Below are 144,179 nucleotides of genomic sequence, written 5' to 3'. Positions count from 1 at the left end.
TTACTCATATACAAAATGTTTTAAAGTTGTGATTCACATTCTTTGAGTATGACAGATATTTTGAAAGATGTTGTATCTGTAACATGCTGCCAGATTTACTTGATAACTACAGATTTCCCTATTTCTATACATATATTTCACCCCAAATATGGCAGATATAGCCCATTGACTTGTAATAATGCCAACAATGTTAGTGAGTATCATCTGACACATTTGGGAAATTGCCACATAGAAAGGTTAAATGTCAGTCAGAAAACTTGTTGTATAATGATTTGCACATTGATTGGAGGGCACAGACAAAAATATGACAAAAATATGACAAAAAAGGGGTAAAAGATATTTATATTCATTTAGGTGCTACAAAGCAATTAGCAATCATTATGAACAAACTGAAACCAGGACTTCAACTCATTGGATGTTATTTACAAATAATTTAACTGCAGCCTTGGAAAGAGCTTCTGTATCCTTTTAAAGAAAGTTTTCATGGTGAGGATTCATTAACTCAATTTTTCAAAATTATTATGGTTTTTTTTCTTCTTTTAAGAAATATTCCACTAATTTTTTTGTTAATTTGGAAAAGCAGTTTCAAAAAGCAAATCAGAATGACTAGGTACAGATGTCCTTTGTAAAACTCTAGAAACAACGATGAAGTCTTCTGGAGATGTCATTGCTGTACCTACGCAATTGGTTCCACTTAAAATAATTATGCTGTAGTGGTTGTTTCTATTCTGCAAAAGCATAAAGAGTTCTCAGTGGCAGTTAGTCTCTTCTTTTCATAGAGAATGTGCAAACATATCAACATTGGACATTATTCATACTCCATGGACATGAAGCCAGTCTCATAGGGAGAAAAAATAAATTCAGGGATTAACAAAAGGACTTTCTTAAGTTTGTAGAAAATCCATCTTTAAGTGATAGCAGTCTTCCAAACTCTATCTTGTAGTTTTCATGCCATACTGAGGGGAGGCTTTGGGCAATAACAATTAACCATCCTGGATTCTGGAGAAAACAAAAGGGTCCTGTTGCCTGCTGGATAATATGATCTAGATTTCAGACTATTGTTAGGATCTATGTTGTATGCTAGAAAAACAGTAAATCAATGGTTCATACAGGAAAAGAAGACAGATTCATAGACTATTGTCTTTATCTTCTAAACTATAGTGTGACACCCATGCAAGAGAGTGAAAAATAGTATTTTCATTAGCCTATATTATATAGCCTGTAGGCTCAGAAGTTTGTTTCTGTAACCTACTGAGGTATCTGATAATATCATTTCCCCTGTATTAGCTCTGATTTCTGTGACAATTGAAGGTACTCAATATTTTGCAAGAGTGAAACAAGAAAGATAAATCTATAGGTTACATGTGATATAAATCAACACTGTTACAATAGAAATATCTTGATTACTAGTAACCAAAATACATTCTTATAAAAGCTCCTTAGAAGTTAGTAAGTACTTCTTAAAATTAATGAAAGCCTATCTAGTTTAAATATTTATAATTATTTCTGGTAGAAGTACATTCTGGGGAAGAGAGTTTAGTATGATCACTTAAAATCTGTGTTTATATCACCAAAATAAAGATCTGAAGTTTAAATTTCCTATTTATTAAAATAATATATTTTAAATCCATTATAAAATCCCATGATAAATTGAATCACTTAACCATAAAACACTTGGAAAAAAATTAAAAGGATTGATTTATAAATTAGAGGACGTATATCACTTCAACATATATTCTTCCATTAGCACTGAATTTCAAGTAAAAAAAAAAAAAAAAACAATTCAATTCCTGTAATTTTGTTTCTGATTTGTTATTTATTTTCCTTTCTTCATCTACAATAAGACCTTCAACAATTGGACTTACAGGTATCATAACAACTAGATTCAATTTTCTTTATAAAAGGTATTTCCCAAGATGTTCCCTCATAGAAATCAAACACAGTTGAACCTTTTCAGACAAGGTAATTTTCTTTAAATGCCAAATGAAGAAACAAGATATTCTATTTTGCAACATTTGTTGGCTTATCTACTTTCAGTGGTCCTGTAATACATATATATGTCTAGAAGTTAGTGAATGCCTTAAAGGTAGGTCTCAGTCAGTGCAACATATACTTCTACAAAGGGCCTGAAGGTAACAGGCTGCAAAAACCACTTATTTCCAAAAAAATGTTTAGTTAATTTTACAGATTTTTATCTGCTTTTTTAGTGTTTGTATTGGCTTGGGTTTTTTTCTGGTTGTTGGAGTTTTTTTTACACAAAAAAAAGTCTCTAACACCTACCATGAAAAAATGAATAATATGCTGCAGAAATGACACAAATGGATTCCCTGGAGAAGCACTAGTTAACTAGGAAACATAGGAAATCAGAGGCAAAAAACCTTAGCCAAAGAGCTGCTCTTTATGGCAAAGATTAACCCTTGTACCCTTGGCTTTATTTCAGAGTCATGGCACTGAGGATCTGTGTAAATGGGCAGAGTCCCCATCTGCAAACAGCTTGTCTGCAAACTGTGGTGAAGAGGAAATACAGCCAGTGAAGTCTGGAGAGTTCAGAATGATGAGAGCTTTTCTGCAGCTGAGGCAAAGCTGGAAGAGCCACCAGTGCCCCGAGAGTGGCATTCCCAGCCCTATTGATCATTAAGAGAGCACTCAGAGGGCTGCTCTGACACAGTTGTTTCACTGAACAAGCCAGTGAAAGGAGAAGAGTATGGAAAAGTGCAGCTAAGTCCTTTTTCACCTGTTCTGACTCTTCTTGAGTATTAAAAGTTTTTTTTCCTTGCTGATTTTTTTCCTTGCCTGTTGAGTTAATTTTTTTAAAAAACTGCAATAGAAAATGCTTTTGAAAGAAATATGAAAAGCAAAGGCATATATATATTTATACCTTTATTTATTTTAAAATGTGTTTTATTATTTTCGTTAATAAAACACATTTTGCTTATTTATTATTTATGTTTTTTGTTTTTTTCTTTTATGACCAGATGAATCCAGCTCTAGATAACACACACTTCCACTTTTCCCATTTTCTCACAGCTCCCTGACAAGTGTCAAAACACTTCTGCCCATCATTTCTTGATGACACAAAACAGCAGTTATAAGTTTCAAGTTATAATAACATAAGATATGCCAACATAAAGATTATCAGAAAACATCATGCCGAAAAATATGAAATTCAAGCAAGTTTGTTTTCATAAGCAGGTTTCTTTCATAAGCAAGATTCTCTAGCCTCAGAAGAGTTAAAACACCGGCATGGGTTCATAAACTAAATGTAGGAAATTGTTTCCAAGGAAGGGGGAGTGAACAAAACTTTTATAATACCCAGGTTATTAACAAATAAGTCACCTTCTCCTTATTATCATCTCTCTGATACACAATATTTTCCAGCCTGAGACACACAGAAAAAAAAATCTCTATCTCTCCATTTTGCATTTTGGTACTTTTTTTTTTTTTTTTTTTTAATCAGGACAGAGATGTTCAAAAGCCCAAGAACAAACCCTCAGAGTGTGAGATGGGGTCCAGAAAGGGCTATGAGGAGTCAGGATGGGTCAGTCATGACAGCAAATTAAAGGCATTGTGAAGATTCTTAATCTTACTGCACACTACGCTTCATGAACAATTCCAACTGCTGAAGCAATCCAGAACTAGGGAGGGGTAAATGTAGGTTGTAATGCTCCGGAATCCCTCTTTCTGAAGTGCTGCACTTTGTTCTGTTAATCTGAACTAGAGCAGACTTACTGAACCATCCCACCACGTGTAAATTAAATATATACTTCTGAGGGAACGCTCATATCGTAATTACAGAGTCTGCAGCAAAAAGCATGGGAAGTAGCAATGTTATTTTAATAATGATACATTTAGCCATTGTAGATTGAAGAAAAGAACTATAATGACAAAAAAAAATTCAAAAATAGTGCTATATATTTATCTAAAGAGAGATAATTATCTGTGCTTCTATACAGTTTTACAATGACTATATCGTTAAATAATTCAATCAATTTTTATTTTACAATGAGGAAGAAAATTAATTGCACTACAATTTAAACAAATATGTCTCTAGGTACTGTTTCTGTGCTCATTCTTTTGAGAAAACATCTTTACTGTTCCAAGAAATATTAATTTGCTACAACTGTCCATAATTAAAAGATAAGAATAACTAAAAATGCTCAATTAACATAAAAACAAGGAAACATTGAATTTCAGACATGGAACAGTATGCATGAGGATGAGAAAATGTCATATATGTTTTTATTTTATCCTCAATAAATCTCATGTGCTTTGTTTAAAATGTTAAAATAGATTATAGTGCATTAAATTATTATTTGAAAATATTCAATAACAAATATTCAAATTCTTTCTGCTGTAGTAAAAATGAACCTACAAAATGTCACAATACTTGTTCCTGATGCCAACAATTTTACTAAAAATACATCCAGAAAGAAACCCGGAAAGATAATATAGCTGCAGTTTCTCTATTTAGTCTAAATGTTGTCCTCACACTCCTAATAATCTTTAAGGATGCTTATAAAAAAATGAAAAACATAGACAATTTTGTGATAAAGGATTTAATAATGAGAAAATACTTTATGTATGTGTACATGATCCATCCCTAACAATATAAGGCTATTATTTTTTCTGGCCTTGGCTGGACATAACTGCTCATTAATTCAGATTAACAAATGGGAGTTCATGGCATTATGTTTGAGGATGACATATCTAGGACATATTTGAAAACCATAGTATTACCAACAATGTAGGCATATGTTAAGTGCTAAGAAGGTTGAACTTCCCCATTTCAGGGTTAACATAGGTTATAAATCTGCCTGGACCAATATTGAAAAATAAGATTTTTCTCTGGATAGGTGCACTCATTTTCATTGTCTTTCTTGCATCAAAAAATATGGAAATATGAATGAAAAAATAGGAAAGATGCGACTCCAGTTTCATGTAAGCTGGTAACAAAACTTTTGATTTCATTTCAGCTGCTTTCTGTGACAAATATAATAAATAAAATTTAATGTATAATATATTTTATTAGAAAGATTATACTGCAGCTGGATCAAGAACATTAAAATATAGCCAAAACACACTTCCTGCTTCCTTGTCTTGGCTTAGGCTTTAGACATATTCTGAAATCTTAAAATGCAGTTGCAACTTTCCTCACCATAGCAGCAGATGTCTTTCACATGTCTTGCAGCCTGCCCAATCCATAGTCCTGAGTAAACAGCCTTTGTTTCTGATGCAATTTCTGGGGGAGAGCAATTGCCTCGAAACTAAAGGGAAAAAGGCCAGTCTCTTTACTGAAAGGGTAATCTGCCATGGACAAATATCCGTAAACAAAAGTAAACTCTAAACAAAATTAAAAACCAAGGTAGCTCAGGTTATCAAGTAGATACCTAAGCAAACCTGACATCTGTATGTCCATGGGCCTGGCAGGATGCTCCCACAAAGAATGAAAGACCTAACTCATGTAACTTCATGGCCACTTTCAATAAGATTTGAATGATCCTAGTGAATGGGAGAGGTTCCTAATAAATCAAGGCTCAAGGAGATTGAGTTTTGAGATATCTTAAAACTTCCCTGTGAAACTGGATCATCCAGTGTGCTTAATTTATACACTTAACAACATATGAAACCTTGTTTATGTTTTTAGTGTCAGTTTTATAGTCAAATAAGCTGGAATGGGATAATTTAATTTTAACTTGTTGCTGAAGATCATCAGATCCTGAAAGGTCAGTGTGGATTTCATAAAGCATGCAAATTTATACCAACTAAGACAATAGCCCATTGGCACTAAAACCCCTGCTTTCCTTGTGTTTCCATATCCTGCTGAGTAAAGAAGGTTAACTTGTCATTTCCTGGATCATTAACTTTTTGGAGAGAGATTTTTGAATGCTCTCATACATAAATTTACATGGCAAGATGAACTTCTCAACTCCATAAAGTAGACATTTCAGAATCTCCCAAGGATAGCATTTGGAAATCAGCATTTTGATAAAGCAGGGGGTTTTTTTCAGAATGTAATTTTGAAATGGCAATGAAATAGTATTATTGAGGTAAAGGGATGATGGATGCATGAGGCAAAGAGAGAAAAAAAAGTCCTCTTTGTTTTCTTCATGAAAAGGATCACACTCCCCAAAGACAAATTTGTTTAACAAACAAGCTACAAATAATTGCTACTTTTTTTTTTTAAGTCTGTTTTCAAAGACAAGTATAATGCAAAAAATAATTAAGTCCTACTGTGTCTATTTTGTTTGTATTCAAATAATTACATAGAAACTCAATACAACTGTATACTGCCATAATTTTTCCACATTTCACCTATTCTGTCCTACTGTTGTCTGTTGTCCAGTAAACTTCACAGCACTATGCATCTGCAGCTACATGCACCAGCTTTGTGACAGCAATTAAAATTGGCATGTAGAGGCGTTCTGAGATGAAATCTTATAATTGACAAGCTGAGACACTAGCCAAAGGGGTATTCATTTGGGTAATCCCTGGGCTGAAACACTGCTGGTCTGTCAGCCTCTGAAATTATTGGCAATCTCATAGACTGCATCTAGCAGCTGAGAGGAAGCTGTGCCAACTGGTGGCAGGCTTCAATAGGTTTAGAAATGCCATCAGTGTAATTGTCATCTTTAACACTGAAAAGTGCTTATCTGCCATTGTGATAAGTGTGATAGAAACTGTGTAAATAGAAAAGAGCCAGCAGAGTCTTGGAAAAGATATTCTGCATTTACTATCTCCCACTGCTTTGAGCTGCCTGCAAACAGAAACTTTAAAACAACAGACAAATATTGCATCCCATCAAGTACAAAGCATTAGGAGAATGACCTCGGTGAATTTCTCTGATGGCTTGTGCTAAATGGCAACAGGGGGAGGAGGATAAGCGTTGGCAGTTCTCTGGATCAGGCAGCTGCAGGATGGGACTGTGCCTCTGTTCCTGACCCTGAGAGAGCCAAAAAGCATAAAGGACAGATAAGCACTTACTGGAGTATTTTGAGATATTGGTAGTTTGCTTTATTCAGGGGAGGATGAAAACCCCAGCATATTCTCAAAGCTTTAAGTACTTCAGTAAAACGGTCTTCAAAGTAGCACAGAAATATTAAAGCTATTTAAGTCATTCTACAAAGTGTGCAGCTGAAAAGATTTATAGGTGCGTTTTGCTGGCTCTATTTTTAACAACCAACCAGTTACCTCTGTGGTTTTCATTGTATAGGATGTTTGCATGTTGGTGAATGGAAAACAATTACTTAATCATCATATAAAGCCTGTAAGTGCTAAGGCGTGATGTTAGAAAAAGTATGGATAGTTATGTACTAATTTCATTCTCAAGTGCCATACCACCTACTAGAACAAAGACAAGAGAGAAACATGGGAAAGTTTTTCTGAAGTAAATAGTTGGGAAGAAGTTGTCCTTGTGTGTTAACTATTTATTTTAAAAAATGCCAAATTGAAACAGAGGAAACAAGACTAATTCTGACTTATTGAAAAAGTAATTGCTTTCCTGCTTTTTCTGAATGATGTAACATATGCACACACTTGTACACACATAGAGGAACACTAACATCTGTTAAACAGAATTATGCATAATGCTTGTCAGCTTCTCTTGCCCCAGTGCTTTACCTGTTGAGAGACCAACTCAGTTGGGTTGCATGAAATGACATTTTAGGAAAAAATATATTTGTTTTTTGCTGAATTTATAATATGAGCATTTTTTCAAGCTAAAAGAGAAAATTTCATTTGTTGTGTAAAATATATTGGTCAGCACAAACATGCTAAGTACAATCAAATCACTTTTTTTTTTTTTTTTTTTTTTTTTTTTTTTTTTTTTTTTTTTGCTAAAAATAAAATTCATGGGGAATTTTAAATGCATTCTCTTTAGTGGAATCCTTCACCAAGCATTACGGGCCCATTAGGCACCCACTGTGTCACTGTTGGTCTGTTTGTACACAGTCCCCATTCAAGTGTTGCATGTCTGTCACAAACTTAATTTTGAAAAGCATTTGAGTCTTCTGCATGGCATTTCCTGAGGTGCCTGTGTCTCTACTTCCAGGCAAGCTTGACTTTTGTATCTCAGGCTCAAGAAGGGGTTTGTTCTTAAAAGTGGGTCTCCTCATGCCTGCTGAGTCTGGCTCTACCCAAATTGCAGCAGAAGCTATTACTTCCTTTCAGAGAGAGCTGTTCAAAGAGCCACGGATTAATGGAAGAGACCTTCAGCCCAGCTGGAGGGAGAGCTGTGCTGAATTTGCTATTCTGGCACTTCAAATAACCTCTAGAAAAGTGTGATAAAAATCAAGGCAAAGGGACTGAATCAGTCAGAAAAAGAGTCCTCAGACTGAAATTAGGTAATTCCATTAAGTGATGCTAGAGATTCCTTGGAGAAGAATTAGAATGAGATAAAGGTGATGATGCAACTTTGAGAGGAGACTCCTCTATCTGAGGAGCTACAGGGCTGTGTTTGTGTGGTTCTGTTCTTCAGGCCAGCGTGGTTCAGTTGGTAGCACAGCTTGACAATCTGGCTGAGACTGGGCTGGCAAACCATCTTCACATGAAGCCAGGAAAATCCAGCCAGCATTTGCATCTAGAGGAGGATCCTCCACAAGTTAAACCTGCACACAGCCTTCAAACCTCCATATCTAAGGAGCTGAATAAGCTGAAAACATCTTCAGATCTGCAGGTGGAAGTTCCTTTCCTGATGTGCAAAATAAGAGGGTAAACTGGGACAGTATGTGTGTGTTATTAATTAAGAAAAATAAAAAAGAAAAGAACATTTTCTTATTCCCTTCTTGCATAGGAGAATGTCTTTACAAAAATACTTAATAAATTACTTATAAATTTACATTGTTAAAATAAAACATATTTTGTAAAATGTATTTCTTTCCAAGTCTTATCTGCTCTGCTAAGAGGAGGATGAATAATGAGCATTTGAAGCACAAGTATGATGATTTCAACATAGGGCACACACTGAACTGTTAGTAAAACTGCAGATAGCAGCAGAGTCTTTTTAGATCTCTTTGATTAGTAAAGTGAAGCTTTTCCTTTGTACACATAATGTTCCACCCTGTATTTACACAATAAATGGAGATGAATCAACATCTTATCTCTAATGGAGATTAAAACATCTCATTCATAAAATAACAACTCAGAAGCATCTGCTTACACATCCTTATTTAGACAATATGATGCACAGTTTGGTTGCTTGTGGAAATACAGCACATGCAAAAAAGCATCAGTGACATTCCCATATTTTACAGACTTACATAAAAGTATAATATGTTACTACACAACGCAAATTATTCTAATGAAACTGCAAGTAAATATGTTTTTTTCAATGTTTCTCTAAGATTATAGGGGGTTTTTTTACACTTCATAAAAAAAGGATAATGAGGTTCACTAGTTTAGCAACATCTTTTTCTAATTTCAGAAGTAATTGCCATCAGTCACTTAGGGTAGATTGGTTAATTGGTGAATATGCAAATAGTGCTTGTCATTTGTATTCACTTTCAGGAGGGATCTGAAATATTTACTATTTATTTGTAGTGAACAAATAAAATAACTGGAATTTCAATTTTCCTCAGGAAAAGGCTTTTATAAAAATAAACCCACAAATTGCACTGCATTATTTTTGGCCACTCTTGGATGCTTTTGGTTTACTGGTAGTGGTGAAGTTAAACACCACTGTTTTGGCATGAAATATATTCAATGGAAAGCCAGAAAGCAAGTGTGACATTTGAAATGTTTATTTAACGCTAACAGTACAAGCATAATGGCCTATAGGCTCAGAGAAAGGTTGTGCTATAGGTAGTCTAACCTGCACACAGAGGGCCTGAATGTTTCTGTGGCAAGTAAAGATTCATTAACAAAAAATATACACATTCTTTTCCATTAAAGATATTCTGACTTCATTATCCTGCTTTTTTTTTTCCTCTTCACAGGCAGCTGTTCTTAACTTAGATATTTCTGAACTGTGCAGACAACTCTGATTTTCTAATGAAAATTCTGTAGAATTATTTGGATAATATTTTCTTCTAACGATCTGAAAAGCCCAGAAAGTGCCATAGAAAGAATATAATTTTTGAGTGCATTTTATTTTAATTGTCAACCACATTTTCTACTCTTTGTTAACTTTTAATAGACTATTTTTTAATCCATGTAGAATTCACTTAAAGAAAAAAAAATAGCATAATGAAGCATGTGTCCTTGTGTGTTTTGAATAATGAAATCATAGAATCATCATAGAATGGTTTGGGTTGGAAGGGACCTTAAAGATAATTTAGTTCCAACCACCCAGCCATGGCCAGGAACGCCTTCCACTAGACCAGGTTGCTTGAAGCCTGGTCTAACCAGGCCTTGAACACTTCTAAGGAGAGAGCATCCACAATTTTTCTGGGCAATCTCTTCCAGTGTCTCATCACCCTCACAATAGAGAATTTCTTCCTAATATCTAATCTAAACCCATCCTCTTTCATTCTGAGGCTATTACCCCTTGTCGTATCCCCGCATGGGATAGACCTTGTAGAACAGGCCTTCCTGTCACTCTTTTAGGCCCATTTAGGTATTGGAAGGTGCTGTAAAATCTCCCTGGGGCTTTTCCTTCTTCAGGATGGACAACCCTAACTCTCTCAGTCTGTCTTCAGCCCTCTGACCATCTTCGTGGCTCTTCTCTGGACCCACTCCAACTGGTAGAGTTCCACATCATTCTTATGTTGCAGAGCTGGATGCAGTACTCTGGGTGAGGTTTCACCAGAGCAGAGTATAGGGGCAGAATCACCTCCCTCTTCCTGCTGCCCACTGCTTTTGATGCAGACAGGTTGCTGTTATACTTTGCTGGTGTGCAAGCACACGTTGTTGGCTGATGTTGGACTACTTGTAAACCAAGCCCTCAAATCCTTCCCCTCAGGGCTCTTCTTGATCTATTCTATCTACAGCCTGCATTTGTACTTAGGAGTGCTCCAAACCAGGTGCAGGACCTTAAACTTGGCTTTGCTGAGCCTTATGAAGTTTGCACACGCCCATCAAGGTTGTCAGGGTCCCTCATGTGCTTGGCATCCTTTCCCACACAGCTCATGCTGTCAGCAAATGTACCAAGGATGCACCCAATTGCACTGTCCATGTTACTTAACCAAAGATGTTAAACAGAACCAGTACCAATACTGACCCCTGGGGAATCATTCATCACCGGTCCTCACTTGCACATTGAACTGTTTACTGCAAATTTTGAGTGTGACCATCTAGCCAATTCCTTATCCACTGAGTATTTCACCCATCAAAACCATGTCTCTCCAGTTTAGAAACAAAGAAGATGTACAGGATAGTGTCATATTCTCTGCACAAGTCAAAGTAGATGACATTAGTCACTCCTTCCTCATCCACCAACATCACAATCCCATAGCAGAAGATGTCCAAAATTGATAGACATGATTTTGCCTTGGTGAAGCCATGTCGGCTATCATCAACCACATTCTCATTTTTCATAGTTTCCAGAATGATCTGCCCCATGATCTTTCCAGGCACTGAGGTGAGAATGACCAGTATGTGGTATTCCCAAGTCCTCCTTATTTCCCTTTTTGAAGATGAGGGTTATGTTTCTCCTCTTCTTTCAGTTTCTTTCCTCTTCACTGCATTATCTTGACTTCTCAAATATGAATGATAGCTACTTAGCCACTTTATCCACTGATGCCTTCTGGATCTGTGGATACATTTCATCATGTACCATGGATACCTCTCATCAACTCCCAAGGACCTGTGTACTTTCAGGTTTTTTAAATTATCTCAGACCTGGTCTTCATCTACAGTGAACAATGGTTATTAATTTTCCTAGTCCCTGCCTTGCCTTCTGTAACTTGGGCTGTGTGGCTGGAGCAATTGCTGGTGAAGGCTGTAGCAAATAAGTCATTGGCTACCTCAGCTTTCATCACACACCAGGGTAGCCAGATCTCCCATTGCCTTTCAGAGACAGCCCACACTATCCTTAGTCTTTCTTTCATCACCAGTATACCTATAGAAGGTTTTCCTGTTGCCCATGATGTCCCTGTCCAAATTTTATTCTGTCCAGGCTTTAACTTTCCTAATCTGATCCCTGGCTGTTCAGACGATTTTCCTGTATTCCTTCCAGGTTACTGTCCTTGCTTCCACCCTCTGTAGGCTTCCTTTTTATGTGCTTGAATTTGTCCAGGAGCTCTTTGTTCATCCACACAGGTCTGCCAGCCTTTTTTTGCCTGACTTCCTCTTTTTTGGAATGCATTGCTCTTGAACTAGGACAAAGTTGAATATTAACTGGCTTTCTGGGGCCTTTCTTCCCCTAATAAACTTATTTTCTTTACAAACAAATGAAAGAGATATAATAAACGGATGAAATACCATGGATTACAAAGGTCAGTCATCTGCTCTGAATTCCTAATACCCAAATCCTATTTGTTATCCATTTTCTCACATGCTGCAACACAGGTAGTATAAAGACAGTCTTTAAAAAGTATATAAACTGTATCCAAAGAAGGTAGAGGAGCACTGTTCAGCTGGTTTTGTAATTTTTTTTCCGTTATATGCTTTTCAATAGTGACTATTAAGGATTTATCTTTCTAAGATCTGCTTTTAAAGAAGTAAATGGCTGAATTAAATATGCGTTGAAGACCAAAACTTTTCTCAGGTGTAGTCTCAGAGTGATCCTAATTTTTCTCCTTGCAAACCAAAAGAAAATCCTAAGGAAGAAAATTTGGTAATAATTACCTATTCAGAAAATGTGTAAAACAACATAACCAAGAAAAAATATTGAGGCCTCTTCTGGAATTTAGTTTACTTTGTAAACCCTGCTGTGTTTCATCTTGGATAGAAAGAGATGGGTAAATAACCTAAAAGAATCAGATGTCTCGACATGGCTAAGTATTTATTGGAGACAAAAAAAATAATAAATAAACATAAAAAGGAAATTAAAAGATCAGTTTTATGTGAGCAGTAACCAGCAATGCTTTTTTGAAATGTCAGCTCAGAAAAGAAAGAATAATAAATAACAAGAGCATCTACTTAATAAAAATAGTGATAAGCCATGATGATTATAGTATTTAGCAGACTGTTTTGCAGCACTTTCTTCCCTTTATATGTTAGAATAAAAACCTATAATCTTTTTCCAGCAGATGAGAAAACAACAATTTTAAGCTATTTGACATGAAACTGCTTGATATAAAAACCAAAACTGCTGAGAATGAGGATGAGAAGTTGGATGACTGCATTTTATAATGTTGAGGTCATTCAGTGAACATAAGTACATAGCATATATAATTGTGTGAAAAAAAAAAATTCAGTGCAGGCACAAAATACAGTCAAAATCTTCTTGTTATTACTCTTACTATTTTCCAAATAAATTCTCTGTTGAATGATGACTATGCTGGATCTGGGTGTTTTTAAAATTTTTTTTCCAATACAGTGCAAACAGACACTCCTGATACCAATGCAGCTTGTTAATGAGTATCTGTTTTCTGAACTTTGTGATGATTAGGGGCTGTGGTAGTCATTTCAGAAAAAACTAGAAAGAAATAATTGAAAGTAATTGACTTTGTTTAAATGGAAACTCAGGATGAAGTAAAGTGAATGAATATGAGATTTTTAAATAATAAGAGATTGCTGAATCTCTTTTTGCTAGGCTTCATCTGCAATCTAAAGTTTTGAAGTTATTAAACCAGATTTCATCCATATCTCATGACTCCCTATCAGCTGAAGGGATGATTATCTACCATGCCTACATTTCTTTTTTTTCTGCTAATTCCATTCTCACATAAATAAAACATAGTTTGGACAACTTCTTTGCTATCTGGTGTTTCAGGAAGTCAATATTATGGACTATAATTCATCTTGCAATTTTCTTATTATATTCTTATTGTCTCTATTCACATTGCTTTGCTGTGTGTGCTTGTTTTCTTTTCCTGACATTACATATTGCCTATTTTAATCACATACCTTAGAATATGTCTTTCTTAAAAGCAGTTGCCCCAGATTTCATAGTGATGAAGCCAAAAGTGAATTACTGAATCGAATAAATACATTGTCTTGTGTCTCAATCATTAAGGATGAAATAGACGTCTATAAAAATGTTGAAAGATAGACAAATTTAATTCCTAGGGTACTTTAAAAAAACCCAAACAGTCAAAACACTTAGTTTAGAGCTTTTCTATTCTTGGAAGTTTTCCATTTGGGAGAAATAAATAATTTATTCATTTGATTGACATACTTATGTTGAACACTACTGGTCCTGTGAAATTCACAGAGAATTTTTTGAGACTTTGGTAACAACACTGGTTTTGGGAAGGCTGGTGGAGAAGGCAGGTGAGAGGGGTGACATACTGAGGTGGCTCTTACATTTCACTTATACAGTCCCAGTGTCTCAGACATCTACTGGAGAGTTCAGAAGGTTCTCAAACAACTTGCACCGTAGGAGAAAGTTACCTGCAGCTACTGTATGAAAAGACATTTTATAACTTTAGAGAAAGTCTTATTAATTCATAAATGTTCATAGGATGGATATTGATTTACAGCCAGGATTGGGGTTCTCTCACACATTAGGGTTTCCTTTTGTCAGAGCTATGAAGCTCTGATGTATTTCTCATGTGACATACCAAGTGATTGGCATATTGCAAGACTGAATATTTATGGAGAGAGTTGAGCTTGTTTCAGGTTCAGTTAAAAAGTCATTACATTCAAATTATCAAATATATTCTAAGATTTTTACCTGTTAATATCTTTTAACTACAAGAAATTGCCTCAGAACATCTGAATTGAACAGAAGACATACAGACAAGAGCCTTTGATTCATTAGAAAATTACATATTGTTGTCTTGAAATGTTGCTATCTCAATATAGATTTTAATCAAGGCATGCAATGCACCTAAGAGCTTACTTTGCATATTTCAGTATAGCATAAAACTGCAGGAACTTCAGCACAAGCACTTTAAAATTTTTTTGAAGTTCACTTTACAAACCAGGAAGATCCAGAAACAAAACCCAAATCTGCTCACAAACCTGTTTCATTTTGTAGGGGAAAAGATTTTTTTTCTGATGTTATGTCTCAGTGAAGTAATATACTCCTCATTAATTTTAAATAAAAGATAAAATCTTTATGTCTCTTCATACTGTGGTACAAAAGAAAGCATTAATAAAATGCAGTCTAGAAGGGACACATAACATTAGAAGCAATACTTCAGCTACAGGGCCTTCCTTGAGCTTTTACCAAATATTGAACAATGTTAGATTAGTTTTCCTTCTAATATTTTACTTTCTTTTTTTGCCCCCCAACTACTTAAAATTCCAGATTCCAAGAGTCTGGGGATTTGGTCTCTTCAGTTGAACAAAGAGGTACAATGTCATTGATAATACTAAACTTCTACTCAAAAACAATTTCAGTCTAGATTTAAGTGTTCCTACCTGTTGCATATAGGTAAAACTTTATAAAAGAAAGGCTTTAAAAAATCAGGCCTTGCTCAGCTGAATTAACAGCTAACCTGCTAGTTCCTATGAGAAAGAATCTAAGAATGAAAATCAGTTTGCATTACAATTTATTTCTCAGAGAAAAACAGGTTGTATCTGTGAAAAATAAAAGCCTATCCTGTGAGAATCCACATTTGTAAACAATCTAGAAATAGAGAAATTTGATGAACATGCAAAATGCCATATCCTGACCAATGAACAGTGTCAGTCTGTTTTCAGCCAATTAAATCTAACAGACTGCCTTCTGATAATTCTATAAATATATGAGCTATGCAATAAAGATTCAGATTTCTGCATGAAGAATCAAGAGTCCTGTCTACTTATTATTGTGACGCCTACCAGTAAGGAAACATTCATCCCCTAGAAAAAGAATATAAGTATTATGAAATTTGAAATAATTTCAGCATTTACTTCATTGTTTGTTTGCTTTCTGAGTCCTTGTATGCTTTCTTTTTTTTCCAGTGGAACTGGCTGCTTTTTGGAAAACAATCTTAGTTGAATTGCTGTAAAGGAAACAAGATAGCAACTCCTATTGAAAAAAAGAAATGTTTAAATAATTGACTTATGCCTAACTTCATTTTGAAAATAGAACATTAACAAAAATTAAATATAATGGAAAAGCAGAAAATATTGTATAACTATGAAATATTATTTCACCTATGATCTCCTACAGATGTTTGAAATATTCCCATATAGATAAATATTTTTTTTCTGAAGGCTGGATCTGTCTCACCTTCAAAACTATGTTTGAAGCTGAGTTTATTCATTCTGGCTGGACAGAAATAATCCTTAAGAGGCAGACTTAGGGAAAATTTCCATGCACATTTTGTAGAATATAGAATGATAATTTTGTATAAAACCAAACCCATAATATAAAACCCATATAATTAAAAAAAAAAAAAAAACAGCATAAAGAATGAGAGGCAAGGTGGCATCTTTACAAAGAAAAGTAGTTTCTAAAGTACTGGAAAAAAATCTCAGTACTGTTGATGAGTAATCCAACTCACAAAGCAAACATTATCAGAGAGACAAGATTGCTTTGCTTGGCTCACACTGCAATATTTTTAAATTGTGGATTGAAATGTGAACTAAGAAAAAAAATAGGTATTAATTTACATCATGTATTTTTCTATCAATTTGGAAAGTCCAAGTTCACATATGTGGCAGTCATGTTGAATTTTAAATTTTCCAGGGTTTTTGCAACACGTCCTACTTTCATGGAAAAAGAGGCATATTCTTCTCCTAGTCTCCAATTTTGCACTACTATATAAAAAACCAAGGAAGCAAGCCTTTTTTCCAAATTCACTAGCTCTTTCCTTGTCAGTGCTTTGCACCATTTCTTTTCTCCTAAAAGTAAAATCTAGACCTGAAAAAAAGGAGAAGACCCCTCCTAAAGGAAATGTCACTAAAAGACTCATAAGATATAACCAAGAGTGTGTCTCACCTCCCTGAAGTCCTTGCAATGTAGATAACCAATGCTTTTTGATTTTTTTAAACTTTTTTTAGCATTGTTAAGCTTTGAAGTCCTTGAAGCAGATATGATCGTTTGGATCACAATTTCTTCACTCCTAAGTGCAAAAGGGACACAGCCATGACTAGCGCTTTAAGAGCTATGAGAAAGCATTTAAAAGTACATTTATAAAATTAAAATATATCTCTGCACATGTATCATAAAACTGGTTCTGCAGATAACACACTTTGCTGCACATGAATTGTGAGCAGAATGTTGAAAATAATGCTAAAAGCAGATTAAAACCCACAACTTTGTAAATGCAATGCATTTTTTTCTTGGGAAAAAAAAAAAAAAAAAAAAAGTTGTGTACTCAAGTTTAACCTGGTAGATACCAATGAATTAATTCTGAAAATAAGAAGATAAAGTTTTCCTAGTTATTTTTGACAGTTTATTCCTCAAATAGTTAATGTATTAGCTGTTACAGGATAATTTTAGTGATGCCAATCAAGATATCTTTAGAGTAATAGCTACTACTGCTTACAAGTGTCAGATGTTTTATTGTAAACCAGGAGAAAAAAACCCTAACAAACAACAAGCCAATAAGTGACACCCACCACCCACTCACTCCCAGAAAAAAACCCAAAACAAACAAACCTCTCTGCCCTCATTATTTTTTATTGTGGATAGACAAAAAATGGAGCACTTCAAAATAGACAATTTTAATAGAAGTCACTATTTTATATGAAAAATGAACACTGACAAGCTTTCAATCAAATTAATTATCTGAAATTTGTAAATAAATTTCTGGAAACTTCCCAAGTTCTCTGTAGTTTAGTGGTGTTCCTTAGTTCTCATGTTTACAATTTGATGCTAAAAAATTATTGCCAACCTAAATTTGGAAGCTAGCCTATAAAATCATTGTCTTTATAAATGACTGGAAAGACATTTCAAGGAATGACAAGTTCAAGCAAATAATTTTCTGTCTTTGAAATCGCAGATAATTTTCTATGATTCTGCTAAACTTGGAATATGACACTTCACCAGTTTAGAAGCTACAGAAAATTGCATTCTAAATGTACCATTTTTAATGTATTTTGCATTATTTTAACCCTGTTCTTGAGTCAAATTGTACAATAAATTAATTGATGAAAGATTGAGAAAAAAAAAAATCCACTTGCCTAGATATAACAGAAAAATAAGTAAAAACACCTGGATTTTACAGAACACTTTGAATTCAGGAGGCACTTTAAAAGAAATCTATTCTGTTTCGTGCAAAGCAGTAAAATATTACCTAAGTCTATTTTACAGGTAGAAAAATCAATCAAGATTGTGTCAAAGTCACTAATATTCCAGAGGTTTGAACACTGATTTCATTGAGATTCTACTGTGAGATTGGCACTCAAATACAGTAGAAAATAGGTGATAAACAAAAGGTAAAATCTTACAATAACTAAATCTGGAAACCATTTCCAGGCACATAGGGGACAAGAAGCTGGTAAAAGTGGCCAGCAAGGATTCACAAAGAGGAAACCATGCTTCTCTACTCTGAGAGTCTTCTACAATTAAATGATTCAGCAGGTAGATGAGGGGAGAGCAGTGGACAGTGGATACCTCATCCTGTGAAAGGCTTTTGGCTCTGTCTCCTGTAAGATCTTCAAAGACAAGCTGCTGAAGTATGGGCTGGATAAGCATGGAGGTGGCTTGAAAACTGTCGAGGACCTGAGCCCAAAGCATTGTGATCAGTGGCATAAATAAAGTCTAGTTAGGGGCCAGTATCAGGCAGTGTATCCCAGTGATCTGTATTGGGTCCAGTTCTTTTCAACATCTTATTAATGATCTGGGGGAAATGCTGAAAACGTTCACATTCGGTTTCACAAAGCAGATATTGGGCTTGTAGAGAGGTAAGAGGGCGAACCTAGAACCCCCTGCCAACACTAGATATGGCAATGCAGGTCAACAGTAACTTGTGTGACTCTCTTAAGGAATCATCTAGGTAATAAGAATATTTCTGAAAAAAAAAAAAAAAAAAAAAAAAAAAAAAAAAGAAAAAAAAAGAAAAAAAAAAAAAAAAGAAAAGCCAATCAAAGAAATAGTAGAGTGAAAAGTTGTAGGACAAGTTCACAGCTATATTTAATAAGGATGAGTGTGATAAAAGGGTGGGTTGTCTGGTCAGGGGAGGATCCTGAGGAAGGAGGAACTGAAGGAACGATTCAGAAGGACTGAGGGGCTGATCAAACAGGAGAGAGAATTGCTGCTGTGAAGAATCTGCTGAGAGGTCAGTCTGGGTCTGCAGTTGCAGCCTGTAGCCAGAGTCTGCACAGAAATACCTGAAGTCAGAATCTGCGAAGGAAGCCTACAGTGGGAGCTTTCTGTAGTCAGAATCAGTGAGTAGTTGAAGTCAGGTGAGGAAGACTAAATTGGAAGCTTTTTCACATTGATGAACTAGAGTAGTTAATTTCTATCTCTAACATGAGGTCTGCTGCAACAAAAAAAAAGTTATGAGTTAGATGTAAAACCAAATGCTACAAATTCTTAAAGTCAGAAAAGCTATTACTGAAAGAAAAATCAAGTTTCACTTCTTTGACAGTTGATTCCTAGAGATGGATGTTAATATACAACAGAACAAAAATATGTTTTAAAGCAATACCAATTGCAATGATAAGACAACAACTGAGGAGGAAGTCAATACTAAAAAGAATGCTTGAAAGATTAGAATGTATGGAAAGAAGCACAGCAAAACAACCATTATTATAGACTAAGACAGCCTTGTTTTTCTCTGGGCTCATGCTGGACTCCCGGCATACCTGACAAACTTAAATCAATGTCATGACATTGCCTTAAATGTTCATCAGGAAGACACATATATATACATACACATATAAGGAGCTGATACAGCAGCTGTAAAATAACTCAGTCCAGAATCCGTTACCAGGAAGAGTAATGAAAAAGAACTAAAGCAAATACCTTCAGCAGTAATAGCTGGTGTCACATATTGAACAACCAGAATTTGTAATTCTTACATGGTGCCAACTATCTGCCCTGGCCAACCAGCCAAGAACCTGATGGTCAATAGAACCTTCATTCAAATTTTGTAAAACAACCTAAGTGGGAGATACCAACTGCGTGGGGGTTTCTATCTGAATTGCCTTTTGTGGCAATTTGGAACATATGGGAACTTTTTCATGCCCCTTGCACAGACAAAGCTCATCATGCTTTAGGGCAGTTCATTCTGGAACCATATACTCTCTGGCTTTCATTTTAACTTCTTGAGCATGGGGTTTGGGTGTTTAGATTAATCACACAGCCTAATTTACCATCAGTTGACCATGCTGCTTAGAGTGAGGCACTTTGTGTAAGCTCTGGCCTTATTACCAGTGAGGAGGATGAGACAGATGCTCCTTGCTTTTCCTAAGCTCTGGCTTCTTTAAGGAGCTCCCTTTCTTGGCCTTCATGAGACCTAGTGTGGTGGAGAAACATAAGAAACTAAGATCATAACACCTTTTACTATTTCCTTTTCCTATTCTTTTATAAGAAATCTTGCTTTATTCTTTTAGAGACCTTTTTATATAATTCTCTCTCTTGGTCTGATTCCTCAATTTGTGCAGTATTTCAAAGCTCTTTATTTATAGCAATAACATTTCTCCATTGGCTGGTATCGCTTATTTTTCATTTTTTATAACAATAATAATGTCAAAACAAAACAAACATCTGCTCAACTGCAGTAAATTATCTGGCTTTCCATTCTCTGTGCAGAGTAAAAATAATTGAAGCTTATTTCATAAAGTGAGTGTTTTCAGGCTGTAGTATGCCTGACATGAGTACTGCTCAAAGGCAGAATTTAAACTTTCATGTCTGGTTTAAAATGCTCTAAAGTACTCTCCCATAATTTCCAGCAATTTTTGGCCTTGAGTTTCTATAAGTCTTATATGATCAATTAATTAGAAAACAGAGCACCACTTGAAGAAACAAGTGATTTATAATGGAAGGCCCACTTCTGCAATTTGCAATGTTATTGGATAATGTTAAAATAGTTAACCCACAAAATACTGATGCATGTTACCCTGAGAAGCTGCTCTTTTCAATTTATAACAATAAAATAATCCTCACAGAATTAGTCAGGGTAAGACTAATATTAGAACACCTCTCTGCAGAAGTGCAGGCAGGCAGGTGTAGATATGTCAAGGCTGCCCCATGCAAGCCTGATATGATTCCAGAGCTGCATAGTGGAGCTGCTTTTAGAACAAGTTAACAAAATTTCTTTCTAATAAGTGTTTATTTATGTGCTTGAATGGTAATATGGTTTCTTTATCTACAGCTGGCTGGCATCTGGACAGCTCAGGGGATGGTGGGAATATTCACGTGATACTCTCTTTTTTCACACATACAGACACATGAAGCAGACTTACAAAGCGGAAAACCACCAGTTCAGATCCTATTTGTGCCACACTTGTTTTGCTACTTTCCCAGTATCATCTTGTAAAGCAGAGCATAGTCCATATGCTGCATTTGCTACCACTTTTCACAGCATTTTTGGTGAACTCATCAAGCGTTCCTAGTCCCTTGTACAGAAATTTATTGTCTATGTATGCAGCAAAGTAAATAATTTTGAGCTGTTGAAGGATGGGGATCAATATCCAGACTGACAATTTATTGTTATAGTTAGATTTACTATGACTATACTCTTAGAAATTGGAAGTAAAAAAGTTCATGAGGCAGAAAGATGTTGTACATACAATGGCCCAGATAAGAAAAGCAAACAAACAACCAAAGGATGTTAGTTTGTATACCTATAAGCAAATTGAATTTATGTTTTTTTCTAAGATGAAATTTCACTGCATGGAATATCAGCTGCATGGAATGACCTTGAATTATATATGTCTTAAGAGCTCTACAATAAATTCATATTTATCTAAAGAAGAATATCAAATACTTTAGTATTTCTTATACAGAAGAGCAATAAAAATATTTATCATTTTTCTCCTCTCCTCTTGCAGCGGAACCCATATAGGTAAGCCACAAATAAGCCTAATTTGTTTACCAGTGGATGTTGCATTCAGCTATGTGTTATTTGATAGAAAATCACTTGGAATGAAAAAGAACTGAAATATTAACATTTGAAAGCCTTGTGTGAATCTATTCTGAAATGAATCCTTTAAGAAAGAATTAGAATTATTTGCAGAATTGGTTTACGAGAAGCTGAAAAAGAGCATGTAGCATAAAAACATTTATGTGAGAATAGTGTATTCCTAACCAAAGTGTTCAACTGATAAGTGACATAAACTTATTAAAACCTAGAATTAAAAGTCCCATTCTGTTGCTACTGAAAAGTTAATCACAGTGTGAAGCTAATCCTGGATATCAGGATTTTCCCACCAATAAGCTCCACAGTATATAAAGTAGGCCCTACAGTAGCACATCTTTGCTTTACATGCTAAGACTTGAGCCATATGAAGCATCTTAAGTTAAAAAAAAAAAAAATAAAAAAAAAAATGAAAAAGAATCACAATAATCAGCATTTAAGTTAATATAGGAGCATGAAAGGATGTATATAATCATCTACTTAGTGGAAGCTGCTTGTGCAGTAATTCTCAATAAGCACTGGATCTTAAGGTCTTCTGTAAAGCAATAAAAATCCATTGCTTAAATAGATGAAAAAACTATTTTCTGCAACCATCAGAAAAATAAATAAATAAATAAAGCGATCAGACCTAGCTATATTTCATTAGGATTGTTTCAATAACTTTGCAAGATAAGTTCAGTTTATGGAAGCTTTTAACACCACAAATACTGTAATGCAACAACAAAGACATGTTAGAGTAGTAGCTCAAAAGTCATGAGCTTAGTCCTAGTGCTTTACTCCAGTGTTTTGCAGTAAGGTGCAGGAATCCAACGGACAGATAATAAAGTTCTCAGTAAAATATTTAGGCTAGTCCAGAAATTCAGAATAATGTTTATATAAAACTGTTGGGGAAACATTTTTAGAATTCTTTCAATGGTATAATATCGTAAAAAATTGTCCATTGTTAAAGCATATGAGTATAGCCTTAATGAGCCAATGTGCTTCTACAGAATTTCCAGCAGTGCAACTTTTTAGTGATCTTTTTCCCATCCATTAATCTAAGCAAATCTGCATGAAACATAACCCTCAGTTAATGGCTCCACACTTAAAAAAACCCCCATTGTAAATATCCCCAAAATGACACTATTTTAAGGGCCTTTTGAATACAATTTCTCGGTGTATGGATGATTGTTTGCTCAAGCCAAGAATCCTCCCCAGTACAAAAAAAATAACTTCCAAGAAAATCAGTAGACACTTGTTTATTTTCTACTTGTTTTACATAAGACGGGGTTAAATATGCACTAGAGATTCAGAATATCAGTTTCAGGTGGTAGGAATTTAAAACATGTGTTGTAAATGGATAATTGGGTTTTCTTAATTAGCTGTTTTGATGAGGAGGAATGGATAATCAAAAAAGGCAACTGAGATGAGAAGAAGGAAATTTTTGAAAGCTATAATGTCAGATTGAGCTGGACTGCTGCCTGGAATGTGCTCAAAGATTAGCCTAAAAAAATTCAAAGTGTAAATAGCATTGAAGAAAATAGTTGTTCTGTCAGAAATGTTTTCCACTCTTTACACTGTTGTCACATATGTGCTTTTGAAAACTCAAAGGATGGTTCAAGGTATAGTGGCATTTTATAACAGTCACAGAGGAAATAAAATTGATATTTCTGACTCAGATTCATCTCTAAAGCTTACCTTTTAATGACTTTTTGAGTTCTGAGTTTTTTCTGCTTTCTTTGTCTTTATGTTTTGATATTGAATATGAGTTATGACTAAAGTTCCTTATTTTGGATTTGAGATGCATGACCTTTGTTTTCTTTCTTGTCCTCCCACATTCTTCTCTATGGTACAGGTTGCAGGGCTTCCCTTCAACTGCTATGAGAGGTAGTAAATGGGTAGGAATACAAGAAGGGCTTTGGGTATGCCTAGAATGAATCTAACTTTTTTGGGAGTATGCCAACTTCTGAAAAATGGCAGGGAATATTAAATTCCCAGGAAGTCAGAAGAAAAAAAAAAATAAAATCCCTGACTGTCATCAAAGAAGGAAATAAGTATAAACTGTTGGGATTAGGATGATATTATTTATCTGAGAAAACAGTTTGTATGCTTTCTCTACCTACATATGCATAATACTATTTGCACCTCCTTAATAATTAAAAAAACCAACAGACTTTGGGGTGGTTGAGGTCCACTACAAGAACCAATGAAACTTCTGTTTGTTTGTTGTTTTTGGGTAGGGTTTTTGTTTGGTTTTTTTTTGGTTCAAATTGACATAAAGACTTCATAATCTTTTCCTGAAACATTACCTGTAGACAAGAAGCACCCTTTCATAGACTGTTAAACTGCCAGATTTCAGAGGTCAAATTATTATGTAATACACTAATAGGTAATAATAATCAAAGGAATGTGAGATCAGATAATTTTTGTTTAACAATCCTGATTACATCTTTGAAAAATTTTCCCATTTTCAGTTCCCTAGTAAGGATTACAAAAATACTTCCAACCACACTATCATGAACTTAGAATCTACAGTGAAATATCCGTAACTTGTCACTCTAAGAGAACAACATAATGGAAGGCATTTCTAATGTCCCAGGTCTCTGCAATAGCAGGAATGTTGTTAGGTGTCTTTAAGGGTATTTTGCATCCTACAAAGATAAAAAAAGTTCAAATTCTTCTTTTATTACAGCTTAAGTTGTAGAACTCCCAGTAGGTTCCACTTCTGGTTGTCTTTCAAACTACATTCCACAAAGACACTTCTACCTACTTTCTGAGGATTTGGTTTCCTCCTGCCTTTTTTTTTTTTTTTTTTTTTTTTTTTTTTTTCCTTTTAAAGGTGTGCATTAAAAAAACATCAAGAAAATGCTCAGAGCAGAGCAAAAAGTGTACACTTGTCAGAATCCTACAAGCCAGTAAATCAATAAGGAGGAGAAACTTGGAAAGCTAAAATTGTTCTGCATGATTTTTAGAGAAAACCAATATACAAATACAAGTGTGTATTTTGCAAGGAATGCTAGGAACAGTTAATTTATGTCCTGGATAATACACAGGAAAATTAGAAAGATGGTACAAACTAGATTTAGTTTTCAGTGCCCAGAAATTATTTGTTTCCATTTATACTTAAATTAATATATTTATATTTAATATTATATATTTAGTATCAACACAATTTTTCCTTGTACAGTGGAAAAAAAACAAGCAGGAAAGTATCAGCCAAGTGTATTCTTCTTTGAATTTTTGCTGTTCCAAAATTTTGCAGGTTTTTACAGAAGCAATCAGTTTGTGGATCTTTTTTTAGAAGACTACTTCTCTAATCATCATGTTCTTATTGTCTCTACCACTTTCTAATAATAATGGAAAATAAATATTTCAATCCTGTTGCAATAAATCTTGAACACTACTTGTAGTTTGTTGGTTGGGTGGGTTTTTTAATGATTCCAAGCCATCTATCACATAGGAGCCCTTAGACAGCAGAAGATCAACAAATTTTCTGCTGGAAAGGGATGCATGAATCAAAACATGTGGTGAACAAATAGGAATTTCATATTACAAATATACTCTGAAAAAACAGCAAGGATGAAAATACATTTCTGACAAATACATACAAATTATATTATTCTAATATTGTTTACTTTTTCTCTGGTAATGAAGACCAACGGAAAGGTAAGGGATATCTTCACCTCCTTTCAGGGCAATTCCTTTTCCAGAACTACTTGAAATTTTAGGAGATTAATTCTTAGTTTCTCAATGTATTTTCCCTTTGAAAACATTCCAGCAATTGTAGACCTGTAGGTAGCAACTATGGAGATGTTACTGTTTGTGAGTGGCTTGGTATTAAGATAACACAGGCTAGCTATTGTCTGAATTTATCTTGGCCTGAGAGAAGATATGTTATGGCTTATTTAAGCATAAAGAATTATGTAGCTGTCAGGTAACTATTATCTGATTTGTTCCAGCTTTATTTAGCTTTATGTAATCATATGGTGCAACTCTATATGTCTGTATTTGTATTTTTGTATTTGTTTGAAAGAGTTATTTGATGTGGAATGAACCCATTATCTTAAAATCCAGAATATAATAAAACCATAAAATGAGAAGAGGCCTTGAAATTTTCTCCCAGGATGCTGCCATTGGAACAGGATCCTACTAGGCGCAAACAGCTTACTAGTGCTTATCTTCTGATCACTGAATGGATGCAATACTGCAGTCTGTGTTAAAATGAGCTTTAGAATAAAGAAGTATTCAATCCATGTAGAATAAACCACATAAAATACAATCAGACATATAGACAACAAAGAAAGATTAACACGTAAAGAATGCTAGCAAATGTATAAAACATCCTCAAGCAAATATTTTGTTCTCATGTCAAGATTTTTTTTCCCAGTGGTCTACAAAACCAGAACTGACCAATTCACGTGGATATAGAGTTTTTTTATATGTAACGTAGTGGTTTAAAACTAGCTGGGAATTAAACTCCAAATAAGCTGCCTTCCTTCCCTGTGCCCCCTTCTGGTGAGAGAGGGACAAAGGCAGAGACTATGGGTTGAGAGAAAAATGTACTGAAGACAAACATTAATGGAATGAGAAATGATCAGTAACAACCGTATTATTAACAGAAGTATATAAAAGAGAGGGTTATTTACACACAAACAAGGTTCTCACCACCTTGGCTCTGCATGGCCACTGAGACAAGGAAAAATGATGGATGATATTTCAGGATCTACAAGTTGTTTTCAGTTCAAAAGCTAACTACAGGAATCATTTGACCTCTTTTGGCCTTGATTTCATGCACCTTTCTCTGAATTTCCTGAAGTTAGTCGTATCAAAATAACTATCTCCACAAGGAGCTGACTTGGAAACCTTTAGCTGTAAGTAGGAAAATATAAAGCAATAATAACCATTCAAGACTGACAGGAGCTATCGTCAAAGAAAAAATACCGAGTTTTTAAAAACAAAACCAAATGTACAGGAAGGTAAAAAGACTAAGATGAGTCCTTGTACCCCTATCAGACTGGGGAAAGGAGATGAAGCTTTGGGAGTGATTATCAGTGAGTTAGTGTCCACAGTGAGATGAAGGAGAGGAATTAGGAGGAGAACTTTGCTGTAGAAGGTCTACCATGTCTAAGCCTTTCCCATAAACAAAGATGCCTCTCTCATTTTTAAGACCTGGGGAGTCCAGCCTGCCTTGAATTTCTATGATGTCTGAGTTAGTGGCCATGCAGGATGGGAAGGAAGTTGAATAGCCTACTCCAGTTTTTAGGTGGCTGAGGTCGAGTGAGATGTACCACAGGGCATGCAAGAGTTTATAGAAGCTGTCTAGGATGTTTTTACATTCAGTGATGGAAAAGCAAATGAAGACTTTTGTGATAATAAGCTACAGAAAGAACCTGGAAGATGTATTACTTTAGATACTAATCTTTGAAAATTCTTTGAAAACAATTGTAAAGTAATTGTAATAATACTTTTAATTCATAAGCGATATAAGTAAATTGTCATTTACAACCACTAAAATGAGGTTCATCAGATACCAATGAAACATGAGCATATCAAATTAGACTGTTGAAAGTCTAGAAGGAGATGTTTAAGGATAACTTTTTTTTATCACTTCATTTAAATCTCTTGGACAACTTATCTTGGTTTGCCAAAGTGTTTGTATATATGTAATAAATAATAAATTAGAAAATAGATTTTTGTCCTGTGAAAATACTTTAATAATAATATTGGAGCTACTTTTGGCATACTGTTTAAATAAATTTGGGAATTTCAGAAGCAATACTTGTGTGGCTGGTCAGAGTCTGACAAACAGTAATTAACAGATGTCAAGTAATTAAACAGTTTGGTAGTCTAATATCAATTTAGGTTCATAGTCAACATTTTATATTATCTATTGTATTGTACAGGTTTTTTTAATTTTTGATTTTTTTTTTTTCGTTTTCTGGAATGAATACTGTTGTCATTTCATAGTTATTTTAGCAGCTACACTATCCTTGTCCCGTTTAATTGCCTACTGGATAAGTGCCCAGTAAAATAGCAGATTTTTATGTTTTGAGCACTATTTCTAGAGTAGATGATCTTTTAACTATTTTCTGTTTTTCTTTCTTCGGGGTCGTCCAATTTTTGCTTATCTCTCAGATGTTTTCACTATAATAAAGGATATTTTGTCCTAATAACAAAGGATATTTTTGACATTTTAAATGCAATTTACTTAATCAGTATATCAAAACTCCTTTTCCCTCTCCCAAGCTACTAAAAAATTTGTCAAAGACATCCTTTTCAAAGAATTTTCAGATGAATTTCTAATGACAGAAACTGAATATATATAGATTATTTTTTTGGGGGTAAGTTTTTATTCTTTTATGCTTTTTTCTAATGAATTCAGTAGTATCCATTTGGTCAGATATATGTGGACTTTATTGTCTCTCTATTTGAACCTTCATATGTGGAGTATTACTTAAACTGTAAACTTTAATATTATGAAATCATTATCTCAAAAATAATTAAAATGTATAGAGAATTAAGAGCCTTGGATATCCTGTTCCAGTTTCTGCTGTTTGAAAGTTTTTTGAAGCACCGGTATTTTCTAATTACATCTATTAATTTCTGCTCTTAGTGCCATATATCTAACTACATTTGCTGGCACACATCTTCTTGAGTCCTATACATATTTCTGACTAATGTTATTATCTGTTTGCTGACGGTAAGGTGTCTACTGCTGTAAGCAATCTCTCTGTATGCATGTCTTATCTTTCTGTGCATATTAGAGTTAAATGTTACTGTTCCTTGAACTCCATGTATGAGACATAAGGCTGATATAGGATCAGAAGATGTATGAAGAGTTTTTCTTTTCCTAAACAAGTATGAAAGCAACCAAATTATTATTTTCAAATGTGTCAAGATTTTTTTTTTTAATAAATATTAATTCTCTCTATTTTTCCTTATAAGACATAGGTTTACCAGTTTTCTGGTAGAAAAGTATTACAGACTTTACTAATAGCTATTGGGTTTTTTTCATATAAATTCTATTATATTTGCTTGTGATCTGGATCAAAGGTGAAATGCTTTATTTTCCAGAATGTAAAATCACATGAGCTCCATACACTTCTGCTTCTTGGAGAACATATATTAGATCTGACTTTCAAGCATAAAATGCACACTGTCTTTTCAAGCAAATTTTACACTCATCTGACTGGGTGACCCCTTATAATTAAGAATGAGTGTTAAAACAACCAGATTTCCAATGCAGATTTTGAAAGCAAAGCTAGGAGTGTAATGATAATATCTGTGAGAAAAAATGCAGTAGGAAGATTACGTGAATTGAAAACTAAGACCATCCTCAGTAATATGCAAAATTTCTTCTCAGTGTTATGATAATAAAAAAACCTTCATTGGGATGCATAAATTCAAAACCAAACTGAAACTTTTTATTTTGGCCTATTTGATAAACAAAATATATTTTTCCAGTCACAACAATGAGTCTGAAGCTGCAATATGCTATCAAGTTATTTGTATATCTTTTTTTAACTTTAGACATCTGAATGCTAAGCATTTATTGTATATGTGTAGTCTTAATTTCCTTGGCTTTTATGTAATAAAAAACTCCCCCACAAGACTCCGAATCCATATGTGTGAGACAGAAAGCCAATCTTTTTGTCTAGTATTTCACCAGTTCCAAAACTCTCTCTTTACCCGGTTACAGAAAAAGACATCTGTAGGAATATCTCTTCAAAGCATTCTTATAGAAAAACAGTGTGTATGGTCATACTTCCTTTCACCAGTGAATAAATCTTCCTTTCATTCCCTTGGGCAGGTCATGAACAGCTGAATATTTTTTTATCATCTGTTACCATACTTACACTCTTCAGTTCAGCCAATAACATAGTGAATTCTACCTAGTAATCAAATTTTGAAAGATAAAGATAATGGAGGATTCTATTGGGAAAATCATGCCCCAATTTAATAGATTTCATCATCAGAAACTCCACCTTATAACTTATCCTTTATTAATTTCATGTTATTCATGATTGTGATCTCTTATATGATATATTTTTTCTTAGAATGTTTGCTTCCTTCAAATAAGAAGACAATTGTAACAAACCTTTTTCTACGTAATTTTCAGCAAACTTAAAGGAAGTTTGAAGTTACTAGGTAAGTTCAGTGGTTCTTTTCTTACATGTGGAAGTAAATTGACAAGGCTAGCTCTGATTGAATACCTGGAATCTAATAAGGTGTGGTCCAGAAACAGCCAGGAATAGCGTCGTTTCAGAGCAAAACACGCCCTTTCTCTGTTATGTAAACATGATCTAAGGCCACTTTTTTCAGCTAAAGATAATTTAAGATCCATTGCAGGCCATTATTCTTTTTCACATAGAAATTACTGACAGTGGCCTACATGGTTTGCAAAAACTGTGTTAGTGATATGCACTATTTATAAAAAATATTTTTTGTCAAAATACCTCACAGTAAAGAGAGAATATTATAAACACAATGGTTTGGTGCTCAAGGCTATTTTCCCACATAAATGAACAAAAGCTCTGGATTGAGAAAGGATCAGACACTGTTATCCTTTTTGTACTAAATACAACCTGAAAGCACAAAGAATTCTCTTAAAGCCACTGGGACCATCTGTGGAATTAGGATTTGTTTAGGGTATAACCCACATAAATCTATAGACCTAATCCTAAACATGCAGTTTTCACTATTGTCAACAACCAGTGCTGTGTAGTTGTGCTCTCTTTCTCTAGTCCTCTCCATGGAGCGAATTATTAATACGCAAAATATTTTCTCAGATAAAAGTAATTTTGCCACATCTATTTGAAAGCCATTGGAGTAAAAGGTTGGAGTCATTAACGCAATCTTTATGCTTGTGCATCTTTTAGAGCTCCTCTGTAGCTGCTCATTCACACTGGCATCCTACCATGAGACTGGCAAGAATCTTTTTTTGTTTTTCATATGAAGCAGGTGCTGCCTCATCTGCCCCTGGTCAGATGGCGACTCTGCTCCCTTACCCCCCTACCCATAATTTTCCAGCTATGAATATAATGAATAATGTTTCTGTCCTTACCAGACCTCACAATGGAAATCTCTCCTGATTTTCAAACACCTCCATGTTTTATTTTTAGGTACCAGGAATTTAAACCCTTCACTGGCACTTTTCCACTTAGCCTACATACCTTGGTTTTCTTCAGCGATGAGCAACCGCAATAAACATTGCAGAATTTGTTGGGGCTAGTTTGTTTGTGTCTTCCTTGTGTAAGCTTTCCTGACTCTGTAATTTAGTTGCACTTACCTAAAATCTTACTTAGAAAAAGAAGAAGAAAAGGGAAAACAGAAAAAAGTATTTGGTTTATCATGATGCCAGCTTTTAGGTGATTGAATCAGTTGATTGCAGTATATAATTTCTGTAAAATGAGTACTCAATGAAAGAGGTGAATAAAATACAGGCAGGTCGTTTTTTCCAGACAGACCATTTTGAAAACATTTGATGACCTTGGTTCCAAAATTCAGCAATTGAATCCAATTGCTGATGGGTAGTGGTATAAGTAAAAAAATATTCTGAGAGTGCTTCATATTTGTTATGGAATGAATGGAAAAAAATACAGTGTGAAATTAATTTTGAAATCTTACTTGAGTCTTGCAGAATGATGCAGAATCATTTTCAAAGTGGATTAACATTTAAAGCATTTTATTATCTTATTATCTAATGTCATACATAAAGTTTTATTACCATCAGTTTAGCATTTTAAAGATTCTTAATATTGTTATAATAAAACTGACTAGTGCCGCTAATTTTATATTCCATAATAAAAAAATAAATCTGTGCTGGTAAATCAGTCATCCTTTAAACTCTTAATAAAAGGAAAAATGCCTGTATTTGGACAGCATTTTGTTCTAAGTGCAGTAATATATAATGTGGTCGATTGCAGTATTTAAGTAAAATATTGATTCTTTTTCCTATCTTATTTGCCAAATTAAGTATTGGTTTACACATTTTCCAATAGCTTCATTAAAATCTAAAATGGTAGCAAATACTTACTGATGTCATAATGGGTTTTTATTTTTATATTGATAGGAAAAGACATTTGTTTTAGTTTTATTCTAAGAACAATAAATAGACGATTTTGTGAGCACTTCTGACAATGGCATTAGAGTATCTAGGGTCTACTTTTTCACACAGTAATATTTATATAATGAAGCATTATACAAATATGCGTGTTTAACTTTGGTTAATGTATGTATTCAACTGCAACAGCAAAAATCTGTCAGCTTTGGAAACTGTTTAAAGCTTATGGATGACAGAATGTTTACAACATCCATCTATGGCTTCTACTCCTCCTTTTGCACAAGCAAGATCCAGATTTTCAGCATCCAGAAGAGGATCTAGATATCCAAAGCAGCAAAGTTTGCATTTAAGCACTTAAATTACCGCAAGGTTTTCAAACTATAACCTCCATCCCTTCACATGGTAACACCTCTGGTGTGTTTTATCCTTTCAAGAGCTTTCCACATCCAAAACTTACCATATTAAAACCCTCGGGCTCTTATTTCTCATGTTTTAATGTGGGTTGATCTTTTTAAAAATCCACAGCTGCATTTGGTTGCTGAGACTTAGGAAAACAAAAGAACAATTCAAAGAGTGCCTAATCCCCCACAGTTCTATGGGAAGAGTACATGCCTGCGAGCTGTTTAAAGTGAGGTCCCCAGTCTGCAAGGTAGTCATAGCTCTGATCCATGTCGGAAGTGTTTGAACCCAAAGAGCTGAGGGATCCCGCCAAGGAGCCAGTCCCCTCAAATGCATAGGTCTGAAGTGAGTCATAGGGAGGAACAGTAGGATCTGCATTTGCTTCTTGGAGCTTTTCTGAAATGAATTGCCTGAAGATTGCACTGTCTGGGCCGACCTGCAGAGACTGTCTATAGAGGCTCTGGATTTCAGAGACTGCCTTCTTCCGAGGTCTGTGTGTCCGCATGACAGCGCGTGTCCTCAGCGCTGAAATATCAAAGGCTTCTGTGTCCTGCTCACCCCCTCCTTCATCGTCATAACTGACAATGTTCTCTCTGAATTCTTCCATCTTCTCTGAAAAGGGAGGCTTCTTCTTCCGCTGCTGCCTTATGGTTATGATTGCCAAAAAGAACACTGACAAAACAAAAAGAAAAGAGAAGGGACATGAGAAAGATTAAACAGAACGAGAGACTTTGAATGTGCTTGGAAAGATTATAAAAAATGCTTCTTATCTTAGTATCAATGCTGTTGCAAAGTGAAGCTATCTTAACAAATTTATAGAGCTGTAATTTTTATGGATTTTATGGTTTTGAGATGAGCAATGGGTGTGTTGGGAAAATGGCTACAAAGGGACTTGTAAAAAAGACAAATTAAATGGACCAGTTCTTTTGATAGATGCAAATTTGAAACTGATGGAAACACAGGTTATGCTTTTTGAAAGTGCTTTTTTTATCACATAATATATCCATTTCACATTCAGAATTTAAATTCTTAATCTCTATCAGTCTCTATGATAAAAGCCCCATCAAGATCAAATGAAAAATGAGACAATGAGCAAGATATCCTCCTCACCTGGTTGAATCATTCAGTTCCACAGACTATGCAGAATGGTTCAACTATTTCTCTTGTGCTGGTGTGCAAATCTGGAGACTCACTAAATTCTGTGTCATTTTACTCTCAAGGCCTATGAATCAGACAATCTTATTTCTTTTGTACGTGAAAAGTTTCTTAATTTTTCTTTTTAAAGCATGATTTTTTAATCCCATATAGTTTCATTTTAACTGAATTGAATTACTCTGACTTTCAGAGAGATTAATTCTTTCAGTTTAAACTGTATCTTGCTGCAGTTCTACTTATGTAGTTTTTTACTCAGGATAAGACACAACTACCACGAATTACAGCATTTTACTTGACTTAAGAATATGAGGAGCATGAAGTAGGTTTTTTTTTCCTATTTATGTACAATAAACTGTTCTATTTGCTTGGGAGATTCCAACACAACACTTTAAAGCACTGAAAACTAGAATTTCTACTCTGTATTCACAAAACAGGTGGTTTTACCTTTCCAAATGCTTTGCCTGGTGAGCTCTTCTGATGGTATACTTCCTACTTGAAAATTAGTTTTCCGAGATAAATGACAAACTTATTATATGTAAAACATTTTATTATTTAATTTAAAATAATTATAAAAATATGTTAAAAGAATTAAGGAATTTAAAGTATTTGTGTTTGTAAACAGTGCACTAGACTAGGTTTTTCTTCTTTTGGACTAATATATTTATCTAAACTACTGCTTTGACTTTTGTGATATGAATAGGCCCACTAGATGCCATGGGTTTATTCAGCCTGGAGAGAGAACCTTTCTGCAAGAACCCAAGACATCATTGATGAATAATTCCTCTGATGTCCTGGATAATATAGTGATACAGTTTGCCTGATCCTTAGTCCCTGAAGTCAATAACACCAAGTGAACCTATTCAGATACCCTGCAATCATCAAACAAAACTTGAAATGCACACTGACCTGTAAACTTAAACTGACTAAAAGACTTAAGGCAGATATTTAAGCTCAGATTTAAACAAGACAACTCTGGAAGTATAGGCGAGCCTAGAAAAACTAAAATCATTGTATGTTCCCATGTCCTTGATTGGAAAACAGGACATGGATGTAGGGGAACTAGTGCATCCTTGGGCTTTGCTATGGAGTCAAGAAATGACTGGTGTCTAGAACAGCCAGCCTTGAGCTGGTTTGATTTTGAGTGCTGTTTGCCAGCTGTGCATGACCCTTTACAGAGGTACTACAAAAACTCCTGTGCATTTGAGGTACTCTGAATCCCAGTTTTCACATCCACAAATTCCCAAATGTATTGGAGGTTAAGTTGGCGTTTCCTGTGAGGAAAAAGCATGTGTCTAACATTTGGACAAAATGCTGTCTAGAGATGTAACCTTAGTTGGCAGAGAAACTTCCTGTGTCTGGAGCTTTCTGACTGATGTCAGATTCCCTTTTCCTTTTATTATTCATAATTGATTTCAGTTTTACATTTGCCATTCCTAAGGCAGAATGAGCAAGGTTCTACTTCTTTTAATATATTCCTACACTAGCAAATTTTCTTGTGTAATGCTGTCTTCAGCTTTACCTGCAATCAATACAGACTTTGGGTCCTGAAATCTTTCTTATTGCAATGTCAGGAGAGTAAAGAGGACCATGACTCAACTACACCCAACTTTTAGGAAATTGTGTTAGAATTCAAATTTTACTGAAAACTTGGGAGAGGAAGGGAGGAATTATAGCTAAGAAAACAGGAAAGAAATGAAAAACAATGCCTTATTTCAATTTTTCCCAGTGGCCCAGTACTTCCAGTCTTTTAGTGAGGAATCCATCTTTGTTACTCAACCAATCCCTCTGTAAAAGGAAGCAAAGCCATTTTTTTCACTTGTACTTACCTAGGAATATTAATATGCAAGCCAAAACAGCAACTAAAGCCTCTGTGCTGAGACCCAAGGAATACATGAAGGCTCCGTATCGACAATAGAAGGTGTTAACTTCAGTGTCACAGTCGCAGACAGTGACAGTCAGAGTATTTGTGCTCGTCAGTGGTGGGGTTCCATTATCCTGAATTAAGATTGGCAAGTAGAAAAAAACCTGCTCTTCCCTCCTGAAGCCACTTTTTCCTGTGAAAATTCCTGCTGTGTTATCTAGAAGATAAATTATTATGATGATATGCAAAATATAATATACAAAATATGATATATATGATATAAATACAAAATATTATATCTTTTGTAACCACAACAATAATATTGAGTGGAATCTGACCTATTCAAAAGCCATGGTATTCTGCAAAGCTACATATTAAGAAAGTTTAAAAAAGTAAAACAGGCACTGACATTTGGTGCATATTTTGTCAATCGTGAATAAATTGCATTTATTAATATATGTGCTCCGAGGAGCAATAATAAAATTTGACCAAAGAGCTCTGGTTTTAATGTTCAGAGCTAAAGAAATTGACATCTTTTTCAGTACCTGACACTTGCTCAGACTAATTAATTGGTTCTTAAAATGTTTCCATGCATCCAGCTGCTACCAAGCCAGAAGTTCACAAATAAAATATAGACAGTTTGCCAATCAAAAAGGTTAAATAGTGTGTCTAGCAGCACATAGTGAAAACAGGTGGCAAAGGAAAGAAGAGAAAGCAGGGAAAAATCTACTAAAATAGTCTTTTATTTCTTTTCTGGCACAAAAACTGGAGCTAGCTGGGCTTCTACTACCTAAGATAGCAAAAAGATTTAGACGCTTTCATTTTGCTTTGTATTTAACTATTAGTGCTTAGAAATCTGTTCTGTAAAAAAAACACAGTAAAAAGCTTACATTCAGGTCTCGTTGCCTATCAATCAACTCAAATAAGTAATTTAGTTTGCTGCAAAACAAAATAGTCCTGTCTACATGCATGTGTAATGTAAAGAAGAAAAAAAGACTCTAGAAATATATCCATGTCAGATTTTTTTCTCATGGCAGAGCAAAAGACTGCATGTGTGCATATGTAGAAGTAGAGGTGGGGGGGGGGGGGGGGGGAAGGGTTTCTATCATTATCTGTACATTACATCTATACAGTCTACTGAAGTTAACTCCCTCACATATAAATTGTTCTAGGTTTCTGTCACAGTTCAGAGAGTAACTCTGAGATAAAATCCTACAGATCTACAGCCTCTTTTTATCTTCCTTAGGGCTATCACAATTCAACCAGCTATTTCTGTTGATTATGGCAGAAAGGGACAGATTTAAATCTGATTGCATCATATTTCAAAAAGTTTTGTTTTCTTCATTAGTAGCCATGAAAAGGAACTGAATGGGTTGCTTTGTCTGCTTGGGTTTTGGGCAGAAAGATGGAAGGTAGGAAAGGCACTTGGCTTGTGCACAATTTGACCTTAATATAATGATTATCTCTTCCTGGAAGGGAGTGAGAAGGTAATGAAGATGGGAATTGAAATTCTTATTGATACATTGACTAACTTTGAAGATAATTGAGAAGCAGTTTGCCATTTAACGTATTTGGAACTTTCCAAAACTTATTTCCATTGATTTGTTCCTTTAGCCAGAACATTCAAATAATTAGCATGGTCAATAAGAACGATGTGTACTTTAGCTTAGTCTGAAGAAGCTTTTCTTTATAGTCTCAGCAGACTAACTCTAAATGGTCACCTCCTTGAAATTTCATGAGATATTGCACCTATATTTTCATCTCATTATGGTTTTGCTTGATATTATATATTATGAAATAATACTGCATTCCTAGTTATCTGTTTTTATAATGTTGGTATTGTTGAATTAATGAAATAGCAGTCCTATATTTTTATTAATCTTCTCTTTCTAATAATCTTATTTCTCAGGCAAATAATTTTAACAAGAAAGTTAGAATTGACCGTTATATTCAACATTAAGAAAATAATTTTTAAGGAATACCAGTTTATTTTTCATCTCAGCTGGTTTTATTTCCTTGAAATAAAACTGCTTTTTGCTGTTTATATTATTCACTTGAAAAGAAAAATAAATACTTGATATTATTGAATTACTGTTTTGAAATGCACCTCAGGACATGTCGAATTCTTTTAATGAAAATTTCTATTTAAATGGAAAGTTTTAAGAAATTAAGAACGCTCTGGAAGCATGCATCTTCCATTAGGAAGGTCTTAAAGAGCTGCATCACTGACACTACCTTGATTGTCTTTGACAGTAAAATGTGAGCTGTTTGTGTCCTCCTGAGCCAATGAGAAATAAAAATGGTGACTTTCTGCTGAGTCATCTTGATCCACAGCACTGATGCTTTGAATTTGCTGGAAAAATAAGAGAACAATAAGAGTTGTTTAAGAGTAAAAGTATTTCCTTGTCCTTTAAAACAATAAAAAGGATATAACGCTGATGCTAAACTATTGATGTTGAAGATGTGATCCCTGAATCTGTATTGAGTGCATAGTATGCAAATATTCACTAAATACCCAAATTAGTTTATTGAGACATATTCTGCAAGTACTCTGCTTTAAGTTTTAATCCATTTTAGATAAGCAGGCATTAAAATCTTGAGAAAATATGAAAGGTTTTCCAGATCAAAGGACCAAGAGCAAATGAAGTCTCCATAAATGAAAAAAATAAACATACATTGAGGGTTTCATTCTTCCTTTTTTTTTTTTTCTTTTTCTTTTTTTTTTTAACCCGAGGTGAACAGTACATTATTCTACATTTGAAGAAATCTTTCTATGCAAAACTCATTCTCTTTGAGTCCACAAACACATTGATATCATTCAACTAGTACATTGTAGCTCCAAAAGTGACGTAAGTTGACAAGTTCACGTGTTGAATTGTTGATTCTGGATGTTATAACAGATTGATTGTGGAAATTTTTGGCTGCTTTTTCTTAAGAAAACAAGATAGCCTTCATTTAGAAATATGTCAACCCAGAGAGTCATTGCAAGATAAAAAATACCAGCATTCAAAAAAATATTTTTCATCTCTGTAAATAAACAACCACACAGTTAACATAATTAGCAATATTTCCGCTTTAAAAAGTTTATATTTCTTATGTTTATCAGTAAATATTTATTCATCAGTAAATATCAGTGAACATCCTTGCTGATCAGGAACAAACTGCTGGGAGCCCACCAATTTTCATAATTTTCAGAAAAGAGAGGGTTGAATTTGAACTTGGCCTCTATTTTATTAGGTTTCTTACACCTTGTAGATATTTGTACACAAGAACTTCAACTCTCAATTTTCCTCAAACCACAGATCACCTGAATGATACAAGCAGTGCTCTAAAAGGGAAGCAGTAAGTCAATGGAAGTGACTACCTCTGCTTTCCATCTGTGCCTGTGAAAACTCTTTTCTGGTTAAATCTTTTTTCAGTCAAAGATCTAGAACTTCATCACACATTCTTTTTCTTTTCAAGCAAGACAAGTTTGATTAAATCATCATAACAGAATGCAAAATGTGGCTTATACACCAAAAGATTTGTATCCTTAACGCTGTTCCCTCTTCACATCTGAATTTACTTTAAATCCGTATTTTCACTCTGCGGAAATATGAGGAGACCCTTGAATTTTTTTATTTGTTTTTTGAGGAATAACTTTTCAGTGATGCCACGATGTACAAAGGAGAGAGAGTCTCGAGGGATTTTTTGTTTTGTTTTGCTTTCCTCAGAACTAACAAAATAGCTGAGGTGATGCAAATACAGGTATAAAAATGCAGGTCAAGAAATCAGTGAGGAGAAACTGACTGCTAACATTTCTTTGATTACAACAGGTTTTGTTTTTATAAGGAAATGTGGTTCCCAGAATATGCTCAATATGAACAGCAATAGGGTACAAAATTATGTATACAGTCTAAACTGCAAAGAAGGACACATTGTATACTATTTTGCCACCAACCTCCAAAAAATCCAAAAAAGACCATGCTGGCTTTTCTTGAAAATTTGCTGGTTTCATGTTCATGGCCACAAATTAGGATAAGAAAAGAAAATATAGTGAATGATTTGTTGTTTTTGCAAGGTTATGTCAGATGTTGTGTTGATGTGGCTGAAATTTAATTGCTTTAAAAATTCTTTTTTCAAATCTCATTAGTACAGAAGCTTTAAAGATACAGCAGTTCATTTAAAATTGGTATTTCTTTAAAAAAGAGATTAATTCACTTGATTCTTTTTGAAAAAACGATAAAAGTTTATGATGGCTCGGGAGGACTTAAAGAATGTGGTGAAATATCTCATTGTGCTATTGAAGAGGAAGTTTCCATAAAATAAGCCACCACAAGCATAGATTGGAAACAGAAAGGTGTTAATTTCAGGCCGAAATGGAGGTGAAGGTTTGGAATCTGCACACCAGACAAAAGTCCACTGTGAGGACTCGTGATAAGTGTAGATGGCAACAACAGGAAGATATTGGGCCTGGTAAGTCAGATGTGAGTAATCTATCTGAACAAAAATTCCCATTCTGGCAAACTGAAAAAGGAAGAAATTCCTTATACATGTGCCAGCCCACATTGTGGCAATGGTATCTATGCTCTGTTTATCTTGTAAATAAAAACTGTGGATTATGGAATAGTTGACTGCAAGGTAATCTTGATAAAACTTCATTGGAAATTTATTTCCTCAACTCCAAATGGTCTTACTGAATTGGAATTATGGAGAGATCCAGAAGGGAGATCAAAATTTCTTTGTACAGCCCTTTCTGCTTCTATGGGTTTTCAGCCAAGTTAAACTTAAGGCATAAATTGTCCATCTGAATAGCAACCAGTACTCTTAATTTTGACGCTAGAGAGCTCTTGAGTGTAGAATTTTTAGTCCTTTGAATATTAGTCTTATTAATCCCATTAGAGAGATGGAGGGAAGTAGAAACATATTTGCCACCTCGCTCCACTTCAGTTTCCACTTCAATTTCTTTGTTTGTTTTCCACAAAACATCCTTCAATAGGAGTTCTGCCGTGAGTTAAAGGATGTAAGAGACCTAACCACCCATTTCTTTTCGGAGTACAGAACTGGTTTTGTTCAAATCGGCAGAAGTTTTATTAGCAGTAAGATTTTTCTCAGTCTCATAATATTTACTGATTATCAGAATTTAGAGCAGGTAAAAGATTAAAGTCTTAATTACTATAGTCATCACTGCATCTTCCAGGTAGACCTTTTTCCTCAAGACCCAGGTTATCCTGTTGACTGCTTCTGTTTTGAAAAACAAATTTACACAGTATTGAACTAATTTATCTGGGTCTACTGTAAATGTTTCTGCTCAGCTATAAATAAAATTGTGTACTTATCTGGAAAGGATTAACACTTATCTGGAAAGGATTAAAGCTCATGGCATGACACTGAGGTGCTTTTTCATGTTTGCTCACCTATGCTAATAAAATTCTCCCACCTGTGCCATTCTGCTAAAAGATAATGTTGTGGAATCATGGTCCACATGAAACAGAAAAAGGAATTTTCCATGGCCCACTCTGCCCACTGTTTCAAATCATCACACGTTACACTCAGTGCATATACAGGTATGGATTAGTGTAAGAGTCTGTTCCATTATACGTTGCTTTCACAGCTTCATCATGTTGTTACACTCTAAAGGATGCATTCATTGTTGGTTTTTTTTTGAACTTTTTATTTTCTTATCATTACTGCTCAGATGCTTTTAGTAAATGTTGAAGAAGACACGCAACATGAAATAATAAACATTGTCTTAGCTCTTACTTTCATTTCTCTGCTAGGAAAAATCATTTTGTGTCATGATTTGTTAGAAAGGATCTGTTTTAGCAAACTACTCATTTTTAACATTAATCATATGCTCGTAGAATTTGTTTAAAGATTTCCTCTCTTTTCTTCTGTCAACATTTCATTATGTAGAGAAGTAATAGTAAATGAGTACTTTTCACTTTCACTGCAACTGCTTATTATTTTATTATGTGCCAAGTACTGAGTAAATAAATTTCCTTTTTTTCTTATCTCTGACTCAAAGTTCCTGCATACTCAAGTGCTTCTTTGAATTTAATAAAAATTGCTAAGCAAGCTGCAGTATTAAAGTCAGTTTATATGTGATCCCCAGATTAGAGGAACTCAGAATTATCAGAATAAATATGCATTAGAGATGACAGCATTAGTTCAGAATATAGGTATGTTCAGTATAGCTTATCTTCAGCTGAAATCAGCTTCCTCTCTGATAGGAAGAAGGATCAATATTCACAAAAGGGCTGAAATTGCCACCTATAGGTACATTCTGGATGGTCAGCTTGGTCACAGATATAATGTAAGGATTTTGATACAGTTTACATCAAACTTTCCAGCTGTATCTTCCAGATGAGTTAATTTATTAATATCTTAGGAATGAAGGTTTTTTGAGATCCACTCTTGATGAGATGTCTTTACTATTTGTAAAGAATATTTACTTTGAAGTTCAAAGGTTTATACTTACTGTACACACCCATAAATGGTAAATATAAAAAATTAATAGAACATTGTGGTCATCATTTACTGTGTTTACACACAGTTATAAAGTCAAAAGGTCCAATCAAAAGGAAATCACAGGTTTGAATTCTTATTAATATTGCTCTATTTTATCTGACGATAACTATAGCTGTAGCAGGATAGAAGGCTGTTTAACAACTTTCATGTTCAATTCATTTGGAAAGCAATTTATTTAATGGTGGCAGTGCAGTGAAAGTGTTTTTTTCGATGTTTTAAAGAAAACTTGAGTTGTGGTGTAGTATACAGCTGACTTCTGTATTATAGGACAGTACTAAACTATAACATTAAATGGATAGTGAAAATTCCATTTAAAATGTCTAATAAACATGATGAATGCATTCAGTATGATGCCAAAACCACCTATCTATCTTCTTTACATCCATTTTTATTGTGAAATTTGGATTATAGTCCCACAGACTGAAACCTAATCCTTTTGTTTGAATGACTTTTGGAGGCTAAGCTAAACATAGCTGTAACTCTCACAGAAACACCATGCAGCAGCTTGAAGGTCAGAACTCAGTCAATAAAAGTAGACCAGGAATTTTCATAAACTTTCAGAAAATGTAAAACTTCTAAGTAAGCCCTCCCTCTTGTCTAGACTGAAGCTATTATTAACTGTGTCTGAGTCTGGATAATTAGGACAACATTTAGTTTTACTCACAATGTGTTTTATATTCTATATCACAAATCGGCGTACTCTTAGGCTATGTAAAAAAAAAAAAAAAAATAATTGTGACCTGATTCTAAATTACTTTTATAGTAAACTGGAGTGACGCAAAGATAAAGTCGAGATTGAATAAGACAATTCATTTTTTAGTGGTATTTTTTCCTCTGCAGTGCATTTCCTTCCATTTCCCCTAAGCACTGTAAACTCATACAGATATATTTTGGAATATCCCGTGAAACACATCTCAGCTCAGATGAGGGAAAGAAATGAATTGCAGAAGTGTAGAATATCTCTAAAAACATCTCTCAGCACAGTGATTCCAGCTAAAAGGTAGACATACCTGCTTTAGAAACTGATAGTGTAGCTTTACAATCTTTAATCTCAACTTAATATGTAAGCACATTCCATACCTGTTTGAAATTGACTGCAGAAATATAGTTAAGATAAAAAGGTATGCAATGTCCTGAATAAGTACTTTAATTGCTTAAACTGATTCTCCTGAAATGTAAATTTTCTTATTCAGTGGAAAACCAGGCCACCTATAAAATCACATTTAAATCTTTTGGTTTCTTGCTGAGAAAAAAAAAAAAATTCTGTAAATAAAAATTTTAAAAAAAAATTAATAACACCAAAGAAGATACATCATCTAACAATTCTGTTTAAATCATAAACACTGAATAAAATATCATAAATTCTGACTGTGATAATTATGCACTTCAGTAGCAGTTTCTGTTGTTCTTCCTAAGATGATTTGCTAATGAGAAAATTATTTGCCATTATTGTCACAGTCTCAACGGGCTAAACTAAAGATGCCTGTGACTCTCAAAAACCTAAAACAATGAAGAAAAGAAAAAAAAAAAACCCTAAAATAACATTATGCCCTTCTGTAAGTTGAGAAAAATATCACATTCATTCTTCATTCATATATTGCAATGTCAAAGAGTTATTCAGTGTACCATACATAAAGAATTTATTATTATTGTTAACACTGCTATTCTTTACAGAACCATTTTATCCACTGATTCTCAAAATACTTAATATATATATATATGTAATTGATATTGAAAAGTAACTATTGATAGGTTAGTATACAGATATGACTTATCAGTAAGCAACTATGGAATAATAAAAACCTTTAGAAATAAATCACCTGGGTTTTTATCTTGTAAGCAAGCCTAAAACATGGATAACAAATATTCATGTTATGGGTGTCCATATTTAATTCATGGTATCTTGAAGCCAAGGAACATAAATTGCAGTTGATTTAATGCTTGCACTTTTATCTGCCTGTCCTGGGTTGCAGTGTAGGATGTACACAAAGTATTTATTCTATCACCATCTTCATGAACTGTTGAAACCAGGTGGGCTAGTGTTTTTCCCAAGCCCCCTGCCTTTTCTGCTAATGGCCCATTAACGCCTTTGGGGTGTTTTCTGCTAATGACTTTTGAGATGTCTTCTGCTAATGGCCCATGAGTCACAGGTAACTCCCTCCAGGGGTTATCTCTGTCAATGGGCCATCAAGGACCCATTTCACACTTCTCATGCTATTGTGAGATGCTCTGCCCAGGGGGAGGAGCCAAGCATTCTCACCTGGATATAAGCTGGGATTTGGGACAGTGCAAGTAGCACTTATCCACTGGATTCCCAGAGGAGCAGAGCTCCCAGACCTTTCTACAGGATCACTGCTTCAGGAAGAGCACCTCACCTGGACTGCTTCCACCATCCTGCTCAGGTTGTATTCTGACTCTGTCAGTGATCCTTTGTGTTATTGTATTTATTTTATTTTACTTTTACCTTTTTACCTTTCTTCTTATTAAATTATATCTCTGACTTGGAGCCCCTCATTCATTTTGCTTTCAAACCACAACACTGCCAATGAGATACCCAAAGACCAATAGAAACGGCTTGCTCCAAATACCTCCTAAACAGAGGAAGCCTCTGCAGACAGGAAGATTTCCAAATGCAAAACAAGCAAGCAGTTGCTGATAGAGAAACATATAAATAGATGCAAAAGTCTATAAAGAGATACTTGAGCAACTGGAAAAGCTTTATTTAACTGCAGACTAATCAAGGTCAAAGTAAACCAAAATGGGATAAAAAAGAGAGGTGCTTTGATTCAGAAATCAACATAACAGAATACTTGAACAGAACCGTCACAGATATTTGAAAGGTCTTTTTTTAAATGTCTAAATAATGCTTTAGAGTGGCAGGAAAACATATAGAGTTTTCTCTATATAGCTTTTTTTGTTCGATTGGATTTTTTGGATGTTGTTTTTTTATTTTTTATCTTCTTCTTTAAAAAAGACCTAAACCAAAACAACAAAAAAATCCCAAACTTATTTGAACATCCCAGAGTTTATTTTTACAGAATGAAAATGGAAAGAGAGCAGTGTACCTGGGAACTGGGGCAGCTGACTGATGATACCCCATTCATGTGGATATCAAGTAGGAAATGGAAAGCAACCTCCTGGGAAGGATGTTTAATATAACAATAGCTTAAGCTTCCAGCTAGGAAAGTTGGTGTAAGGGCTGTGTCTCTCAAACATTTTCAGACTTGCACTGAACTAGTCAGGGTTTGAATTTAGTTCACAATAAATGTTTTCTAACTGAAGGACACAATGAATCTGATTTGAAATTGGTCTAAGCCTGGTTGTTATTCTATTGCTGAAGTTACTGGACCTAAGTTTTTCATCTGTGACCTTAAGATAAAACAAGTTTGTGCCCTATATTTTTTCAGATGTTTCTGCCTGCACTTTATTACTTGTTTTTAAAAACAGACAAGACACATGGGTTTTGTTTTAGAAGGGGGGAAAAATACACACCAGTGTAATGAAATTTAAATTTCATACTATGCATATACCAACAGAACTAATTTTGGAAATAGAAAAAATGCAGTCTGTACTCACAGAACTGAAAGAATCAATGCTACACATCTCAGACTGAAACTTCATTGTAGTGAGAAAAATGGTGGCTAACTTTTTCATGCTCACCTGTCCAGAGACTGCATTTTCACAAACAAATGTTTCATAATTTTTAGGGAATTCTGGTGCATTATCATTAACGTCGAGAACTTGGACATACACATTTGCTTCTGAAATTTTTTCAGGATTTCCTAATGATTAAAAAAAGACAGAATTAAAAAAGTTAAAAATAATCTACTACATATTTTAAAGTAATGTAAACATTAGAAAATTTTACCTATATCCTGCAGGGAAGAAAATAATCACAAAGATATATAGATGTATTTTTATACTTTATAATAATATAGTACCATTATAATAATATGCCTTGAAAGAAGGTATTTTGTGTAAATTTTGGATTTTTTCATGCTTTCTTTTACCCAGTCAGAAACTGATTTAAATGTAAAAAATAAAACCTTATCAAGAAAATTTAAATAATGTTTCGTTGATAAAGAAAAATGTACTGTGCTAGCCATAGCTAAGGTTGTGGTAGGAGAGTGTCAACTCTTCTTTGGGTATCTGTTAAAGGACCTTTTCCAGTCCAACAGGAGTTAGTAAGACAAAGAGGAAGCCATAAACATGAACATATTGGAACAAAAACCTGAGGGACAAGTGATAAAGAGAAGGGATGATCAGCGCCTAACCTGGCGTTCATCATCCTAACCTAGTCAGTTATACTAATTGGTGTGGGCACCCGGAAGTGTGAGAATGTTTTTTTCCATCAGATCAGTGGCCTTGATAATTGATAAACTAATGGAGGAAAAGGGGAAAATATACAAAATGTACCAAGACACAGACCTGACAAAACAAACACAGAAACTATGACAAGAAATAAACCTAATGATAATTGGTGGGCTATCCAGAAACCACAGGACAACAATTACAGCTAGATCAACTTGGCCTTTGTAACTGGAAAGACTTTAAATTAGAGGGACCCCAGATCTGGGGGAATGGGGACTCAGTGGGGATGTATGGACCCATGGGATACATGCAGAAAGGAACAAAGAGAGCTCAGCTAGAAAAGGGTATAGGGAGGGCTGGTTGTGTGCAGAACAGAACAGGGCCAGTCAGTGCATTTGTCTGGCTGAGCCTTGCACCTGATCACCAGTCTGTCCTACCAGCTTACATCTTCTTAATAATGTTTTCTTAGTCATATCTCTGCATAATATCATTCTCTCTCACTGCATATTGTATGTGTGCTGCAAGGACTTAGTGGCAGCTACTGGTGTGACCTGCATATGTGTGAATGAAAATTGGTTCCAGATACTGGAGTGGGATGGGGCTCTGTAATGCCAGCTGCTGACTCAGGAGCACAGGGAAGACAACTGTCTGTGTCCTCATCAGACTTGGCATGCATGGGGTTTGTGTATGTTTTTCCTGACAAACTTTAAATTGGACTCCACAGTGATTAGGGGTCCTTGTGCCCAGGAGAGGTGCTCACAAGGTCCACGCTTAGGGGGGACTTAGAAATGTGAGGTGCATGAGGGATTAGTATGTGGGTTTGCCAGCAGGCATCAAGTGTGCACTAGCTGGTGACTTGAGGACCCATGAAATAGATAAGAGGACTTGGGATACAGGAAGGGCTGTTGGGCAAATAGAAGTAGGTAGTGAAGGGATCCATGAGTGTGTGCGCTTGTGAACCTGGAGGGTGTTGTGCATGTGTGTGTATATGTCTTCATCAGAGACCTCCTGCCTTCCCAGGAGAAGAGGGGAGTGGGCTGCCTGTGCTTGTAGCCAATGGAGTCCTGTATGTAGGTGCTGCTGAAGGCAAAGCCTTGTCTGTGTCAATCCCAGTGACTGACCTCATCAGTGCCCTCATTGTGGGACTCTGGGACATGTGCTCAGCTGTGCACCTGCAAACAGGTCAGCAGCATACCTGGGAATGGGTCTTAGATCCCCAGGCCCTAGGTGGGGCTCCAGTGGCTGAGCAGGAGAGTCACAATGCTGGGAATGGAAGAGGTGGCTGCACTGTCTTAATTCACTTACATCACGGTTACTGTAATGATTGGTTGTTGTGGTGTGCATTTTGGGCTCCAAAGTTCTGTAGGTTTTGTTATTGGTTTTATTATGGTTCATCCCTACACTCCCCATCCCTAAATCCCCTGTAGTCTTTCCCTGGTGATAGAGCTTGTCAATGACACTACCACCATGCCCTAAGCCTGAAAAGTTCTAGTAAGGCTTCAGGGGGGTTCAGCAGGTATCAAGTTCCCCATTCCCCTTTCTGTTCATAGATGGCCCTGCCAATTGTCCCTTGTTCTTGGTCACTTCCCCCTTTCTTGGGGTTGGTTTTAGGTGTCTCCTTGTTTGGGAGATGCCCCTGTCACTTAATGGGCAACCTGAGGCCCAGAGTTTGACTCTTCAGGTGGAATACAGCCTGGTAAAACCCACGTGAGAGTTCTCCTTATTCCACATCATTACCATGTTTCAGCCTGAGGTTCAGACCCACCAAACATCAAAGGTACAAGGCTGTACCCTTCATATGTGGACCGGTGAGAGGGCTAGCTGGTAAAGCTGCACCAGACACCAGCTATTGGTCACAGTCATGCCTTTAACAAATTCTGTTACTCCTCCTCTTCTTAAATATTTTCAAATTTTGAAGATTTGGGACAAAAATTCAAAATATTTACATTTTAAAAATATTTCTGCCACTTCTAGATGTGCAGAAATCACAGTGGATACTGAAAATCCACCCTAGCCAAGGCAGAAAGCTCAGGCTCAATTTGGAAAAGCAGAGTTCTTCTATCCACTGGACTGCAAATGCAGGAGAAGTGTGATTTTGCTCAGACATATCTAAGGCATTACTGCTGACAGGGTTCATAGACTGAGTGTTTAGTTTTGGTATAAGTATTTTTGTTCCAAGAATTATCTACACTACAGGTTTAATCCTTAGGCTTAGTACTCAGAGAAGATGTATTGTTTCTGTTACCCAAGTATACTTTACTGCTGTGGCTTTAGATATAAAAGATATATAGATATGTCAGTACGGCTTATTCCTGTATGTAAAGGAAAATTAATAATATAAGGCATTTCTCCTGCATTTACTGCCTTTACACAAGGTTCTACTGCTAAAACTACCTCTGACAAGGAAAAACAATGATATACTAGTATTATAGTACAAAAGCTGCACGTAAACTAGACTGAAAAAACTTATTCTTTATGAAATGAAAATGTTTATAAACATGTTATCTGAAAAAAATTATCAAATTTCTCCAGCATTCTCCTGGATAAATTGGCAGCTCATGGCTTGGACAGGTGCACTCATCTCTGCCGTAAAACTGGCTGGATATCCAAGGTCAGAGAGCAGTGGCGACTGGAGTTAAGTTCAGCTGGGAACCTGCAACAAGTGGTGTTCCCAAGGGCCAATATTTAGGCCAGTTCTGATTAATATCTCTATCAATGAATTGCATGAGGGTGCTGAGTATGTCGTCAATCGGTTTGCATGACACCAAGCTGGGCAGGAGTGTTGATCTGTTGGAGGGAAGGAAGGCTATGCAGAGGGGTCTGCACAGGCTAGATTTATGGGTTAAGGTCAATTGTATGAGTTTCAAAAAGGCCAAGTGCCAGGTTCTGCACTCAGGTCATAAAAACCCAAAGCAGAATTACTGGCTTCAGGAAGAGTGGCTGGAAAGCTGCCCAGAGGAAAACAACCTGATTCTGCTGGTCAATAGCAGTTGAATATGAGCCAACTTGTGCCCAGGTGGACTAGGATCATCTGAAGGAACTGGGATTGTTTATCCTGGGGAAGAGGAGGCTTGAGTGAGACCTTATCACTCTCTACAACTGCCTGAAAGGAGGTTTCAGGGAGCTGGGGGTTGGTCTGTTTTCCTGAGTGAGAAGTGATGAGTGGCCTCAAGATGAGCCAGTGGAAGTTTAGACTGGATATTAGGAAAATGTTCTTGGAAAAGGTTGTCTAGCATTGGAATATCATGCCCAGAGAAGTGGTTGAGTCACCATCCTTGAAGGTATCTATCATGCCAGATACAGAACTGGCAATAGGCGCATGGTTTAATGGTGGACTTAGCAGTGCTAGGTTCATAGCTGGATTCAATTACTTTATCAGTTCCTTCTCTTGTTGAATCAAACATCCATAATAAAACAACAGGGAACGAAATAGTTCTCAGCTTCTGTTAGATAAACATAAAAAGTAGCATACATCCCCTTTAGAAATAATACCAAGAGTGTAGGAGTTACTTTAATTCTTTTACTGAAGTCAGAACTTGATATGTAGGGCAGAGATTTGACTACACTGTCTTTCAAAGGAAATCTTTGTAATCTTTTATAGAAAGCAGGGAATACCTTTGGTGGCTTCGGTTATATATGGCACAGGAAGGACCCAACTAGTTTTGCCTATTTTTACCTTGCTTGTTTGTAAGATTCATGGATACTGTATTGGCTTTAAAGCCTACCCTAAGCTTGCACAAAAGATTTAGATAGCACATTGTTGGAATCACATCTGTATTCTTTCATTAAAAGGTTGGGTGTTTGTTTTTATTTCTTTTTTTGGGGGGGACTTTTGTAACAGTATTGTTTCTAATGCTTTAATATATTTGAGTTTTAGTGTCATAGCTGCCTTGGTGGGGTTATTTTTTTTTCCTTAGTATACGGTTAAATGACAAGAAAGAGCATTTCTCTCATTTCTGTATGTATGGAAATGAACATTTTTAATTTTTCTGAAATCACAGCTGCTTTGTTATAGGAGGGAGCTGCATATTACAAAGCCACTCTTGAAATCAGTGTCTGGTGAATATTTAATGATGGTTTTGGTGAAGCAGGGGTTGCATTGGTTGCATTTTGAAGAGAAGGTAGGCAATATTTGTGGATGGTAGGTACTTTGGTAGTAGTAAAGGTAGCTACTTTGTCTTTTATCCCTTACACAGGAAATTTATGTCGGAATGTGAATTCAGATAATGTATTATCTGAATACATTATCTAAATATCTTCCAATTAGCATCAAATTTGTCACAAGCTCTACAAGAAAGTTCAGGACTTGAAAAACAAGGACTAAGAGAACAGGATGTCAAGAGCAACAGGCTGGATCAGTGTGAAAAATAAGATGACATTTTAATTGCTAGGGACCCATATTAGTAACTTGAAAAGTAAAGCAATGACCATCTCTAGACACAAAACAGAACTCAGTATTTGCAGGGGATTAAAGAAAGCTTGCACAGACATCAGCCAGTAAACATAAACTTGGAACAATAATACTAGCACTACTACTAACAATAAATGTTATCTTTATATTTTATATTTTTATAGCATGACTATCATTTATGCTAAGGCAAATATCTTTACTTCCTAAAAGAAATGAACATAAATAATTTTTTTAAAGAAAAGACTAATCAAAAAATTTAAAATTTTATCAACAAAAATATATATGTGACCAAGGCAGGGTGACAATTAATTCCATTAATATTATCCATACCAAAATAATTACCCATACTGAAATAATCCAAGAAGTTCAGGTTCAGAGACCCCCATGAAAGAACACCTGAAAGACTCAGTGGTAAAATTACTCTTGGCTGCTGTGGGTTAATTTGGTGTGCCTGATAGTATCAAGTGAAACTGATCACAGAATCATAGATAATTGAGTTTGGAAAAGACTTCTCAGCTAATCAAGTCCAAGTGTTTACCTAACTCTGCCATGTTCACTACTAAACCATGATCCCAGGTAGCACATCCCCAGGTTTTTTGAACACTTCCAGGAAAGGTGACTCTTACTTCTCTGGGAAACTTGTTCTTATGTTAGACAATCCCATTCTAGGAAAAAAAATTCCCAGTATCTAATTAAACTTCCCCTGGTGCAACTTGAGGCCCTTTCCTCTCATCCTCTTACTTGTTAAATGGCAGAAAAGATGGACACCCACTTCCCTGCAACTTTCTTTCAGGTTGTTGTAGAGAAGGTTCCCTCTCAGCCTCCCTTACTTCCAGTCTCAACAACCACAACTCCTTGAGCTGCTCTGCATAGGACTTGTGTTCTGAAGCCTTCACCCTCTCTGATGTCCTTCCCTGGATATGCTCCAGCACCTTCTGGAACGGAGTGGCACAAAACACAGGACTCAAGGTGCTGAACACAGGGGAAAAAAAATCTCTGCCCTGCTGGCCACGCTATTTCTAATCCATTGACCTTCTTGGCACCTGGGCATAGCTGGCTCACGTTCAGTCTCTGTTGACCAGCAACCCCAGGTCCTTTTCTTCCAGGCAGCTTTCCAGTCACTGCCCCTGGCCTGTAGTGCTACACATGGTTGTGGTGATTGAAGTGCAGGACCTGGAACTTGGCCTTGTTGAATCTCATACAATTGGCCTTGGCCCATCAATCCAGTCAGCCCACATCTCTCTGCAGAGCTTTTATATCTTTCAACAGAATAACATCCCAGAGCTCAGCTTGGTGCCATAGGTAAACTGACTGAGAGTGCACTCGATCCAATCATCCAGATCATTGATAAAACATATTGAACAGAACTGACCCCAGTACTGAGATTAGGCAAAAAACAGTACTGACTGTCCACCAATTGGATAATAATGATTTAAGGATTTCTTCCTCTCAGTTAGGATTAGAATGTTGTTGTTTGTGCTTCAGCCTTGTATTTGATGAAAGTTTCTTACAACCAAGTAAAAACCGATGAAAGGAAACGTGATTTTTCTTGAGCTTTAACCATAAAGTGGAATGAGAGTTAACAGGTTGCAAGTTCTCCTTGCTCACATTTAAATTCCAACAAATTAGACCTACTTCTGGATACTTTTAAAATATGCTCCCTTGATGGCATGAGGATAGGATGATCCACACCACAGGTCTGAAAAAAGAGTCAAGCCTCTCTTACTAATCTCTGATCTCTGCCATCATTGTAATGAATTCAAAAGTCTTGTGTAGTGTATGAATGTCAGGGCATCAACAGGCACCTAGGGAGGTTGCTGTTGCAATGCAGTTTCAATATATGACTAAGGTACAATGAACATCTTATTTGGATGAACTCTAAGGGCATTTTGATTTGGCTTCAGTGGAGCCACAATGTCATCCACCAAATGTCATGCACACAGTACATGTGTATAGTTCTGACTATATTTCAAGGAATAATATACTGCCAGTCCCTGATAGAAATCCTTTCAGGTATGCCCAGACCAAGGTGACCTATCTTCAGTTCTTTTGACTGTATCATTATAGACAGTGACCTTATAATCATTAAAGAAATAAAGAATAAGAATTTGAACACAATGAGGTCTCCGTTTCTCTACAATAACTTTCATTACTGTGAAAGTCTGGCTTTCTTTTGCTGCAGGAGACAGTTATTCATTTGTAACCTTTGGTTCTCTCCTGTTTTATTGTTTAACTAAACAAAAAAGTCTAGGCCAAAGTTATCCTGCTGTGTTTCCAAAGCACTGTTCAAGACATGCCAGAGATCAAATTTGCCAACACCTGTCATCTGCCCAACAACATGAGAATTAAATTCATGCTTAAAAACTCACAGAGAAGCTGAAAAGAAAGATAGTACCATCAATTCCTAAATACAAGTTAAAGACTTCAATGAAAATTGATACTGACTATGCTATAGTGGACTTCCAGCAGCAATGTTCTACAGGGAGGGCTCCCTTTTGGGAATAGTGCAGTTTGAGAATATTTGTTTAAGGTGGTCATAGCAATAAATGGAATTTAACTGAGATTCAGGAGTAAAGAACAAGTGCTAAGAGTATTTGGGAAAATCTGTCTGATTTATTGATTTTACTCCAGTTTCATATGGTTTTCTTCCTTCTTAAGGATGAATGGGATTAGCTTTTATAATATCCTGGTAATCTTGTTAAACTGCCTTATAAATCAAGACCTGTTACATTTCTAGTGTTGACCCAGATTTAGGGCAACCAGGTCATCAAAAACACAGAGATGATTTTCATTTGACTTTCAAACAAAATTGACAGGTGAAATCTATATAAAGGGTGTTTCAAGGCTTTAATAGTCACTGAATAGACATCTAGATGATTTAGGCCTTAACATCCACAATTAATTTGAGCCACAGGTTTCTGACTGGTGTTAAATTAGACCCTGGCTAATTTCACACTAGTCAAAAATCTGGTGTGAAATTACCCAGGGTCTAATTTAACATAAGATCTTGCACTGCAGGAGTAATTCTTATGCTTCAGTGTAACTTGAAAGTGTTACACTCTCAATCCTATTACAATTTCTTTTTTCTTAAGGTCATCTTTTATGAAAAAGCACAGGACCTTGGCGTTCAAATACATCCCACTTCTATTTTACTAATCATTTTAATAATGCTCCTTAGCGTAGCAAGCAACAGTAATATAATCAGAAAGAAGAATGTATTCTCCACTTAAAAGAAGGCACATACAGAGGATAATTACAGTTCACAGTGTAAAAACCCCAGCATTCCTTAAATTTCTTACTCACTTGTTTCTGTAGCTGTAACAGTGAAGTTGTGCCAAGAAGCTATCTCTCGGTCCAGAGGTTCAGTGGTAATGATTGCTCCATTGTGTTCATTGATGCTGAACAATCTCTTTAAAGGCATGCTGTGGACAATGGAGTACCTGCACCAAAAAAAGGAAAGACATTCCCTAGTACTGAAATGTTCCATCAGAGGCAAGGACAGAGAAAGCTATTGTCAGCTGAGAAAACAGAGCTGTGCATATAAGCATATAAATGTGTGCTGCAACACAACTCGGAAGTCATGAAAAATGTACACTTATAAACATTTAAAATTCACTGCCTCCAAGATCAAAGCTCTTCTTTTTATAAAACTAAATACATCTCAGATCTATATTAATGTGAACCGAATCTGAAATGCATTATTCATTCTTACTTCTAAGTCAGTCTCACAGCAGGTGAATGACTTCATTGAAAAGAAACAGCAAAATTGCTACTTGTGAAATGAATAACACCAACATCTAAGTGGAGGTATAATGGCAAATCTATTTTGTCATTGCTGACATGCTCTGATGCCAAGGGAATGGGCATTACAAAGAGACAACTATCTGTAATGAGGTGACACTACTACAGAGTAAAAAATCCTAATGCAGGAGATGATTGCAGGGAAGACTCAGTGCTCCTGAGTCTTTGCTGAAAAGGCTCCGGGTACTGTGGACATGTACATATGTGCCATCCAAGTTGTTATTGTTGCACCACAAAGATGAACTGAAATGGTAACCAAATATATTGGTTCAAATGGAAAATATATTTACTGATTTTTTAATGGCCTATGAAGTAGAAAACCATATGATGCTGTTGTTAATAAAGTCTATTTAATGGAAATAAAACCTCTTTGAATAGTTGAAAGATTTTTTCCATTCCAATTTGGAATGCCCAAATAAAATTCCTTTTTATTGTACCTTTAATTCTGCTTGACAAAGTTTGGGACTCCAGCTCAGACAACATATCATCAGTTAAATGACTCTCTAACTTGTTATCCATAACTACATTTTGTCTCTTTTAAAAATCAGTAAAAAGATAAATCAAAGAACAGGCACAATACTGTAAGTGAAATTTCTTATAATGTGAACCAAATTTGGATACTTATAAACTTCTATTTAAGGTATTTATAATTTTTCTGACATAGTTATTGTGTTTTGTTTTGGCATTTTTTGGTGGTCTGATTCTTGATAAACATTTTTCAGAAAAACCATATTAGATGTCTGGTGTTCTTTATTTTTTATTACTAGTATATTGAGGATTTGTTGCACATCTATTTTAATTTGTTTATTTGAAACCTGGCATTCACAAAGCAATGCAAGTTGTTTTCTATATTATAAGTAACTGCTGTCATTTATGGTAGGAATGGTTTCAAAATTAAATTCATTTTCATGGCATTTAGCCCAAAACCCACATTTTTATATTAGAACTGATATACTTCATTCTAAAGGAACTCTTCAACGCAATACCTGTATCACTGTTTTGGGACTATGCAGACATGTTCATTTTGAAGTCAGTTCCTCCAAAACATTTCTAACTAAAAAGATATAGATGTGCGTTAATATTTAATTTTTCCACAGGAGGTGTTGAATTAATCTAAAACAACTACTAAACGAACCCTTTTAGAGGGGGGAACAAAAAAAAATACATCTAATTTTTTTTCTTATTTAATTTAACCTATTACTAGCCTAATAAATAACAGTAAATGAATGGGAAATCGTAACTAGTCACTGTCTAAAGCTCTGAAGCCATAATATAATATATATGTATATCTTCAATAAGAAATCTACACACCATAAATTATTTTGTGTCTCAATCATTTGTCACTGTATCCTGGTTTGTCTAAATTGCATAGTACACAGTGATGTCAGGCAATTCAAGAAGCTATTTTAGTTATAAATACCATGTTAAAGATTAATTACCTGTTTTCTCCCTTAAGAGACAGCAAAATTATTTATCACTGATATTATAAAAAAGCAGAATCTGCTGTTACTAGGTTGAGTGGCTAGGTGTCAGCTGGCTTGTGGTAAGCAATTGTTTTGGGTCTTTTTGCATCACTTGTTTTTCTTTGGGATTTGTTGTACATTTGGGTTTTTCCCATATCTTTATTTATTTATTTATTTATGATGATGATGTTTATTTTTGATATATCAATAATAATAATAATAATAATAGTAGTAGTAGTAAACAACTTTATCTGAAACCATGTCTTTATCTGAACCCATGAGTTCTCACAACTTTACCCTCTTTTGCATCCCAGTGCCTGAGGGACTAAGTGCCTATATGGTCCTTACCTGCTGATGTGAGTGAAACAGTGACATCTGCAATAACCTTGGCTATCACAGAAAAAGCACGATTAACTATAATTATGAGCTGTGGTCAGGAACAGAAATACTCTTTGGAAATACCAACTACATTTGCTTTTGAGGCTTGTTCACATTTTAAGACAGGTACCTGACTGGACTGTCAGCATCGTCCGGATCTCTAGCAGTTACGACCCCCACCAGTGTGCCACCCATAGCTCCTTCAAAAATCTCCATCACGTAGTTTTCTAAAGTGAAAACTGGAGGTTCATCAGCATCTTCCACATTGATTTTGACAATGGTTGTGTCTTCAAATGGTCCTTTTTTCAAAAAACGTTCATCAATGTATCTGTTTACAGCTTTTACTTGAATACTATATCTCCTTCTGCTTTCATAATCCACTCTCTGTTAAGAAAGAAAGTGAGATTTGGATTATTTCTTTCTTTATTTTTAAATTAAGTAAGTCCAATAAATGGTGTGAGATTAAAGACAAAATAATGTTATACTTCTTTTAAGAATGTTTAAAAAATGGTTACTGCTAAAAGTGAATTCTAAGGTTTCCTTTTCATGTTAAAACACTTTCAAATTAAAGTGTGCTTGTTTGTTTTCACATTTCATGTTGGCTTTAATGCTGCAAGCAACACTAAAAAAGAATTTCCATAGAATTTCACCCCTAATAACGCATAGTTTCATTACAATTTTCGATAGTCTTTATCTTCTGAAACATATATGTATATATATATATATATATAAACAGAGTACCTACTAAATAAATAGCTTTCCAAACTAAAAAAAAAAAACAAAAAAAAACAAAGCCAAAAAAAACCCCAAAAAAACCCAAAAATCACAAAACAAACAAAAAAAGACCAAAACAAAGCCAAGAAACTTCTCACACTTATGGTATTAAATTCTTCCGGGTCCTAGATTTCATTAGTCAATTGGACTCTATCTTCATTTCAGATGATCCCTGAGATGATCGAGAAATCTTCCTTAGTGATTCCAAGATAAATTACAAAGTATCAAAAAACATTAATTTTCTTAATTCATAGGCTGGTCTTTTTTGATTGTACTTAGCATCTCTTCAAAGTTACAACAAAAAATCCACTATCTAATACAGCAATAAATTCTGGTTTCAGTTAAAAGAAGGTGTTGGAAGTGAGTTGATATTTCTTGAAATTTATTGATAAAGATTTTACAGATGATGCACAGAACAGATAGAACATTTTCCCATAATGGGATACACTGTGTTGCACATTTAGGCATAACATTAAGATACTCTGACTGTCACTATTACATTCAGCAGTAATAGGAATGAGTAAAAAATGTAAACAGAAAGAACAGCATTTTTCTTTTTATCCCTCATAATATTCCAAGCAAATCACAAGGCCTAAAAAAAAAAAAAAAAAAAAAAAAAAAAAAAAAAAAAAAAAAAAAAAAAAAAAAAAATCCAGAGCAATAGACATTTTTTACACATCCAGCTTGCTTGAGGATTTTCTTTCAAATATTTAGAGATATTTTTGAAGTTTCTGAGATCTCACCTTTTTTAGTAAGACAATTCCTTCTTGAGTTTCATTGTTTGTAATGATGTGAAAAACATCTGAGCTATCTTCTTCAATCAAATAGTCCATGGCTGCGTTGTCCCCAATGTCACTGTCTTCTGCAAAGACTTTGCCTACGGTGGTGCCCACGGGAGCCTCTTCAGAGACCCTCATGTAGTAGAGCCCTAAAAAAACCCAAATACTGGCAAAGTTTAGTGATCTGCCATGGTTAATAAGTGTTCTAGCTTGAGGCTGTCAGAGAGCTGGGAAAAGCCCCAGCTTCTACCAGAGCAATGGACGTAATCTGGTAGTGTATAGCTCTTGTGCAGGGCAGGACAATCTTTTGCCTTGAGAGTCCTTCCCTCTCAGTCCTACTTCAGCAGTGTATAGAGCAATCGACTAAAAAAAAATAAGAAGTTAATGGTTTTAAACAGAAGGAGGGAAGGTTTAGATTAAACAGAAGAAAAATGTTTTTTACTATGAGGGTGATGAAACACTGGTTGCCCGGAGAGATGATTAATGTTCCACCCCTGAAAAAATTCTAGATCAGTTTGAATGCGGCTCTGATAATCTCTGACCGTTGAAGGAAGGCTGGACTAGATGACATTTAAAGGTCTATTCCAACACAAACTATTCTATCGTTCTATGACTGAGCAGGGTGAAAAACCAGTGGAGGGCAGCACTTCCCAACAGCACAGTTCTTTTCCAGCTAGCCCCATGAGAAGCTCCCACTTCTGCTAGAAACTATCTGGACAGAGAGATTCACATCATTAGCTGAAAACTTTATAGTGTATGTCAGAAGAAATGAAGAGAGGAAAAGAAGAAAGAAGGCGAGTGAAAATGATGCTAAATACCCCATTTTCCAGATTTTAGGCTGAGGTAGTGCAAATTACAGGGAAAGCAATTTAATGATTTGTCTCCAAAGTTTAGTGGCAAGTAAAACCAGCAGGCTTGAGATTTTGGCAATGATAGACTTTCTTTTCCTCTTAGTTTTTGAGCTTTTGTGAGGACTTTTCTTTTTATTCACTATTTTACTTTTTTACAGCTGTATGCTGAAGTCAAAGCACAGCCGTGTTCTCAAAAGATCTACTATCAAACCTAACAGAGCTACAGTGGATTTAAATTTCCTCAAGGCTTCCTTTACTGTAATTAATCTCTACTCACGCTGTTGAAATTTAGGTGGATTGTCATTGACATCAGAGAGGTTGATGGTAACAGTGGCTGTAGCAGAAAATGCTCCTGGTTGCCCAACCATATCTTTGGCTTGAATGATGACCAAATATTGATCTTTTGTTTCTCTATCCATTTCTGAAGCCATCCTAATGACCCCTAAAAATAAAAAGTATAATATAATAGCATGTAAATCTCATTTTTTTCTCAACATCTGACATATGTATGTAGTATAATATGGATATAACATGTATCACTGGACCCAGTTATGAATTTTCATTCTAGACTGTGCATAGCACAACTGTCCTATTGCTGGGTATTAGTTCTCATGGTAGCAAGCATGACGTATGTCGAATTCATTCTGTATATTTAGAGCTCTGGAGAGCAGAATGCTCCATATATTTCCTCTACCATATATATATATATATATTTCCTCTCTTACTCAGAAATTAGGTTTTTGGAGGGTTGTTACATATCTGTGGTTTCTCCAACAAACAGATCGAAATATCACATAATGTGCCATAGAGCTGTTAATTGAAAAGTATTCCTAGATTAATTTATTAATTAGGATATTCAGAGTCTAACTCTTTAACAAGATAATTTTCTAAGTAAAGTTTGGATTCGCTAGAGTGAAAGATTTTCATCTTCCTGTGAGAAAGGAAAGTTAATTTTCTTCAGATCTAGGAATTATGCAGAGATGTAAGAGTGGTGGTATCAGCTAATCTTTATGTTGAAATTAAGAAAGACAAAATTATTTACATTCATTTTATGAGTTTAGGAATGTTTTCAAGTTATAAATTCACTTGTAGTACCTGTCTTTGGCTCCACAGAGAAATAAGGCTGTCCCTGAATGAGACTGTAAAGCAAACGAGCACTATTCCCGTATGAAGGATCATCGGCATCTGTAGCTGTTACCTGTGTAACCGAAGTACCTCAAGGAAAAATAAAAAAGATTATGTTTGTTTTCTTCTTGTATAAATTGTCGCATAATTACAAAACATAAGATCTTTAAAAACCTTTTAGCATACTAGTTATACTAATAAATAGTCCTAAAAATTTACAGGAGCAAATGGCACCTACTAAAATTTATTATTAAAAAGGGAAAATATTTCTCCAGCAGCTGCTCTTATTGCATTCAGAATTTCAATTAAAGTAAAAAAAAATCACTACATTTTTATTGCTTAAAACACTACATGCCTATTTTCTAATATGTCTGTGGAGTAAAGCAAACTGTTTCTCCTTCTCTTGTATATTCTTCAAAGTATTTTATGGCATTTTCCCATAAGAATACGAAAACGCAGTCACTTTATCACCAGTACACCCACTGGTGATAAAGAAATTAATTGTTAACAAGCAAAGCAGCCAAGAAGTATAACAAGCCTCTGATAAAAATTTTATTCTTGAGTCTTTAATGAGTTTGTCCCAATGTAAAACTTGTGTGAGAAATCCCAGTGGAAAAACACAGTGAAATCAAACTGCAGAGCGTGATTTCTTGTTTGATGGAAGCTGTTCATATACTAGATAGAAGATTGACAGTAACTTCCTGGCACCATCTCTAATGACCGTCCTTAAAAAAAAAAAATATCCACAGTAACATCATTTTTAAGGCAATATTTATTTTTTGTCTTTTTTCCTCATCTAGATTACACAACAGAATGCAAATATCAGTTCTTGTGAGGAACAGCAGGAAATCAAGCTACTTTCTAAAAATTTCTGGCATATGTTCACATGGTTGCACCTGCTTATCAATATAGTGATATAGTTAGGCTGGAGGAGAAAAGAAGAAGCAGAAAGGGTGGACTTCAAGGAGTTAGACTAGAAAAACCTTTTTTGTAATGACAAAAGCAAGTGTGATATTTGTCCCAAATAAAACAAATATATTAATTGCTGGGTTTTCTAGCAGCTAAATAGTTTTATTTTTAAATAGAAATGGAAAAAAAAAAAAAAGCTTTCTCATATAAAGATAAGCTAAATTAATTAATTTGCTTCTTTTAAAAACTTTTTTTTTTTTTGTATTTTCTCTCTATTTATTGAGCAGCATCTGATGTGATTCCACAATGCATATTATCTTCTCATAGACAGAGAGGAAACTAAACTGTTATTAATTCCCACCAAATTTTGGACCTATATGTCCTTCAAAACTTACCTACAATGTCAAATGTCTGATATGTGTGTTTAGATGCATAAATATAGATGTCTTAGATGTGTGTATAGATGTATAAATATATATACAGGTCCTATCGCTCTGGAGAAATTTTAAAGATAAAATTACAGATTCATATTTAATGAGGGCACATATATGCCTCAGAAACAACTGAATTCTTTAATAAGACTGAAGACTAAATAGAATCTTCAGCTACAGAGCTCTTAACTTCATATCACCTGTGATATATGAAAATTGCTCTCACAATCACAGAAAATTCGTCCAGTAAGAAAATTTAGCATGATTGGAACACAGAACACTAGAACAACTAGAACAGTTACTTAAAAAAAAAAAAAAAAAAAATCCCAGTTAGGAAGGGATCAAGAGCTACAGATGATCCATAAGGTTTTGTCTGTCATGAATGCCATTTTTTACTAAAGAAACTCAAGTGTCCACAACTATGTTTAGGAATGAACTTATTTATAGCAACATATTTAACAAATAAGGAATAAAATGCAACATACATAAGACTTCAAAGTTATCATCACTGCTTTTGTGCATCTCACATTCAAAAGTAGATCTATTTTCTGTCGTTTCTAAGCAGTATAAAGAAATACTGAAGCTAAACCATCATTTCCTTCTTCTCTGGGACCTAAACACACTTTTCTTCTAGTCTGTTAACTCTTCTAGAGTATTTCAGAATCCAGAAGTAAGGACTTTGTCCAGTAGGAGTCAGTGGGATGCAGCTGGTGGATGTAATTAATGGAAAAGCGAATAGTCAACAGGAATCTAGTAAAGAGGGAGCTGACCTGGAAGGAAGAAATAACAGATATCCTGCATTCCAAGGAGGAAGACAATTTATTTCTTAATTGGGGTGACAGGAGACCATGTAAAGAGCAGGCTATCATTTCTCAAATTTTTTTAGAGCAAAGATTGTATGATTGCTACATGAACCTCTATATTAAGTGTGGAGTATGTAGCAAGACGAAAAATGTTACATGGGCTTTAGAGTACCTACTCAGGTTTAATTTTTCGCTTTCAGGAAACCTGTATTTCTTTATTCTAATTTAACCATTAGAAAAAACAATCCACCAAAATGAACTTCACAAAAACTGAAAAAATACCCCGAAAAAACAAAAAACAAAAAACAAAAAAAAAACAAAAAAAAAAAACAAAAAAAAAAAAAAAAAAAAAAAAAAAACCTGCAAAGGAATCCCAAACCCCAACTCAAACCATTTCAGAATGAAATCATATTTACCTAGCATTTGTATCTGGATGACAGAAATTGCAATGTTAATATTCTGTAGTCAATAACTCCCAAAAGCAATTATTTGTAACTACATGATTGTGAGAAGAATAATTGAACAGATACAAATTATATCTTTTAAAATAATCAATTAACATATAACTGCATCCACCCCCCAATATTAAGAAACCTCAAAGCCCTAGTCCTGACATTGCGAACGTCACATGATATAACTGAACTTTTTGATTGGCTTTATTTAAGGCAAACTGATACTTTGTATCTCTGAAGCCTTGGCTTTACCTTTTTCGGGCAAAATAGCGTAGAGTGCCATTTATACGCTTCAGCCCATTAGGTATACTATGGGGCCCTCATATGGCAAATAGCTAGTCATTTTTCTAACTAGAGCTTGAGATCTATAAAGACATTAAGTACTCATAGATTATTGCATCTGACTCTTAACCACTCCATCAGATCAGCATTTGTACAAGTTTAACAGCTATAAGGAAGACAGTGTAAAATTGTACCAAATGCCTGAGGGTAGAGCCCTGTGTTCTCAGAAGAGAGTTCATTTGCTGACACGCTTTTCATTTACTGTGACACTTGCATATAAAACCCAATAAAATTTAGTACTGAAGATAAAAGAGAGCTAATAAAGAATTAAAATGTAGTCTAATTTGTTGGCACATTTGTATATATATTGGTACTTGTAACTAACTTCAGGCACAGTTATTTGTGTCTATTTTTTGGTTTTGCTGTGGTTGTCTGAGGCAAGTGACCAGCTCTGAATTATTCTCTATTCATTTTATTGGTTCCAGACAAAATGTGCACTAGTGATGACCTGCTTTCCCTAGTCTTGACCATGTTTCCTAAGAGTGTTTTCTGTGAGGAAGGTATTAGGATACCCAGTACCAGCAAGCTGAACCAAAGCTAGAGAACACTGAAACAGAGCAAAGAGCAAACCTCTCTATTGCATTGAGTTATTTAAATTAACTCTGTTCTTCATCTCATTTAATGCAAGAGTATGTTTTAGTTTATTGGAAGACAACCAATACACGTTTGATACTGCAAATTTTAGTGGGTTACCCTTTCTCTCTAATATGAGCTTATAAATTTCCTTGTAAGATTGTTTTAGAATGCACACTGAAACAGGTTTCACATCAGTAGTGCAATCCCTATCTTTTGAGAAGCAGGGTAAGTGGGCCCCAAGTAGTACTCATGGTGGGTGGCTCAACTGTTTGATGTTTTGGAGCTGACCACTATCAAGGTATACACTCCACTTGCTTTGTGCTAATACACATTAGTATTCCAGTAGTGTCTCCATGGAGGAAGCAGATGGAAGAATGATCTCTGAAATAGCTATGGTATTAGTGCTAGAGAGGTCAAGTGTAGAAGCAGTAATGTAGAAAATATTTCAAGATCTTGGATGACCTGGATTCATGTATCACACACTGGACGATCATAAATCAGTGAGCTTACTATTTCAGGAAGTCTGTGTCTGAGAGAGAAGGCAAATAGGGATCTTGCTTCATTTTTCACTCATTCTGACAAACAGGACATGGATTTACTTCTGGTTTTTTAATCTACTTTTTTTAAAATTTCATGTATGTCTATATTTCATTGTGGGTTTTTTTAATTTATAATATTACAGGAATATCACAAAGTAAATTACATTTTCTGCAGCTTAATTATTCTTATGCTGAAGCGATACCATGTTTTAGGAATCTAAATATATAATAGATGACACAGGAGTGTGGACAAAGATAGCTGAGCCTTTCATTTTTAGTGTGTCTCTTTATAGCCAACTCAAAACGGTATAGGGTGAAACTTCTCAATTGTCAACTGCTTGTTGACAGTTTCGGGTGAGAAACAGAGGTCTATGGGAAAAGATTCCTAGTGTTGTTTTTGGTCTTAAGTACCACACTACCTAACTATTTTTCTTTTTTTCTTTTTTCTCCATATAGCCATCATAAAGACAGAAAGATAAAACAGAAGAAATTTTTTTTTTCATACACTTATGTGAATGGCTACAAGGCTCTGTGAGTATAAATGAAGACGTACTAAATAATCAGACATTTAAAAAACTTTTTAATAAGAGACTAAGTGGCCTATAAACAATGTTTTACCACAGAGCGGAAAAATAAATTATCAAAGTCTTGAATTTTTGAAATCCGAGATAGTTCTAGGCATTGAACTGTACTCATTTTTACTATGAGCATATATAAAAAAAAAAAATAAATGCCAAGGTCTTTGACAAGACACGTATTTTGTCTCCAAAGCTGAGTGAGTGAGCCAGATGCAAAAGCTAGAAGAACTCTCTGAACAGGCAACTGATTATATTAGAAGTTATTTGACCAAGGGGTCAGGTGCAGAATTAAGTCTGTCTGCACAGAAGAAAGTGGCAGTGAAGAAGCAATAGAAGTGATTTCCCTGGTGGAAGGTGGTAAAAGAAGGTAGCAAGTATCACTAGCAAGTAAATTGATAGAATGCATGTCTTTTGTAGCTACTGCTGGTAGTGATGGTGAGCTGCTGTGTCCTGGCAGAAATTAAGATACTAACCCCACTTTCAATTAAATATAGGGCATGAATATCCTTTTCTTTCGACTGCTATCCTGGCTGGTAGAAGAAGTTAAAGTTTATGGCTTGCTGTAAAATATTCACTAATTCGGCTTTAAAAGTTGCACAGAAAATGCTTAATAGCATCACTGATGCTATTACATTAATGGCCTCATTGATTCATACCACATAAAGAAGCAAAATATTTGAATTTCTTTTCAATATCAGTTGCAATAGAAATAAGCAAAAGGAGTAGGCATATAAATTTAAATGATTACTGAGATATTTTCTTTAAGGTCTGAAGAATCTAGTTTCCCTTTGATTTTGAAGATAGTTATTTGGACATATTATCCGTTACATGTCTGTTTACATCAGCTGTATTCACACTTTGGGTTTTTTGAAGGATTTAAACATACATGTATACATACTATGAATACATATGTGTGTGTAAACATATATATATGTATATATATTTATATTTATATATATATAAATATATACACCTATATTTGCCAGATGTTGACTTTTCTTTGTATTTGTTGTATATTCAGATACATGACAAATCCTAGTTCAGGTCTGTCTGAACATATGAAAGTGGAAAAGAAGAGGTACAGGGATTAAGTTGTTCCTCTTGACAGGAAAATTATAATTCATGTGTTTAGGAAAAGGAAGGCAGCCCTTCACTGTGCACTATCTAGTCCAAATGAGGAGAAGCTGACAGACAAGAAAGAGACAGTGTAGATAGGTAGGCAACATGCAGAGACTGAGTGGTGGCCTTCACATCTTCCTCACAATTCTCTGCAGTACTCTACCTATTTCCGCTGGGAATGTTATATTTTTAAAGAAGTGCAAATTTCAAGGCTGAATCACTGACAGGAAAGACAAATGTCTATAGTCAATCCAAGCATGTATCCAGAACCCGTAAAAGGACTTGGATAGATGTAGGTACCTAAATATTTAAATATATATAAATATCTAAAATTTAAATAAATATATAAATGTATAAGTATTTAAAAACAAGAATGTTAAGTAGAGGTATTTACAACCTTCAAGTTAAGAATATACTTTTGTAAATTTCCAAACCTTTTGAAAAGGTAAAACAGTTTGCCTCCTTCTTATGGAGATGCAGTCTGTAAAATATGCTATAAAATTTTATTTCAACACAGCTGTGTAGATAAAAATCAGGAAATAAGTGGTTAGAATCAGAGAATATGATACCTTCAGGTGACATCTCTGGAACAGTGGCCACATAAGGTCCATCCAAGAACTGAGGCTCATTGTCGTTGACATCTCGAACCTTGATGATAAATTCTGATTCAGGTTCAACAGGAAGCTGAGTGCTCCTGTTGATTGCTTCTGCTCTTAGAGTGTAGAAAGGTTTCTTTTCTCGATCCAGCTTTTGTATTACATAAATTTTGCCGTTATATTCATCGATGACAAAAAAGCTTCCAGCTCCCTCCCCAGTCAAAATGTATTTTAAGTTGCCATCCTGCTTGTCTAAATCTGATTTCAGCTGAAAGTACAAAGGAGAAAAATCAGTCACAGTTTGGGAAGAATAAAGTTTTGAAATATTCATTTTATGCTTTGTTTTGATGCTACAGTGGACCCTGTCACTAATGAGCCTTCTTGGACACTAGTATTTGAAAGGAGATACTGTCATGTTTTCAGCCAACCAATTTAATTTTAAAATATTTAAAATATTTAATTTTAAAGTATTGATATAACAGACTTATATGCATGATATGCCTGAAAAGAGATGCTTCATCTACTTTGAATTGAAGGGAACTCTACTTTAGTTCATTGTTTTATCAGCTCCACTACAATTCTGCTGAAAAAAATGCAAAGGTCATTAAATATTATATAAATATTTTATCATTACCATCAGATGACACATGTAGTTCTTAAGGTTTTTTTGTTTTTTTTTTTTTTTACTCAGCAATGCTGAGTAAATTTGTGTGCAAAAGTGATGCTCTGTTTCTGTAAGAATATTAAAGAAGTGAAAAGACATTCTGTGGTGAAACTCTGTATTGTTTATTCCAAGATAAATTGATAGACATTTTCCATTTCCTTCCAGGGTGATCTACATCCTCTGTTGTATTGCTAAGATGAACTTTATAGTGATGATTCCTTTTACGAAGCTGAGCCTTGGAGACAATTTTTGTCCAGCTGAATTTGTTCATAAAAACAAAATAGTTCTGTTAATGCTACTGATATATAATAGAGAAATATTTTAAGAGCAACAACCTAATTTTCTAATATGGCAGGCATCCACTGTTGAATTTAATGGGCACAAAAAAAAATTATTATGTCATTAATTCTCTATTTTTCTCCACTTATTATTGTTTAAAACAAAAATGTCAAACTATCTAAGAGCCTGGATACTAATTGAAAAACTCAAAGTTAAAAAAATATATTATTCAACTTGATTCTCTCATGAAGCAACACGTTTAAAATGCAAATAATATGCCTAATAGTTGACTTTAATTATCTCACTGTTTTGCTTATTGTTATTGACCCTAAAGGTAATTTCTGAGGCCATGAACAGAAAAGTAACATTTCTCTACTGGATCTGCTCAAATATTTTGTAATAATTTCTGAAGTTGCAAAAATAGTTTTACTTTTCCTTGGAAGAATGCCTATGCCTTTTCAGATTTTCATAATGCATAATTGTCTGCATGCATCAGATGGATAATTTATTCAGAATGTGACAGGGACATTGCTCTGAGATATGAGGAACTGTTTTGAGTTCTTACTCTGAGTTCTGTAAAGGTATTTAAGGCTTATAATATTCAGAGTTAATGATTTTTGCCAGTTCAAAAGACAGAATTTTCAAGTTTAAGACAGTTTAAAACCATTTGAAATATTAACAACTTAAATATTTGTAACATAAGTAGTTGTGTGTTAAACATGGGCCTAGCTACCCCCTTTATAAGTGGTCTGGTCAGACTCATTTTAGCACCATCCAAATTTGGCACCTCACTAAGGGGAAACACAGCTTCTTTATTATCCATAAATCTTAGTTTCTTTAACACAAAACCCAGGATATGGGAAAAGTGATCTATATCTAAATCTTAAAACTAACATGGGGCTCAGATGTGACCACAGATTATACAAACCCTTAGGGTCTGGGAGCATGCCTTTGACAGGCTGCTAAGACATAACCAGCGTTTAGCAATTTCACTCAGAATCATTTATCCACGAAAGATTTCATGACCTAGAGCATGTTAAATGAGAGGTCCCTTACAGATGACATTTGCTGAGAAAGAATAACGAAGGTTCTCAGTTTACTCGTTTCTTTAGGCTGGGAACAATATAAATGGTCTTACCATTTTAAATGAGAACTGAGAACAAGTATTTTTGTACTCATCCTTGTGTATCTGCCATTGCAGTGCTGATGCACACATTTATTTTTTCTTAATCTTGATAATGGAAAAGGAGTCATGAGTCTATGTTAAATGAAATTTGAAAATTTAGTTCTGACTGTAAAAAGATTTTGATATGGAATAGTGATTTAAAAACAGAGACTGTCTACCTTTGTATTTTCGTTGATGCAGTTTTCTTCAGGGCCTTAATTACTAAAAATTCATGTGTTGATCATAGACTACCACTTCATTTGCTGAAAGCAGCGCATATTCTACTCAATAAAAAGACACAAGTAAATATATTTTATTAGACAATGATTTCACTGCAACATAAATCCCCAGTTTACCTGTGAGAAATAAAAAGGTGAGATCATGAAAATACATGACATTTATGAAATTTCTTTGCAGGAAACTGTTTTCAAGGTATTGGAAAAGTAATAATAATAATTAAAAAAAAAAATAAACAGTATGTCTTTAGTTGTTCTTTCAGAAGTGAGACATCACACTTCCATAGTAATTACTTTGAAAGGGCTCTGAAAAAGTAATTAGTGAATTTTGAGCACTTCACCCTTTGGGCCCAATTAAATTTTAGTGCTAGTTAATTAGCAGTTAAACTTATTTTGGTTCATTCATCTAAAAAGGGCCTTAAAGAAAAGAAAACCAGATTTCAAGATTAAAATTACTTCTAGCATACAAAAAATAAATAATAGTAACAATAAATATAGTAATAATAATAATAAGGGGAGAGAGAGGGGGGGGAAGATAAACCCTCGTTAAGACAATTATCTTAAAGTACATTTTTAAAGTAGGGTGAAAAATAATTGCTTGTCGTGCTAAACCTACGTTAATCTAATGAACCATGCAGGTTCCTGCAGTTTCTCAGTGGTAAAAGGATTTAGTATTAATCAGCTTCATTAAAAATTAATGAGGGGTAAATCAGCTGCTACTTAGTGTAATAGAAAATCATGCTAAATACTGTTTGTAAACTACACCACACTCAGTATGGCTGCTTTGATGCAGTGCCAAAAATAGCACAAGCAAATCGCCAGATGTTGATGAGTCCTTAACTTCCATTCAGAAGAAAGAAAGGAACTTTCCAGCTTTATACCTTCATCTACTGTGCATGGAACTAGTTTTGGTAACAGCATACATGTGAAGTTTCCTTGACAGGCATCCTCAGTGAAGGAAAGAACTTCATGCTGCCATGGCCTACAGTTCTGGGACTTCTCTGACCTTGAATAAGGTCATAGAAAAGGAGAAATGTGGTACTGCCCTATTACAGCTTTCTGACCTCCTCTTTCTACATTTGTTGCTATTTCCTCGTTACCGGAGATATTTGGTCTTCCAAGTGGAGGTGGAAGCTGCAGATCAGCATGTTAAATCTAACCTTGCGCTGTGCTTGAATCATTACTTATCATACCTGTCCAATATACACAGGATGTGGTGAAATCTGTTCCTCAGTCACAAAAAAAGGCTCCCATAGCCAGCCCCGTTTCACTCTTCGAACCTCTGTGAAAGACTGAACTGTGTCTTGAGCTCTGGAGTTCTGCCTGCTGGGAAAGCAAGGCCAAAGCTGAACCAGCATCACCATGAGACGAAGCAATACAGAGGAATCCATGCTGAACCGTCCTTTCAATCAATCTTAATCTGTGAAGGAGGAAAAAAAATAAAACTGTGACAAAGCATCACTTTTCTCTTTCTACTTTTATACATTGATTCTGTGCTAATGTAAGGGCTGATTTGCAGTGCTAAATTCTCCTCCTCTCCCTGAAAGTAGAGTTGAAATGAGGTCTGTTTCTTATTAAAATAGACATCATTTCAGAGTCTCTAATACAGAAGTCAAGTGTTTAACTTTTCTTTATGAATATCCTACACAGGGACTTTTATGCAAAAAAAAAAAAAAAAAAAAAAAAAAAAAAAAAAAAAAAAAAATCCTTCAATTAATTCATCTTTCAAATTAGGCTGGATAATTGTATCGTGTAGCCTAGGAATAACTTGATTGGAATAATTGTATGTTTCTGCTTAGACAGGGCTCATTTTGAGTTGCAGTCACAAAACTGCCTGAAGGGTGAACATCCAGCCTTAGTAGCCCCGATGACTGACAGCTGAAACAGAGTGGTACAAATATTTTTTTAACCGCTTCTTACCTCCTTTCCCAGCTCAGCAAAATGCCTGCAAAAGTTTCAAAGGTGATAGGGTACCATGAAAAAGCAGCAAAAATTTACAACTTTCTCCTTCCCAGCCAGAGACATGGACAAGGCAGAGGTGTTTAATGGTTTCTTTGCCTGTGCCTTTGGCACACATGATGCACCAAGGGGTTCCCATAGCCCTGAGCTGGAGGACTATGACTGCAACAAAGATTGACTCCCAATTGATTCCAAAATTGTGCAGGATCTACTGCTCCAACTGGATCCCTCCAAATCTATAGGGCTTGATGGGATTAATCTGAAAACCCTCAAGGAGCTGCTGATGTCATTGCAAAACATCTCTTTATAATTTTTGAGTGGTCTTGGGAATCCAGAGAGGTCCCAGCTGAGTGGAAGCTGGTGAATGTTGTCCCATTTTTCAAGAAGGGCACAAACGAGAACCCCAGAGGCTACAGGATTGTCAGTCACACTTCAGTGCCTCATCAAGTCATAGAGAAAGTTATTCTGGGGGATATTAAAAAGCATCTGGAGGAAAACACAGTAGTTGCTCACAACCAGCATGGCTTTATGAGACGAAAGTGTTGCTTATCAAATCTGATTTCCTTTTATGACATGGTATCTCACCTAGTTGATCAGTGGAAGCCTGTTGATGTAATCTTTTTAGATTTCAGCAAAACTTTCAATATTTTCTCTCACAGAATCCTTCTAGACAAAGTTTTCAGAACACAGCTGGATAAACACATCATGTGTTGGGTGAGCAACCTGTTGCTCATAGGTTGAGCACAAAGTTACAGTGAGTGGGGTGACATCAAACTAGGAACCTGTCACTAGCGGTATTCCAGAGGGCTCCATGCTCAGACCTGTATTCTTCAACATCTTTGTGACTTTCATGCAGGACTGGAAGGAATATTAAGCAAGTATACACATGATACAAACCTGGGAGAAGCCTTTGAAGGCAGGGAGGCCTTACAGAGAAAACTCAAAAAATTAGGGGGCTAGGCAATCACTGATTGTATGAAGTTCAACAAGGGAACGTGCCTGGTTCTGCCCCTGGGATGAAGCACCTCTGGATGTACACACAGACAGAGGAATGAGATGCTGGAAAGCTGTGTCACAGAAAGAGACCTGGGGGTCCTGGTCGATGGCAAGTGGGACCTGAGTCATCAGTGCCCTGGCAGCCAGGAGGGCCAGCCCTGTCCTGGAGACCATCAGGCACAGCATCACCAGCCAGGCAAGGGAGAGGATTGTCCCTCTCTTCTTTGCATTGGAGTGGCCTCACCTTGGATACTGTGTGCAGTTTTGGATGCCACAATATAGGAAAGGCATTTAACTATTAGAAACCATCTGAAAAAGGGTCATGAGGATAATGAAGGGCCTTGAGAGGAAGCTGTAAAGGAGACGCTGAGGTCACTTGGTCTGTTCAGCCTGGAGAAGAGGATTCTTAAAGGAGACCTCATTGCAGTGTACAGTGTACATCAGTGCCTGCTTCTCCTCTTCCTTGTGAGGGGAAGAGAAGAGGCAGGCACTGATCTTTTCTCTGTGTGACCAGTGACAGGATCCCAGGAAATGCTCTGAAGGTAGGCTTATATTGGATATTATGAAAACGCTTTTAACCCAGAGAGTGTTTGGACACTGGAACAGGCTCCCCAGGGAAGTGGCTAGAGCACCAAGCCCATTGACAGGGTTCGAGAAGCATTTGGACAACAATCTTGGGTACATGGTGTTACACTTGGGCATAGTTCTGTGCAGGGCTAAAAGTTAAAATCAGTGATTCTTGTGGGTCCCTTCCAACTCAACATATTCTGTGATTCCATGATTCTGTGATTTTGTGAATAGAATTTGTCATAGCAAATCTTATTACCTCTGACATAATTTTCTCCAATCAAATGGACAATGGGCAGATGTATCTTGAAAGCTGTGGATTTCTGTAGCCAATTTCATTTGTACTATGTATACTTTCAGAAAATGAAGGCTTTTAACAAACTGTAAGCTATTATAGACTTTTCAGTGATTATTGGTGCAATGAAGGAAAATTTAAATATAATTCTATGCTTAGTTATGAATAGCCATCTTCTGTGAGGCATAAAGGAAAATTTTAAAAATACATACTATAAACATTTCAAGCCTTAAAACCCATTTGGCAATGACATTAGACATTCTTTTCAAGGCTTTAGAATTGAAGAATAACATTTCCTATGAAGGAGAAGTCTAGTTTATGAATTTGTAACATGGTAGTCAATTTGAAAAACACTGAAATAAAAAAAAAAAATTGGATGTATTTGTCTTAGACCTGAAAAATCCACAAGTCTTTTAGTTGTCCAGGATAAAATATGAATTTACGCATTTTAAATTCATTATTTAAGTATTAATATTTTAAATACCCACTCTTATCCAAAGGCAAATGCCATAATCGCTTAAAAAGACAGACAGATAATACAGAAAACTATTTATTTCCTTCCAGCAACTTTATATTATATTGGACAACAGTTTGTTAAAATGTAATTGGCAGAGATGGAAAGAGAGAGAGGAGTTCTAATAAGAAAGTCAAATAGAACCACAGAGACTAAAGTGTGCATTCCAATTTCTTCACGTTATGTATTTTATGACTGTAAAGCTGTAACAGTGCAAGACAAGATTTGAATAGAAGGAATGTGACTTGGGTACTCTCTAGTTTCATTTTCCTGTAGAAAACTGCTTATTTTCTTATAACTGCAAGAATAATATTTGTGATTCAGAAAAAAAAAGTCCAACAAAGCTCAAATTGTCTCTGAAATAAGGCTTGAGTGAGGTTTAGAAGGTCTAAAGACCTTGGAGAGTCTCTATGCTACAGGTGTACTTAATGCTGAGCAGCAATCTGCAAACAAAGTAACCTTGAAAAGGAACATTCATTTTATTGCAGCAGATACCAAAGGACAGACTACCCAAACAACGAAAAGTGAACAGTCAAGGAGACCTTTCTGAGGAATCATAGAAAAATGTATTTCAATCACTCTTTATACAAGAAGTGAGTTATTCTATCTTGGCAATAGCAAATACTTCTGGCTAGGCTTTTGTTGCTGTTTTGGTTGCTTGTTCCAGCATTATTCACCTCATTCGACAAATATCTCAGGCTTGTGGGACAGTATTTCATGCAGAGTAAATGTCAAACAAACAGTCATTATCAAACTCATCTGAGGACACCTTGTATAGACAACAACATAGTGAGGATGTGGAATATGTCTATGCTGGTCTGCTGTTGGCCACCTCCTTCAATGTGCTCAGCAGTTACATGTGAACCGCATTAAGTGTGTAATTAATATTTTGGAGCATTTTGGTGTTACCTTTTTACTAATTAATCTGAATACCCTATGTTACATGAAATTAAGCATCACATTTCAGATAAACTGGAGCAAGTAACTGCTTTTAGATTCTGATATACTGCACACACTGCTGCTGTGCAAAAGATTTTAACTTGAAAATACAGATGGTAGGCAAATTCCTTAAAAAAACTAAGCTATTTAATAGAATTGAGATATATATATATATATATCTGTTTATATCTCCTCTGCTATATCAAACATTCTCAATTTGCCTTTACTTTCAGGACCTTTCAAAGTCTGTTTGCTTCCAACATCTTCCTACTCATTTGGCATTGAGTCACTGCCTCCAGCCCCTGGCCAGCACACGTTGCCATTTTTTTATAATCCAATTTTTCCCTTGTAAAACAATCACAATCACCTTCTTTCTCTTTCACTGATTGTAGCTCAGTCTTAGAAGTGAGTCTCATAAAATATCCAGAAACTAGTTTCTTATTCCCTCCTCGTTTTCTAGTCCTTTCTTTAAAAATCTAAACTTCAGTATTACATACTTAAAAGAAAAAGAAATATAAAAGGACTCACACTGCTTAAGATGATTCTGTGCTGAGACTGCTGCCTATCTCTGTGTCTAGTATTGCCACATTATTCCCTTGTACTTTCCTGTCTTTCCCTATCCATCAATTGTGTCTTGTTTTACACTCATTTGCTATGGTCTTTGTAAATGAAATGACCTTGTACTCCGTGTTATAATTATAGTATGCAGCAGAAGGAAGGATTAGTAAAAGCACTGAGCTTTTGGGAGCTGTAGTAATATGCACAAATAGATAATTTTTGATAGAGTAGTTTCCTCATTGAAAAAAAAGATAAAAAAGACAAATATATTTTCAGACATGAGCAAATGATCTATCACTAAAAATTTCCCAAGAGGAAGAAGAAATGGAAACCATTGTTCTGCTCCTGTCCCTTTGGAAGTACGTCTCCAATTTTTCTCACATGCAGTGAGTTGCAATAATAAAGACTGATACTTAGACCAGGGTAAGGTGAATTTCCATTGCAGTTGTAATGAGTGGGTTACAGCTTGTAAAGCTTATAGAACAGCATTTTCCTCTCCCAATGCAAACCATAAATTTTCTGCAGACTAGAAACAGATTTACCTTCTTGGAACAAAGCTCATGAGTTCTATCTCAAGTTTGTTTTGGAATCTTCACCAAGTGACATCCTGTCTCCATTTGAAACTAGATGTTATTTTAGGTGTGCTAGTAGTCTGGCTTGGTTCTGAGTTCCTTTTGTTTTAATTATTTTATTTTCAATTATGATTGATTACATTACAAAATAATATGTGCTACTACCTAGTGTTGCAAGAAAAACAGTGGAAAGAAGCAGGGGTCTAAAAAATTCTGCTTCTGGGATACAGTGAATTTATGTATTTGTTGGTGGAGAAAATAGAAGACTAAAGCTGGGGACAAACAACAGATTTCTAAAGCATGAAAACAAAAAAATCCAAACAGCAGATTATGAAAAATGCTGTTCCAGGTTTGTTAGTTGAAGAATAAGGAACAACCAGTTAAATTTTGTAACAAAAGCCCCCTAATTTGATCTAAGTAAAGCCTTTTAGTTAGGAGGTAACAACACACTGAAATATGGCAACAAGGGTTGTGGTAGATACTCCTAAGTTACAGACCATTAGGACCACTCCTATATGTGGCTGATGCTATTTTTACAACACAATTTTTAAACAGTGGCTCCTGAGAAAAACAAATCTCTCTGTCCTTGAAGGTACTCAGAAGAAAAAAAAAAAAAAAAAAAAAAAAAAAAAGCAGACTGAAAGACATTTGTTTTGCAGAATTTGGTGGAATTTGGTGTTGCCTTTGCTTGATTTAATAACATCAAGCAAACAACAAGAGGAATAATTCATGTAAGCCAATCTAATTCATTAATATGCAGCTTCTGAAACATTTCTTATCTAAAGAACAGCCTTAACATGATGTTGTTTCAGTTGTACATTCTGTTTTATGCATTGGTGTTGTTATGATTATAGTGAAATTTGTCTCCCTTGTATGTTGCTATCTTTAATTTTCACTTAATAGGATAAAGAAGAAAGGGCATGTGTAACTAACCCCTACAGATTACCATGTCATAAAAAGCTTAAAGGAATAGAAACCTTCATATTTCTCTATTACAGACTTGGCCATTTGTTTTATGTCTACTGGCTATTTGTCCCAATTGCATTTAATGTGGTTGAATAGTGAGGATGCTGGTGTATTATAAGTGCTACAGCTCTTTCCAGAAAACACCAGATATGGACTCATTTCCATTGACTAGTTTAGGTCATACACAATACTGTAGACACCTAGACTATATTACTTCTGCAATTCTCAGAGAATTAGTAATATATATTATTAGTATCTCTCTCCATATATAATATATATAGTGTATAATATATATATATCAATTATTTAAACTAAAATGTATGGGTTTTGGATTTAGTTGTTTGCTTTTTGGGTTTATAATCTTTACAGAACAATGATAAAATGTGTGCAAAATAGTGGGATTAATTCTATTATTGCTACTTCTTGCCATTGTTGAATTTCAGATAGAGTAGGAAAATAATTTTTTCAGCTTTGGTTTGTTGAAGCTCTGCATTATCTTCTTCATGTATTTGATCTATGATTTGGTCTATTGCAATCAATCAGTACCAAGATTTTTTTAAAGCAATTTTTCTATTCTTTTATTTTGAGAATTTTATTTGGAGACACTAGGAGAGGGCATACTAAACTCCTAAGGAATAAATATGACATATCTAACTCCAATTATGCTAGAAGTCACTATTGTGACAGTAATGTTTAACTAAACTTATAATAAAGCAGCAATGAAGAGAAAGGACTAAAATTTACAAGAATTTATTTTGCAATTTGAACTTAATTTTTTACTAACTGCAATCACAGTTACCTTTTACCATACATACATATTGGGTGATTGAGTGATTAATTGATTTTTGTGACTGGGTAAGATTGACACCAGTCCTGCTGTAGCTCAAGGCACCTTTTCCACAAGCCTCTCAGCTTATATTTATCTGCTTGATTGTTTTTCTTTATAGTTGTCTCATTTGCTTAATATTTTTATTGAATCTAAATATTTTCATTTATTCTATTTTGACTTTCTGGTCTTTCACACATTTTTATTTTTAAAATAAATTTGGACTGCTATCTCTAACAAGTATTCTCAATTTAATGATATTGTCCTTTGTGGCTGTGTTCCTACATGTTTTAATATGTTTTATTTCAACAAGTTAATATGGTTTCCCCAAGTTAAGATGGCTTCCCTTCCCCTTACCCCTTCCCGCCAAATTCCCGTTTCCATAGTTTCTCCCCATCCCATAATACTTGTTTACCAGTTAAATACAGTTGTCAATCTTCTAAGTTATATAACTCACGTGTCAGTCCACCCTTCCAGACCCCACCCCTGTTCAACAGTCTCCCAATGGCGATTTGTCCTGAGTTAATGTATTCCTTACCCCATGTTGTTCCCATTGGCTGCTATGCTAGAAACCACTCCTCCCCAGTTGCTCATTGGTTGTTTAAGAGACCACCCATTTTGCCTTTAAAAATTGATGTCTGTGCTGCTCAGGGTCTCTCTCGGGACCTGAGCTAGAGAATAAACTCCTCTTGTTCAGTCACCTTGAGAGTCCTCCTTCTGTATACCTTCGTCGCTTGCTCTGAACCAGGCTGCCCTGGAGCAAGAACCCCTGGATTGCAGGAGGCAAGGGGCTGCCATTTTCCGGCATCCTTGGGACTGCCGCTCGGGGAGGGTTTGCTCCTTGGAACACTCACCCCCGCAGTCCTTATCAGAATTAACATCTAAATGTAATATTCTCTTCAGTCAATTAATTAGAGGTATATCAACAATTGTCTTTCTAGTCTGCTACTCTACTAGCTAGTTTGAAAGCTACTACTTAACCTTGAGAGGTGTTTCCTTTAATGCACATTTTGATGTGACATTTGACCAAATTGTGTTGACTGGTAGTGCATATTAACACAGTATGGCTGCATATGTCTTCACCAGTCACCCAGAACTTCACTTACAGGGAGACCAATTACTTAGATGCTATGAATGAAATTCTGTTTCATTCTAATTGGCATTATTTTCTTCATTTTGAAAGTATACCACTGTGCCATTAAGGAAGGCCTTCAAACTATTATGTAGAATTAGCATTGTAATTATCTCTCAGATATACATGGGGAAAATAGCTTAGAGAAAGGAATCTTTCAGTTGATTAGTGCCTCTAAGGCTGTGTATTTTAATCAGTGTAGAGCAGACTCACTAGAAATCATGTCATTCTTAGTGTTCTATATATATTAATATGGTATTTTAACACATCCCCCATGTTTCACTACAATATCTGTTGCACTGTACAAAAAGCCCAAATACCATTTTGGATGACAAAACCCTAAGTCTTCAAAGCATGGCAAGCAGTAGGTAGATTTCTGTCCCTACTAGATATTAAAAGCATCTTTTGCAGTATCAAATTGTGATATTTATTTCTTGAAATCCTATGTCTTCCATTAAAAACCTGTGACAACACTAGCTGAGTTGAACTCTTGCAGATTTGTTTAAAATGAGGGGAAGGGGGGCCAAGGTGGAGGACGAGATTTCCCACAGTGAGTAAAAAAAATGAGGATGTGGTGACATTCTGTATGTTCTACAACCTCATTCTGCAGTACCATTGATAGCTCTCAATTCCTTAGTGGAAAATTCCCTATATTAATCACCAATAGATATGAGTAAACCAATACTGAACTCTTTAATTAATTAAAGTCAGTGACTAATGGTATTTTATTCTGTATGAACTTTGGCATATAAAACTGGCTTCACAGTGCTTATTTCCTGATGGCCATGAGCATACATGATGATGTAACCAGTCTCTTGCCTTTTTTAACTCTGATCCACCAGTATTTTTAGAACTAATTAATTGATTGCTGACCTGTAAGTTTGCTGAAGATATATGTAGCTGAAACCAGCTCAATATTTTTGTGTGTGGTGCAGCATTCTTATGTTTTGCTTAGGGGCTTGTTGCCACTCACTGCTGTGATCCTGGGAACAAAGATTCTCATGAATCTTTGAAACACATGATTATGAAAATACAAAATCATTATTCATTCACTGTTATCAACCACATAACATAGAGCTGGAAGCACATTTCAGTCCTGCCTGAGGCAGGAGACCCAAGTCTTGTCACTGCAATTTTTCTGAGATTCTTTAGAAAGAACCTGGCAAAGATGACCCAATACACCTAAAAATCTCAAAGAAAGTCTCCCACACCATTCCCACCAACAAAATAGTGTGTGTGTGTGTAAGGATAAACTTCTGTTGAGCAGGACTCTGTCACAAAGTTTTTACTCTACAAAGATGACCTTTGGAAGTGCTGATTAAGGTAAACACTGCATAGGGATTGAGCCAGAGGCAAGCCAATGTTTCTGTAAACTTCCTCTGTGAGTGTGTTACTGTTTTTAAGATAATATTAAAATGAAATCTGTAACACCAGAAAGTAATAAAGCAATTAAGTGTTTCATTAGGAGTCTACTGACTTTCCCCAAAGGGACTGGCAGGTATCACTAAGAACACACACACAGACATGAGGTGGATTTCCCCAGAGGCAATTAAACCTTTGAGATTGCTCCCTGGTTGATGTGGCATCTTGTGTTCTTCTGGAAGCAAAGCTTTTCCACATGTTATTAACTGAGATATGAAGTTATTTGATGAATAGGTTCATAGACAAGACATAGAGATATTCCTACTTCACTTTCTTTGTAGGGAAGAAAAATGAAGCAGGAGGAATATCTGTCTCTTGTCTAAACACCGGTAAATTAATGATTGTATTTTGCTCTTTTTCATAGACTTTCTGCCATACAGCTAAACACTATTTCAATCCAGATGCTTCCTAGCTAAAGAAAAAAATTGAAAAGCTTATCTTAGAACTTTATGAAAAATTGTGTTCATTCTCTGCATTCATTCAATAGCTTAGGCAATTTTATTCTGATATAAAAAATTGATTTGGTAAACAGATGCTGAGATGTTAAAAGATTCAGTTATGTAAGATTCAGTACCAGTACTGTGGTACACTTCACTGTCTACACTAAAAATAAGCAAGCATTTAGTTTTAATTGTAGCTTTCCTTGACTGGGACTATTATTTATTTCTAAGATAGTTTACATTATAGAAAATTACGACTAAACCCATGTATTTTAGCATAAATATTTTGCTGATTAAAAAGACTAACACATGTACACAGTAAAAACAAATTCTTGCCTTCTGGCATTTGCTTTTTATTGTAGGAAAGTAGCAAATCCAATTACAAGATGTTTGATTCACTGGGCAAATCCTGCTGGAACATTTTTGGCTCTGCAGGATACCACTCAGTACTGAAGAACCACTTGTCAGCATAATGATGTAAAGGACCACATTCTGTGATTCACACTTGAATCTGTTTGCCAAACGATTTTCAGGATGGCACTTCACGAAATGCTCCAAAACTCTCTTTAGGATTTAGGTTCTTTTAATCTCTTTAATTCATAATCATTCTTTGCATACATTAAAGCTAATAGTGCAGTGAACTCACCTTTTTCCATGGTTTTGGAGAAGATTTAATTCCTCCAAACATAAGATAAAAAGAAGCTTTGATATTTAATTTAAGAGGATGCTCTTTGCTAGAATTTGACTTATGTTAAACTTCTGGGTTTGGTTTTAGAGTCATTTTTCCACATAAAATGAGGCAAATCAGAAACACCCAGATATGAAATCATCTGGTGTAAGTCAGTGGAAAACCATAATGAAAGCAGATTTTAATGCTTATATTTGAGGAAACTTACCAGGATGCATTTGTAAAATAAGTAAATATTGAAGGAAGCAGTCCCTTACAAGCAGTCAAGGAAACCGTATCTTTACATTAAACAGCAACAACAGCAACACCACAAACCAAAAAAAAAAAAAAAAAAAAAAAAAAAAAAGACAAACAAACCTCTCTAAACCCTAAATCAATCAAACAAACAAACAAACAAAACCCCACAAACCACACTAAGGAGAGGAAAAAAGGCCATTTAAAATTTTTTCATTAAATTACTTTGTTCTGTTTATTAATAAAACACATTAGGTAAATAGAGCAAGGAGCAATTACTGTTAACAGTATGTAGAGTTTTCATTATAGGCTAGAAAATCTGCTCTGATATGTAGTCCAATTATTCAATTTAAAGGTATAATTAAATTGGTGGACAGAAAAAGTCTGTACACCACCACTGTGGAAGTCAGTTAGAAAAATGCTGAAAGAATGCACCTGCCTCAGAAAATCTGCAGTTGTATCAGATAGGAAAGGGTGGAATTTGTCTGTTTTTGAAAGAGACAACATATTGAAGAGCATGCATATTTTTCAGAATAGTGAGAAATAGAGATAGAAATTACCTAACTGACAAAATTTCTAAAAATATGAAATATTTCCTTGCCTTTTTATCCTCTTGATACACTACTCAGTTGATGAATCTGCCCTTATCTCCTTCAATGGAATAAACTCTGTTTCTGTTTTGCTTAGGTCTCAATGACTGGAGGCTTGTCTCTCCCTTACCTCTGATTTCAATATTTCACTGCTCTACTTTGCTACCAAGAATGTATCTTTTCTTCACTCATTCTGTGAAATGTATTAAAGGCTGATATCCTTTTCTAACCTCTCATATATAAAAATAAATAAATAAATAAATATTTTTAAAAAGGCAAATCTCAATTAGGTCCTTATTTGATTCAATTAAACATTGTAAGAATTTTGAGCTATTCACAGCTATTCTGGGCTATTCAGAACAGTATAGGAGCAGAGCATCAGGTCATCCAGGCAACACAAACAGTGTTGTACAATCAATTTAATATCAAAAACTTTCAAAAAGTATTCTTTTTCTTTTCTGCCATGTTTTGAGGTGTGGAATAAAATTTTCCAGATAGGGTCCAACAACACCTTTTTTTTGCTTTTTTTTTTTAATGAAATAATGTTTTATGAGAGTCATAAATAAGAAAAATTGAGAAAATCATGAAAATGGAAGGAAGTTTCTATGTATTGATATTACATTCTCCAAAAATTCTTGACTTAAAATCTATTTTTAAAGGATATGTGTGAATTTAGATCTTTCTGACGTCCTTATATCCTGACATAACATCAAGATATACTATCAGGTTAGGTAAAAATAACATCTAAGTTGCATACTATCTGGGACTTCACTCTCCATAGTCAAGTTGCCTTGTGATACCTCAGCGCATAATTTTTTTCCATTACTTGCATATTCACCCATAGAATTTCTCTTATTTCTTTGCTTCTTGGTACATGCACCTCTTCCTATAAAGGGAAATGCTGTTTATATTTCCATTGTCAGTCAACATAGTCCTTGCAATGAATCAAAATAGGATATCTTTGGATATTATTATTAATTATTCATTCACTTTGACTAAAAATCCACTAAGAAAGAAGTCATGAACATCACTAGAATATGTGTTGAAATTTGCCTTTTGAAAAGTCATTGTTCAGTCATTGCTCTGTTGTTGGGTGAGTTCTGTCAAGTGTCTATGTAGGAAAGAACCTTTGAAAAATTCCTGCTATTATTTGGTGCCTTGAATACCCGCATGTGCTGCCTTTGCAACACACTTTTATCACAGGTCCTTACATTCTGGTCATTCTCCAAGTTTTGCCTTGTTTCAGAGGGGGGAAAGAAAAAAATAAAACTGTGTGATAGTCATGGAATATTGGGTTAAAAATTCAATATGGCTAAAGACTTCAGAATAACTCCCAAAATTCAGATGATGTTAATTCAGTTAATTGATATTTTTAGTTGTCAAAATTACTTAGGTTCTGGACTAGTGCTCTTGATAGAAGAAAAGCAGGCATAGATCTCTTTGAAGCTGGAAAAATACTGGGGTTTATTTCTCCATATTTTTTTTATTTTATTTTTTAAACTTTTCATTATTTTTTTTCATTTTTCAACCATTTTTTGCCTTACTAAAACATGATTCTTCCTTTTTCTAGCCTACATTGAAGATTCTTTTCTCACTGAGGAGCTGAAGCACTGAATGTTCCACCCCACTTTTTTCCCTTTCTTCATTTAAAAACGTTTCCTGTTTGCAGCTCAGTTTAATGAATTACCTATTCACCCATCAGTTCTTTCCCCACTGCTGTAGGTCATTTGCAATAACAATTTATTGCATCTTTTTCCCTCTTTATAATCCTGGTGTGTCATTTTCCCCATGTTACCTGTGTGACCCTCTGTTTCTTCTCTGCTCAATGTTACCTCTCAAACAGACCTCTCCGTGAAGATTTCTTTTGATATTTTACTTAATAGAAGCCTATTGTAAAAAATTATATTGTTGAGCCAAAGTCCCTGTGTGTCATTCAGAGGGTAATTTTGCCAATTTCAAGACCTCTTACATACTTTGTAGCCTTAGCTTTTATATTTCCAACTGAGCAGGTGTCATCAGGACTTTATATATTATCAGAGTATTGAATACACAATCAGACTCAACATTTTTACATTCCATTGCCTACTTTTTCTTTCAATTTAAGAAGCTTCTTAAGCCAAGAGGCAAATGGAAGAGACAGGCAGAAACAGAAGGAATGTGATTCATATCTAGGATGATTTTAGTAGGGTAGGAATCATGGTGAATGGTACATGAGAGGAAGTGATACATTGGAAGAGTCAGATGTTTAAAATACAAGACTATTATCACAGAGTGATTAGGAAAGAAAGGAGCTATACATGGGGTAAGGCTTGCATCAGAAGGGAGCACCAAATGTGCTGAGCTGAGGGATCTTCAGTCCACAGGAGACATTCAGAGGACAACTTCCCTTCTGCCCAGTATACAGTCCTGATGATCAGGGCTTTGGAAAGAGCAGAAAAGCCCTTTTCATGGTCCAGTTTTCTCCTCAACTTAAAAAACCATACCAAGCTAAAATCTACAGATATATCCAGTATAGGTCAATTGAAGTTTTTCAGAAATATTACTTACAGGATGGTTTTACTTTCTTCCATCTGAAATATTTATCAGTTGTTGAAATTCTATGAAAGAAACACGTGTCTGGGAGAAATCATTAGAGCACTCTGTTAAATATGAAGTACTCTCAGTTGTTTCAAAAGAATATTTAAAGCAACAAAGGCTGGTGGTGGTGCTGTGACATCAGTAGGGTCAAAGTAGTGACTCCAGAACAAAGGAGGTAAGAGAAAGGATTGAGAAAACCAAAGAAATTATCGTTGATAATGAAGTGGCCAAGATGTACTACCTAAAGAAGTTGTGCAGTCAAGAAAGAAGCAGAGTTATGTGGAAGGCAGAAGTAATCTGAGAAGATTTCAAAGAGCCATGAAGAACTCTGTTGATATGCAGGAGGCAGAAGTCTTGGGAGTTGAATTAAATTGCAAAAAGCCAATTTGTTAAAAAATAATACATGTTTAAGGAGGCGAACAACTCCAGGATAAAAATTAGTAAAGGTGAAATATTAATTTCCTGAGAAAAAGTTCTGGATAAAGAAACAAAGTAACAATGTAGATTTTTTTTTAGAAGGTAACAATGTAAACATAACAAAAATCCCAAAAAACTAAAAACAAAAAAGAAAGGGAAACCCACCAATACTAAACTAAATGAAATTCAAAAATATATTACAGGTACAATTGACTCTTTACAACTAATTTAATCCCATTATCTGTATTGGTTTTCTTAAGTAGAAGAGACTGTATAATAACCAATGTTTCACCTTGGAAACTTGCCTATAAAAATTAGACACTTATCGTGCTAAATTGGCAAAAATATGACCAGGATTATTTCTGCCATAACAATTACTAATTTTTATTGGTAATTTTTATATGTCTCTGTAAATTCAAATAGCAACTCATGGAGAAGAGCAGGAAGTAAAAGCATGGATTGCAATTCCCATCTCTCACCGCTTTAATTACTAGATTTGTGAGACACATGGGGAATTTCCTCTGGGAAGTAATGTTTTAATAAAATCTCAAGACAGGAGATAGGAGGCCTCTTCATGGATGCACACATATATTTATTAAAAGTGATATGCAAGACTTTGGGTATTTCTTTTAAAGTTAATCCTTTCACAGTGGTGCATGGAAATTAGTACTGAAGAACTAGCCCTTCAGAGTTCATTAATGAATTGATACTTTTCAAGCCACTTCTTGGCCCTGGACATGGACATCAACATTCTTGCTTTGTAGAGTTTTCTTTTTCTTCATCAGGCTATGGAACTTTTTTTGGTTCCTGTGGAGCCAATTGGATAACTTCAATGCATATAAATGTATGAATATACATGAGCTTTCAGAGATATCATGATTCACTAGATCATAATTTGACCCACAAAATAAGTTCTTACAAAAGAAATTACTGTAATAAGTTTTTATGGATAGCTCACTTTTTTAAAGCAACTTCATCCGCATAATTCCCCTTCTTTCAGGAGTCTGTCTGAGTTTCTGACTTTAATTCATTGCAAGCCAACAGAAACTGGGAAGTCCATCAAGTTGCCATAGTAACTCAATAGACAAAGACTTAATTCCCTAGTTTATATACGACAGAGCTCATATCCTGCAGACAGTAATGGGCTTAAATTATTCAGGTCTATAAAGTCAATGGATTATATATATTTAAGAAAATAAGTGTCAAGTCCTTAGTTAGTGAAAAATGGGCTTTGATTACCCTATGCTGTCTCAAAAGTATTTGTGTGTTGAATAGGAAGCCAATCAAAAAGCCAAGGTGAATGAAAATGGAGAGAAACCAGAGTATGATAAAAGTAGTTCTTTCCATGCGAAGAGAGGCTATGAGTTATGCTGTTCACTTATTAAGAATTTATTTTGAAAAAATTCCCTCAAACTGAGCTGTTAAGATCCATAAAGGCCATGTGGATTTAAGAGAAAGAAGAGATAGCACATTTGGAATTTTGCAATCTAGTGAAAACAATGGGACTGGCATCAATTGTTGTTCTCCATTTACAAATATAATTTGCAATAAAAGTGCTGAAGTTACAAGATGTGGAACAGCAAAACTGAAGAAATCCACTGAAAATGTGCTATGAACCACATAATTTTGTCATGGGCAGCGAAATTTACTTAGGGGCACTGTATAATTTCAGATTAAGAGTGTGGCGTAATCAACAGGGTTGTGTCAAGATGGATGGGACAAGAGTAATAAAAAATAACTATATATTTGCTTATTCCAAACAATTTCCCACTTCTCAGCTTCTTGATCACAAACTGAAAATCTTTACTTAGAAATTATTTGAGATCACCCACTAACAGAACAATAGCTGTTTTCTTTTTCTGTCTGTTTAATTTTGCCTTCCTTCCCCACACCTTCTGCTTTATGCCACATTTAGCAACTGGGTAGATTGAGATCATAAACCAGGCCTGCTGCATTGCAACTTTCCTAAAAGTTGGTAAATATAAATATATTTACCCTAAATATATTCCTAGCATTGGTAAATATAAATACAATAAACATTCTTTGGGAACATTGCGCTAGTAAATGTATAGGGATATTTTAATCATCAAATCTACCAATAACTTTTAGTGTCTTATAAAACAAATTCTACATAATTTAATTATTTAATTCCCTCAACTAATGAATTGTGTAGTGTGGTGGTGCTTAAATTCAATTCCAGTTGGGTTTTATAATTTGTGTTTTATAATTTTGTATTTATTTCTATTGTTTAAGATGGCCTCTCCTTCCCTCTCCTTTTCCCCTTCTCTCCTTCCCCCATTCCCCCAGACTTTCCCGCCAAAATCTTGGTTGTCCTGGTAACCCCATCCCATAATAGTTGTTTACCACCTTTCGGTTAACTGTCAATCTTTAAGTTATATAACTTCCCCACCCCCTCATCATGTATTCCTCCTCCCCAAGTTACCTGTTACTGGTTCAAAAGTTCTGCATCCCCTCATTATACGTTGGCAAAGAGTTTTAATTGGTCCCACGCGATCCCACCCACGAACCTACCTAATAAAAAGCCGTGCCATCTTGAGGCCAGCGTCTCTCTTCGGAGCGCTGCCTCGGGGACACGCATCCCCTTGTTGCACCTTCTGAGAGTCCCGTCTTTCTATTCTGCGCACCATCCGCACCTTGGTCGAGTTTGCCCACGCCTCTGGCAAAGTGGCCCCTGGATGTAGTGGCGGCAGGGCTGGCCGGAGCTGCACCCATTGGAAAAAGCCGAACCACTGCAAGCTGGCTCCCAACGCGGGGCTGTCACGCGTGGGCGAACATCTGACAGCTCGACGGCGACGGCTCTGACGCTGTGCCCTCAATCTGAGAGCCACGTGCTCGAATCTGGTCCGTCGGGACCTTTTACGGATTTTTCATTGTCGTCGCGCCTCCTGGTGGTCAGTTGCGCTCCCGGGAGGGAGAGGAGGGTAGCTTCGCAGCACCCAGCGAAGTCCTCTTCAGTGCGGATTTACCCCAGACCAAACCGCTGTACCCACGCAGGAACCAGGGACGGGTAAGCGTGTGAGCCCCTCGCCCTCACCCTACCCAAAAAGGGAAGATCCAGCCCAGGAGAGACTGTCCTCGGGGGGATCCAGCCGCGCGGCGCCCGGGGGGAGGGTTGTTTTCCTCTCTCGGGTTTTTGTTTCGCGGTTCCTGTTTTTATTTCGTTTTGTTGTTTTATGTTTTAAGTTTCCGCGGTTCTGAGCCGGTCCCAGCAGCGCTCGGGATCGGGGGGAGCGACACGGGCGCGCCGCGGGCAGGTATCGGGAAGCCGCGAGGCGGGAGCGACATGGCTGAGCCCGTGGTGTAGTGGTTAGAGCTCTGCGCTCTGACCGCGGCGACCCGAGTTCGAATCCCGGTCGGGGGACCGGGATCGCGGGACCGGAGCGGCGCCGTGCTCGTCCTTTTGCCGGCCCGGGCGCGGGAGACGTAGGTTCGAATCCCGGTCGGGACCGGGACCGCGGGAGGCGCGGAACCCCCGCTTTTTGTCTGCGCACGGGCACAGACGGGGTTTAAAGCGGGTTTTTTTGTTTTACGAGGCACCTTCGGGGCGGAGGCAGTGGGGGGGGCTGCCTGACCGGAGTTTTTTTGTGCTGGAATTCGGTTTTTAGTTTATTTTGTGTTGCGGTACGGTCTGGAAGGAAAAATGGGTGCAAGGCTCTCGGCAGAACAGAAAGACGTTTTTCGTTGTTTTGTTGGAGTTCTCAGTTTTAATAAGGTTAAGTTTTCTAAAGGAGAATTGAAGCATTTTGTGCACACGCTCTATCTGCACTTTCCAAAAACAAACCCGGAAGTTGTGACAGACCCCCGATATTGGCAGCCCGTCGTCTTAAAACTTACCAAATTAGCTGCGTCCGGGGACAAAAATGCGGCGAAATACCTGTTCTGGTCGCGGCAAATTCAAACTGCCGTGAAAAACATGAAAGGAGTGCAGAAAGAGCAGTCTCCCGGAGAAAGCTCTGTTTCCCCCCGTTCTTCCCGTTCTGTATCCCCCTCCCCCTCACCCCGCCGTGGCATCCTCAGAGGTGCAGCGGGCGTACCCCAGCCCGCCAGCCCTGGCGCTCTCAGGACGCCCTCCCCCCGCCCGGGACAGACAGGGCAGTCTGCCCGGGACCTCCGACAGAGCACTGGCCACGCTCTCGAGGAATTTTCCCTTCCCCAAACCTCCCTAAACAAACCCCGAGTTCAGTTCAGTGTTAGTGGAGGTGAATGCACACAGAATGCCCGCGCGGAGCCAAACGGCGCCCGCGCGGGGGCCGCGGGAGGCGCCGGCGCGGAGCCGCTCGGCGCCCGCGCGGGAGGCGCGGGGGAAAAGCCGCTCGGCGCCCGCGCGGCAGGCGCGGAGCCGCGCGGCGACCGCGTGGCAGGCGTCCACGCGGAAGGCGCGCGCTGCGCGCGCGTGGAATGCGCACGCGGTGCCCACGCGGAAGGAGCGCGTGGCAGCCATGCGGCAGAGGCGCAGGCACGCAGTGCCCGCGCGGCAGAGGCGCGGAATGGCGGCGGCCGCATGGCGCGGTCGTTCTCTTTGTCCGCCCTGCCCGCCGCCCTGCTGCCGGAGGCGCCGCTCGCCGCCGCCGCCATGGCCCCGCTCCCGTTCCCTTCCCCTTCCCAGTCTCCCGAGTTTCCCCCCCCCAACCCTTTTCCGTCCCCTTCCACCCTTCCCCGAGGTTGTCACTGTTCTGAAACCCCTTCCTATGACCCCCCCACCTGCCGCTCCTCCCGAGTCTCCACCCAAAACCACTCCTCCGAAGGCGTGCCTTTCCCAGACCCTGGCACGCCCCCCTCCCGTCGCAAGCCACTCCCCTTGGTGACGCCCAAGTCCCGCCCACTGCCTCCCGGTTCCCACGCCCCTTCTTTCGGTTCCCACGCTTGGGGCAAGGAGGGGGAGGGGTGGGATCCAGGAAGTGATGGTCCCCATGTCCCTTCTATCGCTCCAGTTACCTACAGGAGGGGTAGGGGAGGGCATGAGGAGGCAAAGTGGCAGCAGTTGTCCCAGAATGTTGTCAGGGAACTCATGAAGGCCCTCAAGGAGTACGGCCGCATGAGTCCGTACTTCCTTGGTTTGTTAGATGGCCAAGTTACCGGGAGTGAGGTTGTCCCACATGACATCAAGTACCTTTTCAGGTGCTTGCATTCCAGAACTGAGTATCAGCTCTGGTTTGCAACCTGGAAAAGGCACTTGCAGGACGCTCTCCCAGGATGGTCAAATGACCCTGACACAGCTGTGGACAATGAAGGGAACATGATCACGCTGGCACATGTGATGGGTGAGGGAGAATGGGAGATGCCACAGAAGCAAGCTGAAAGTCTCCCAAAGCCGTTGTTAAGGCAAATTGCTCGTGTTGCTGTGAAAGCGTTTTCCACCATGCGGCCTTCCGGCCCCATGGAATCCTATTCAGATGTTTTTCAGGGACCTCAGGAAAACTTCCTGCTGTTTGTGGAAAGGCTAACGGTAGCCATAGAGCAGCAGGAAGAGGATGAAGTGGCAAGGGAGAGGCTGGTCACGTTGCTGGCGTTCAGGCACGCCAACGAAGTCTGCAAACAGGCCATGCTCACCCTTCCACGGATTCCCAAGCCGACATTACAGGACTATGTCGAGGTGGTAACTGAGGTGGTCCCGCTGATGACACCAGGAAAGCCAGAAAGGCCGGAACAGCGACGGAAAACCGTGAATGCAGCAACCGCAGAGAGCCCAACCTGCCATCAGGACAACGCGGCCGTGGTATCAAAAGGGAGGCGCCCATCTGGAAATTCAGCTGACAAAGCTTGCGCCTTATGTGGCGAGCAAGGACACTGGTGGCAGGCTTGTCCCCTGAGACGGGAGTTTCAGGAATTTAAACAAGCCAAAGAGGGAGGAGGAGGAAATGGGAGGGGAGGACGCTCCCAACAAAAAAACGAATAAGGGAGCGCGGAGCCACCCAGTGCGATGACCCCAATCGGGTGGCCCAAGCCGGGGGAGGAGGAATGGGGAATGATGATTTGAGTTGTACCGGACATGACATTTTAACGGACTTGACTTTTTCTTCCCAGAGGCAGCAGAGGAGCCCTCTGAGAGGGAATTTACCGGACGAGACAAGGGACTCCCCTTTGAGGAGTCTTTCACCTGATGATCCTGACCCAAGTGTGCCTGTTCCTTTCACAGGAAAGTCCTTGACAACAACAAGCGAAGGAGTGCCCTTTCATCTTCAGTTGTCTGATGCCCTGTGGATCCGTGATGATGAATGGCACCGCGTGGCGGTATCTAGAAATAGAGGTACCTGGCACAAAATTGGCACAACATATGTAGTCGTGGGGGATTGTAAACATACCCCGCCAGAGATCGAGATTGTTCCCCAAACCACTCCTGCGGATCCCAAGTGGTTTGAACTCTGGCTCCGCTGCACGACTCCACCCATTTATCTGTCAAAGGGACAGATAGTCGCCCAGGCAATACCATCACTCCCTGAAAGGGTGTGTCCTGAGGGCGACTGCAAAACCTGCCACCCCCAGATAAGCACAGTCGTGTACATTACACATGACAGACCTGAGGAGGTGTGCAAACTAAGGGTGGGCGGGGAGACCACCATCATTAAAGGTCTCCTTGACTCGGGGGCGGACGTAACGGTGATCCCGGAACACCTATGGCCATCACGTTGGCCGTTGCAGACAGTGGTGGAGCAAGTTGAGGGTGTTGGAGGCCTTCAATTGGCAAAAAAATCAAAGCACATGGTGCAAATTAAGGGGTCCAATGGGCAATTGGCAAACATCCAGCCCTTTGTTTTGAATTACAAAGCACCCCTGTGGGGGAGAGATGTCCTGGCCCAGTGGGGGGCAACAATTGAATTCCCTGACCCTCCACAAAATTTTCAGGCTGCGGTCACTGAACTGCGCCCCACCCAAAAACTGAATTGGAAAACGGATTCTCCAGTTTGGGTGGAGCAGTGGCCGCTTTCTAAGGAAAAGTTAAAGGCGCTGAATGAGCTCGTGGAAGAGCAACTCCGGAAGGGTCACATAGAGGAGACCACCTCTCCTTGGAACACCCCGGTGTTCGTAATACAAAAATCGGATAAGACCCGATGGAGGCTTCTCCAGGACCTCAGACAAATTAATGAGGTCATCGAGGACATGGGCTCTCTCCAACCAGGGATGCCTTCCCCAGCCATGTTGCCCCAAAATTATAATCTGGCAGTGATTGACATCAAAGACTGCTTTTTCCAAATTCCTCTTCACCCCGACGATGCTCCGCGGTTTGCGTTCTCGGTTCCTAACATCAACCGAGAGGCCCCAAGAAAGAGGTATCACTGGCGGATTCTTCCCCAAGGGGTGAAGAGCAGTCCTGCCATTTGCCAGTGGTACGTGTCTTCCTTGCTGACCCCCGTGCGTGCAGCTGCACACCAGGCCGTCATCTTTCATTATATGGACGACGTGCTCGTGTGCGCCCCCAACGACGACCTGTTGACGCATGCGCTTGACCTGACAGTGGCTGCACTGGTTGCTGCAGGGTTTGAGTTGCAGGAAGCAAAAATTCAAAAGATGCCACCATGGAAATATCTTGGCCTCGAAATTAATAAGCGGACCATTGTTCCGCAAAAATTGGCGATCAGAACCAAAATTGAGACCTTAGCGGATGTGCACCAGCTGTGTGGGGCTTTGAACTGGGTGAGGCCTTGGCTGGGTCTCACTACCGAGGACCTAGCACCTCTTTTCAGTTTATTGAAAGGGGGAGAGGGGCTGAGTTCCCCTAGGTCACTCACCCCGGAGGCACAGAAAGCACTTGAAAAGGTTCAAGAGTTGATGTCCACCAGACAGGCAAATCGATGCCATGCTGATTTGCCTTTTCGATTTGTCATTCTAGGGAATCTGCCGCACCTCCATGGAATGATATTCCAATGGGACAACGGGGTGACCAGCATACCCCGGAAGGACCGAGGCGGGAGAGATCCTCTTCTTATTATAGAATGGGTCTTTCTCAGCCATCACAGGTCCAAGAGGATGACACGCCCACAGGAGTTGATGGCTGAATTGATTCGGAAAGCCAGAGTCCGAATTAGAGAACTGGCTGGCTGCGACTTTGAGGTGATCCACGTACCAATTCGGTTGAATTCGGGCCAAATTTCAAAGGCAATGTTAGAGCACTTGCTTCAAGAGAACGAAGCACTTCAGTTTGCCCTGGACAGTTACACTGGTCAAATTTCAATCCATCGGCCTGCCCACAAAATTTTTAATTCGGATGCTCAATTTAAATTAAATTTAAGGAGTGTTCAGAGCAAAAGACCGCTCGATGCCTTGACAGTTTTCACAGACGCGTCCGGAGGGTCCCACAAGTCAGTGGTGACTTGGAAAGATCCTCAGACTCAGCAGTGGGAGTCTGACGTTGCTGAGGTGGAGGGATCCCCTCAGATTGCTGAGTTGGCCGCAGTCGTCAGGGCCTTCGAAAGGTTCTCTGAACCATTTAATTTGGTAACCGATTCGAGTTACGTTGCAGGTGTAGTGTCCAGAGCGGAGAACTCAGTTCTCCAAGAAGTGACTAACATTGTTCTGTTTAAGTTGCTCTCGAAGCTGATAAGGCTGATCTCCCACCGAGAGCAACCGTTTTACGTGATGCACACCAGGTCGCACACGGATTTGCCAGGGTTCATAGCGGAGGGAAACAGGAGGGCTGATGCTCTTGCTGCCCCTGTCGCGAAGGCCCCGCTGCCTGACGTTTTCCAGCAGGCAAAGCTCAGCCACCAACTGTTCCATCAGAATGTGCCAGGTTTGGTCCGAGGGTTCAAACTAACCCGAGATCAGGCCAAGGCCATTGTGGCGACGTGTCCCAGCTGCCAGCGACATGCAGTCCCAACCTTGCATGCCGGGGTAAACCCCCGAGGGCTGAGCAGCAACGAGGTATGGCAGATGGACGTTACTCATGTCCCTCAGTTTGGGAGGCTGAAGTACGTCCATGTGTCTGTGGACACCTTTTCTGGAGCAGTTTATGCCTCCGCCCACACAGGGGAGAAAGCAGGGGATGTCATTAAACATCTTCTCCAAGCCTTCTCTTTCCTAGGCATCCCTAAGGTCATCAAATCGGACAACGGGCCAAGCTATGTTTCCAAGGAGTTCCGCAACTTCCTCCAGCAATGGGGAGTAGAACACAAGACTGGCATCCCCTATTCCCCGACAGGCCAAGCAATTGTGGAGAGGACACACCAAAACATCAAAAGAGTCCTCAATCAACAGGGACAAATTCTAAAATTGGAGTCACCCCAAATTCGATTAGCCAGGGCCTTGCACACAATTAATTTTCTAAATTGTTCATTCGAACTTATGAATCCCCCAATAATTAGGCACTTTGGAGGGAACCCAAATTTAAAATTGGAGTCTAAACCGCCAGTTCTCGTCAAGGACCCGGAGACCATGAGAATGGAAGGTCCACATGATTTAATCACTTGGGGACGCGGATACGCCTGCGTATCGACACCCACCGGACTTAAATGGGTGCCGGCCAAGTGGGTGAAACCTTATGTTCCCAGGGCCTCCAAAGGATCGGATCATCAAGTGAAAAATGTCACTTGGCGAAGAAAAAGGAAGCCCGTTGGTCCGGAGGAAGAGAGGTCCGCTCCTTCCTTCCCCATTCCTCACTGGCTTTTTGTTAATTAATTTATTTTGTTATATTTTAAGTTACTCCTAAGTTTTTGTTAATCATCATTGAAATTGCATTTGGCATCATCCGACGAGTCACCCAAAAGACCATCACTGCAGCCACCTCATCACTCAGCGTGAACAGCGTCTGGGCCAATGTTCCTCCCGTCGAGGAGATTGAGATGCAGCAACTCTCGCCATGGGAAGACGAGGAATACCCTGACCCAGAGGACTTTTTCACCGGAGACTGATGATGAGAGGTGGCTCACGGAACAGAACATCTATCCCCCGAACAGACAATACCAAAAGCCATCACAAAAAAATAAAAAAGGGGGAGATGTGGTGGTGCTTAAATTCAATTCCAGTTGGGTTTTATAATTTGTGTTTTATAATTTTGTATTTATTTCTATTGTTTAAGATGGCCTCTCCTTCCCTCTCCTTTTCCCCTTCTCTCCTTCCCCCATTCCCCCAGACTTTCCCGCCAAAATCTTGGTTGTCCTGGTAACCCCATCCCATAATAGTTGTTTACCACCTTTCGGTTAACTGTCAATCTTTAAGTTATATAACTTCCCCACCCCCTCATCATGTATTCCTCCTCCCCAAGTTACCTGTTACTGGTTCAAAAGTTCTGCATCCCCTCATTATACGTTGGCAAAGAGTTTTAATTGGTCCCACGCGATCCCACCCACGAACCTACCTAATAAAAAGCCGTGCCATCTTGAGGCCAGCGTCTCTCTTCGGAGCGCTGCCTCGGGGACACGCATCCCCTTGTTGCACCTTCTGAGAGTCCCGTCTTTCTATTCTGCGCACCATCCGCACCTTGGTCGAGTTTGCCCACGCCTCTGGCAAAGTGGCCCCTGGATGTAGTGGCGGCAGGGCTGGCCGGAGCTGCACCCATTGGAAAAAGCCGAACCACTGCAGTGTAGGTCTTTTTCATGAGTCTCCTGAGTACATCAGTTATTTATTTTAATCCCACAAGTGCAAAAAGAACAGCTCATGTGGGAATTGCCACTACAGCACTATTGTATTTCATGTTGCTTTATTTATTCATCTCTTGTATTTTAATTTGTATTCCAGATTTCAATAAGATTTTGAGCCTGAAAGTTTCCTATGCAGGTTTAATTTGAAGAGCAGACTGGTATCTGTATTTCTTCTAGAATGGGAGCTTGTCATGCAATCAGACTGTATCCTTGTATTTATATTTTGTGTCATTTCATCTATCTCCTATCGTTCCAGTGTTTTGGATCATTTTAGAGTTTCCTACTCATGACTTGTAAACTGTAGACAAATGCCATGAACGGCATGAAAAACTATTCAGACAAATAAAAAGAAGATTGTTATCTGCTGAGGAAGCAGAAGGATAAAAGAAAACAGGGACCAGCTAGATATGCCACTATCTTTGTTGCTCCATGTGATAGACCAACAGAAGGCTTAGGGGTTTTGAGGGGGTTTTTTTGTGATTTTGGTAAGTTTTCTCTTGTTCAGGAAGTTCTCATGAGTTGTGAGATACCATAGGCAGTTGCCTTAGTAATGAGTTTGCTCTCATCTCCCTTTTTTAACCTCCACTGCTATTCAACAGACTTGATTTTTAAGGGTCTCTCTTACAGAAAACATACTTTTCTATTAGAAAATATAATCTAATTTAGAAATTCATAAATATATATATATTTATATATGGGTTTGGGTTTTCTTTTGGTCATGTATTTTTGTGGGGTTTTTTTCTCTCTCAAATTCTGTTATGGAACGTACTTTTATTTTATGTGTTACAGCCTAGTTAGCCTTCCACTGTATTAGTTTTAACCAAATTATCTGTCCTCTGGACACTCAGAATTAGAAGACTGCTCAGGAACTAGTGTCTAATTCACTACTTTCACAAGGGTTATCATATATGTCAGTGTAATGAATAGAGGGTATTTGCAAAATACAGATACGTGCTTACTTCATTTGGGTTGAAACTTCATTTAGTAGTGCTTCATAATTTCACTAGGGCTTTGTTTAAACAAAAATCAGGTTAAAATATCTAGACAACTGGCCAAAAATTCAAGTAGGGATAAACTGGGATTACTCCCTGGTCTCACAGATTTGCGGCAGAGAAACATGTAAACAAAAGGGCAATAACAATATTTTAGTCCTGAGTTCTTGCTGTTATTGCCAATTCCTGTCAGCCAGGAAAGTAAATTCTGTACATTTTCACTCTCATTTCCCTTCAAATTACTTTTGTGACCTCCTTGCCCCTAACTGAAATATGACTCCAAATATACATCACTAATGCTGATTATGTTATTGTACTATTTCACCTTCGCTGTGCAGTATCAAAGGAGCAGAAACAGGGACAGGGTATTGGCACAGTGCTGTGGAATCTTAAACACAGCACAGAAATCCCCCTCTTTGGGAAGGGGCCAGGGCCATTATCCATGCTAAGAGAGCCAGCATAGCAATGTGAAAACAAAACAAAAAATCCCTGCTGGATGGAAAGTGTCATTTTCCAAACAAATAAATACAAGGGTTTCAAGTTTTCTTAGTAGAACATTAAAATAAGCTCTACTCTGCAGAGTAATGAATAAATCTAGGTTGTTGATTCTACCCACTGCTGAAACAGTGTACAGAAGGATTAGGTAAAACTAAAAGAGACAAATGTATGAAGCATTCACACAAAACCTCCAAGAGAAAAGAAGTAACATGCCAGCTAGAACAGGGAATAGATTAAGGATTTTAGATTATCTTGTCTTTTGGGACATCTTGCCATTTCCTTCACTTAATATCCAATGAGCTTTACAGAATGCAAACAGCAATATTTAAAGTAAGCAAATACGCAAGTACTAGATCTTAAAATTGAAATATACTTGAACAAAATATTTTAGCTTGAGAAATTGATTGAACTCTGAGCTACTTCAAAGTTGGAAATTTCGAAGTTAGTCAAATTATCTGAAATTTTTCAATGGATTATCCCTTTTTGTGAAAGAAAATGAGAAAGGAAAAAATTATCTCATAAAAATCCAATTAGTTCATATAAAGAGAAAAGGAGAGTGGACATTTTTATGTGTGGATCACAACACTTGATTTTTTTTTTCAAATACTGATATCAAACTGGATGATGAACTATTTGCAGCCAGGATCAAGTAGAGACCAAGTAGGCTTTGTGGGAAAGCTACCTTAAAGTAAAATATGATCTATTATCAAGATTCTTGCAGTACAGTCTATTTGGAATTATAATCTTTGTGGAAACAGCAACTGATTCAATATTCAGAGCACATAATTCATCTGTAATGAAAGCACTTCACCTTGAAGAGCACTTCCACTGGCTCTCAGTAGAACATTGTTCTATATTGAGAATTCAGGGGGGGAATTGTGCTTAATGGTAAATGAATTTTAAGTGTTCCCTTTTTATCCCATCAGAGGACTATGTTGCTCTTCTGCAATCTTCTTAAAGAATTGTTTTGCAGTTCATATCTTATAGTGTAACAGCTGTTTTCAGTAGTCTGCCTTTTCCCTCTCTTCTTACACCAGATACTTTTGCTGCCCCTGGTCAGCTCCTTGTATTCTTTGAATGGAGAAATTGTACTCTGTGAGCTGAACAAACCATAAGGAAAAAGAAACATACAAACTGAAAAGCTGGATTTTTTCCAAGTTATTTACTACTTGTACAATAGAAGAGAATGTTTGAAGGAAGAAAATGCCTGATAAGGTAGGAGAGTGACTGTCATGTTTACAGCATATTTTATGGCTTCAACTCCTTCGTAAATATGGTTTCTTTTGAAGGCTAAGGTTAATCTCTTGTCACAGGACTTTTTCTTGTACAGTGTTGAGTTTCTTGAGTATTTTAATACAAGGTCTAAGAACTACTTCCAACATTATTACATATAAATCCAAGTGCTCGTTCCCCTTTAGAATGCCTGTAGAATATCACCGAAATGATGGGATTTATTTCTGCTGAGGAAGCAGAAGGATCAAAAGAACTGAAAGAAAATTATTATTTTAAGGTACTTTTTCAGATTATTTTAGCACACTTTCCTAAGTGAAATACAGATATCAAAAAATAGAAAGCACTTGTAGTTTAAGTCCTTTATCCATCTCCTAACCAAGATCCTTCCTGACTTTCTCTTTCTTCATAGAAAGAGGTTTTTGACTAGGTTGAGTTAAATAGAATAAATTGAATTCTATAGGTTGTGTTTACTGCTATCAGAAAATGGCAAACTAATCTGAAACCATGCCAAAAATTACCTTTCTGTAATTGTAACCTGTTTTTTTTATCACAGATGTAGAAATGGGAGAGTTGGAGTACATTATGACTATTGGAAAACAAAACATGAACATATAAATATCTATACAGAAATATTCTATATTTTAGAAATAGTTGAGAAGTTCAAAGTAGAAAATAGCTTCCAACACTAGAAGGGATGTTTTTTAATACGCCATTAGCATCACTGGTGGACTATTTCTATACGTACAGGTTGTAGCCCTTAAATGACCAAAACCAACTCCAATTTGTTTGCAAACTGAAGAGCTTATATGTGATTTAACGGAAATGCTATCAACTTGCTTATCTTTTAGACGTATATATGTAATTTTTTCAAATTGTAAATAGTGGTAAACTATTATTATGTATTGATAACTTGCTGCCTGTTGGGGTAGACCTGAATACCTAAAAAATTTACCGTTGAGGTATGCCCACTTAAAACCTTTATGGCTTTGTGTTTTCAGTGCCAGATACTTGAATTAATATTTTTTTAATACAGAAAATTGTTTTAATGGTATTTTATAACCATTTTTTAAATTAATACCTTGGTATTTTAAAATAAAATGGTGAGGTTTCTGTATGAAAACCATGTAGTTTAGCATTTCTGTTTTTCAAACATGTTTTCTTCAAATTCATTTCCTCTCTTGAGAGAGATATGTGAGAACATACAAATTTAAATTTGCTTTTTTTTTAAAACTGAGTTTTCACTAATTGTAAACTAATTGTAAACTAATCTTTAGCTAACTCTTAAGCTCATGAAGAAGTGCTGGGCAAGACCTCGCAGGCTGTAGCTGAGCGCCTGAGCTGGGCGGTGTGACTGGCAGCAGGGCTGGGCTGGCTCAGCATCCTGGTTATCCTGGGTTATCTCCGCCACCGGCGGCTGCTCAGCCTGTCACCCACAGTTCAGCCTCCCAACAAGCAATCGATGTGTCTGATGGGCAAATACCTTGCCGTGTCTTTCACACAGATGAACTCGCTGCCACTTGTCAAAGTTCCAACCTTTTACACCTATTAAGGAAGGAAACAATAGTGCCGTCCTCTTCTCTTCAGGGTTTTCTATATGCTGCCCCTGACTGTGCCCTAAATGAATCAAGAAATCAATTTGCAGCCTCTCAGCCTCAGTTAAATCAAACTTATTCACAGTTTCTATTGAGTAAAAAACATCCCATGCTTCTCCTCAGTACCCACTGTCATTTTAACAAGATTTTGCAGAATCTTGGCCAAAGCTACACTGTCCGAAATGTTTAATTTTTGCTAATTTTTTCTCTCTTTTTACCTTTCCTTGTTACCTTTTTATTATTTTATTACTTTACCTTTATTAGTATTATTTGTGTAAATTATTTCTTCCCCTAGAATAATTGTCTGCTGAATACAGCTGCTAAATGAGGTATAAAATTAATTTTATCACCAGAATGGATTGTAATATGGAATAGAGCTATTTTTATTGACAAATAGTGACTAAAAGATGAAATATTACAGTGTTTATTGTGAACTTATAGATATTATGGGCCTGGTAATAACCTAAGAGTTTAGCTAATTTTTTTTCATGCAAGTGTTTACTCTTTATGGCATAGATAACATTTTTGATTTTTATGATACAGAGCCTGAGGCTTCCAGGTTTTCTTGAGACAGCATTTATTAATTTAAATACCTTAAGTTAAGGAGTGCAATGTCCAATGCAGCCTCCCTAAATAGTCAATGGATAGAGAAAAGTGTCTGTGCTTTACAGGATTGTAAGAGGGGTAAGTAGTATATGGAGTCTAAAACATCATATTTCTATCCAGAGAGAATCTTGGCAATTAACCTAAGGTAATAAGTTACTTAAAGATATCTACAGGCAGGTCATGTGTTCCTCTATTAGAAATGCTTTCATTTTGGGTAGCAAAAGATGATTCCAGTAAAGGAAATTAGACCAAAACAAAGATATTTAATACATTAACTAGTTTAAAATAATATTTAAAATTCATTAAAAAATGTGTTCTTTATCTTCTTGGTACAAACAACTTTGAATCATAATATATGCCACTTCTTTAAACAATTGTTTTTTAGATTGCACAAAAGGAATAATGTTATCGAAAGTAATTGGCATTTCTTCTTTTTTCCAGTGTATTTAAAAAATACAAACCAAAAAACTTCAGAAATTTTTTTCTCCCATATTTCAATCACTGCTAAATGAAGCTGATGTCCAGAATGTTCTTTCTCCATATGATTACTCTGATTTATGGTCAATATGATCATAATGTGATAGCATTATAGTATCATACTAAGATATGAATCCTAACCACCATATCATGTAGAAAAAAAACCAACCAAACAAACAAACAAAAACAAAACAAAACAAAACAAAACAAAAAAAACCCACCAAAAATATGGCTTTTGGATATGAGAAAACATCAAAACAAAAATGAAATTTTATTACCTCATTTATAGTGATTTTGTCACACGTACATTAAAATTATCTCATTTTTCATGCATCACAGGTAAATCTTTCACTAACATGAATTCATTCTCCAATAGGTTCTGCTATATCAGCCCATAGGATCACCTCACTTCCCAGGTTTGGGTACATTGGACATAACTTTGAAATACCCAGACATAAAAAAAGAAAGCCTACAGGCAACAATTATGAATTCCTAGAAATCTAAAGTTTTTGCCAGTGGAAGGCCACCGAAATTGTTCCAAGAGAGTTCATCTTCAGATATCCTATTGAAATAGTGTATTTTTTACTCCCTTTGACATTTATGATTAGTAATACTCAGGAATACACTCCATCACTTTTATGATGCAACAGTTTTTGCTGTGCTGTCTAGTTTCCATTTGAAATAAAATGGGCTGAATCAGATTGTAGTAGCTCAGACTTAAACAGTATTTCTCCACTTGGAAATCAGCTATTATTCTGAAGAGGCTATCTATCAGGAAAAAAAAAAAAAAAAAGGAAAAAGGAATAAACAGGGAAATTACGCTACAAAAACCCAATGGAGGAAAAAGCAAAAATCCATGATTTATGACAACAGTTATTCACATCTCTGAATTATTTACTTTTGAAGTTTGCGTAGATAGATGGCAAATGTGAATATAAATTTATATTTCCGAGTTTCTTTGAATGTTTCATACATGCAACAATACCCTGCTTGTAGACGCTGCATTTCAGAGTAAGTTATTGCTTTAAATTTTATTCTCTCCTGAGAGAATAATTTTATTTCAGGGGAAATAATATTGTCTACTGAAAATAACATATTTTTAATATTTAATTATTTGGGGGGGTAAGGTTAATTAGTTATTAGGTTTGGTCTTTAAGGATTTGATGTAATAGAAGCTTGAGGGGTTTTTGTTAGTGCTGGGTTGCTAAGAGCACTCAGTTACATGTCTGAGTCCTTCAGGTGATGGTGGTGGAACTAACTAGCTCTGCCCATCAAATGAGGGTGCTTCATGATCCAGTGTTAGATTGTCACCAGAGGATGCCTCGGGCTCCCATTGTGAGCAGTTTGTGGTGCTGCTCTGCAGGAGGAGCTGCCAGCAGAGGAGAAAAGCTCTGAAAAGCCCAGTCACAGGCACAGTCATGGTGCAGAGTGCTGAGTGTTTGAATGGGGGATCCCTGTTGGATATCCACCCATGGAACCAGTATTTAATGGGGTAGGAGTTGCTCAGAGTGTTATGTGGGGGAGGGACCCCACAGTATGTGAGAGGAGAAACTCTGTGTATGTGAGAGGACTCCAAGAGGGAACCAGAGAGACCCATCCAATGCTGTGCACCATGTGGTGGAGACTGCTCTGTTGACCTGCCTGAGCTTCTTCCCAGAGGGCAGTGTCACTGCCACTGCCACAGGCTGCAGGACAGAGGGGTAGTGTCACCATAAAATTTCATATAGCTCTGATTAAAATGCTCAGATAACTGAGACCATTTATTCTGCACACTGTCAAATTGGCCTTAGGCTGTGACAGTCTTTGAGTCTAGGCTCTGTTTTCCTGTTATCTTTAAGTGGAAAGAAAGTTTTATATAATATGATTGCTTAAGAAAATAGCTGAGATAAAGAATTGAGAAGAAGAAAATTACACGTGAGGCACCAGAAAATGGGTCTAATTTTGTAACATTTGCACACCCTTAAAAGAGTGTATATGAAAAGCCAGCAATCATCACAGTTTATCTCTCTATGACATTTCCAAATGCTATTTATACATTTTCTGGGTCAGTCTTTTATGAAAATAGCCATGTATGCCAGCTATCTAATGACCTGGCATTTGAAACCAATTCAATTTATATGTTAAATTTGATGTTAGGGGAAAACCAATACACTTACCACATTTTTGTTCTGTAAGACTAGTTGTCATCTTAATTTGTCTGGAAACATCTTTTTATTTTCCAGGAGTATCTCATGAGATATAAAGTAACATAAATCATTCTTGCTCTTCTACTGCTGGGAATTACTGTTAAGGGTAAATTTTGGCCTAGTCAATATACATCACAGTGATACATAAAAACAGAATCAGCAATGCCCTTAATGTTCTCCAACAACTATCTGCATCTCCTAGGGAGAGTGAGAAATCAGCCGTTCAAAGTTGTACTGGGCAGTAATTGAAAAGGAGCACTGTTTTCTAATTTGTTAGCAAAGATGGAAGGTTTATAGTTTGCATTGTGTTGGCACATACAACTTTATTTTCTATTCCTGATTTTTTCTGCAGGATCCATGGGATGCTGAAGTGCTTGGAAAGGATGTCTTGAGCGTGACAAATTTTTATGGCTCGTGGACCCTTGGACAATGAACTCTTTTGATGTTTTTCACTCAAAGTATGAAAGAGAGAAGGAATTCACTTTAGAGAAAAAAAAAATCTCATTTCACATTGCTTTAAAGGTCATGGATAAAAGGGCGAAAGGGCAAGCAAGGTTAGGACTGCTCCTAACTTTTGCTTGATTCCATCTCCTCAAAAGTACAACAGTGCATCAAGGCTTCCCTACCAGTTTGCATGTATGGGCTGATGCCAACATGTAACTCAGAGCATGAGTTTGTGTCACAGCATGTGTGTTGTATGGCTACTATTTAGACATTAGTAAATGTCTAAAAATACGCAGAAAATATTTAGAGTATTTTGGATTATATAAATTCTTACAAGCTGCTGTGTTATGTTTTTGTTTATGAAGTTTCTTGGCAGATTTCTTTAAATTTTCAGAGTGTTTCAGATCCTCCAGAAATCACAGAGTAATGCGACTCCTTTGACAAGGAGTCATATCCGTTTTGGGTCCCGTGTTTACTTTTACCCATGGAGTGGGCACAAATTCTAGGGAGTGAGCTCTGTTCACTTGGGACTGCATCCAGTGAACCACAATCTCTTTGCAAACCAAGATCAGGTATAGATTTTTGTTCCATCTCCTGATAAATTCTGTTTGGGATGTATATCTCTCATTTAACAATTTAAAATTGTTAAAGAGATGTTAAATATAGCTTTCTTTACAAAGCTTCTTGATCCTCTTTTTTTGTTTTCTAAGAAGTTTTGACAGATTGCATTATCTTGCCTAAACTTATGAATCACAGAAGGTTGATATTCCCCACATACTCTAGATATCCTATTCACCATTCTGAAAAGGTTCTCTACAAGGAAAGAAGTGTGTAACCACAGTGTCTTTTTTTGCTTTGACTAGCATTGTCTCTTTAAATCCCTTTTAATTTTTGTAATCTTGGTAGTTAAAGAAAACTCATCATTCTGACTACACCACTCAAATGCTAACAATGAAAAGCCTCAAACCTTCTTTATGCTGCATGACAATGAGCACAGAGCATTTGAAATATTTGTTAATATAATAGTTATGCCTATTATTGTTTAGTATGCTTGTAAACCCAGTCTTAAACAGAAGTTTTTAAAGCAAAATAAAACTTCAAGAACTTTAATTTTCTGTTTAAATTAACACTGTCAAAAAGATCTGTCACACAATTCAGTTATTCTTTTGTTACTTATATTTTATAACTTACTCTACAAGGATTTATTTTGTCTTCCAAGGTGTCAAAATTATGTGTAAAAAAGTAAAATAATGGATGACATATTACGCTTCTTCTAATCCTTAGTTAACAATTTTAAGGTTGCAACAACTGTTGTTCACTAGTTATGAAAAATAAATACACAGTGCCAACACAAAAAAGACTTTTCCCACCACAATTTAACATTGTATTAGAGTATGCATGTTAGAGTTCTCTCTCAAGATAGTCTTAGCAATTTTCAGGTATCGTATTTTTAATTCTAGTACTGTATTTGCAGATACAAAGTTTTTTACTGAAGTTTTACTTTCTTTTTTTTCCCCCTACTTTTATGGTAATTAAATATTCCTTTTTACTTAATTGTGTTGTCTCAAAAGAAGTTTGCTTTAACATTAGGTCAGTGGCCTGAGACTGAAAGATTCTAATTTAATACCACCTTCTGTTTGCAAGGTCTTCACTATGTTTGTGTCCCTAGTAGAAAGCCTGGGAGAAATGTTCCTTTGCAAATATTGTTAACAGTTACACCTTGTTAGCAGCAGCAACTGCAATTTCTTTTGTGCTACAGGCAATGCATATGTGGAGAGGAGACCTTGATGTGGGTACCCAAAGCAGACTTATGTCCCCTGATCTGTCCCATGTGCTCTTGATTCACATCAGCTTCCCCTCTCCTGGGGGTGTACCTTGTCTGCTTAGCAGGGTCTGCAATGGATCCAGGATAACCAGGATAGCTGAGACCACCATAGACACTATCTGTCCCTTTGATACATCCATTTTCAGGAACAAATATGTCATTGGATAAAGGAAATTTGAAGGACAGATAAGAAAAACGTTGTTACACTTCACTCCCTTTAGCATCAACAGGGTTAGGAGCACAATTGAAATAGAAAAATGTTAAGAGACTGTGGTGGAACCTATCTCTACTGCCTGTGGTAGAAATCAAAACTTTCTGTGACTTACAAAGTAAAAGGTAAATAATGGTTTTCACCTAGGAAGGATGTAATGTTTTAATTCACTATTATCTATTGGGTTGTTAGATCTGTTGGCACAATTACCTTATAAATTAAACTCATTTAAGAAATAGCCCAATCTTTCTGATGAAACTCAACAAGAAGATTCCAAGTATATGTTTAGAAAACATGATGCATAGACTACTCAATCAAAATTTCCCCCAAAAGAATTATAAAATATCAAAGCAAATAAACCAAAGAGCAACGATAAAAAGCAACAAGCAACAAACCACAGACATCATTAAAATATGTCTGTATAGCATATAATGAATTGTTTTCTTATTTCAATATCAAATTGTGCTTATATTGTCTGAAAATTACCTCATATCGGTAATTGTAAAACATTCTGACACATGAAAGAAGTATATAGACTTCATTTTTAACGTACTATACATTTTTCCATTTTGAATGTAAAGTGTGCATTATAATTTCATAAATCACCTTGCACTTTACCTTACAGGTAAAAGTAGTTACATTTTACTTCTAAATATGCAGCTTTCCATAGTAGATTCGTAACTTTGTTCTTTAATTTTAAACTACTTTGCTTAGAGTATTTTGTGAGCAAGGCTCTCTTTCATCCTCTCTCCACTACCTAAAAATAATTCCAAGAATAGATTTCCATTGTCTAGCTCTTTCACTGATACATTTTTTATTCTGTAAAAATGAAGAAAGTCTGAACTCCAGTCACAGTCCTATATTCATTTTATGTAAGTGCTTGGTTCAACATTTCCAACAGAAAAATGCTGAACATTGAAATGTATCTTTATAACTCCAAAAACTGAGTCCACAGATCAATTTTTGCATCTTACTGCAAGTTTATCCATAAAATAAAAGTAGTTTATCTGGAGTGCTTTCGCAACCACAACTGATCCTAAGTAACAGTCTATTAAAAATAATGTTATAGTCCAAAAGCTGTGTAATTCCCAACAGTTTCATAACAAAATAATTTGCAGAAATGAATAAGCTGACAGACACTCAGTATTTTAATAACGAATCATCAACTATTAAATATGTCTGGGCTATATTCTACTGGATGTTTTTTGGCTACAGTCTATTTGAAGAGTCTGAGCATTAAAAATAAATTGTAGCTGTACCTCCTAATAGAAGAGTTACAAAAGAAATATACAATGCAAATATTTTCCTAGTGTGTGAAATATACTGTTCTTTGGAAAACTCATTTATTAAGAAAATGCTGTTTTACACTCGAGATCTGACAAGAGTAGAAGCACACATTTTCTGTGGTCTGAAAGATTTTGCATGCACTTACTAGTTGGGGGATTATAAAGAGAAATGGGAACAGAAATGTGAATGAAAATAGAAAAAATAAGATATTTCTGTTACAGTAGAGTGAAGAGTAACAAGACAGGGAGTGTTTCCTACTGTTCCATTAAAACAAGAAAATTTTCACTGTTGATGTCACCCTCAGAAATTTTAAGCACACATTCATGACAATCACTTGCATAAGTGCAGCTGAAACAATCACAAGCATTCTGTCCGAGCTGAGGTCTTGCAAAAAATGGTTTGATAGCATGAAAACTTTAATGTGCAAGTTGAACACAAAACAAGCATAGTGAGTATTTCCTCTGCTAAATCCAATTTAAAAATTTGGACTATCACAGAAGTAGTTAGATGGTGGACTCTGGCAAAACAACAAAGCAGATTCTCTTTCTTGGGGTTTTGAGTGGCTTCTGGGTTTGTCTCTGCCTTTTGTGGCTTTTGCACTGGATGTATATAAACTTAAAAAAAAAAAAAAAAAAAAAAAAAAAAAAAAAAAAAAAAAAAAAAAAAAAAAAGAGGTCTCTTACCTGTGTAACTTCAGGGCCTTCTAGGCATAAAGGAATGGATATTGCAAAAGTTGCATGAAGCGTGGGATGCAGAGAAGTAAGCAGTTCTGTTTTACTTCACAAATCCTCAGAAAACTCTAGGAGTTACAGCTTCCTGCCAGTATAAGTCAGTTCTGCTTTTACTTTTGGAAACTCACAGTATGACACTGCTTACTGCGTGCTATTTTGGGTGCCCTGAGTAAAACTATGAACACAGGCACTTTTGTGTGAAACATCATAAAGCCTCTCTGATGTTCATTCAGAGTCCAGAATTAAAATGCAGAAGGCTCTAGCAAGCAAAATACAAGCTGATTTTCTTCTTCCTAGTGGAAAAATAAAGTACTCCCTGGCAAGTAACCAGGGTGGTGGGAAGGTAATTTGTTTTGTGTGAGAACATTTTGCAAGTGAAAGGGATATGGCCTCTGTTTAGAGATTAGTCAGGGGAAAAAAGTGGTCAATTTAGAGCAGTCACAAAAGTTAGTCAAAGAAGAGAGTTTTTATAGTCTGGGTTTTGCCCTCTGGCCATTTTTTTTCCACCAAATAACTTAGTTTCAAGAATCATAAAATCTTCACGCTGAGAAAGAAAAAACACATGCCCAAGATATTGGTTTATCTCCTTACATATTTTAGGAGACATTAAATAACTGTCTTTTCTTATAATTCTCTGTGAAAATTGAATTTTATCTACTAGTTAATGTTGGGGTTTTATTTTAAAAAACATCACAAGACACCTCTAAAATATTGTTAAAAATTATGCAACAGGTTATAATTTTTTATAAACATCAACTTTTATCTTAAGTTAATTTAGGAAATTTTGAGCAATAATTCAAATATTCATTGTGCCTTTATAAAATAAATGAGCATATTTGGTGAAAGAAACAAGAACTGTGTGTTGCAGTAACTCTCTAGTAATTATTATAGAAGATGTTTATGATGGGATAATTTGAAGCCTAGTGCTGCATCAGTTATGCCTCCTGGCCAAGAAGATTTCTGAGAAGTCCTAAATGGAAAAAACCCAAACATGACATTTTTTCAGACATAATGTGTCCTGTTGATGATGAAACTAAAACTCAAAAAAGCTCCAAGGCACTCATCTCAAGAAAAGTTCTCATTTCTTATCTCTTCTTATCGTACGGCCTCAGAAAATTTAACAACTGTTTCTGTGTGGAAATGGAAAACTTCTTGTCTGTGCTTCTGTCACATATATTGTACCTTTTTTTTTAATAAATTACACCAGCTATGCAGACCTTAGTCAGATATTCAGGAATTTCCTGGGCAGAACACAAGAGATGGCAAATGAGGAAATGTGACTCTTTACATGGGTAATGGTATAAAACAACATGATGAGCCCATGGTCTGCAAAAGGAAAAGTTCTGATTGATGCAAGTGTGAAGTCTGGAGCCTTGGATAACACTAAATCCCAGTTTACTGTATTTGCATCTAGATGTAAAGGTCAAATTAACTCCTACCAAATAAACACAACCCCTCCCGCCAATACCAAAGACCTTAAAACTTGAATTGGATGGGCTTGAAGTAACACAGTAAAACTGTCCACCCATCATGTCCATCCTGACAGAGGCAGAAAGACCTGTTCTCTAAAGGAAAGTACAGTGTAAATTATTTGAGCAGCTGGATTTTTAAAAGATTATTCAGAATCACTTGTGAATTCTTGAGGATGATCTCCTGACAACTTCTTGGGCATTATCTCATCCTAACGACTTTAGTATAGATAACATAATTTTTGTATCAGGCTGGAAATGAATACAGTTTATCAACTTATATACAGTTTTAGCTTTAAGAAGTAGATCAGTTATTTTTTTTTCAAATCAAAGCAAACATTATAATGTTACAGCTTAAGGTTCTTTGACAATAGTCTGTTCCTAGTACATGTTATTTAATTATTTGTGAAATTATGTATCAACAACAAGCTGACAGAAATTTAATTCTGCTGCTCTTACTTCAAGCATTTTTGCCTCCACTGGACAAAATTTGATTTGTCTAAATCTTGACATTAGATTTGAGTAAGGGAATTAAGATGAACTAAGATCACATTTTCATATCTCCTACACATTTAATCATGTTTCATTTTTTGTTTGCTTTTTTGTTTGCTTGTTTTAAGAAACAGAAATATTTGGTGAGAATGGTTACTTCTTACTGTCTATTCATGGTCTGACATCAGCTCTGTACAGATTGAAGTAGAGCAAACCAGAAAAAGTGAAGAGGAGACAGATACTCTCCTAAGCTCTGTGGAAACTGAAATTGTAATTGGAATTCAGAGATATGTTACCACTTACCACCTGGAAAAAAAGGGCTTTTTATGATCTATTCTTCTCACTGACTTTCTACTAATGAGGAAGGGGTGAGATTCCATTCACTAAGGCAGAATTAACAAGATGGAGAAGTAAGAAAGGGCCAAACCTATTGCTGACAGGTGGAAAACAAAATATTCTCATTTGCTGAGAATTCTGGATCTTGTCACAGGATGTAATCTAAGATGTGCCATATGAAGCAAACATAAATGAACACTAGGAAGCAAAGAAAAATAGAAGTTTCTTGGAAATGCTTGTTGAAGAACTGATGAAGAGAACTGGCCAGAGCAATGGTCAGGTTTTTGACAAGATGAAGATAATATGCAGCTATAAGGAAAAAACTAAACCTAGTGGTATAGGCTACACCTAAACAAAAACAAAAACAAAAACAAAAACAAAAAAAAAAAAAAAAAAAAATCAAATGAAGACTAATTCCAACAATTATGAGAAAAATTTTCTCAACTAATAAGAAAACACATACTTGTTCCCAGTACAGTGTTCTCATGTGATAAACAGTCTCTGCTTCTTTGTGTAGGCACCTGTTAATGATCAGCATGCTTTTCAATATCAACATAAAGATGAAATAATTTGGACTGCCACCTATGAAGGAAAACTTTTATCCTGTTAACTCTCTTCTGATCTCACAGACCATGATATTTCCTGCAGAGAAGGACCTCAGCTATATGGGAGAGTTCAGCAGAATAACTCTACTCATTACCTGAGCAAAACTTTTCAGGAGGCTTGGAAGAGTTGAGTGAATTTTTACAACTAACTAACTAACTAACTAACTTGTTATATAGACAATGGGAACTAAAAAACACAGTTAACCTGTTTGGAGTATTGTAGCCCTGGTTTGTGCCTGAGACGTTTTGGTTTTCTGAAATTCTTTTCCCAGGGAATTTTCTGTAAATAAGAGAAGTGTTTTTGTAACTGTACCTATGTTTACATTCTCTCCCTAGGAGGGACTTCTTCTTGATGTCCTCTGGTCTGACCAATGTGACTGAAGAGATTTGTCTTTGTTTCACTAATCAAATTGGTCTGTGTATAATAGTATTAAAGGGAGACACATCCCAAAATTAAAGGAGTCATTCTCAACCTTTTGAAGTCGGAGTCTTGTGTCGTTGTGGTGTACAACAGCGTCAGAGTATTTCCTTTCATTGTCTTTATTGCAATTTAAAATAGGAATTTTATCCATCCAAAACCTAGAGCTTAAATTAGGCGTTTGCTTAGAGGTAAGAGCATAATAATTTTGGAATTAAAATACTTATATAATTGAAAACTTGGTTACTGATCAGCCAATTATGATATTTATTAAATTATTTTAAATTTAAACCTGAAATAGAGTGATAAATCGTATTTCATGGATATATCTGTACATGCTATAATGACTTGAAGAGGCAGTCTTAAGAATTCAGTAGATTTAATTAACTTTCTTTTATTTTCTTTTTTTTTTTTTTTTTTTCTTTAAAGAAAATATATTCCATTTTCCAGAAACTGAACAAAAATTAAAGGTGGGAAAACCCAAGAGAATTTTTCGGTTTAAAAAAAAACAAAGAGCACTGTAAAATTTTTTTAAAGGGGTCATTTTTCATTTAAGGAGAGGCACTCTTTGACATTTACCTAATTGGACTGATCTCATAAGATTTTACTCTCTTTGGTTCACTCAGTGATCTGATATCAGAATAAGTTGAATTTATTCAGTGGAGGAAAGGAAGGGAGAAGGGGGAGAGGGATGCTCAGGGATGCCTTCAGGGACAACTTCCCTTCAGTGAAGGGGAAGAGGGACAGAACACATGATGTCAAGGGGGATGACTCTCCCATATTATCTCTGTCCAAATCATGGCTCTTGTGTTTGGAATTTGCATTTGGAATTTTCATCAAGCTAAACAGAATTACTCCAGGGTAGGTAAATAGCCAGCACGACACTTCTGGAAAGTTGAGGTGCTGTGAAAATACAAGGAGTTTCATTGCTCACAATAGCGGTGAAGCCATTCATAATATCTGTACCTCTGGAGACTCAATGGTAAATTTGTGGGATTTGTGCTGTTTGCTTTGGGGTTTTTTTTTGTTATTTTTGGGATCTTTGCCATTTCTAGATGGATTTTTTAATCAGGATTCTGATATGCAGTTTTTCCTAAAGCTACCCTAACTTATAACCACTTAAGGTATAGCTTCAAGAGGAGCCCAGTGGAAACAACAGAGCAGGGAAGTGAGGCCTGGAGGGCTTCATAGGCTGAAATGCCTATTTTCTTTCACTCCTGAGCAGTTTCTTGTCACTATACAAAATAAATATACAATGCTGAATGAATTTGGGGTTTTTTTAATATGTTTTTTCCCCCTTCTTTTCATCTTTAATAATTTTGAAACTAGAATTTCATTCCCACTAAAATCTCTTACAAGTCACAGCTTCTGGAAGAGAAGATAGAAGTTGCACATGAATCACTGTAAACACAAAAATGCATGGATTAATCTACAATAGTAATAATAATCTTTTTCACTGAATTATCTGGAATCTGTTTGAAAATCATTTTGTGTCTTTTAAAATAGTATTTAATGATAATCTTGTGTATTTTTTTTGCTTTCTGTGTAATGACTTTTTTTTTCCAGAGGGAAAAAAGTTTAATGAATTGCAACAAAAGATAATTACTTATGTGTGTACTTAGTGGCTTGTGTGAGAAGTCTGTGGAAATGGTGCATAACCATTCATTAAAAGAATCTGAATATCTCACAGTAATCAGACATTTCCAAAGATGTTTCCTTTCTCTTTTACTTTCCTTTACCTTTTCCTTTTCTTTTCTCAGTGAATACCGTTATGATAGACTACACTGTGTTTGGAAAATAATATGCAGACACCTGATTGTCTTTTTCCTCTCTCTTTCTATTCCCATCACAAGACAGAACCAAATAAGAATAAATTCAGAGCAGGTAAATCCTCAAGAAGATCCCCTGAAGGAATAGAGTTCTCTTATTGTCTTACTATTAAACAGTGTTTAAGTATAAATTGAATGAAATAGAGGATGTCATCTTTATCTTTAGTCTGAGGTCTCATGCTGAGGATCAGATCCTAAGAGCCTGAACTGGGTTGGTATCTGTAAGTAACTCATTCATATTCTCCCATCTCCTGCAGAGAAGACAGTGCCTGTCATGAGATACAGATCATATATAGTGCAAGTCAGAATTCAGCTGTGAGTAACAAAATGTGTTGAAGAATAACAAGGCAAATACTTTTTTCTGTTTGTTTACTCTCATACACTTTCAGTCCCCTACAAACATTAGAGATTTTTTACTTCTATGTAAGTAGTAATATAAGTCTTAGGACACCCATTTACACGTAGAAAAAAAATTAAGCATGTAAAAAAGTAATATTAGAAATATCAAATGTAAGTTTATGAAGAAAAAATATAATTGTCTGACAAGCCCAGTATCCTGCTGCATTATAATGTCCCAATTTAAAAATAAATGTAGAAATTAGTACAAGACCTGGAATAGGGACTACAAGGCTGGAACATTTATGGAACAGACATTATGCACAAATTTCAGTGACAGAAAAGTAACCATGTTACTGTTAGTTCAGAAAAACTAAATTAAATATTCGAATTTCAGAAATGTCAATGTGTTTTGTTTTGTTTTGTTTTGTTTTAGTTAATCCTCATGACATTTCAGTTCCAAAAAATGAATGAAATCAAATAGAACAAAATAAAATGAAGGATTCTCATCTGAAGAATCCCATAATGTCAACACTTCATCCCATATCCCATCAGCTAAGCTTAAATTATAGCTTAGAATGCAATTGTGTAAAGTTAAAATCCTTTGAGATGAGCTACTGGCTAAAGATCTAACCCTCACCACTTTTGCCACAAGGAAGATGAAAAAAAAAAGCCAAATATTATTTTATTCTTGTTGATGGGTGATAAAAAAATTACATAAGACAAGGTGCTCTCAATCTACGCTCAGTGTGCCACCCTAAACCGCTACCTGTTTTGATTTCTAGAGAATAGAGGAAAGGTGTAGAGCAATTTTTTTGAGTTCTCTGATTTTTTTTAGAATGAGAAAACTGGGCTTTTGTATTACACCCTGAGAAAAAGTTTTTCAGACAGCAAAAATGAAAAAACCTTTTTTTGTTCAACATCAATACGACCTCCCATTTTGTTTGGTTTGGGGTTGGTTTGTTTTCTCTAAGGATTCTCCTCCTTTTATTTGTTTTGTAATTCAGAGAGAAAAATGTTTTCTTTTTTTTTACATTGAGGTTTAGAGGTAGATGCTTAACAGATGAGAATTTAATTCAGTTTACAGTTGCATTCTGGGCACAGCAATTTAACCTAAACTATGATTATAATGACAATTACACTAATTTGTTTTCTTTCATTTTTACCTAGAGGAACCTGTGACTGGGTCTGCACCATCTGCCCTGTGTGGTGGGCCAATGCCTCCACCCAACTAGAGCTGTTGAAAGGGGAATTTCCACTGCAAACCTCAGACTGCAGCAAGTCCTAAAATCTTTCTCTTGGGGTAGCGATGGGCAACAAGGAGGGGTAATGGCTTTAAAGTGAAGCAGGGTGGATTTAGATGAGCTATCAGGATGAAATTCTTTACTGTGAAGGTGTTGAGACACTGGAACAGGTTGCCCAGAGAAGCTGTGCATGCCCCATCCCTGGAAACACTTAAGAACAGGTTGGATTGGGGCCTGGTTTAGTGGAAGGTGTCAGTGCCCATGTCAGGGACTCAAAACTGGATGACCTTAAAGGTTCCTTTCAACTCAAATCATTCTGAGATTCTTTCCTATGATTCTATGATCTTTAAATATCAAAGACCTGAAAGATAGCACTGTGTAACTGCAGTTTGCAAAATGCTCCTATTTGGTCTATGAGCAGGACAGGCAAATGCAAATGTACCTCGCTTCATTGACCACTGTGTAGTCTGCCAATTAGACCAGCTGATGCCCTGACGTGAATCCTACATGGGTAACAGCATGGAAATGCATTGACCTCGAAGAGTCAGAGTCAAGCAACAAACAGGATCTTGTGTGACACAATTTGAGGAGAAAAATCAGCCAGTTTAATAAGATATTTCACAGCAAACTGAAAATGTTCAAAAAGCCTCTTCCTTTTAAAAACTTTACCTCTTCATGTGTCTTACTCTTTGGTGCCAAAGATGGAAATTGTTAATACGGAATTATTTCTATGCATTTGTGGTGCAAATATCTTTACCCTCTGGAGAGGGAGAAATGGATATATGTATGTAGTTGATAGTGCTGTATCAAAAGGACAATTAAAATATATTACAAATATAAAATAGAGATTTTAAGATGTTCTATTTTTTGGAAGAGGGGTTTGTTTTCACAAAACAGCGGAGAATAAGCAGGAAAGTTGTGTAATGACGCTGAAGCAATTTTGCGCGGAACAATTTTGGAGGATTTAGGAAACTTTCTGCTACTGGAGGACACTAAAGTATCAAAGGAAAAAAAATTGAGGGGGGAGGTGCAAGGGGGGCAGCTACATCTCCTCTCCACAGTTCTGCAGAAGTCTAGCCAAAATTACATATCTGTAGATGAAGTAGGCTGTGGAGAGAGGGTAGGAAGAGATTGACTATTCTAAATTAAAACATCCAGTTCATCTTTCCAAGAATAAACCAGATGGAGAAACTGTGACTGGATTGGTTTGGACACTAGCCAGATGGAAGACCAATTATTCTGGCAGCCAGGAGGCAGGGGAGAGCAACCTGTGAGAAGCACAGCAAGGTCCCAGAGAGATGAAGATGTGAGTAGCCCAGGAGCAAGGTCAGCCCTGCCTTGGGTGCTGGCCAGCTCATCCACAGCAGGATGGAGAGCAGCTTGTGCAGCGGTCAGGCTGCTGCCTCCAGGAGCCAACCCACCTCCCGTGTCAATGGCAAGGCTGCAGGGCTTCACACTGGGAAAGATGTTGATAGGAGAAGCAACTATTATTGTCACTGGATGACTCTGCTCTTGAGGGAAGGTTTAGAGAATTAGGAAGCTAAATCTAGCAAGGATGAAATGGGGTGCTTGGATGCTCTTGTTTCATGCAAAACACTTATGTCTTCTTTCTATTTTTTACCTTGGCCAGATAACATGCTTTCTGAAGTGGAAATTCAAACTTTCCTGTATTTTAAAGATCAGCAGTAGCATGTATTTTATGCCCAGTCTCAAATTTGACCTTTTTGACAAAAGTTTTCTCTGTGTCATGTTTTTTGTATGTGAATATTTTATAAGCTGTAAATGTGAAATCTTCCCTCCTCAACAAAAATCCATGCCTATATGCAAATGCAGACTTGAAATCTGAAAGTTTGTGCCATAAAACTGAAAAAATGCATGTGACAGAGGAAAACTGAGTTAGTAATCTAGAAATTAAGATATCTGGACGTTATATATATATATGTGTGTGTGTGTGTGTAGCTTCTTTCACAGGTACCAGTATACTAAAGGTACTTAAAAGCAGGGTTTACCTGCTTGGTTGCACTTCTGATCTTCTGTGATTGTATGCAACCTCATAAAATTGATCTACTTTTCAATAAAATGATACTCACTGGAGTAGTGCTGAGTATAGCTCTTTATCTTATCTCTCATCTTAATTTCAGTGGTTAGGGCTATATGTGTTAGAAAGTTAAACATGTCCTGGTATGCAGGGCCCTTTATATACTGTGGAGCATTCTCTAGTGATGGCAGCTACCTGGTCAGAATATGGAAGATCACTGAAACTGGTATGAAAAGGAATATCAAAGCTAAATTCAACAAAGAGTGTAGCCATAGCTATCTAGTTCTGCACTACATTATATGGACTTGATAATTTTTTCTTTCAGTCACTGGTATCTCCATTTTACTACCTTCCTAGCCTCCCAATAAAGTAAACTCTTAGACCCAAAGAGTGTTTCAGGTCTTTGCCACTATCAGTTGGGACTGTACGAAGAAAGTAGCAGTTTCAAGATTTACAGCTTGTTAGTTTAAACTATGTTACAGACAACAAAATCAAATGGCATGTGCCGTTGCAAATTCTATGTTAAAAGTATGCTCCAGGCCTGACCTGCAGAGAATAATTTCTGCATAGTCTCTCACATGGCTCTATAATAACTAAAAAAAGGAAAAATCTACTATGCCTATGTCTAACAAGACAGTTTATTCACATTTCCATTGCCAATGACAGTGCCTGACTTTAGAAGGCTCAGTGAGTGACTCATGTTATAAATGTCTTGTAAATGGACTGTATCTTAGGACCATCTTTTTCCAGAAAGCAAGGTCAGCCTTCCAGCTCTGCAGAACAAGGTCATTGCTAGTTATGGGATACAGGTTTTGTGTTAAGGAAACATGCTTTAGGATTTAACATGCTTTGCCTGGATTCATATCTGAAAATCTTTTTATTTAGCACGTTTAACAACAAAAGAGGTTATCGAATGATCAGTTTAATAATTATCTGATTTCGTTTTCTCTATCTTTGGCTTTGTAAAATTGTGCAACTCTGTATAGATATGCAGTTTTGTGTATAGCTATACACATTTTGGTAACTGCTTTATATCCATACTCAACAGCTGTGTTTGGTGCAGAATGAACTCTCTACGACCCTGGAGCGAAATGCTGCATGGAGGAGGGGAGGCACAGCGTAAAGGGAGAGGCCTTAAAATTATGGGCATGGGATGGTACTAGAGATGACATGCCAATGTTTATGAGAAGAATGTAACCTGGTAACCTGGGTAAACATGTAAAACATGAATATACATAGTGCATTTGGATCTGACATGGTCCTGCAGATCAGTGAAGAAAGATCAAGAGACTACAAATTAAATAAATAAATAAATAAATAAATAAATAGGCCTGAGGCAGGCAGGGGGAAGATGTTATCCATACCAAAAGTTAGCTACTTCCCGTGAAGGGCTACAGAGGCTGATGCTTCAATGAAAATTTTCCTTCAGCCCTCACTGAAGCTAAAGACCTCAGCACACAGCAGGGAACTAGAAAGGATGAATACTTCACCAGAAAAATAAAGTGAGCATATTGGGAAATTTGAGCACAGTAATTTTAATTGTCTATATTTTGAACTACTACTCATAATTATGGTAATTGTGATAGTATTAGTTATTATTTTATTTGACTCTTAAGATTTCATAATTTGAATTGAATATTCTTGACTTTTTAGATTATGTATTTGTTGCCCTTTGTTTATAACATGATTGGAGACTAATTAATTCTGAAGGAATGTAAGCAACCCATTCTGTAAATCAAGTGCACCAAACTGGTAGCACAAATATGCATTTACCACAGTGTTTTGGAATTTGAGATTCTTTGTTCATCAGGCAAGGTAATATTTGCTCTTCAGCAGAAAGCTTTTGGGGTATTCAAGTAAAAAAGGTAAATACTTATAAGTAGTTATTTATATGTCTTTGTTCAGCATTCTGAACATAGTAAAAATTATTTTGTTCACACACAGAAAAACATAATAAAGATAATAAATGAAAAAGACAATGTTACCTTCTCATTTCAGCTAAGAGATTCAAGAAGAAGATTTAAGAGGATGTTTATAATTTTAGCTTTGCAACCTCTTCCTAGGTCAAAGCATATATTCTGCATGTTCTATTATTGGTATGAAGAAATTAATTTTAATTAATTTAATGACTACAATTTTATTATTATAAACAATAAAGTAATTTCTCAAAAAAAAAAAAAAAAGGTATGCAAACAAACTATCACATCAATTGGCTAATGTGTAAATTGATAGTGTCTCCTGGAACCTATATTTCTAGGAAAATGAAGATTCAAATGTTTCTTCTTCAACATAATAAATAAATTCAGTTATCAGTCTCATAATGATATTTGCAAAGGAATTTAGTTGATCACACATCACAGAATAATTTTTCTCAATTAATTTTTCTGACTAACCAGATACAGTGGATTTATATGCATACCATTAGGATTTTTCCAAAAGATCATCTTCAACAAAAGCAGAAACAAACTATACAGAATAACATCTTAAGATTCATCAAACTCTTTCTCATTTGCCTTTTTTAATGTGACATAATATGTTATTTACAAGTTATGGCTTTGTGCTTTTTATACATAAACTTTTACAATCATTCTTAAAATAAGAAATATAAAAAGGGAATATAGAACTGTTCAAAATGTGATTTATAGCTAATAAAATTAACACAGGATAATTAGAAGGAATAATATTAATTCTCTAGATGTCAATGATAAGACATTTTTTTTAGTTGCATTTGACTTTCTGCCCTTTTTTGCTTTAAATGCAAATACCTTTTCATAAACTAATTCATTATTTCATGTTACATCTTTACCATTTGATTTTATGTCATAAAACCTTCAAACAACTCGAAATTTAATTCTGTAAAAATAATAGGGGCACTGCTCAAGAAATAAATTTATTATGAAGTGTTACCCCAGAAGGTTAATAATATTACTAGTCTTTCATACTATGAACTGTAATGTCTAGGAGACTCTAAAAAATAGCATTTTCATTGTGTTAGGTACTGCACATACAGAGAATAAAGTTCCTTCATCCAAAAATATATATACCTTTAATATTTTAATAAAAAATACGAATTTCTGATGCTTTTTTTTTTTTTTTTTTTTTTTTTTTTTTTGGGGGGGGGAGTTTTTTATTTTTAATTTTTTGTGTTTGTTTGTTTGTTTGTTTTTGTTCTGTTTTGTTTTGTTTGTTTTTTTGTTTTGGTTTTTTTTTTGTTTTGTTTTTACCAGGCTTGAAAGAAAGCAGCCAATGGAACAAGAAAATGAGCAGTGCAATTGACATCATCAAATATATCCAGGGTGAGAGATATAGCAATCTGTTATAAGCTAAAACTCAACTATATAACAAAGGAAACATAATCAGCTACGTAGTAAAATACATTGAAATGAAATATGACTTCACATTAAATTGAAAGGCTGAAAGCTGGTAATCATTTTTAAATATGGCATCAAATTAGGAAACAGTTGGTATTTGCAAAGAACAGATGTTAAAGATCATTATTATAACCACTGGCAATATTGTATCCTATAATATGCAACATACAAGCACAAAATAGCATAGAAGGAAAGTAAACCACTGTTGAAAATACAGTTTTATGGGCAAAAAAATGTCTTGGTTAGTACTAATTTAGATCTTAAAAATATAGCAGATGGCTTAAATAATCTAAAAGAGTCATACTTTTCTTATGTAAAGATAAAATAGAAAATAAAAGTTCATCAAGCTCTCTGAATAAAGAAAGAAGCATAAAGAACAGTAAGAGTGACACCTCATGTAGTGATAAGTGGAAAAGAGCTTCTCACATCTGCAATGGAGCAGATGACAAACATCATTATTGTGAACATCCATATCAGCACCTAAGTTACATGCACATCTGAACAGTGCAAATGTACTACTCCCAATGGGAGATGTCACTGCCTGCCTCCAGCCATGGAAAAGAACAATGTTTCTTGTACCCTGTTATAAATATACTGTTTTGGAGTCCATGGGACATTCACAGGAGACCTTAAAGGAAAAATATAAAAATATAACCCAGTGAACTATCTAGCTCACAGTTTAGGCAGCTAATCTATGAAACAGGAAGAAATGACTTGACAGAAATCAAATATGCATACAAAACCTCCAGAAAAGTTTCCAGAAAAAAACCCCAAACCTTTTTAAACACAGAATGTGTCCTGGCCTCAGTAATACCTGGGTAGATCGTAGGGTAGAGAGGGTTGTTTTTGTTTTGTTTTGATCTTTTTTTCCTGGAGTAAATGGACTGTCAAAAGATGAAAAGCTTTGAGGAAGGCATTCTGGTAATGGTCTGCCTTGGTACTTCCTTCTGTTTTTTGCTGCTTTGTCTCTCTATCATGGGTTTACAAAGAAGAGATTCTCTTGAGAAGGTATACACTGTCTTTTTGTTAAGGATGGCAGCAATAACCTCAGTACACAGATTAGGAAAACAGATAAATGAAAAGCCAGAGATTTTCAGGCACTAAAAATATCTTCTACAGCTTGAACTTGACTTGGTAGTCCCAAGTTGTGTTTTAATGTTGCTGCTTATTATATTTTATTTGCTCCTTTCCTACCATCTAATAAGGAAACTTAAACTGCAAGGATAAAAAAAGACAGAGAGGGAAAGACATACATAATGCAATTCATACAAAAGTGCTCTAAGTGGCTCATTTAGATATAGTTTTGACATATGGGCTAAATTAAGACTTTAAATAGTGCAATACATCTTTTAATGCAAAAGAAATAGTATAAATGGGACTCAAATAATGAGCGGAAAATGTAAAAGACATTCTGGAAAAGCTATAAATTGCTTACTAAAATAAACCAGCAAAATTAATAGATAATGACTCTTGCAGCTCACTGTCATGTCCTCTTAACCACAACATCCATCAGAAAAAGAAACATGCTTAGACCCAGTTATTTTACTTATTGAAGCTGCATGAGTGAACACTATGATGAGGATAATTGAAAGTCTCTTACACTGCCAACACAGAGGTAAGGCAGGACTCGAGATACAAAGATGCGGCACAGCGGGCAGCCCTGTGGGAACTGGGAAAGGCGGAGAGGGGAGGACAAGGAGCGCTTCCCTGCCTCCTTCACGGGCACTGTGTCACTTTTCCCTCCAGGGAGGAGGGGAACAAGGCGGCAGGGCATGGCTCTGTGTGTTTCGCCACAAAATGATTAAGACAACAGAAGTTTTTATTTCCTTTCCTGTAACTGTTGATGTTACCGCTATTGCCATCTTCCGAGATAAATTATTCATTTCAGGCTTCAGCAGTTTTGTTTCATGCTCACAGAGGAAAAGCTGATGAGGTGTTGCGATTATTTATATTACTGTTGGGGATGGTGACTTTAACTCTGACATTCAAAACCGATGTATAGTTCTGCTTTACAAAAGGTACACATTATAGTTACCATGTCATCTTTGTTTAGTGAGCTATCATTTAGCTCCTCAAAGAACAGCAATTATTTTCTTTTTATTTTATTAGACAAACGTGAATAATGCAAAATATTAAGATGATTTCTGTTCTTTGATCTACTTGTATGAAGACTTTTTCTTCTTATACTTTCTTTAATTACTTCTAAGACAATTGAGACAATCATGTTCTACCACTCTTAGCAGTACCCTAGACTCCAATGAAGTTTTGTGAATTTATACTTAATTTCTCTGGTGTCTCCCATAACTACAGTTCTAGGGGGCGGACTTTCTTTTCCTTTCCTTCTTGATACTTGTCATACACATGGAATTTTCTGAATATTAATTTATATGTCATTTACTATAACACTCTCTGAGGTTGCTAGAATGCTCTCACTTATTGTCTAGGTTCTCTGTGTCTTCAACTATTTATAATTTTCCCCATCAATCTTTTTCCAGCTCTCTTTCGCACACTGTTGGAATTGGTTATCTTTCTGATATTTAAAAGACAGGAAGCAGAAAAGAGAAATTATCTCAATAGAAGTAAACCAGACCCAGTGTACCTCACTTTCAGAGTTCACCATTTGTGAACCAAGAGGTCCTTAGTCTGAAACTTAGCAAAAGAAAGAAGCTGCTGCTTTGGAGAAGAAAGGTGTGCCATGGCCTTCAGTAACTTCCAATAACAATATACATTGATATCCATCTTCAAAGAATTTCAGACTTGACAAACTCATCTTTTCACTAAAATTTATTAAGGCAAATTATTCACATTGTTTCTAGCCATCTTGTAAGCCACTCAGATTGCAGTGGGAATTGCTGGTGTTTTAAAGTGATGGTGTCTTTGGCAGACAACTCAAGGATGTTGGTGGAGGGAGGGATAGAGGGCAGTAATTTTGTAATGATTCTGGAGAAAGTTTACCAATTTAGAGAGCCATGACAAGCATGACATATAAGAACATGATGACATGCTTGGATATATTATCATCTGGAGACAAAGCTGTTAAAAATTAAACACTTATGATAAGCCTATGAAAACATGGGCATATGGAGGTCTCCTGTTTCTGTGGGCTATAGATATCTTTCTCCAGAGGAAAGATGAGGTCACATATGTATATATACTTTCTTATAACTACACACATGCATAGACCTGGACCTTTTTAGCTGTAGTTTATCATAGCCAGTTTAGTTGCATCATTTTGCTTTGGTTACACTAATAACTACACATATAAAACAATTATGTATTTTTCTGTTTGTTTTGAGAGTTTCCTCAAAATAACTAACATCAGTATTAATTTTGTAATTAACACAATCCCAGGGATAAACAATGCAATGATTTAGATATAAATTAACAGAGTGGCAAAATGTGATTAAGAGGAAATATTGGAATCAGATTCTTGAATGGAGAGAAAATGCAAGTTTTTTTAAAGGAAATTTAAATATCAAAATGAGGGTAACATTTCAAGCAAATTGATAAGGATATATACAGCTCATTACCCCTGAATGCTTTTGAACCACCCAGGCAATGGGATGATGCTATGAATAAGGCTATAGGTCCACATAACTGAGGAAAATCTCACTATGCAGAATATTTTGAAAAATATTTTGAAAAAACACACTTATTGTGGTGTTTAGTAAAGAAGAGCCTAATCATGAAAGGACAGTCCATTACAGTATATGACTTTTTTGAAATATTGAAATCTGCTAAGAACATAGGAAAAAAGAGAAACACATGAAGGAATAGGATAAAATATGCACTGTGATCTTCATAAGCAGGACAAAAAAATTGTGAATGTCATTCTCTATGAGACAGCAGGGTGATAGATATGAGGGGAAGAAATCTAGCAGTGAGAATAGGTAAGCATTATTTCTTGATTATAAACTGGTAGGCATTGAGTTATGGGTGATTTATTCAGGAGTTTACACTGTGATCTAGCAAAAAAAGTTTGTGGGTGATGGAGGTCTAGATGCAGGAGAGAAGATATCTGATAATATTTGGCTTTTATGCCAAGCTATTTAAATATCTGTCAGCAATGTTTCAAGTTCAGATGTCCACCCTTAAGCCATAATAATGCCTTAAGGTCCATGGCAGCTTTATTTTCCATTATATCAGGGGCCTAGGATATAAGGTTATCCTAACATCATGTCTTTAAATGTCAAAAGCTGCCATAAGAATTTGGTCCAAAAGTCCTTAGCCAAATGTAATAATTGTCCTTAGCCACATGTCTATCAGTTATCCAAGAGTTAGATTGATTTATATTGCATGGGTGAGCACATTTTTAATCTTCAGTAATTTTTTTAACCCATTGAATAAAATGTGGAAGGAAGGATCTATCTTTTCAAAATTTATTTCTCTATACTTCTCTGAAATCTGTTAAATCTTCTTATGTCATTGACCTTAGACTGTGTATTTTTTCCCCCTCTTCTTGTGTCATTGTAAGCTCTCATCAACATCAGATAACTCAGTACCAGAACTGGTATAAAGACAGTGATTTTGATTTGCACTAGTGACTACAGCAGCTGGACCTCATATGAAACTCTCTTCCCATTCTGACTTGATTATAAAATCTGTAAAAAAATAACACTTTCAATTCTTGCTACATAATGAAGACAGTCTAGCAAGGGCCAACCTCAAGTTTTATGTTTACATCCAATCTTTGTTTCTGAAAATCAGTGAAATAGAACAATCAATAATTTTTCCTCCTTCAGAGAATTTAATTCAGCTCTGGATTAAGATTAATTTAAAAACATCCCTGAAGCTTCAGACACTGGCTGTCAGATAGAAATTACAGTTTTAGAAATCTGTCAAAGCAAGTGCCATTCACTCCTACACAGAATAAAGTAACTATGTCAAGTCAACCAAACAGAAGGAAAAGGTGGGAATTTGCTTCACATACTTACAAAAATACATCTATTTTTGCACCACTAAATATTTGAGAGTGGAGTAGTGATGTCAGAGCATGAGGCTGATATTTAATATGCAAGTAAGTTCATCCATTTTAAACGAAAGACCTTGCACTACTCCCAAAAGCTTTTTTTGCTCGAAGATAAATAGCCTAATGGCACTTATGGAATATCCTAAAGTGCTTTACATCAACAAAAGTTACTATCATAGGTATTTGAGTGAATTTTTACTTCACATTGAATTATTATTTATGTCATCCCTGCAGATATATGACTCCTCTACAACATATTTTCATTAAGATTTAATAGGTTATTCCTAATGAGTTGGCTTCCTTCTTTCTTTGCAGCTTTTTCCCCATAGTAAAACTTGTTACTAGAAAAAAAAACTGTACTTTTAAAACAGTTTACCTCAGCAATATGCTTTTTAGTGAAGACTATATTTCTGAGCTGTTAGCAGAGCAATACTTAGGAGATAATATCTCATAAAGGTTGGAGTACTCTCTATTCTTGATGTGGTAGTATGATAAGAAACAACATGACAGGCTGCAAGGAAGAATCTTGAAATGATAGCTACCTGAAGACAAATGAAAAATGGGGAGAAAGAAGTTGAGTGACCTTGCTCTGTCATATGTGTGTCATACTCCCAGATCAATGATCAATTCTAGCAGGCACTTGCCTCAGTGACCTCAACTTGCTAGTGCTGGTGGGAGTCAGGTACTACTGCAAAGAACAAAAAAAGGGGTGGACTGATGATAAATAACAGAGAATGAATGGAGAAAAAAAAGAAAATAGTTGGATAGAAATCTCCAGACAGCATGAATCCTGGAAGGAGGATGGTTTGCCCAGTGTCTGTCTTTTTCTTTCTTTCTTTCTTTCTTTCTTTCTTTCTTTCTTTCTTTCTTTCTTTCTTTCTTTCTTTCTTTCTTTCTTTCTTTCTTTCTTTCTTTCTTTCTTTCTTTCTTTCTTTCTTTCTTTCTTTCTTTCTTTCTTTCTTTCTTTCTTTCTTTCTTTCTTTCTTTCTTTCTTTCTTTCTTTCTTTCTTTCTTTCTTTCTTTCTTTCTTTCTTTCTTTCTTTCTTTCTTTCTTTCTTTCTTTCCTTCCTTCCTTCCTTCCTTCCTTCCTTCCTTCCTTCCTTCCTTCCTTCCTTCCTTCCTTCCTTCCTTCCTTCCTTCCTTCCTTCCTTCCTTCCTTCCTTCCTTCCTCTCCTTTTGTTCTTCAATTAAATGAGGCCTTGATTTTTTCTGATAATAAGCATATTTCACATTTATGTACAGCCTACTGTGCTTTATGAATTGTAAAAACAAGAATTATTCTGATGAAAGAACAACTGAATTCAGGACTTACATGTCTCTAACACAAAAGTCAAACAGAGAAACAGCTTAGCAATGCACCACAATACCCTGCAAAGAAAAGAAAACTTGCTTTGCAAATTGAGCAAAGATCATATCAGATACAAGATGAAATAGCAAAACCCTTATTCTGGGTTTCAGTAGACTGTTAGTCTTTTTGAACTCCAGCATTGTCTGGCAGATAAGTGAGTAATAAACTTGTCCCAATTTTCTACATTGTCTAATCTGTCCATTGTATGCTTGATACAAAGTAGAAATACCATAATTAACATACTTTTTACATTAATTCCATTAAAAAAAAAAAGAACAGAAACTAAGGAACAATTCAGTATTTGAATATTTAATTCCTTCTCTTGTGTAAATTGAAAGGAGTGATCTAGCCCAATAAAGTATACTGTGAGGATAAATTAAAAAAATATGTTATTGATAAAGATAGTGATAAAGACATGAAGAATAAAGATATGAATATAGATGTAAAGGTATAGAGATAAATATAAAAATATACACACTTCCTCTATAGAAGAGTTTTTTTTCTCCCATATGTATCCAATGAGAAATATCATGGGGAAGATCCTTAACACTATTTTGATGTCCAAGACAGGTTCCAATGTCCTTTCCTTCCAAAATCCTTTATATTTTCAGCCTGATTTAACATTAGTCTCTAATTCTCCCTTGCTTTCCACTGTCTTGAACATGATGCTCAAAACCAATATTTTATTTCAGCGTAATGAAAGGTTTCCCACTTGAATTCTTTATATTGAACAAAATACGTATCCACGTAATCTTGCTTCCTGAACATAATCATGAAGTACTGTACGTGCTTGTTGGGGTTCTCTAATTGGGAAAATATGAATTTGCATGAGGAATGGCTGCAGTCTTCTTCTAAAATGTTCTTGTGGGTGATTTTCACACTATATCTTTGACCGTCACTTGGTCTCATCTTTTGTAGTTATTCGCTCTTTTTCTGCACTCATTAGATACAGCCTCATGTAGCACTGGGAGATTATGCCCACTGCCAAGCTGCATGTCTCTGCCCTGGGGGATGCTGAATAGTACATCTGAGGCAGTTAGGAGCACACATCAAAATCTATGCTCTTTTTTGGGTTGCCAAGGGTACTTACACCCTCACCAGGCAGAGGAGGGTTTTGAATATGTTCTTATTTTTCTTTTAATGACCTTTCCTTTGAAAGCTGCAACTATATCGTGCCCTGTATCCAGTTTTGTGGCAGAGCTATGTTTAGGCTGATTTAAAAAACAGTTATGGAGATAAAGTAAGTGACAAGACCTTGGAAATATATAGACACACATAAAAGCACACCCATGTGCATACATGTATGCACACATATTTGCATGCAAAATTAATATTGCTAAGATTTGTTACTTCCTCCTGTAAACAGGGAAATAGAATTTCACACACTTGGTCTTGAACAGGGCAAAGATCAGTTAAACAAATATATGAATTAAAGGCAAAGATGCATGAATCTTGTTGCCTGTATCATGTAAGTGGACTGTTATCAATGTGAGCAGACGTCTGTCTGCATTCATTTAGAATTTCTCCCATGTTCTTTTTTTGCTAAGAAAAATAGAGTGGTAAATGCAATAAACTAAATTTTTATTGTATGAGAAGAGAAATAGTACCAGGATCTTGCTGAAGAAGTAAAAACTCCATAAGGTGGAGTTTTCATCTCTCCTAAAAGATGGACTCCAGAAACAGAAGGAAAACCACAAATGTTTCTGAAAAAAAGAAATAGAACAAAGGTACAGGGATGGGGGGAGAGAATCAGCCCTGCTGAGGTGAAGGTTCATTTTCCCCAAAAAAAAGCAGCTCAGCAAACTGTGGCAGATGTCACCCTGACAGGGAAAGTGGCAAGCAGCCATCTCAGCTCTGCTTGTAACTTCTTTCACAAGAGTCAAGCTGCTTTTTCCACTCCATACAGTGTGTTTGTGAGTGCTGGGTTTGTTCAGAAGACAAAAAAGGGCAAGAGCTCTAGAATTCAATAGAAGGTCAGAACGGCAATCTTTTTTGCAGGGCAGGGGCTTCCTTTTATTCTGTGACATCTGGAGCCATTACCAGAACAAATTAGACCAATTCAAACCACCAGCAGGAAAAAGTGGGGTTTCTGTTTTTCCTACAGCAAAGCTACAAATTTGAGAGCAGGAACTGGGGCTCCCAACAACTCGGCATAGCAATAGATTTGCTATACTCGTTTTACAGATTCATATGGCAACAAATGTAATCAGTGATTAAGCTAAAGATGTCCACCCTTCAGCACAGCCTCCACAAAAGGAAGAGAAGAAATAATTACACTGATGAGTTTGCACTTCATTTTCAGCCTGTTACAGCATGAAGTACTAATAGTTCCTAGGAGGCATACAGCAGAATACAGAGCACACCTCCTCTTCCCGTCTGGCATTTTAATATCAGTGACTAACATAATTTTTAAAATCCATATTCCAGTAAATAATAACGCATATTTTAGTTGTAAATGCAGATGTAAACTTCATATATTATTATTTAGAACATTAAGTCAGTTACTGGTGTTAAATATTTTGAATATTTGTCTGACTTTATTCTTTAGTGTTCAAATTCTTTTCCATTTTACCCTATACTTAAATGGAAACAAATTCTTCCTGGTGCCTGTAAATAGGAGAGTTGCACAGTTAATACATCTTCTAGGTACATTAGCTGCAGGCAAAACCGGGTCTTACACATGTAATCTATACTTGTTAGTGGGACTCTGTTCAACAGTAAAACAATTTATTGTGTCAGATTGGACTGAATCTCACTTTCAGGAGACTTTCACAGCTTTTATTGTTAAAATCTTTCCCCCGTTAGAATTCAATTTTCATTCTGATGGTATAAGCTTTTTTTTTACTAAATATACCTTGCTGTGATTCAAGCAGAAAAAAAATGCATCTCGTATGAGGTTGAACAGAATTGTATGTGCAATACCGAGGTCCCTGCTCTATCAATAGGAAATATCTGAATATCAAAGGTATTATGCTGCCCTCTCTTATTTTGCATTTGTAAAAATGTTTCCTTCAGATGCTAATCTCACCTTCAGGCTGAGAGCCTGCCCTGGGATGTCTCTGATGTCGTGATATTGGACCGATGGCCAGCAGATCATGCCTTTTACATGCAGTCCTGAGGGGACTTGGGGTACTGAGACTACAGACACACAGAAGGGTTTGGTTTTGAAAAGATCTTACAGATAATCTAGACCCAACCCCCCTGTCATGAGCAGAGACAGCTTCCAATAGTCCAGATTTCTCAATGCCTCCTTCAGCCTGGCCTTGAACATTTCCAGGGACGTTGCAACTTCTCTGGGCAACCTATTCCAGTGTCTCACCACCACCACAGTAAAAAGCTTCTTCCTAATATCTAATCCAAAGCTACCCTCTTCCATTTAGGAGCTGTTCTCTCCCTTGTTCTATCACTACATACACTGGTAAAAAGCCCTTCTCTAGTTCTTTTTCTTAAGAGCTCATTAGGTACTGTAAGGCCACAACCAGGTCACCCTGGTGTCTTCTCTTCTCCAGGCTGAACTGCCTCAACTCTCTCAGCCTGTCTTCATGGAAGAGGTATTCCAACCCTCTGATCATCTTCACACCCCTCCTCTTTGATGTACTGTTTCTCTCAAACTGCAGACTCTTTGACTGGCTACTATACTCAGAGAGGGTTCCTGAATAGATATATAATATAAAAAGTAAGCAACTGAAAGGGCATCTTTAAGAACACCACAGGCGCCCTATAAGTAGAGAGGACCCATTTGTTCATGCTTTGTTATAAGGAAGAACTGCAATCCATGCAGATTGAGTAGGATTAAAAGATCTAAAAGTTGAGTTCCAGTGACAAATAAATCATGAAGTAAATATTCTAGCTCTACCAATAGTAGCAACCTTTTTTTCCTGCCTTTTATATCCTCATATACAATTTTTAATTTTCCAGAATTGTGATCTCATGAAATTAACATGTGCCATTGTCTTAGTTCATAGGGCCATGGTGCAAAGTTTTCACCCTGCTGTGTATTACTTCTTATCTGTCAGTGTTTTCCAATTACGTCATCTTCAAAAAGACATGCTGTTTTCTAAACAGAACCCTTGATACTGAAGGACATCAGTCATCCAACAGATCAAAATAGATTTGAAAAATTGTTGGGAAACTGGTAAATGCTTCCCTATAATCCAGTTTGATAGAATAATATTAAAAAAAAAAACAAAAAAATGTTTCATTACTGGTTATCTAGAAAACTTCAAATATCCCTTTAACCTGAAGACTCCTTTACACAGAGATGGTCCACAGTTATCTGCTATAAATCTACTGTTTATAGAGTGTCTTGTGTTCAGTAGTACCCCTAAGTGTGAGATTAACACTGGATAAAACAAGGCTTTTTCTCTGGAAGAGGTAATCTACTCTTCTGAGGAGCAGAGATTTGGATTCAAAATTCTTTATGGGTCTTTTCCAACCTGAGATACTCTGTGATTCTAGGAAGAAGTTATACTTTGTATAACTTGAATAATGAATCTCTTTAACTAGCTTTTGTTTTAGTTGTTCATTTCTAATAGAGCTGGACATAGAACCTCTAGAAAGATGAAGTCAAGCCTTTTCTAGTGGAATTTTACTATAAATCTACTATTTTACATGTTAATCCATAAAAAAACCTACCAGAGCTGATATATGAGACCAAGTTAACAAGAAGTGCAACACTTCTTTTTTCACAAAAATCATAGCAAAAAAGACAAACTAAGTGTTTCACCATCAGGTGTCACCTAATATTCACTTGCCAGAATAAGTCCAGTGTAACACTTGGAATGAGCTGACCATATGCTTGCAAATACAAAAACTGAATTTACCCAGATGTGATCGGTTTATCCATTCATCCTATGCAAAGTATGTGTACTATGTTACCAAGTTACTGACATTAATTTACAAGACAATATATGGCTGTGTTTGGTCTTTGCTAATACATGGGATTACTCTGATGAGCCACCCAAATTATCAAGAAGGGTCTATGAATATTCATTTTTCAGAATCTGGCAGGCAACTAATGGATTTTAAAAGACCATTGTCTCACTAAAAGGGACTTGTGCTGAGTAAAACAGTCACCAAGTTGAGAAGTTTGCACTTTATTTAGTACAAGCTGTAGCATAACTTGTTTACAGCAACCAAAGGTTTTAGTTTCAGGTGACACGTAAAGGAAAAAACTCCACATCTTATGCTCAGCCTAACCTAACTAAAAATTACCTTAACACAGTAGACATGCTATATTGCTTATTTACTGGTCTATATATTACCTCTTTGGCAGTACTAAGGAAAAAACAGTTTAGGATCTGTGGCAGCACAAGTATATGTAGAACTTTGAGAGAGTTGCATTTCACAGAGCATATTTTTACCTAGAGGCATTTACTTAATGAAACTATTTATTTCAGAGTCAATATTCCTTGTCTTTATTGTTTCATAGGAATACACAGATTCCTGCAAATAATTAATATCAGTGAGCCCTAAGGAAAGAAGCAAAACTATCTAGAATCTCCTTGTCACTAAATCACTTCATAACTTTTGACAGGAACAACTTCCTTAGAGAAATTATGTTTTAGGATACTTGTTTTATGCATTTGTTTCACATTCAAAATGACATTCATTCTACTTTTGTTACAAAGGAACCTACACTTCCTGAGCATGCTGACAAAATGTGAATCATATTCAAGGTTGATAACACATTTTGATGTTCAAAATACATGCCTACCAAAATAGAACTTAATAAAGTTCTTTTTTCTAGCCTTCCTCCCAGTTATTCCTCTTTAAACAGATGACTTTTAAATGCTCTGTAATTATTGTTAAGCTGGTCTAGTTAGAGCAGAGGAAGAGATCCTGACATGATCGATATAACAACACTCTATTCTCCAAAGTTGAATCAAATGACCTGTGAAAAGTACTTTCTATTTTTATAGCCTTACACCTCCTTATCTGAAGACAGTGAGCAGAAAGTATAACCTGGATCTAAAATGAAATGGCCTGTCCATCGATATCCAAAACTAAGATTCCCAACCTGAGTAGTTATTACAATCAGTAAAGCAGAAATGGAACTCAACAGATGAATCACTCTCCGATGATAATGCTAAAATGCAGGAATTGAAAGGAATGCATATAATGTATTAAAATAAAATTCCTTTAAATTAACTTCCACGTTAATCTCTTACTCATGCTTACTAGAACACTTCATACTGCAGAGCTTACTGAGCTATGGGATCATAAGATGTTTTCAGGTATATAATTATTGCTTATTACTAGAAATACTGCTGAAAGTGTTTTCCATTTTGTTTTTCTCTTTTTCCCTCTCATTATGTACTCTGTGTGCATTGATTTTCTCAAGAAAAACCCAAGTTTTATGCCTTTACATGCAGAAAGAATTTTTTATTCACGAGGGTGGATAACCAGGATAATTGTGCGTGCAAAGGTAAAGGCCTGTATAAAGACAGGGCAGCAAATCTCAGCTGAGATATTCTGGGGCAGGTCACCTTTCCAATGGTAGAAATAACTCTCACCCTCAGTACACAGAGAGTCAAGGTTTCCCTTCTCTAATGTATGAGAAACACATCTGCCTGGACACAAGGGTTTTTTACTGATTTGTTGTAGAAAATCACAACAATGGTCATTAAGCCGACTCTCACAGAGAAGAGAAAAGTGAATCTGTAATTCTTTGTTCTCTATGTGCAGTGCAGCCATCTTACACTGTCCTGATAACAGCAGTCTGGCACAAAATCAGCCTAGTTTCCCTCTGGGCTTACAGTCAAACATTTTGTACAGGCTAACAATAGAAAATGATTTCATAGGCACAGGGTCTGCCCTGAGCTCACCCAGAGGCTTAAAGTCATTCACGCAAGCTCCCTCTTCCACTCTGTCCTTCCCCCCTTGTGCCCTTCATTGACATCCAGAATACAAACCATCCTGACTAAATTTGATATTTATAAAAAGTTTTCTCTTGCCTGAAACTGACATATTTTCAGTGCCTTTCAATAACTTCCTGAAACCTTAGTATAAAAAATTGGAATTCTGACCCAACAAAACATATCATGAATTTGTATACTAGGATAAAAAATTGGTAGCTTTTTCAAAATAATTTTCTGTGTACAAGAGCATACTACTTTTAAATGAGATTTAGCCTTTGGATTGCAGCTGTAGATTGTAGTGTTGGTGTTGGGTGCCAAGAAGAGCCCTCCTAAAACTTCAGTTCTCACTTGACAACACCTGTACATGGATGCAATGGTGAATCCCACAGTCCCACTTCTCAGACATGGCTGGGAGTTGTTACTGAAAGAGATTGTCTTTCCTCACTTCAAGAAAAGTAAAATGAAAAGTGGGATTTTCCAGCTGTTAAAGCACTAGCCAAGGACTCAGGCACTCATTCTTCTACTGTGACACATGCTAGAAATTGCCTCTTTTATGTGTCTCAGAAAAGTTCTTCACTGCTTCCTGCATCTAGGAGCTGTGTACTGCCTGGTTGGAGTCATGGGGCTGGGAGAAGCTGCTCATGGATATCTTTGGGATCCAGAGAGCCACTCATTATATGTGGCAGGTTCACACATCTAAAGAAAAATAAGAATCCTTTTCCATCAAGGTCCCTTGCAAATTCATTTCTCTGTTTTAATTTCATGTGTCAGAACTGGGGAAGTAGTGCATGATGTATTTTTTATACTGTCAGGGGTGAAGTGGAAATCTCAAATGCCTAAAAAGAGAGCAATGCAAATCTTTTTGAGATTGGCTATCAGATCCAATGGGAACCTAACAAAGCTTTTCATCAAAGTTTTTAGTTATTGGGAGATGGTTTCCATCCTTTGGGGGGGTTTAGTTTGCATTTGTTTTAAATCTGCTTATCCCAAAAGTGCTGGATAACTCAGAAGTATGACAGCTTTTCCTTTAAGGAACAGTTTCAGCCTCCCAAAATAGTTCTGGGTTTAGCACATTTATAAAAATATTTCATAGATAGTATTTTCTTCCCAATTTCTTTACGTCTATATATATAAAAAAGAGGCATTTAGCTAGGAACTGTGTCCCAATGTTTGACAGTCATATATTTCCTACCTGGTTTGGTGACAAAGACTGAAACCATGATTAGATGTGCTTTTAACACAAATTTGAGATTAGTCTTAATAAGTGGGCATATTTTATCTCCTCAAGTTTGTAGAAGTACTGCTTAGCTAAAGATATTTTGTAGTCTCCTTTTCTTTTTTCCTTCATATAGCATTTAGAAAAAGAATAAATGTAAACTTCAATAGCACATTAACTTTTCCTTTGTAAGTTTTCATTTTAGTATGCTTTTTGGTTTTCTCTCTTCTAATTTTTATTATTTATTTAACTTCATCTCCATGAGAAGCTCTTAACTTCAAGGGCAGAAATGGGTGAATTGGTGTTTATAGTTTGTTTTGAATCCCACTAGTTTTCCTCTAGTTTTAATTATCCAGCATGTTTTTTGCATATTCATATGGCCTTTTATACAGCACCGGTACAGTAATTCAAACACATTTGTAATATACAACACAGCATTTTCAGTAGCAGCTGCTATTTATAGTCACTGTTGATGCTAAGTCTTTGGAATTACTGTGAAACAAAATGTTCTTATGTTTGGTGTCTTTTTTTCCGAGTATTACTTGAAATGATGTCTATTTTCCACTCAAACTGGAACATCTAAATGTGATTTCAGATAGGATGTCCCAGTTTCCTTCACTCACATTGCACACCATCAAGAGGCATCAGTGATGGAGACATAAAGTAGAAGGGAAAAACTCTGCTAATTTGCTTTGTGGACTGAAAAACACTTCGTAAAATTGTAGAATCAATCACACTTGTGGTATATCTTATAGGGGAGAAGATTCTAAGGAAAGTGAAAAAGGAGAGATATATTTAAGTGTTCTTTTTGATCATTTCATACATATGGTGAAAAAAAGAAGAATTATTATGTTTTAATTATATTTAAAATCAGAATAGAAATTTTATTTGAATGCATATTATCTATATGTTTTGTCCAAGTTAAACTAAATTCTCAGGTATGAATGGTACAAACTCAGCACAAAGAGAGCAAAATATGTCATGTATATAATTGAACACCCTTGCTTGAACACTGCAGAATTGCTGTGAGAGCTTTTGTGGGCTTTGAATCCCGTAAGTCATGAGTTTTCTGCTTCTATTTATGGGTATTCTCTGCTTCTGCCTGAGGAACATAGGATATGAGGTTCCCCTAGTACTATGATAATCCTTTGACACCTAAGTGCCCAGAATGACTAGGTCTTGGAAGTAAAGTTTGCCTTCCCTAGACATCTCCAGCAGCTCTGGCTGAAGATTAAATTCTTCCTTTACAATAAATGTTTTTAAGAATTTGTGACAGGTGTGAGTATTACACATATGGGCATTTTGCTCATACTTGAAAGCAAATTCCTGTCAGACTATGTGTCAGACTACATTAGAAGAACCAGACAAAACCAATAAACAATGAAACACTTTTCCCTGAGTTAATGGTCTCATTGTTCTGAAGTGTTCTGAGATACTTTTGAGAGCATACTCTTAGATATCCTCTGGCATTTTGTGGATTTTCTAAAATAAAATGTCTTCTGGGCTTCATAGAATCATACAATCACATGATGCTAAGGGGTTGAAATAAACCTTAAAGATCGTTAACCCCTTGCCATGGGCAGGGACATCTCTCACTAGACCAGGTTGCTCAAGGCCTTCTCCAGCCTGGCTATGAAGCACAGACAGGGTTAGGGCATCCACAGCTTCCCTGCATGACCTGTTCTAGTGTCTGAACACCCTCACAGTGAAAGATTTCTTCCTAATATCTAACCTAAATTTTCCTTTTTTTAATTTATACCCATTACTCCTTGTCCTATCATTACAATTCCTGATGAAAAGCCCCTTCCATATTTACCTGTAGAGTCTTTCAGGTACTGGAAAGTTGCTGTGAAGTCTCCACACAACCTCCTCTTCTCTGGGGTGAACAGCCCAACTTTCTCATCCTGTGATTAAGGGGAGATGCTCCAGTTCTCTTATCAACTTTGGGACCCTCCTATTGACTTTCTCCAGCAGTTCCATCTCCTTCTTAAGCTGGGGACCCCAGAACTGGACACAGCACTCCAGGTGGGGTCTCAGAAGCGCAGAGTAGAGGGGAAGAATCACCTCCTTAAATCTGCTGGCCATGCTCCTTTGGATGCAGCCCAGGATTCCATTGGCTTTCTGGGCTGTGAGTGCATTCTGCCAGCTCATGGTGAGTTTTTCATCAAACACATCAAACTTTCACACTCAAATCCTTCTCTGCAGAGTTGCTCTCAATCACCTCTTTGCCTTTTTTTTCTCTTGTCATCTTTGGCCTTATAATTAAACCAGATAATCATTCTACCTCTTCCCTGCCTTAAGAGGATAATTTCCCAAAAGCAAGAAATCAATAATTTCCTTTTCTTTCCAAAGCATTCTCTGTGAATTTGCAGATTTGATCCATTTTGTCTCATTTCCTCATTATGTGTTTCTGCCATTCTGTGTCCTACAACTTTTCACTGCTGAAGTTCTAGTCTCACAAAAGTTTTGTTGCCTCTGAGACAGATAGTCTAATAATTCCTTTGAGAGCACACTGACTCCCAAGGGCATCAGCACTGCATGATGAGAACACAGACCTGATGATCTCTTTGTTCTCAGTCCCAGAAAGATTTGTTTCAGCTTCTCTTTGCCAACAGGAACTTTCACATTTTCTGTAACATTCAGTTATACAACAGGAAAAACATAAATGAAGGCAACTTCATCGTCTGTATCTGATCTAATAAACTGTGCTGGCATATTGGTTTTATTTGCTTTGCAGGGAAAGCTGAGGGTGATCTGAAGTTTTGATTGCTGACTGCTCTCCTCTCTCAGATGTTTGGGTTGCGTGGAATTCAATGTCTGGAAATATAACAGCAGTGGCATATTTCTAACTCATTTCTAGCCATCCAAAGCACAAACTATTCAGCTGGATTTTTTTGGTTTTGTTTTTAAAGGAGTTTCAATTTATTCATTCTTATCACAAAATCCACTAGCCAGAGGAGGAAAGTTCATGCCAGAAGTCAGTCCTAGTTTTCACACTCACAATAACTCAACACTGAAATCCTTTCATAAATATGTTGTTAAGCTCTGCCTCTGCAAGTCTTTAACATTAGACTAAGAACCATTCTAAAATAAATTTTAGAGCTCCACCAGAGGTTATCTATGCTCATATAATGAAATACTATGTAAAAATGTAGAGATAGATATAAGAATTATGGAAAAAAATATGTTACCTGAAAAGGTTAAATTTAGGTGACCAAAAAGTCTAACCTTGTGGCTGGAAATTGATTGAAGAATAAAGATGCCTTGACCTGGTCTGTCCTACTTTTGAAGAGAACTGTAAAAGAGACTGCAGAAGATGCCCTCCACGCCATAAAAATATTCCTTTATTTGGAGTCAATCTGAGCTTCTGTTGAGATAGACCTTACAGTAGCTTTTCAGCGAGAGTGAATAATAGCAATGCTAAGATAACATTACTAAAAATATGGTATCTATAAGAAGGGACATTTTAAATGCATTCAGCTTTCTTCCCCCTATTGATTTTTAACAAGTAACATTTTGAGTTGTATACATTTATTTTAGTCTTCCCTGACTTCCATAACTATCAGTTTTTAAGTTCTTGAACAGATACTACTTCTCTCAGGAAAACATCAACATCACATTTGTTTTTGTGTGTGTGTTCATTTGTACCTAACAGAGGTTTCATGCAATACTAATTTAAAATGAAATTCCTTTCTAAAGTAGACACTGTGTATAAAAGAAAAAACATTTTAAAAGGAAGATCAAATTTTTCCTTAGTTCTTCTACCATTGTTCTTTTTGTCTATGAGGCATTGTTTTTTCTCTGCATGGAGGGTAGAGGACCTCAGCAAGATTCCAAGCAACCACTTAGATGCAGCAGACCTTTAGGGACTAAAACACCCTTAAACTTGAGGAAAGCAGCTGTTAAAGTGAACATTGTCCTTCAGGAGAGTAAAATAAAAATACTTTCAGGAGAGGAAAATAGAACAGAAACGCAAAATCATGGATTTGTTCTGGTTAGAGAAGACTTTAAGGCTGCTGAGTCCAAACATTAACTTAACACTGCCAAGCCCACGATTAAACCATGTCCCCAACTTCCACTTCTACATATATTTTAAATGTCTACTGTAATTTGCCTTGGCACATCAATCCAGTCTCCTCAAATCCCTCTGCAGAGCCTTCCTATGCTCCATCTCAGCTCCATTAGAGAGGTCAGCACTCCCACTCAGATTGGTGTAATCTGCAAACTGACTGAGGAGGCACTCAGTCCCTTCATGAGATTATAGATACAAGATGTTTTAGACAGGACCAACTTCAACTCTGAGTCCAGGGAAAATCCACTGATGATCAGCCACCAGGTGAATGTAACTCCATTCACCACCACTCTCTGCACCTGGCCAGACAGCCAGTTTTTTACTAAGTGAAAATTTTTACCCATGATGTTTAGAGAGAAGAATGTCTTTGATTGGAAATCCAATCCTTGATAGCTGTCTATCATTCAGCTCCTGATGCTTCAATTTAAAATCCAAACACCTCAGCTCAAATAATGACAAAAAGTATATTAGAACAATATTGTATGCTCACAAACTTGAAGAAAAATACAAGATATCCCGCAAGTGATTTAGTATTATTATTGAGATTAAACAAGTAGGAGGAAAAAACAAGAGTAGCAGATGCAGTTACAACAATGTCAAAGGAGAATGAAAATCTGTTTTTTATATTACTAATTTAATTTGTATTCAGGATTTAGAATTTACTGATGAATATTTTTGTCACATCATCCATCATAGCCTGCCACTAGAGAGAAGGAAGATAGAAAAATTAAAAACCTGCTCGTTACTGTAAACTAAAGAGCATGAACAACATCCATCAAAGACAGACAGATAGAAGATAAAAGTGATTGCCAAAGCCAAGTGATCTATGCTGATTTTCTTTTAAACATTTATTAAAATGCTCTAAAATGCAGATCCACTTTCCTTTGGTAAATATTTATTGTTATTTCTTTTGCCATGGACTGGAAACTGTGAACAGTGATAAATTAGTTGTAAAGGTCTGTGAGCTCAAACTTGCTTTTAAAAATACATTTACATCTTCTACTGAAGTGCTATTTTTTGGCTCTGATTAGCAGGGATGCATCCTATGTCAGCTGTTAAGTAAGATGCTATTCCCTTTTCTTTGCTGAGAGAGTCACAGAGCAAGGCATAGGCCAATAGTGGAGGACAGATACTGCACAAGGGACCCGCTAAAAAATTAGCTGCTGCCAGTGGAAGTGTTTTCATTGATTCAGTAGGTTTTAGATTAAGCTAGAGATCAACTCATTTGTACCTTCAAACCATAAATATTTTAGCTTTTACTTACACAGAAATACAAGCATTTTTTTCCTAAGAGGTGTTCTGAATTCCAGTCTTTTTCCAAACTGGAGCTAATACATTTTTTCCCTCACACTGGGCAGTATCAAAACATAAATGAGAATTACTTGACTTTTAGATAAAATTGAAAGGTATAACATTCCTGACAGCAATGCTACTGGCCTTAGACCGCAAGTACAAGGATGGTGTAAGACTGTAAAAATTGTGCTCTGACACATAACACACAATTGTTTCCTTTGTTTTCTCCTAACAAAGGAAAACCAAATGTGCACAAAACAAAATTCAAAGGGTCTTACTGAGAGGCAATTCAAGTAGCTCTAGCCAGCAATTGCACCAAGCTGAGGGTAGGTCAAAAAGAGGAGCTCTTTTGACTACAGACAAAAGAAGAGAGAAATATGTTTGTGGAACTATACAATTAAAGAAGAGATGAAAAACAATTAGGAGGTTTGAGGAGGGTGAATAGAAGTCAAAGGAACTGTCATGAGCTTAGCCCATGCTCATGTTAATGAAAAGCAGAGGGACTATGTGAAAACAAAAATGAAGACACTTGACAGGAAATTATATTCATTGTAATCCAGAGCAATATAATGAATCTAGTAGGGAGGACAGAAAATCCATACAAATTAATAGATTTAGAATTTGTTTTAATCTAAGAGGAGCAAGATCCATGTGTCAACACAGGCAGCATGTCGAACTTTGTTTCTCAATGCAAATAAGTGCTCAGAAAAGCTAACAATTTTTTATTTAATTATGAGAGGGTAGGGAATAATATGAGAAACTGTGTTGGTAAAAGCTGACACTCACTTTCAGGACAGGACTGATTTGTACCACATTATCCCACTTCTGTGTCAGCAAAGCTCCATTAAATCCTGTGCTACCACAGATAGACAGCTGGCTGCATCATATTTTGTTTGTGGCAAAAGAGTTCATCTCTCAGCAAAAACATGTTGGTTGCTGTGATAATATTCTCTGTAAGAGACTCCTGCCTCTGCAGCTGTTTGCTCTAGAAGGTGAAAAATAATCTCTTCAGCTTCTTCACAGATTACAAAACATGGACTCTGGGAGAAACTTCAAGATACTTGTTTCTGCACTGGGTGATCAGGGCTCTGCTAGGATGAATATTCATGCATTAATCCTATTTAACTTTGGGCATCTGATTCAGAAGTTGTCAGGCTCAGATTCTTTGCTGAATGTCAAATCAGTCTTAAAATTTTTAACACATTTGAAAAAAAAAAAATTCAGTTTTTTTAAGGTAGGTTTACAAAATCTGACCATAAGTTAGGTTTTTATGTGGCAATACTACACCAAATTTACCTATTATGCCTTCCAAACTATCACGTCCTAGCGGTGCAGTTATGTAGAAACCTGACACAACTTAAAAGCTTTCTACCTTCAAATGGGAAGGAGCAATATTCCATTCCTCTACCTCTGCTGCTTCAACCTTTCTCACTGTACAACCTCTCCCAACCTTGAGCCACCAAAACATTGTCTGTGCAGTAAATCAATTTAATCAATTAATTCAAAATAGAAGTTAAATATAAATAATTCCACTGCCTCCTGGAATGGATGGAATTTGCTGGTTTCCTTGAAAATGGAGCTTTATTATATTTGTGCTGCTGAGGTTAGAGGAACTACACTTCAGTAAGAGATTCCTAACCCAACAAGACTGACACAGTGAGGAGTCTGTATCAAACATATTCATATACCAATAAAATAAAAGAAATATTCTACTTTTCTCTGCCTAAACATGCTTCCATTCTCTATGTAAGATTTGTTTTGCTCATTTCCCCTGGGAATCTAAAAACACAAGCGGTCAAAAATTCCAAGTGCATCTTTTCCTGCTAAAATATAAGCTCAAGCTTTACCTTTCATTTAGATCTTAACTTAATTTATATTCAAAGCAGGAGACTTCTCTCTAGAGTTAATAAGCACCTCAAGTTGGAGCTAGCCTGCCAGTGTGTTATTCTGGGCTCAAAATCAAGAGCTCAGTTGTTATGAGCAGTGACTTTGCAAAGGAGTTCACCTAAGTGTTGAAAACCTGAGTTAGTATCAGTGTGGAAACAAACCAAGAGCTTGGATAAAGACCTGACCTTGGAATCACCCTAAACTCTATCAGAGCCTCAGCAGGGTATTGCAATAGTCTAAAACCAGTGGAGAACTTCACCAAAATGCCTTAGTGCAGAATTTAACCCTGGAAGAAATTATATTTCCAAATGCCTTTAATTCTCAGTCTCTTTGTTGAAGTTCCCAAAGAATTCTAGTTCTGATGTTACATATCCTGATGGACAATTGCCTCTCATGAAAAGAGCTGCTGTAGGTGTTGCAGTGATTTTTACAGATGCTATGGAAGAGATACTGAATGTCAAAACTGTAACTATCTCTTGATTTGAGTTAAATAAACATCAATGAACTACAGATTAAAATATTTTCCCATATTGGAGCCAAGTAGAATTTTCAGTCAAACAAATTAAGTTTTTTTTAAGAACTTGCAAAAACATTTCAAAAGACTAGGCAATGAGTTCTTATACTGCATACAAGTAGTAAACTCTTGTGTATTCTATAGGAATATAGCTAAAAAAATATGTCCTTTAAAACATTATGTATATTTGGTACAAAAAAACCATAAAATTTGAGATCATTCTTCAAATTTCAAGAGTTGAATCAAAAGCTTTTCAGTTTGTGAAAGAAATTGATACTGTTGGTGACAAATTTTGAATCTAGAGAATATTTTGTAGCATTAAGGATCTAGGAGTAAACAGAAAATTAGAGCAGGCCTTCTGTAAAAAAAATAATAAAGCCATAGTACAAGGTTCAAGGTTCAAGAACAAAGTATAAATGAGTTCAAGAGATTCCTAGGGTATAATTGTTTCTCAACAAGGAAGAAATTGATGGATATGAAAAGGTGAGAAGTTGAATTGTGGGAATAAGATAAACCTAGGGGAAAAAATACACATGCTGAGTTGCTTGGGCGCTTTGTAGTTCAAAAGTGTTTCATGTTCACTAACCTCTGATAGAATTCTTTATCAGTTTGATTTGATTGTACTTCAGGGTGCACCGTGACAGACTTTTGCCAGAGCTGCCCATTGCTTCAGCAAGAACTGTTAGCTAGAAAGTACAATGCTCTCTTTAATTATTTCTCTTGAAATATGAAGCCCTATTGTATGTATTGTGTATTATTTTTAAATAAGATTCAAGCCTTTGAGAAAGCCACATGTGGCCAAGTTTTCTGAGGCAGTCCTGGGTTTTTGTATGCTATTTTAGGGAATGTGTTCTCTTTTTCTCTTTTACAGGAAGATAAGTATGACTTGGTTGTAATTTTGTCAGTCAGGCTGCACAGAATTTTGCAATTGTTACATATTTGTTCAAGTCATATCATCACCCTGGTAAATACTGTTGCACAGTCCATTTTCACCTTCCGACTTGTGACAGTTATTGTTTGAAAACAAACTTGCAGGTTTGCCCAAAGATTTGGTAACCTGGACTGATAATAATAAAAGAAAAATTTGTGATAACCCTTTCTTGCTGGCCATCAAGAACAGGTGAATGGTGGGTGTTTCCACCTACATGATAGGTTCTTTTTCTTCTCACTTGCTTCACTTTTTGAAAGACAAGTGTGGTTCATCTGACTTCTTTCAGTAGGCTCCAGTGCTTTGATCAGGTCCCTTTTACACTGACAGGAGCCAAGGGAAGCTCAAAACATGTATACCTAATGAGAAAGTTAGTAATCTTTATACATAATGCTGAAAATCACAAGTTTGCTTTTGCTTTTTGAAATATGCTTTGTTTCCTAAGTTTATTTTCATGTTGTTTTCATCTGGAACAGCATCAGACCCATAAGAATGTTACTTGCCTCTAATTATATAGACTGTGTTGTCTGATTTCAATTGATGTGTATTCTGTGAGGGTATTCACACATGCTTAGACTTAGAGACTTCTTGTTCTTTTCAATTACAGAATTAAGAGAGGCCACAGCTGAAATCAGGAGAGAAATTTGGCAAAGGATAAAAGGGAACATTGTTTGCCTCTCTCTCTACTCTTTCACTTGATTTCTACTGCTTTATCTATATCTCAGTCCATGCTCAGTCATTATGTTACATAAAAAAAATTAATATCTGAGCCTGGGAAAGTCAAAGCTTGTTTTTTGTTTGTTGCTTTGCCTAATGTTTGAACACAAAGACCCCAAGATTTATTAATCATCCCACCCTTCTGAATCTATTCAGTCTGGTTATCTTATGAACTTCCTTTCCTAAGAAGAACTTTTTTTAGGTATTTTTTGAGCTCTCACTTGAAACAGAGGAGGAAACGCTTCTCTCAGACTGGATTTGTATTCACCCCATACTGAGCACTGTGGCTGTGATCCAGCAAAGCATTTAAGGTTAGTTTATCTTTAAGCATAATCCCATTGAAGTTAGTGGCGTGATCCATGTACTTAAATTTAAACACATAGTTGAGTGCTTTGCTGGATCACAGCCAGAGTACTCAGTACCTTACAGGATTGAACACTCTCTTTTCTTTGACACTGGCCTAAGGCAAGATATACAGACACATGTGAATATATGTTCCTTATAGGATAGAGGTTAAACACAGTGTTATGCTCATATTCTTTCATATTCCATTCAATAGAAGATATTCTCCAGTTTCTTAAAACTCTTGCCAGTTGTACTGAAAGTGAAAACATTACAATTCCAAAAGAGTCTAACCTAGACTGTCACTTTCCTTTCTCTTTTTTGATCATGCTGAATTTTATAGCTCAGGATATTCAGGTCAAGTTGGTGTTCTGAATGAAGGTAATTTGTTAAAACACGTTTAAATCCCTGCAATGTTCTGCTGACAAAGGCTAACTTAATACACAACAGATTAAACACCTCTCGGGTGGTGGTATGTGTTTTAAATGAAAGTGCTTTTTACAGTTTGGACTAACTTGAGCCATTTGGGGCTGATTGAATGTCAAGTGCTTCAGGCAGCTGAAGTTAAATGTTTCTATACAAGTTTGTTTAAAGCTGGTTTGGATAGTAAGACCTACTCTTCCTGTTGAAATGTGGGGATATCTTGAACATTTGTACATAATAAAATATACAATCCAATATAGAAACACTATTTCCATCAGATTAAATCATGCATAGAAATAAAATTATATTGTTCTGAAAATATTTTTTTTTTTGGATGCATCTCAACATATTTAAAGGTGGTTTCATAGCCAACTGATTTCAATAAGTTTGGATGCAAACATGGATTCACTTGACTGGTGTTTTTCTTCTCTCCCTTCTTTATGTTTTCTTTTTTTCCCACTATTAAGCCTCCTTTTACAATTCAAAGTCCATATTCCTTATCTGAATATCAGCCAATCAGGCTTGGTATCTGTACAGACTAATGAGACATTCC

The 144,179-nt window shown here is 36.3% G+C and overlaps 1 protein-coding gene across 1 annotated transcript; it reads right to left on the bottom strand.

Moving 5' to 3' along the window:
- Window positions 1–31,837: 31,837 nt before the first annotated feature.
- On the bottom strand, window positions 31,838–107,021 carry CDH19 (cadherin 19). The gene is made up of 12 exons (XM_083857770.1): window positions 106,872–107,021; window positions 69,744–69,970; window positions 66,180–66,474; window positions 59,832–59,951; window positions 59,014–59,178; window positions 57,850–58,034; window positions 56,463–56,716; window positions 53,994–54,130; window positions 45,629–45,750; window positions 37,694–37,811; window positions 35,424–35,675; window positions 31,838–33,114 (listed from the first exon to the last, which is right to left on the bottom strand). The coding sequence occupies exons 2-12, from the start codon at window positions 69,939–69,941 to the stop codon at window positions 32,621–32,623; spliced, it is 2,340 nt and encodes a 779-aa protein (XP_083713896.1). The 5' UTR covers window positions 69,942–69,970; window positions 106,872–107,021; the 3' UTR covers window positions 31,838–32,620.
- Between the last annotated feature and the right edge of the window lie 37,158 nt (window positions 107,022–144,179).

This window comes from Zosterops lateralis, assembly GCF_965231275.1.
Source record: "Zosterops lateralis genome assembly, chromosome: 1".
NCBI lineage: Eukaryota > Metazoa > Chordata > Aves > Passeriformes > Zosteropidae > Zosterops > Zosterops lateralis.
This window is presented reverse-complemented; position numbering and strand designations above follow the sequence as displayed.

Coding starts and splice junctions, on each gene's coding strand:
- CDH19 (XM_083857770.1), bottom strand. CDS start 69,941: ATGGATTCCTCTGTATTGCTTCGTCTCATGGTGATGCTGGTTCAGCTT. Junction 45,751..53,993: donor TGTTACAGCTACAGAAACAA/GTGAGTAAGAAA, acceptor TTTAATCATTAG/GAAATCCTGAAAAAATTTCA. Junction 35,676..37,693: donor TACTGTCAAAGACAATCAAG/GTAGTGTCAGTG, acceptor TTTATCTTCTAG/ATAACACAGCAGGAATTTTC.